The 124,130-nt window shown below is 45.2% G+C and overlaps 1 protein-coding gene across 2 annotated transcripts; it reads left to right on the top strand.

Moving 5' to 3' along the window:
• The first annotated feature begins 5,330 nt into the window (after positions 1–5,330).
• LOC142485397 (uncharacterized) lies at positions 5,331–113,871 on the top strand. Of its 2 annotated transcripts, XM_075584415.1 has the most exons (5): positions 5,331–5,466; positions 98,658–98,846; positions 105,561–105,631; positions 109,919–110,013; positions 110,818–113,871. In XM_075584415.1, the coding sequence occupies exons 4-5, from the start codon at positions 109,980–109,982 to the stop codon at positions 112,089–112,091; spliced, it is 1,308 nt and encodes a 435-aa protein (XP_075440530.1). In that variant the 5' UTR covers positions 5,331–5,466; positions 98,658–98,846; positions 105,561–105,631; positions 109,919–109,979; the 3' UTR covers positions 112,092–113,871. The 2 variants fall into 2 exon arrangements, with proteins under 2 accessions (XP_075440530.1, XP_075440528.1); XM_075584413.1 differs by lacking the exon at positions 105,561–105,631.
• Positions 113,872–124,130: the final 10,259 nt, after the last annotated feature.

The raw sequence follows: 124,130 nt of genomic DNA, 5'->3' as shown, positions 1-124,130 counted from the left end.
TCTCCCCCCCTCTCTCCTCTCCCCCCTCTCTCCCCCCTCTCTCCCCCCTCTCTCCCCCCTCTCTCCCCCTCTCTCCTCTCTCTCCCCCTCTCCTCTCTCCCCCCTCTCTCTCCCCCCCTCTCTCCTCCTCTCTCTCCTCTCTCCCCACTTTCTCTCCTCTCTCCCCCTCTCTCTCCACTCCCCCCCCTCTCCCCCCCTCTCCCCCCCTCTCCCCCCCCTCTCCCCCCCTCTCCCCCCCCTCTCCCCCCCTCTCCCCCCCCTCTCCCCCCCTCTCCCCCCCCTCTCCCCCTCTCTCCCCCCTCTCTCTCCCCCCTCTCTCTCCCCCTCTCTCTCCCCCTGTCTCCCCCCTCTCTCCCCCCTCTCCCCCCTCTCTCTCCCCCTCTCTCCCCTCTCTCCCCCTCTCTCTCCCCCTCTCTCTCCCCCTCTCTCTCCCCCTCTCTCTCCCCTCTCTCTCCCCCCTCTCTCCCCCCTCTCTCCCCCCTCTCTCCCCCTCTCTCTCCCCCTCTCTCCCCTCTCTCCCCCTCTCTCTCCCCTCTCTCTCCCCCTCTCTCTCCCCCCTCTCTCCCCCCTCTCTCCCCCCTCTCTCCCCCTCTCTCCCCTCTCTTCCCCCTCTCTCCCCCCTCTCTCTCTTATCTCCCCCCTCTCTCTCTTCTCTCCCGCCTCTCTCTCTTCTCTCCCCCTCTCTCTCTTCTCTCCCCCCTCTCTCCCTCCTCTCCCCCCTCTCTGCCCCCCCTCTCTGCCCCCTCTCTCTGCCCCCTCTCTCTGCCCCCTCTCTCTCCCCCCTCTCTCTGTTCCCTCTCTCTCCCCCTCTCTCTCTCCCCCCCTATCTCTCCCCCCTTATCTCTCCCCCCTCTCCCCCCTCTCTCTCCCCCCTCTCTCTCCCCCTCTTTCTCCCCCCTCTCTCTCCCCCCTCTCTCTCTTCTCTCCCCCTCTCTCCCCTCTCTGCCCCCTCTCTCTGCCCCCTCTCTCTCCCCCCTCTCTCCCCCCTCTCTCCCCCCTCTCTACCCCTCTCTCCCCCTCTCTCCCCCCTCTCTCCCCCCTCTCTCCCCCCTCTCTCCCCCCTCTCTCCCCCTCTCTCCCCCCTCTCTCCCCCCTCTCTCCCCCCTCTCTCCCCCCTCTCTCTCCTCCTCTCTCTCCTCCCTCTCTCCTCCTCTCTCTCCCCCCTCTCTCTCCCCCCTCTCTCTCCCTCCTCTCTCTCCCTCTCTCCCCCTCTCTCTCCCCTCTCTCTCCCCTCTCTCTCTCCCCCCTCTCTCCCCCCTCTCTCCCCCCTCTCTCCCCCCTCTCTCCCCCCTCTCTCGCCCCCTCTCTCTCGCCCCCTCTCTCTCGCCCCCTCTCTCTCTCTCCCCCCCTCTCTCCCCCCCCTCTCCCTTTCTCTCCTCCTCTCTCCCCCCTCTCTCCCCCTCTCTCCCCCCTCTCCCTCTCTCTGCCCCCTCTCTCTCCCCCCTCTCTCTGCCCCCTCTACCCCCCCTCTCTACCCCCCCCTCTCTCTCCTCCTCTCTCTCCCCCCTCTCTCCCTCCTCTCCCCCTCTCTCTCACCCCCCTCTCTCTCCTCCTCTCTCTCCCCTTTCTCTCCTCTCTCCCCCCTCTCTCCTCTCTCCCCCCTCTCTCCTCTCTCCCCCCTCTCTCTCCCCTTTCTCTCCTCTCCCCCCCTCTCTCCCCCCTCTCTCCCCCTCTCTCCTCTCTCTCCCCCTCCTCTCTCTCCTCTCTCCCCCTCTCCTCTCTCCCCCCCTCTCCCCCCTCTCTCTCCCCCCCCTCTCCCCCCTCTCTCTCCCCCCTCTCTCCCCCCTCTCTCTCCTCCTCTCTCTCCTCTCCCCCCCCATTTCTCTCCTCTCTCCCCCCTCTCCCCCCATTTCTCTCCTCTCTCCCCCCTCTCTCTCCCCTCTCTCTCCTCTCCCCCCTCTCTCCCCCCTCTCTCTCCTCCCCCCCTCTCTCTCCCCCCCCTCCCTCCCCCCTCTCTCTCCCCCCCTCTCTCCCCCCTCTCTCCCCCCTCTCTCCCCCCTCTCTCTCCCCTCTCTCTCTCCCCTCTCTCTCCCCTCTCTCTCCCCCCTCTCTCTCTCTCTCTCTCCCCTCTCTCCTCCTCTCTCCTCTCCCCCCTTTTCTCTCCTCTCTCCCCCTTCTCTCTCTCCTCTCCCCCCTCTGTCCCTCCTCTCTCCTCTCCCCCCTCTGTCCCCCCTCTCTCTCCCCCCTCTCTCTCCCCCCTCTCTCTCCCCTCTCTCTCTCCCCTCTCTCTCCCCCCTCTCTCCCCCCCTCTCCCCCCTCTCTCCCCCCTCTCTCCCCCCTCTCTCCCCCCTCTCTCCCCCCTCTCTCCCCCCTCTCTCCCTCCTCTCTCTCCCTCCTCTCTCCCCCCTCTCTCTCCACCCCCTCTCAATCCCCCCCTCTCTTCCCCCCTCTCTCTCCTCTCTCCCCCCTCTCTCTCTTCTCTCTCCCCACTCCCCCCCTCTCTCCCTCTCTCCCTCTCTCCCCCTCTCTCTCCTCTCTCCCCCCTTTCTCTCCTCCTCTCTCCCCCCTTTCTCTCCTCTCCCCCCTCTCTCTCTTCTCTCCCCTCTCTCCCCCCTCTCACCCCCTCTCCCCCCTCTTTCTCCCCCCTCTCTCTCCTCTCTCTCCTCTCTCCCCCCTTTCTCTCCTCTCTCTCTCTCTCTATCCCCACTCTCTCTCCCCCCCTCTCCCCCCTCTCTCCCCTCTCTCCCCCTCTCCCCCCTCTCTCTCCCCCCTCTCTCTCTCCCCCCTCTCTCTCCCCCCTCTCTCTCCCCCCTCTCTCTCCCCCCTCTCTCTCCTCCTTTCTCTCCTCTCTCCCCCCTCTCTCCTCTCTCCCCCCTCTCTCCCCTTTCTCTCCTCTCTCCCCCCTCTCTCCTCTCCCCCTCTCTCCCCCCTCTCTCCCCCTCTCTCCTCTCTCTCCCCCTCTCCTCTCTCCCCCCTCTCTCTCCCCCCCTCTCTCCTCCTCTCTCTCCTCTCTCCCCACTTTCTCTCCTCTCTCCCCCTCTCTCTCCACTCCCCCCCTCTCCCCCCCTCTCCCCCCCCCCTCTCCCCCCTCTCCCCCCCCCCTCTCCCCCCCCTCTCCCCCCTCTCTCCCCCCTCTCTCTCCCCCCTCTCTCTCCCCCTCTCTCTCCCCCTCTCTCCCCCCTCTCTCCCCCCTCTCTCCCCCCTCTCTCCCCCTCTCTTCCCCCTCTCTCCCCCTCTCTCCCCCCTCTCTCTCTTATCTCCCGCCTCTCTCTCTTCTCTCCCGCCTCTCTCTCTTCTCTCCCCCTCTCTCTCTTCTCTCCCCCCTCTCTCCCTCCTCGCCCCCTCTCTCTGCCCCCTCTCTCTGCCCCCTCTCTCTCCCCCCTCTCTCTGTTCCCTCTCTCTCCCCCTCTCTCTCTCCCCCCTATCTCTCCCCCCTTATCTCTCCCCCCTCTCCCCCCTCTCTCTCCCCCCTCTTTCTCCCCCCTCTCTCTCCCCCCTCTCTCTCTTCTCTCCCCCTCTCTCCCCTCTCTGCCCCCTCTCTCTGCCCCCTCTCTCTCCCCCCTCTCTCCCCCCTCTCTACCCCTCTCTCCCCCCTCTCTCCCCCCTCTCTCCCCCCTCTCTCCCCCCTCTCTCCCCCCTCTCTCTCCCCCCTCTCTCTCCCTCCTCTCTCTCCCTCTCTCCCCCTCTCTCTCCCCTCTCTCTCCTCTCTCCCCTCTCTCTCTCCCCCCTCTCTCCCCCCTCTCTCCCCCCTCTCTCGCCCCCTCTCTCTCTCCCCCTCTCTCTCTCTCCCCCTCTCTCTCTCTCCCCCTCTCTCTCTCTCCCCTTCTCTCTCTCCCCCCCTCTCTCCCCCCCTCTCTCCCTTTCTCTCCTCCTCTCTCCCCCCTCTCTCCCCCCTCTCCCTCTCTCTGCCCCCTCTCTCTCCCCCCTCTCTCTGCCCCCTCTACCCCCCCTCTCTACCCCCCCCTCTCTCTACCCCCCTCTCTCTACCCCCCTCTCTCTCCCCTCTCTCTCTCCCCTTTCTCTCCCCCCTCTCCCTGCAGCCTCTCTCCCTGCAGTCTCTCTCCCCCCCTCTCTCCCTGCAGCCTCTCTCCCGCCCCTCTCTCCCTGCAGCCTCTCTCCCCCCCCTCTCTCCCTGCAGCCTCTCTCCCTGTAGCCTCTCCCCCTGTAGCCTCTCCCCCCCTCCTCTCTCCCTGCAGCCTCTCCCCCCCTCCTCTCCCCCTGCAGCCTCTCCCCGCTCTCTCCCCCTGCAGCCTCTCCCCCCCTCTTTCCCTCTCTCCCCCTGCAGCCTCTCCCCCCCTCTCTCCCCCTGCAGCCTCTCCCCCCCTCTCTCCCTCTCTCCCCCTGCTGCCTCACCCCCCCCTCCCCCTTCACATGTGGTGAAGGTGGGGAGGATCGCCAGAGCCAGTCCCCCCTCTAGTGTGTGTGTGTGTGTGTATTGTATTAGTGTGTGTGTGTATTGTATTAGTGTGTGTGTGTGTGTGTGTGTGTGTATTAGTGTGTGTGTGTGTGTGTATTGTATTAGTGTGTGTGTGTATTGTATTAGTGTGTGTGTGTATTGTATTAGTGTGTGCGTGTGTGTGTGTATTAGTATGTGTGTGTGTATTGTATTAGTGTGTGTGTGTGTGTATTGTATTAGTGTGTGTATTGTATTAGTGTGTGTATTGTATTGTATTGTATTAGTGTGTGTGTATTGTATTGTATTAGTGTGTGTGTATTGTATTGTATTAGTGTGTGTATTGTATTAGTGTGTGTGTATTGTATTGTATTGTATTAGTGTGTGTGTGTGTGTATTGTATTAGTGTGTGTGTGTGTGTGTGTGTGTGTATTGTATTAGTGTGTGTGTGTGTATTGTATTAGTGTGTGTGTGTATTGTATTGTATTAGTGTGTGTGTGTATTGTATTAGTGTGTGTGTATATTGTATTAGTGTGTGTGTGTATTGTATTAGTGTGTGTGTGTGTGTGTATTGTATTAGTGTGTGTGTGTGTATTGTATTAGTGTGTGTGTGTGTATTGTATGTGTGTGTGTGTATTGTATTGTGTTAGTGTGTGTGTGTATTGTATTAGTGTGTGTGTGTGTATTAGTGTGTGTGTGTGTGTATTGCATTAGTGTGTGTGTGTGTGTGTGTGTGTATTGTATTAGTGTGTGTGTGTGTGTGTATTGTGTGTGTGTGTGTGTGTGTATTGTATTGTATTAGTGTGTGTGTATTGTATTAGTGTGTGTGTGTGTGTGTATTGTGTGTGTGTGTGTGTGTGTGTGTGTGTGTGTGTGTGTTGTATTAGTGTGTGTGTGTGTGTGTGTGTGTGTGTGTGTGTGTGTGTGTGTGTGTGTGTGTGTGTGTGTGTGTGTGTGTATTGTATTAGTATGTGTATTGTATGGTAATCATATAAATAACAAATAATATAAATAACAGGTCATGGGAATATGGTTGTGTCACATCTGAAGTGTCTACAAGAGTTAATTTTGGAGTTGAATTTGGAGGTGAAGATTGGAGGAAGATCTGGACTCTGCATTACAACGTTGCCACTGTGAGATATTAACTTTTAATATCTGTGATTATTTGTTCATTTTTATCCTCCAGTACCTGGCCTGTCTCTCCTCCTGCATCTCACTATGCCCTCCCTACTGCTTTTTCTGTTTACTGTTTCCTCACTCCTTTGTGAATGTCTCTGTTCTCTCCAACTTTTCCACTCCCCACTGCACCATTATTTATACACCTCTCTCCCAACAACATCTATATCCCTCAATAAAAAACACCCACACAAATCATCTATTCACACCCTCTATCTGCTCATTCCTGCTGCTGGGGATCTCCCCATAGCCTGAAGTTAGACATACACACCTGATCTCACCCACGCCTCCCTGCCACCTCTTCTGTAAATGGTGTTAAATGAAAAGGTTAACACTGACCAGCCTTAAATCTCCCCCCACAAATCAAGTATCCCAATAGCCTGCACTCATGGCTATTGTCCCACTCAGTCACCCCTACCAGCCATTGTGACCAAGCACTGCCATCTACAGCACTTATTCCCTCCCCTACTGTCTCTGTAAGTTTCCCATTTTATATAAATATATAACAGAAAAAAAGAAGAAAAAGCGCCCGATCTCCGTGTATTAACGTAAATAAAATTTAATAAAATATGGACATCACGATTCAAAACTCACAAGATTCCAAATATAAAAAGCATTGTATGAGTAATACTCATTCTCCGACCCGTCGTGTGTTACCGCCACGGCAGCTCTGCTCCACTGGGGGCGCTCCCGACTGACGCCACGGCAGCTCTGCTCCACTGGGGGCGCTCCGGACTGACGTCACGGCAGCTCTGCTCCACTGGGGGTGCTCCTGACTGACGTCACGCCTCTCTAGATGGTGTTACACCTTGGAGGTTCCTCCGGCAACTCCCGTCTCTTGGATGTAAGTTCCCTTTGTGGTATAGAGTCCCAATACACAGGAACAGGGTCTGGCTTCACTCTCACAACTGGCACTAATTCTGAGCACTTATAAAATGACAGTAGTAACACGTCCCTACGCGTTTCTTCAGACTAAGCTGATTTCTTCAGGGGATAAAGGTTGGTAGGATCAGGGTGGTTTAAATATATCGATAGACAAGGTAAGAAAAACTTGCACCAGGATATAGGACAAAAAAAGGTTAAACAGAGTGCGTACCCATAATATATGACAATTTATTGAATCCGAGTAAAAACAGCTACATCACAGGGTACGAAAGACCCCACCAACGCGTTTCAACCGTTAGGTCTTTGAAAAATAAGAAAAATATACCTACCAAACGTGAGTCTTATTACTCTTGTTGTACACACCTATTTACTTCCACGTCGATCTCTATTTGTCTGGACACTAGGATGTGTGGATTCTTACCGCAGTGAATGTGGAATCTTACCAGGTAGTCGACATATTGTGGAAATTTGTTTATGTTCAACAGTAAAGGTGTTGGTATACATTATTATATATACAGGTATTTCCACCATAGAGGAACTTCTATCAAGCTGTGCTTATATAAGCTGCAAGCCTGGAGTTTAGAGCACCCCACAATTTTCTCTATCTATTGGTTTAAATATATCCACTGACGAATCCATGAAGACATTCATATTGTCATGGTTAAACCTGATAATGAATTGAGTTAGTTAATTAAATTAATTGATCTACAACCACACTGCTCTCGTTCATTCTATGATGTAACCATACCCCTCCCTTGAATCGATTCAATATGTATGTATTTTTTGTATGCCATCCTCAAACAGTTCATTTAATAGCCTTAAAATGAATTAGTTTAACAACCATCCAAAACTGTATGTGCAGAAATAATTGTATTAAGTTATTATATTACATTATACATATGTATGTACATAGATTTAGCATCAATATGTGCTAGAAATATATTAATTGATAGTTTTGCACAATTCAATTGATTATCATGTGTATAAAATTAATCAATTATAAGAAGTCTTCATGGATTGGTCAGGGATATATTTAACCCAGGAATAAAAAACAGAAATAGACTGCCCGGCGCTTCCTTGGTACAGTACCCACAGCACCAACCAGTGGTGAATAAAATAATCAAGCAAATGCAAAAAAAGGAAAATAAGCAATACAAAATAAAAGTAACGACAAATAAAATATAAAGTCAAAGGACCACTCAACCTCATAAGGGGGAAGCCACAATCCTCTAGAGAACCAAAAACGCAAAGGATGAGGGAGTGTGTCCTAGACTGACCAATGGTGTTCGGCTTCAAGTGGTGAACTGCCTGGTAGCCAAGCTAGGGATGGTGGGGAAGAAAACGGGAAGGGGGGGGGGGGGGGGAAGGAGACAAAGAAGGGGCTGATGGTGTAGTAGTACAAAACACCTTTTAATAAACAAACGTATAAAAACACCCCTGAGGGCGTACTCACACTGTACTGCCACTCAGGGCACATAAAAGTATCTTTGCCTCCTCCTCTTCCACTCAACGTGTTTCGCAAGATAGGGTTAACTTGCTTTGCCAGGAGTGTTGACGAAGCAAGTTAACCCTATCTTGCGAAACGCGTTGAGTGGAAGAGGAGGAGGAGGCAATCCGTTCCCGGTTGATCGTGACGTCAGACGCCGACTCCAGTCAAGCTGTACGAGGACCCCAGCGGCCGCTTCTGGGGATCGCCAGAGACTGTCAAAGACGGAGGAAACGCACACCGGACAGCATTGGCTGCAAAGATACTTTTATGTGCCCTGAGTGGCAGTACAGAGTGTGAGTACGCCCTCAGGGGGGCTTTTTATGTGTTTGTTTATTAAAAGGTTTTTTGTACTACTACACCATCAGCCCCTTCTTCGTCTCCTTCCCCCCCCTTCCCGTTTTTCCCGTTTTCTTCCCCACCATCTCTAGCTTGGTTACCAGGCAGTTTATTACTTGAAGCTACTGCCGAACACCATTGGTCAGTCTAGGACACACTCCGTCATCCTTTGCGTTTTTGATATATTTAAACCACCCTGATCCTATTAACCTTTATCCCCTGAAGAAATCAGCTTAGTCTGAAGAAACTGAATATACTGTAGTTTGAATGAGTTAAACACAGTAAGAGTCTAGATGGGTGTTAACCCCTCTATCATCCACTGTGTCCACCAGCGCTCTTACTAACAAAATTGATATATATATATATATATATATACATACATGTATCGCATAAAATGGATGGGATTTACACAATAAAATAAACAATTACTACAAAAAGGAAAAATTAATACTTAAAGTTTGAAGAATTTCAAAAATCGGGTTCCCACATATAGAGTCCAGTCACGAAAATTATGGGTATGCAGCTTCTTTGCATCTGGAACCAACCTCGGAACCAGAAGAAATTAGAGACAGGGGAAAGAAAAAAGCGCAAGGCCCATAGAGTAGTATGATTCTGTTTATAAGCAATTTAAAACGGTTATAAACACTTACAACAATGTAGTTGGTACAGGCACTTCGGTACTGAGATTAGACCGCAGGAACAGAGGCACGTTGCTCGTCTGTTTGTCAGGGTTTGTATGAGTCCTTGCCCTCCTTCTCCTCTCGATCGGCGAACTCCTTCACTTCTGCGTCAGGTGACTCGTGACGTCGGCGTGTGTCATCGATCGGGGGTTGAGCTATGTTTGGAGAGGGAGCAACGTGCCTCTGTTCCTGCGGTCTAATCTCAGTACCGAAGTGCCTGTACCAACTACATTGTTGTAAGTGTTTATAACCGTTTTAAATTGCTTATAAACAGAATCATACTACTCTATGGGCCTTGCGCTTTTTTCTTTTTTGTTTCCCCTAGTCTGAAGAAACGCGTAGGGACGTGTTACTATTGTCATTTTATAAGTGCTCAGAATTAGTGCCAGTTGTGAGAGTGAAGCCAGACCCTGTTCCTGTGTATTGGGACTCTATACCACAAAGGGAACTTACATCCAAGAGACGGATGTTGCCGGAGGAACCTCCAAGGTGTAACACCATCTAGAGAGGCGTGACATCAGTCGGGAGCGCCCCCAGTGGAGCAGAGCTGCCGTGGCGTCAGTCCGGAGCGCCCCCAGTGGAGCAGAGGTGCCGTGGCGTTAACACACGACGGGTCGGAGAATGAGTATTACTCATACAATGCTTTTTATATTTGGAATCTTGTGAGTTTTGAATCGTGATGTCCATATTTTATTAAATTTTATTTACGTTAATACACGGAGATCGGGCGCTTTTTCATCTTTTGTTTCTGTTAGGTCTGTCAAGGGAGGTTGTTGTGCCCAAGAAGAAGGCTGCCAGTATCTTGACAAATCATTGTCAGACTTTTCCAGATCACATCATTGGTTTGGTATCTGATTGTTTCATATGGACATTTTTTCAATCACTTGATTTTTAACCATTTATTGTGTTTTTTATATTATTTTTATTCCTCCATTCTTTATTTTGGTATATGCATTGTAATACATTACAGTATATATTGATCTAGTGCACTTTAGACTTGTCAGTATTTAACATCATATTGTAGTAACTCTTTAACACACTAGAGGTGTTTCATATATAATCAACATCCAATTATACACCATAAAATAAAATAAATAAATTAAAAATAGTGCTGTGGATGCCTATTTAACCACAAAAATGTATTAAATACTAATAAAAAATATATGAACAAAAAAATGACAATACTTAAAACATAATATCCTTATGTGTCCAAAAAATGAAGTCCAATACAGCAAATCAAAAACACTGACACAGGAAACAGGCAGCCTTCTGATAGGGCCCAACGACCTCCCCACTCAACCTGTAGAGAAAAAGAAAAAAAGCGCCCAATCCTAGTGCATTACCGTATAAAAAATGGATTTAATGTTCCAAAAAACTCAATGGTTAAACTCACAAACAATGAAGATAAAAAAGCATGTATGAGATCAATACTCATGCTCCGATTTGTCAGCAAGAAGCTTCTCCTCTGCTCAGCTGCTCCACAGACCAGTGTGGTCCACGTGAGTCTCCATCCAGCAGGAACTCTCGGCACCAGTGGTTTCTCAAATTCTTCCCCCGGGGAACACAAACCAGATGTCCCTGGTTCCAAGCAAGGAGGAAGGAAGGAGGCGGAAGTAACAGGACCACAGATGGTACCTGTCTTTGAGTGAGGTGGCAGCCACTTGCTCAACAAACGCTAGGTCATCCACAGCACATTAACCCTACGCATTTCCTCATACTTGCTGATTTCATCGGGATGGACTGAGACATATCAACCGGATATATATACCCAGAGTCCTAATTGGTTGTATTAAATTGGATAAATGGAGGCTCCTGTGTGTAATTGGGTATACCACTATACATACATCAAAATAATAATGTTTAAAGGTCCTAAAAGGTGTTTATACAGATTATACAAATCTTAAAACATATAAATAAATCTCTATTAGCACAGTTTTCAATGATATATATAAACAAAAACTATGATATAAACATACATTGTATAGTCCAATAAATTATCCAAAATTGAACACAGACAGATATTTCAAACATAAATTTCTAACATTTAACTATCTGAAAACAAATGCTTTAACAGTGAAAACATATACTAAACTAAATAAGTTGGCTTTGATTAAAATTAAATTATAAATACATGCTTATAGAGAGGAGGACATAATGATTTATTAATTAAATAATTTGTTGGCTAGATATTTGATAGTATAGGTAAAACTATATAGATTGTCATATAATACCAGTAATGTAACAAACCAATTAAAAAATCAAAAATAAAATATGAATGAAAAGAACAAACTAGTTTTCTCTAGTTTGTTCTTTTCATTCATATGTTATTTTTCATTTTTTAATTGGTTTGTTACATTACTGGTATTATATGATCTATATAGTTTTACCTATACTATCAAATATCTAGCCAACAAATTATTTAATGAATTAATAAATCATTATATCCTCCTCTCTGTAAGCTTGTATTTATAATTTAATTTTAATCAAAGCCAACTTATTTAGTTTAGTATATGTTTCCACTGTTAAAGCATTTGTTTTCAGATAGTTAAATGTTAGAAATTTATGTTTGAAATATCTGTCTGTGTTCAATTTTGGATAATTTATTGGACTATACAATGTATGTTTATATCATAGTGTATATATATATATATATATATATATATATATATATATATATTTATATATTTATATATTTATATATATAAACAATCATTTATATCATATATTTTTTTTACATTTTTTTTTAAAGATTTGTATAAACACCTTTTAGGACCTTTAAACATTATTATTTTGATGTATGTATAGTGGTATACCCAATTACACACAGGAGCCTCCATTTAACCAATTTAATACAACCAATTAGGACTCTGGGTATATATATCCGGTTGATATGTCTCAGTCCATCCCCTGATGAAATCAGCAAGTATGAGGAAACGCGTAGGGTTAATGTGCTGTGGATGACCTAGCGTTTGTTGAGCAAGTGGCTGCCACCTCACTCAAAGACAGGTACCATCTGTGGTCCTGTTACTTCCGCCTCCTTCCTTCCTCCTTGCTTGGAACCAGGGACATCTGGTTTGTGTTCCCCGGGGGAAGAATTTGAGAAACCACTGGTGCCGAGAGTTCCTGCTGGACGAAGACTCACGAGGACCACACTGGTCTGTGGAGCAGCTGAGCAGAGGAGAAGCTTCTTGCTGACAAATCGGAGCATGAGTATTGATCTCATACATGCTTTTTTATCTTCATTGTTTGTGAGTTTAACCATTGAGTTTTTTGGAACATTAAATCCATTTTTTATAAAGTAATGCACTAGGATTGGGCGCTTTTTTCTTTTTCTTTTTTTTTTCTTTTCTATACACACACACACACACACACACACACACACACACACACACACACACACACACACACACACACACACACACACACACACACACACACACACACACACACACACACACACACACACACACACACACACACACACATCTCAGAAATGAATAGACGATACAGTTCTGTGGCTAACAAAATGCTTTTATTCTTGCGAGCTTTCGAGATACACTAATCTCTTCTTCTGGCGGTGTTACAATGAATGAAGCCAAAAAAGGGGTTTAAACTTAAAAACAGTACATACTGGAATGTGATCTGTGATGGAAGACAATCACTCCCCCGTGCAGTTTTATGGCTAGAGGTGATAATGTGTGCGTATGTGTATATAAATCGGTAAAGAGCCCACAGTGTACACAGTGCTTTACAAAATGTGTGTTTGGAGTGGGGATGTATATCAATGTTGTTGGTGTTTGTGTAAGTGTAAGAGGCTGTGGCAAAACTACAATACTGTGTGGAAACTATGTGGTCCCTATGTGTATGTATATATATATATATATATATATATATATATATTTATTTCTTTATTTATTGCAGTATGTACGGACATGGCCTTAGCCCTCATGGGAAGAGAGTTCTCTCATGTCAGTAATGACTCATGAAATTTCGGTCTCGAGTTCAGTCATCGCTAAGGGTCCCGAACAGTTGCTTAAATCTGTATTCATGCAGCCATCTCTCTTTCGGTGTTCTGAGATTACCTTTGCATATATTCATCTTGTAGTCAGTCAGAGAAATGTTCGCCGACAGGACTATTTCTGGTTCCGCTTGTGATGCTGTGGCGATGCAGATCCATTCTTTTGTTTAGCCCCTGTCCCGTTTCACCTATGTAGTAGCAGCCCCCTGGGCATTTCATGTACATGATGAGGTACACAACATTGGTAGTGGAACAGGTGAACCTTCCTCTGATTTTGTACTCCAGATTCCTGTGTGGTATTTGCATTGTGCCCGCTGTGTGGAGCATTGCGCAGGTTTTGCATTTTGCGTCCTGGCAGTCTTGTCCCGCATTCAGTTGTACTGTTGAATACTTTACTCCTCACCATCATTTCCTTGAGATTAGTGGGTTGTCTGTATGATAATAAGAGTGTTTCAGGGAAGACATGTTGCAGTCTTGTATCTTCCTGGAGAATGGGTTGTAGTTCCCTGGCGATCTTGCGTAGGGCTTCTAGGTGTGGGTTATATGTGACCACCAAAGGTACCCTGTCTCATATCTGTTTCTGTTGTATTCAAGGAGATCACTTCTTGGTATTCTGGTGGCTTTGTGAATTTTCTGGTCTACAATTCTGTGGTTATAGCTGTGGTTTATGAAATCAGATCTCAAGACTGTAATCCGCTGGTCTCTGTCTGTTGTGTCGGAGCATATCCGGTTATATCGTATGGCTTGACTGTAGATTGTTGCATGCTTAGTGTGTGTCGGGTGGAAGCTATTGTCCCTCAAATAGCTGGGTCTGTCTGTAGGTTTGCGGTATACAGAAGTCTGTAGTTGGTTGTTCTTTATGGTAATGGTGTCTAGGAAGTAAACTTCGTTTGGGGAATGGGTGAGTTTGAGGTTGATGTTCGGGTGGAACGTATTGAAGTTCTCATGGAACTGTAGGAGGTCCTGTTCACCAGAGGTCCAAATCAGGAGGATGTCATCGATGTAGCGGAGGTATGTAAGGGGTTTCAAGTGACAGGTGGAAAGAAAAGTAACTTTCCAGTTTTGCGCAGAACAGGTTGGCATACTGTGGCGCGATCCGAGTGCCCATAGCGGTCCCGGTTGTCTGGAGGTATGTGTCATTTCCAAATGTGAAGTAGTTATGGGTCAGAATAAATTCGATGCACTTAGTCACTGTCGCTGTGAGTGGCTCCTGCGGTCCCAGAAATGGACTCCTTACACCTTGACAAAGCGCCGGGCAGGTGTGAAACGTTCGTTGGTTTTACTGACGTCATCTTATGATGTCATCAGGGAGCGCTGCAGTGGAGGTCTGAGAGGAAACATGCCAGCAGATACTGCACCGACACACTTTATTCGAGCAAATACCCGGTATGTACCTGGCAGATACCTGGAATGCGCCGCTCCTCACCTCTGACAAGCCCCGTTGCGTTTGCCTTCCCAGCCTGGGTTCATGCCTGGCTGATGGGCGGCTGCTCTGTTAAATGATAATCATTAGGATTTAATAGGCTGCAATGCTTCGCGTGTCTACCATATGGCATAAATTCATGAATTGTAATGCAGTATATATATATATACTGTGCAGTATTGCAGCCAGCAGAAATAAAATGCTTCAATCCCTGCCTGGAAAATACCTCAATGCACTCGGGCAGAAAACAGTCACAAACCTCAATACACCCGGATATACCCGAATTCGTGGGACTAGCCGAGCTCGAATAAAGTGTGTCGCCAGTGTACAACCATACAATGACTGGTCAGGTCGTATGAACCACCAGTTTAAGTTCTTTCAAATCTAAGGCTGTCTCACATTTTAATCTGGTCTGTAACTATTTCATACGCCCATAATATATATTTTCTTTAACTGTGCACGCAATGTCTTGTATATAATGTATATAATGTATACCCTGCTCATTTATGTAACTGTACTTGTAACCATGTATTATTTGTTTTACTCTGTGCCCAGGACATACTTGAAAATGTGAGGTAACTCTCAATGTATTACTTCCTGGTAAAATATTTTTATAAATAAAAAGAAATAAATAAGTAAATATGCTGGATAAGGCACTATCATTACACGTTTGCAGGACTGTTTGATACACTCCAACTTATACACTTGTGTTTGCATACACCACTTGGGTTATATCTGGTCATTTGCCACATTACAGAGTTTAATATAGAGATATTCCAGGCTGTTACCCCATTCACCTATACATCAGTGAGTGTGATAAGATGTTTAGCCACGCTCTGCAAACCATGGGAGAGTGAGTTCTCTGCAAACATTTGAACTATCATATACGTCTGTATGAAACAAGTTGGTTACACCTGCAATGAGTGTATCCGTAATGATAGCAGTGGTATGATATATAGATAGTACTACAGGTCTTACACACACCAAGACTAAGTGCCTCTTTACATCAGACTTCTAATACAGCACCAATACAAGTTTAGAGTCCTAGCAGTCATTTTGGGTGTGTTTTTTTCTAGTGACTAATATAGCCACTGTGAATAGATCATACCTCCAAGGTACATGTACCTATGTAAATGGTAGCTTCCTCCCTTTACAGCTCACCACAGAGGACATAGACTAGCTCACAGACAAAAGTTGATACTACAGTACAGTATATCCTCCACTGTAGTAATTTGTCCCTGTTTATTTTAATGGAGTAATTGTTGTCCATTGTATACATGTTTAATAAAGCAAGTTTTTAACACATCAGTGAGAGGCTATTTAGTGGTCACCCTAGGATTGAATATTTACCAGCCCTCAATTGGTCATAGAGAGTGCACATAGGAATCTTGGTTAATCTATTAACCCCTTCATTCCTTCCACTATCTCCTTCTCATATGCACCTGATTGACATATACAATCCATTCATATAGTAGGAGAGCGGCAGTATCTCTAATTTCTACGAACCATTTAATTTCCCTGATATATGCAGTAATTTTCTGCTCAAGACAGGATCTTTGAAACCTCTTTCAGCTCTTATGAACTCTCAAAGTCTAAATTGCAGCCTATGGGTTTTTTTCTTCTTCAATTTTTCATACCTTTGTTCCACCCTAAAGTTGTCTCAGCCGTTCACTTCAACCAGGATATACTGTAATTATCCCTTCATTTTGTGCAAGGCCTTTGCTTAATTTTTTAAGCTAAGACATTTTTGACATTATTGAAATCCCTGCTCTATGATTGGTCAATATTCCAGGCATTATTCAATGAGTAATTGGCTTGAATTGTTGGCACCTTGCCAAGTTTTAATTTCCAGCCAATCAGCTTTCACTTGTCAGACCAGCTCTCAGACAGTTGAGGAGATTGGACAGGAGGCAGCAGCTAGACAGTGACTCCTCCCACTCCCTTCCTGCAGAGAGCTCCACGCAGGACACAGTGAGGAGGGAGAGTTTGTGTGTCTGTCTGCAGAGTTTGTATGTGTAGGCTCACTAGAAATCCCAGTTTAGCCGGGACAGTCCTGGTCTTTTGGACTTTGTCGACCGGTCACCCTATGTATGTGGGCAGCTGCAGATTGTGTGTAGCTGCAGAGTTTGTGTGTGCTTTAGTATATTTACAATTTTGCTTGAATAAAAAAATTAGACCGTATAACTATACAGAAGTGTCGTATTTATGAAAAAGCTTTCTATTGTGTTTCTATATAGAGGGGGACTGCAGTGTGTATGTGTGTATAGATGGGGATGCAGTGTGTGTGTGTGTATATATCTCTCTCTATCTTTCTCTATCTCTCTCTTTCTCTATCTCTCTCTATTTCTCTATCTCTCTTTCTCTACCTCTATCTCTATCTATCTTTCTCTGTATATATCTCTATCTATCTATATCTATCTATATCTTTCTCTATCTTTCTCTATCTCTGTCTCTCTCTATCTCTATCTCTCAAATCAAAATCAAATCAAATTAGCTATATTGGCATGATGAAAGAACATTTCAGTATTGCCAAAGCGTGAATAATAGGGGGTGGGGGACAAAAATTACACTAATACTAGGGGGTAGGGTATAATGATTGCCGGTATATGGGTAACCATTACACACAGGGATGTGGGGGTTAGTGGACGTCTCTCAGCTTGTGGCAGGTGCTGATATAGTGTGCAGCCAGTACTGCTGTGGTTTCATCTTCTCCCAGGAGGATCGCTATTTTTTGGTTCTCTATATTATTAAAGTTCTGGATAACAGCAGTTAGTTTCTCTAGGTGGGCACTCCTCACTTCAGAGTATTGTGTGTAACGCAACAGGAAGTGTGTTTCATCTTCTACCTCTCCCAGCTCACATCTTTGGCACAGTCTCATCTCCCGGGGCTTCCAGTTCTGTCTGTGTTTGCCTGTTTCTATTTCTAGGCTGTGGGCACTTATTCTGTACTGGCTCAGGGTCTGTCTCTGTTTTGGGTCTTTTACCTTCAGTAGGTAGGGTGCCAGAGTGTATTCTCTCTGTAGGCCGTGGTAGGTCTCCTGCTTCTTTGAGTGCTGGATATCATTTTCCCACATAGTCACATACTGCTTCTTCATTTCGTTGGCGATTGAGTTGATTTGTTTTTTCGGCAGGTTGTTGATCTGTGTGGGGTTTTGTCCTTGGAGTGAGAGGACAAGTTGTTTGATGACACGGGGTTTAGTGAGGAGGTCCTGGCTTTGCATTGCTCTGTAGCAGTAAGACTGTGGGTGACTGTTGTTTAGGTGGGCCCAGAATGTCAGTGCTCTCTTCTGTACAGTGAGCAGTAGAGGAAAGAGGCCCAGCTCAGCCTGACATGCATTGTTTGATGTACTCCTTGTGACGGGATCTTTGAGACAGGCTATTAATAATACAACACCAAAGATATAACTGGGTTGAACTGGACGAGACTTAGATATGATAAAATATAATTTATTCCTTGATAAAGGTGAACACACGAGGTATACAAATAACAGGCAAAATATGGACACTTACTTAAAGGTTAGGACAAGAAAGCCATCAGGATACAGGATGGGCCATTTCTTCCATAATTCAGTTGACATCACAGCAATACATGCAGATCATGAAGACTATTGAGTAAGGGGTGACTCTGGCTTATATACCATTTTAACCCTTCTCTTACACTCAAGGCGCCGAGCTGTCTAGCAAAAATCCCTTTGAAGCTCTATGAAGCAGATTTTTGACTTCCATTGTTAGTGTGAAGTATCACACTTAAAAACCACTCAGTTCCTTGGTTCCTGGGCCCAGCATAAACAATTAGGCAATTAGCCTTTGATCACCGGGCTATGTTAATTCTTTGCAGGATGTTCTTCCTGCCTATTAACATAACAAATGGAGTCTGCAGTTTTCAGAGCAAACCCAAAACCCCATATACATTTTAATACCTACACATATTAAAATACCCAGTTCTGGTAGGTCCAGCGGGTCCAAACTTTCCAGACCTTAATGCCGGAAGTGGTACACTATAGGGTCCAATTTTCAGCCCGCTATGACCTATGGAACCGGAGTTATACAAATATCACATAAACCGTTTCATATTTTATTATAAAAATCTCCGCTAAAAAGAAAGCTCAGCGTTTCACTAAATCCCCATTAAAAACAACGGGCTCTGCCGCCGTGGGTTTCAATGGAGCAACTCCGCCGTTGTAGTTAATGGAGTTTCCCGCCATAGACTTTCAATGGGGAACCGCCGCCATTGAAGTCTATGAGAAAATCCACAAATCTTTACCTTCGTCCATACTCCGTCTGGTTGGTCTGAGAGGGCTGGGAATGGGCATGCATTAAAGCCGGAACCTTGGCTATATGCCACCCAAATCCCATCCCTCTGGTCATTCCAGAACCGGAGATATGGACTTACACATTTGAACATTTCACACTTTGTCGTTTTTTCGCCATGCGGCTTTTCCCCATTGGAATCAATGGCCGGCGCCGCCATTGACAATGCATGGTGCCCGCCGCCATTAGATTCAATGGTGCGACCCTCCTTCTCCGCTCGACCCCTTACGGGGGTCCCTCATTCCTGGACCCGGTGTGGATCGTGTGTGGGGGTTCCTAGGGGGTAGGGACAAAAATAACTTTATTCCCAGGGGCCCTAGAACCCAAGATTTCCACGCCAATTGTCGTTGAACTTGACCAAAGTGATTAAACTCTTTTAAAAGACATTGTATCCGCTTTTGCGGTCTGCGGTTTGGATGGCTGCCAACCTGTTCCTCGAGGCCGGCGCTGAGGAATCTCCATTGAAGTCAATGAGCCCATTGACTTACAATGGGAAACCGCCGCTCTCCTCTCGGACGCCACCTGCTGGTCGTCGCTGGAAAACAGGTCCAAAACCGCTACTTCTGCCATTAGAAAGCATGGAGGCTCAATGGCGACCTATGGACGGCTGCAAAATGGAGCCTGAAAAGGCGGGAAAATTACACAAAGGGCTATAATCACTATTTTAACATTAACCCCTTCCCTCCCGCATCAACCCTAGTGTATGTGTGGGTGCAAACACCAGGATAACACAATACATTTACACAGGGGAATAAACATTTGAATATTGAAGCAAGGCAAAACACATTACTGGACCTCAGTCCACTTAACCCCTAGCTTCCCAGGTGAGAGTAGAGGGTGGCCAAATGGGGTGTAACCCCTTTAATCCCGGGCCAAATCCTCTCTCTCGTCACACCTCCCCTGCTCAATGGGTGCCTGGTGCACCAGCTGTCTTCCCTGGCACTGGGACACCACTGGCGCCCTTGAAGCACTCAATAAGTCCTGAGGGATTGGCCTGGCAAGATTGTCCTCCGGCATTGTCCAGTACATTGTCCTGACCACAGTGGATAGTGAAGTCCAGATCCTGCTGAGCAGGGCTCCACTGTGGCCGCCGAACATTCTCCTTTGCCTCCCTCTGCCCCCCACCCAGTGCCTGGTGAACCAAGTCCATGGTGAAGGGGCCCCTTTGCAGACCAGGCTGCACACTGCCCAGAGACTGGCATGTCTCTGCACCAGCAAGAGACAAGCTATCAAGCACAGACCGTCGCTTTCCTGTCAACCAAGTCTGGGAAAGAGCTATGTCACTATCCTGTAGGGACCCTACCTGCCCTGGCCCTGTGCCCACCGGTAGCTGCTCTGCTATACCCTTGACTCTCCTCCCTGGCTGCCTATCTACCCACAGCCCCTCCTCTGGGAACCCTAGGGAATCTGTCAGGGGGGTCACTCCTGGCCAGTCAGAACAAGGGATCTCCTGCCTACCTAGCCCATCCCTAGCTTCTGCCAGCTGCCTGACACCCCACTGACCTCCTATCTTCCCCTGCTCCCCAGTGTCTCCCTGCCTAGCCTCCCCTAGGCCCAGTACCTCAGCCCCTGCTGATGACTCCTGCTGCTTACCTCCCTGCAGCCCACCTGCACTCCTCTCTCCCCTGGGCAATCCTAACCCAGACCCTGGGACTACCCGAGTGCACCTACCTCCCTGACCTTGTCTCCCCCTTACCAGGGATGAGCCCAGGGGCACCTCCAGATGCAACCGCCTTAGCTCTTGGCTGGCAGGTATCCCTGGGGTGGCACAAGCTGGCCACTGCCCATGATACCCCCAGCCTATAGCTGGGCTGCAACAGGGGGTTGCTGATCTGAGACACCCCCTGAGGCTCCACCAGGGTAATGGGGAACTCTAGCTGCCATACCTGCTGCTTTCCCTCCCTGGCTACCACTAGCCCTTCTCTCACTGAGACCTGATGCTGGCTACCTACCTGCAGCCTCCCCTCACTCCGCTTCTCCCTAGCTAATCCTAACCTGGATCCTAGGGACAGCTGAGTGAGGCCATCTCCCTGACACTGCCTCCCCATTACCTGGGATGAGCTCAGGGTTGGTGGTTAAGATGCACCCATCTTTGCTCCTGGCTGGCAGGTAATCTGGGGGTGGTCTAACTTTGCCACAACCCCTGATACCTCCAGCCCATAGCAAGGCTGCAGCAGTGGGGCTCTTAACTGAGAGTCCCCTTGCTCCTCCGCCAGGGTAATGGGGAAGCTTGGCTGCCCTACAAGCTACCCTTCCTTCCCCTCCCCTGGTATCCCTATCTCCTGCCACCCCCCGGTCACTTCTATAGTGAAACAGCGTGGTGCAGTCATAGGGAAAAATAAGTCAGGGTCAGTCTGCGACTTGGTCTGGCTTACCTCGCTGGTCCCCGCAGAGACCGCCGCCTTCGTTGGTCCCAATTGCAGGGGGACTGGAGTGGTCGCCGCCGGCACCATCTGGGCCGTGCAGCAACGGGCCGCAACAGCACCCGGGTTGGGTACAGGTACAACGGTGCAGGACAAGGGTCCCAGGTCTTTGTGGAGGAACACAGCTCCCGCCAAACCAGGTAAAATAACCCCCTCCCGCAAACCCTGTCCCTCCCCCCACTCAGAAAGGGTTCCGGCACTTTGCCGGAATCGCGGCTCTTCCACCGCCGTCGCCGCCATGGGCGAGCCCCGGTTAACTGCTGCAGCAGTACCCGGCTTTGATGCAGGGTCGCCGGCGTGGATTGTGGGGCTCCGGTCATCGCTGGGAATCGCCGACTCCGCCAAACAATGTGAAACACCCACCTCCCGCACACCCCAACCCTCCCCCAAATAAAATTGTCACCGGCAGGATGCCGGAGTGGCGGCTTCTCCGCCACCGCCGCCGGTTCTCCGCCGGGATCAGGTGGATGGCCGCTGCTCTCCACCGCTGTTGCCAATGCAGCCCGTCCAGGTTCTCCAGGAGACATCCCGAGGAGGGTTGTCGCCCCGGCTGGGCGGGAGCCATCAGAGGATGCCGCTAACTGGGTCATCTTTTCCGCAGCTCGTGAGCGCTGGCCCTGAGGGGCTTCTTCGCCCGACCGCGCACGGCCCGGGCACCGGGCATTATTGTGGCCCGTTTGTTGGCAGGGCCGCAGCGCCTGCCGGAGCTTCTCCATCACCGGTGGACTAACCCCAACAAGGGGCAACGGAGTCCAGAGCGGAGTTGCTTGAGCGCCGGGCTCTGGGAGGAGGTAAGTGGGTCGGGACAACGCCAGCCTCAGGAACTCGTTCCGCTCCGCCTGGGACCACATCCCTCCCCACGCAGACAACAGTGAAAGCTCTTCCAGGGAAAATGGGCTGGCCGTCGCAGCGGCCGTTACCTCTCCGGCTGTAAACTTTCGGGGTCTCCGCGATCGCCCGCTCCCTCCACAAGTCTCTGCCGTCCCGGAGCTGGGTCCCTTCCCTGCTCTCTGGGCGGTTTGGTGGTTACAGCGGCTGCAGCTGTGGATCTTTGCTCAGCCTGCCGGGTTTCATGCTCACCGATCGCTGCCTCTCTCTCAGCCTTGCTGGCTGCTGGTCCCCGCGCCGACTTGATGCACTCCTCCGGTCTCGGTGCCCGGCTCCAGTCAGACGGATGGCCGGCACTTTGGTTCTGGAGACAATGCTTTTCACAAGTAGGGGAACAGTGAAGAGGTGCCATATCTTGTGTTATATGTTGTACACTGTATGTTCAATATCTTTAGTCCCAGGAACTCGCAATTACCATCGAGTTCCCACTATATTACAGTATCCCGCAGTACACTGTAATACAGGTCCAGTTCAATACCGCCGCTGCCACCAGTTTTATTAATAAGCCTGTGACGGGAGCTTTGAGACAGGCTATTAATAATACAACACCAAAGATATAACTGGGTTGAACTGGACGAGACTTAGATATGATAAAATATAATTTATTCCTTGATAAAGGTGAACACACGAGGTATACAAATAACAGGCAAAATATGGACACTTACTTAAAGGTTAGGACAAGAAAGCCATCAGGATACAGGATGGGCCATTTCTTCCATAATTCAGTTGACATCACAGCAATACATGCAGATCATGAAGACTATTGAGTAAGGGGTGACTCTGGCTTATATACCATTTTAACCCTTCTCTTACACTCAAGGCGCCGAGCTGTCTAGCAAAAATCCCTTTGAAGCTCTATGAAGCAGATTTTTGACTTCCATTGTTAGTGTGAAGTATCACACTTAAAAACCACTCAGTTCCTTGGTTCCTGGGCCCAGCATAAACAATTAGGCAATTAGCCTTTGATCACCGGGCTATGTTAATTCTTTGCAGGATGTTCTTCCTGCCTATTAACATAACAGATGGAGTCTGCAGTTTTCAGAGCAAACCCAAAACCCCATATACATTTTAATACCTACACATATTAAAATACCCAGTTCTGGTAGGTCCAGCGGGTCCAAACTTTCCAGACCTTAATGCCGGAAGTGGTACACTATAGGGTCCAATTTTCAGCCCGCTATGACCTATGGAACCGGAGTTATACAAATATCACATAAACCGTTTCATATTTTATTATAAAAATCTCCGCTAAAAAGAAATCTCAGCGTTTCACTAAATCCCCATTGAAAACAACGGGCTCTGCCACCGTGGGTTTCAATGGAGCAACTCCGCCGTTGTAGTCAATGGAGTTTCCCGCCATAGACTTTCAATGGAGGAACCGCCGCCATTGAAGTCTATTAGAAAATCCACAAATCTTTACCTTCGTCCATACTCCATTTGGTTGGTCTGAGAGAGCTGGGAATGGGCATGCATTAAAGCCGGAACCTTGGCTATATGCCACCCAAATCCCATCCCTCTGGTCATTCCAGAACCGGAGATATGGACTTACACATTTGAACATTTCACACTTTGTCGTTTTTTCGCCATGCGGCTTTTCCCCATTGGAATCAATGGCCGGCGCCGCCATTGACAATGCATGGCGCCCGCCGCCATTAGATTCAATGGTGCGACCCTCCTTCTCCGCTCGACCCCTTACGGGGGTCCCTCATTCCTGGACCCGGTGTGGATCGTGTGTGGGAGTTCCTAGGGGGTAGGGACAAAAAGAACTTTATTCCCAGGGGCCCTAGAACCCAAGATTTCCACGCCAATTGTCGTTGAACTTGACCAAAGTGATTAAACTCTTTTAAAAGACATTGTATCCGCTTTTGCGGTCTGCGGTTTGGATGGCTGCCAACCTGTTCCTCGAGGCCGGCGTTGAGGAATCTCCATTGAAGTCAATGAGCCCATTGACTTACAATGGGAAACCGCCGCTCTCCTCTCAGACGCCACCTGCTGGTCATCGCTGGAAAACAGGTCCAAAACCGCTACTTCTGCCATTAGAAAGCATGGAGGCTCAATGGCGACCTATGGACGGCTGCAAAATGGAGCCTGAAAAGGCGGGAAAATTACACAAAGGGCTATAATCACTATTTTAACATTAACCCCTTCCCTCCCGCATCAACCCTAGTGTATGTGTGGGTGCAAACACCAGGATAACACAATACATTTACACAGGGGAATAAACATTTGAATATTAAAGCAAGGCAAAACACATTACTGGACCTCAGTCCACTTAACCCCTAGCTTCCCAGGTGAGAGTAGAGGGTGGCCAAATGGGGTGTAACCCCTTTAATCCCGGGCCAAATCCTCTCTCTCGTCACACCTCCCCTGCTCAATGGGTGCCTGGTGCCCCAGCTGCCTCCCCTGGCACTGGGACACCACTGGCGCCCTTGAAGCACTCAATAAATCCTGAGGGATTGGCCTGGCAAGATTGTCCTCCGGCATTGTCCAGTACATTGTCCTGACCACAGTGGATAGTGAAGTCCAGATCCTGCTGAGCAGGGCTCCACCGTGGCCGCCGGGCATTCTCCTTTGCCTCCCTCTGCCCCCCACCCAGTGCCTGGTGAACCAAGTCCATGGTGAAGGGGCCCCTTTGCAGACCAGGCTGCACACTGCCCAGAGACTGGCATGTCTCTGCACCAGCAAGAGGCCAGCTGCTGCAGCAGTACCCGGCTTTGATGCAGGGTCGCCGGCGTGGATTGTGGGGCTCCGGTTATCGCTGGGAATCGCCGACTCCGCCAAACAATGTGAAACACCCACCTCCCGCACACCCCAACCCTCCCCCAAATAAAATTGTCACCGGCAGGATGCCGGAGTGGCGGCTTCTCCGCCACCGCCGCCGGTTCTCCGCCGGGATCAGGTGGATGGCCGCTGCTCTCCACCGCTGTTGCCAATGCAGCCCGTCCAGGTTCTCCAGGAGACATCCCGAGGAGGGTTGTCGCCCCGGCTGGGCGGGAGCCATCAGAGGATGCCGCTAGCTGGGTCATCTTTTCCGCAGCTCGTGAGCGCTGGCACTGAGGGGCTTCTTCGCCCGACCGCGCACGGCCCGGGCACCGGGCATTATTGTGGCCCGTTTGTTGGCAGGGCCGCAGCGCCTGCCGGAGCTTCTCCATCACCGGTGGACTAACCCCAACAAGGGGCAACGGAGTCCAGAGCGGAGTTGCTTGAGCGCCGGGCTCTGGGAGGAGGTAAGTGGGTCGGGACAACGCCAGCCTCAGGAACTCGTTCCGCTCCGCCTGGGACCACATCCGTCCCCACGCAGACAACAGTGAAAGCTCTTCCAGGGAAAATGGGCTGGCCGTCGCAGCGGCCGTTACCTCTCCGGCTGTAAAACTTTCGGGGTCTCCGCGATCGCCCGCTCCCTCCACAAGTCTCTGCCGTCCCGGAGCTGGGTCCCTTCCCTGCTCTCTGGGCGGTTTGGTGGTTACAGCGGCTGCAGCTGTGGATCTTTGCTCAGCCTGCCGGGTTTCATGCTCACCGATCGCTGCCTCTCTCTCAGCCTTGCTGGCTGCTGGTCCCCGCGCCGACTTGATGCACTCCTCCGGTCTCGGTGCCCGGCTCCAGTCAGACGGATGGCCGGCACTTTGGTTCTGGAGACAATGCTTCTCACAAGTAGGGGAACAGTGAAGAGGTGCCATATCTTGTGTTATATGTTGTACACTGTATGTTCAATATCTTTAGTCCCAGGAACTCGCAATTACCATCGAGTTCCCACTATATTACAGTATCCCGCAGTACACTGTAATACAGGTCCAGTTCAATACCGCCGCTGCCACCAGTTTTATTAATAAGCCTGTGACGGGAGCTTTGAGACAGGCTATTAATAATACAACACCAAAGATATAACTGGGTTGAACTGGACGAGACTTAGATATGATAAAATATAATTTATTCCTTGATAAAGGTGAACACACGAGGTATACAAATAACAGGCAAAATATGGACACTTACTTAAAGGTTAGGACAAGAAAGCCATCAGGATACAGGATGGGCCATTTCTTCCATAATTCAGTTGACATCACAGCAATACATGCAGATCATGAAGACTACTGAGTAAGGGGTGACTCTGGCTTATATACCATTTTAACCCTTCTCTTACACTCAAGGCGCCGAGCTGTCTAGCAAAAATACCTTTGAAGCTCTATGAAGCAGATTTTTGACTTCCATTGTTAGTGTGAAGTATCACACTTAAAAACCACTCAGTTCCTTGGTTCCTGGGCCCAGCATAAACAATTAGGCAATTAGCCTTTGATCACCGGGCTATGTTAATTCTTTGCAGGATGTTCTTCCTGCCTATTAACATAACAGATGGAGTCTGCAGTTTTCAGAGCAAACCCAAAACCCCATATACATTTTAATACCTACACATATTAAAATACCCAGTTCTGGTAGGTCCAGCGGGTCCAAACTTTCCAGACCTTAATGCCGGAAGTGGTACACTATAGGGTCCAATTTTCAGCCCGCTATGACCTATGGAACCGGAGTTATACAAATATCACATAAACCGTTTCATATTTTATTATAAAAATCTCCGCTAAAAAGAAATCTCAGCGTTTCACTAAATCCCCATTGAAAACAACGGGCTCTGCCACCGTGGGTTTCAATGGAGCAACTCCGCCGTTGTAGTCAATGGAGTTTCCCGCCATAGACTTTCAATGGAGGAACCGCCGCCATTGAAGTCTATTAGAAAATCCACAAATCTTTACCTTCGTCCATACTCCATTTGGTTGGTCTGAGAGAGCTGGGAATGGGCATGCATTAAAGCCGGAACCTTGGCTATATGCCACCCAAATCCCATCCCTCTGGTCATTCCAGAACCGGAGATATGGACTTACACATTTGAACATTTCACACTTTGTCGTTTTTTCGCCATGCGGCTTTTCCCCATTGGAATCAATGGCCGGCGCCGCCATTGACAATGCATGGCACCCGCCGCCATTAGATTCAATGGTGCGACCCTCCTTCTCCGCTCGACCCCTTACGGGGGTCCCTCATTCCTGGACCCGGTGTGGATCGTGTGTGGGGGTTCCTAGGGGGTAGGGACAAAAATAACTTTATTCCCAGGGGCCCTAGAACCCAAGATTTCCACGCCAATTGTCGTTGAACTTGACCAAAGTGATTAAACTCTTTTAAAAGACATTGTATCCGCTTTTGCGGTCTGCGGTTTGGATGGCTGCCAACCTGTTCCTCGAGGCCGGCGTTGAGGAATCTCCATTGAAGTCAATGAGCCCATTGACTTACAATGGGAAACCGCCGCTCTCCTCTCAGACGCCACCTGCTGGTCATCGCTGGAAAACAGGTCCAAAACCGCTACTTCTGCCATTAGAAAGCATGGAGGCTCAATGGCGACCTATGGACGGCTGCAAAATGGAGCCTGAAAAGGCGGGAAAATTACACAAAGGGCTATAATCACTATTTTAACATTAACCCCTTCCCTCCCGCATCAACCCTAGTGTATGTGTGGGTGCAAACACCAGGATAACACAATACATTTACACGGGAATAAACATTTGAATATTAAAGCAAGGCAAAACACATTACTGGACCTCAGTCCACTTAACCCCTAGCTTCCCAGGTGAGAGTAGAGGGTGGCCAAATGGGGTGTAACCCCTTTAATCCCGGGCCAAATCCTCTCTCTCGTCACACCTCCCCTGCTCAATGGGTGCCTGGTGCCCCAGCTGCCTCCCCTGGCACTGGGACACCACTGGCGCCCTTGAAGCACTCAATAAATCCTGAGGGATTGGCCTGGCAAGATTGTCCTCCGGCATTGTCCAGTACATTGTCCTGACCACAGTGGATAGTGAAGTCCAGATCCTGCTGAGCAGGGCTCCACCGTGGCCGCCGGGCATTCTCCTTTGCCTCCCTCTGCCCCCCACCCAGTGCCTGGTGAACCAAGTCCATGGGGAAGGGGCCCCTTTGCAGACCAGGCTGCACACTGCCCAGAGACTGGCATGTCTCTGCACCAGCAAGAGGCCAGCTGCTGCAGCAGTACCCGGCTTTGATGCAGGGTCGCCGGCGTGGATTGTGGGGCTCCGGTTATCGCTGGGAATCGCCGACTCCGCCAAACAATGTGAAACACCCACCTCCCGCACACCCCAACCCTCCCCCAAATAAAATTGTCACCGGCAGGATGCCGGAGTGGCGGCTTCTCCGCCACCGCCGCCGGTTCTCCGCCGGGATCAGGTGGATGGCCGCTGCTCTCCACCGCTGTTGCCAATGCAGCCCGTCCAGGTTCTCCAGGAGACATCCCGAGGAGGGTTGTCGCCCCGGCTGGGCGGGAGCCATCAGAGGATGCCGCTAGCTGGGTCATCTTTTCCGCAGCTCGTGAGCGCTGGCACTGAGGGGCTTCTTCGCCCGACCGCGCACGGCCCGGGCACCGGGCATTATTGTGGCCCGTTTGTTGGCAGGGCCGCAGCGCCTGCCGGAGCTTCTCCATCACCGGTGGACTAACCCCAACAAGGGGCAACGGAGTCCAGAGCGGAGTTGCTTGAGCGCCGGGCTCTGGGAGGAGGTAAGTGGGTCGGGACAACGCCAGCCTCAGGAACTCGTTCCGCTCCGCCTGGGACCACATCCCTCCCCACGCAGACAACAGTGAAAGCTCTTCCAGGGAAAATGGGCTGGCCGTCGCAGCGGCCGTTACCTCTCCGGCTGTAAAACTTTCGGGGTCTCCGCGATCGCCTGCTCCCTCCACAAGTCTCTGCCGTCCCGGAGCTGGGTCCCTTCCCTGCTCTCTGGGCGGTTTGGTGGTTACAGCGGCTGCAGCTGTGGATCTTTGCTCAGCCTGCCGGGTTTCATGCTCACCGATCGCTGCCTCTCTCTCAGCCTTGCTGGCTGCTGGTCCCTGCGCCGACTTGATGCACTCCTCCGGTCTCGGTGCCCGGCTCCAGTCAGACGGATGGCCGGCACTTTGGTTCTGGAGACAATGCTTCTCACAAGTAGGGGAACAGTGAAGAGGTGCCATATCTTGTGTTATATGTTGTACACTGTATGTTCAATATCTTTAGTCCCAGGAACTCGCAATTACCATCGAGTTCCCACTATATTACAGTATCCCGCAGTACACTGTAATACAGGTCCAGTTCAATACCGCCGCTGCCACCAGTTTTATTAATAAGCCTGTGACGGGAGCTTTGAGACAGGCTATTAATAATACAACACCAAAGATATAACTGGGTTGAACTGGACGAGACTTAGATATGATAAAATATAATTTATTCCTTGATAAAGGTGAACACACGAGGTATACAAATAACAGGCAAAATATGGACACTTACTTAAAGGTTAGGACAAGAAAGCCATCAGGATACAGGATGGGCCATTTCTTCCATAATTCAGTTGACATCACAGCAATACATGCAGATCATGAAGACTATTGAGTAAGGGGTGACTCTGGCTTATATACCATTTTAACCCTTCTCTTACACTCAAGGCGCCGAGCTGTCTAGCAAAAATACCTTTGAAGCTCTATGAAGCAGATTTTTGACTTCCATTGTTAGTGTGAAGTATCACACTTAAAAACCACTCAGTTCCTTGGTTCCTGGGCCCAGCATAAACAATTAGGCAATTAGCCTTTGATCACCGGGCTATGTTAATTCTTTGCAGGATGTTCTTCCTGCCTATTAACATAACAGATGGAGTCTGCAGTTTTCAGAGCAAACCCAAAACCCCATATACATTTTAATACCAACACATATTAAAATACCCAGTTCTGGTAGGTCCAGCGGGTCCAAACTTTCCAGACCTTAATGCCGGAAGTGGTACACTATAGGGTCCAATTTTCAGCCCGCTATGACCTATGGAACCGGAGTTATACAAATATCACATAAACCGTTTCATATTTTATTATAAAAATCTCCGCTAAAAAGAAATCTCAGCGTTTCACTAAATCCCCATTGAAAACAACGGGCTCTGCCACTGTGGGTTTCAATGGAGCAACTCCGCCGTTGTAGTCAATGGAGTTTCCCGCCATAGACTTTCAATGGAGGAACCGCCGCCATTGAAGTCTATTAGAAAATCCACAAATCTTTACCTTCGTCCATACTCCATTTGGTTGGTCTGAGAGAGCTGGGAATGGGCATGCATTAAAGCCGGAACCTTGGCTATATGCCACCCAAATCCCATCCCTCTGGTCATTCCAGAACCGGAGATATGGACTTACACATTTGAACATTTCACACTTTGTCGTTTTTTCGCCATGCGGCTTTTCCCCATTGGAATCAATGGCCGGCGCCGCCATTGACAATGCATGGCGCCCGCCGCCATTAGATTCAATGGTGCGACCCTCCTTCTCCGCTCGACCCCTTACGGGGGTCCCTCATTCCTGGACCCGGTGTGGATCGTGTGTGGGAGTTCCTAGGGGGTAGGGACAAAAAGAACTTTATTCCCAGGGGCCCTAGAACCCAAGATTTCCACGCCAATTGTCGTTGAACTTGACCAAAGTGATTAAACTCTTTTAAAAGACATTGTATCCGCTTTTGCGGTCTGCGGTTTGGATGGCTGCCAACCTGTTCCTCGAGGCCGGCGTTGAGGAATCTCCATTGAAGTCAATGAGCCCATTGACTTACAATGGGAAACCGCCGCTCTCCTCTCAGACGCCACCTGCTGGTCATCGCTGGAAAACAGGTCCAAAACCGCTACTTCTGCCATTAGAAAGCATGGAGGCTCAATGGCGACCTATGGACGGCTGCAAAATGGAGCCTGAAAAGGCGGGAAAATTACACAAAGGGCTATAATCACTATTTTAACATTAACCCCTTCCCTCCCGCATCAACCCTAGTGTATGTGTGGGTGCAAACACCAGGATAACACAATACATTTACACAGGGGAATAAACATTTGAATATTAAAGCAAGGCAAAACACATTACTGGACCTCAGTCCACTTAACCCCTAGCTTCCCAGGTGAGAGTAGAGGGTGGCCAAATGGGGTGTAACCCCTTTAATCCCGGGCCAAATCCTCTCTCTCGTCACACCTCCCCTGCTCAATGGGTGCCTGGTGCCCCAGCTGCCTCCCCTGGCACTGGGACACCACTGGCGCCCTTGAAGCACTCAATAAATCCTGAGGGATTGGCCTGGCAAGATTGTCCTCCGGCATTGTCCAGTACATTGTCCTGACCACAGTGGATAGTGAAGTCCAGATCCTGCTGAGCAGGGCTCCACCGTGGCCGCCGGGCATTCTCCTTTGCCTCCCTCTGCCCCCCACCCAGTGCCTGGTGAACCAAGTCCATGGTGAAGGGGCCCCTTTGCAGACCAGGCTGCACACTGCCCAGAGACTGGCATGTCTCTGCACCAGCAAGAGGCCAGCTGCTGCAGCAGTAGCCGGCTTTGATGCAGGGTCGCCGGCGTGGATTGTGGGGCTCCGGTTATCGCTGGGAATCGCCGACTCCGCCAAACAATATGAAACACCCACCTCCCGCACACCCCAACCCTCCCCCAAATAAAATTGTCACCGGCAGGATGCCGGAGTGGCGGCTTCTCCGCCACTGCCGCCGGTTCTCCGCCGGGATCAGGTGGATGGCCGCTGCTCTCCACCGCTGTTGCCAATGCAGCCCGTCCAGGTTCTCCAGGAGACATCCCGAGGAGGGTTGTCGCCCCGGCTGGGCGGGAGCCATCAGAGGATGCCGCTAGCTGGGTCATCTTTTCCGCAGCTCGTGAGCGCTGGCACTGAGGGGCTTCTTCGCCCGACCGCGCACGGCCCGGGCACCGGGCATTATTGTGGCCCGTTTGTTGGCAGGGCCGCAGCGCCTGCCGGAGCTTCTCCATCACCGGTGGACTAACCCCAACAAGGGGCAACGGAGTCCAGAGCGGAGTTGCTTGAGCGCCGGGCTCTGGGAGGAGGTAAGTGGGTCGGGACAACGCCAGCCTCAGGAACTCGTTCCGCTCCGCCTGGGACCACATCCCTCCCCACGCAGACAACAGTGAAAGCTCTTCCAGGGAAAATGGGCTGGCCGTCGCAGCGGCCGTTACCTCTCCGGCTGTAAAACTTTCGGGGTCTCTGCGATCGCCCGCTCCCTCCACAAGTCTCTGCCGTCCCGGAGCTGGGTCCCTTCCCTGCTCTCTGGGCGGTTTGGTGGTTACAGCGGCTGCAGCTGTGGATCTTTGCTCAGCCTGCCGGGTTTCATGCTCACCGATCGCTGCCTCTCTCTCAGCCTTGCTGGCTGCTGGTCCCCGCGCCGACTTGATGCACTCCTCCGGTCTCGGTGCCCGGCTCCAGTCAGACGGATGGCCGGCACTTTGGTTCTGGAGACAATGCTTCTCACAAGTAGGGGAACAGTGAAGAGGTGCCATATCTTGTGTTATATGTTGTACACTGTATGTTCAATATCTTTAGTCCCAGGAACTCTCAATTACCATCGAGTTCCCACTATATTACAGTATCCCGCAGTACACTGTAATACAGGTCCAGTTCAATACCGCCGCTGCCACCAGTTTTATTAATAAGCCTGTGACGGGAGCTTTGAGACAGGCTATTAATAATACAACACCAAAGATATAACTGGGTTGAACTGGACGAGACTTAGATATGATAAAATATAATTTATTCCTTGATAAAGGTGAACACACGAGGTATACAAATAACAGGCAAAATATGGACACTTACTTAAAGGTTAGGACAAGAAAGCCATCAGGATACAGGATGGGCCATTTCTTCCATAATTCAGTTGACATCACAGCAATACATGCAGATCATGAAGACTATTGAGTAAGGGGTGACTCTGGCTTATATACCATTTTAACCCTTTTCTTACACTCAAGGCGCCGAGCTGTCTAGCAAAAATCCCTTTGAAGCTCTATGAAGCAGATTTTTTGACTTCCATTGTTAGTGTGAAGTATCACACTTAAAAACCACTCAGTTCCTTGGTTCCTGGGCCCAGCATAAACAATTAGGCAATTAGCCTTTGATCACCGGGCTATGTTAATTCTTTGCAGGATGTTCTTCCTGCCTATTAACATAACAGATGGAGTCTGCAGTTTTCAGAGCAAACCCAAAACCCCATATACATTTTAATACCTACACATATTAAAATACCCAGTTCTGCGGCGCATGCGCGATGGCAGTGAGTATGGATGCATGATTCCAGTGCTCCATGCCCCGCTCATAATATAAAGAATTAAAATACCTTCACTCTATACTGAACTGCTAGAATTTAACTACCATAACTCTACTAAACTACCAGGATGTCAAAACGGGCAACAAAAACGCCGAAATCAAAGGGGCTCCCGCTATATTTTAACAGCGCAAGGAGCAGCGCGGCGGAGGCCATAATGGCGCCGAATTCAAATCAGGGCTCTGATTCGGAACGGGAGGGAGAGAAGGAGGACGGCGAGAACGCTGAAGACAGGCCAGTTAGGCTTGGCGATTTCAATCGTTTATATACCGACCTAAAAACCCTCTTGCAAGCAGAAATTAAAGAGCAGGGGAGGGAAATCTGTAGCTTGGGAGAGCGCACAGGTCGAGTTGAGACCCAACTTGACATCGTTACCACTGCAACCAAAAGCAATGCAAAAAAAACATCAGAGATGCAGATCCAAATTAATGACCTGAAAGAAAAACAGGAAGACGCAGAAAATCGGGAGCGTCGCAATAATATAAGGATACGGGGGGTCCCTGAAGAAGTGGGGGATTGCGAGGAATTTGTCCTGAGATGGATGGGGGAATTGCTGCCGGATACCCCCAGGGAAAGACTGGAGATGGATCGCTGCCATAGAGCCCTGAGAACGAGGCCGACGCAGTCAGATCAACCGCGGGATATCATAGCGCGGCTGCACTTCTACAAGACCAGGGAGGCCATCCTCCAAAAGTCCCGCGCCACCCCTACAATTGAATTTGAAGGAGCAAAATTGCTCATCTTCCAGGACTTATCCCCCCTAACCTTGCTGCGACGCAGGGCCCTGCTCCCAATCACAAAAGTGCTGAGGGACAACAACGTCCGATACCGCTGGACTTTCCCTTTTGGTTTGTCTACCAGCAAAAATGGACGGGCCCTTCACATGAAGGAGATTGGGGAGGGAGTGGTGTTCCTCCAGAAATTAGGCCTCAAGGGGACCCCGCCAGTGCCGGTGGAAGAAGAAGAGGAGATCCCGGGCCCCAGCTGGGCAACAGCGGGACAAGCGCCCCGGTCTCCACGGAATAAAAGATGAGTTGCAACAAGGCAAAGTCTCTCTAAATAATCCTCAGTGTTGGGGTATTAAGTTTCCCAGTTATCAGTTTTAAGTTCCCTGTTATATCGCTACGGACTTAAGCCCGCTTACATTACAGCAAGATCGAGCTTGATTTAAGGTTCCAGCTGGAGGGGCAAAAATCCTCGTTTTCCCACCTGTAAAAGACGCTGTACTCACCTGGACGAGAGAAACAGGAGGCCCAAAGATGGAGGCACCCACGAGGTGAGAGAAAAACCCAGCTTGGAACGCAGGAGCAGGAAACCACCATCAACCTGGAGGAGAGCGCGAACACAGCCGTTCTGGACGAAAGACGCTCCCAAAATGGCGGCGGCCGGATGTCCGGGCGCCAGTAGAGGAAGTGCGCGGGCGGCCATCTTGGAGGAGGCAGAAAGATCCTAAGGACGTCAGGAGGCGGCGACGAGCGTCACGCGGGCGACCCGGCCTGGCGGGATTTTCAATTTTCGCCGGTCCCAAGCGCCGCAACTGCAGGGGCAGCAGCAGCTGCAAGCGACACATCGCCGGAACGAAGAAGGCCCAGCGGACACACCCCGGGAGGGTACCCAAGGGTGGAGGGCCTAAGAGGGGGGGGGAAAGGAGTCCCACACAGGGCTATAAGGGAGGGAAGTTAAGATCAGCGGCGGAAGGCAGGATAGAATAAGGGTAAAGTAGGTGGAGCATATAAGAAGGCAGATATAGCCGGGGGGAGGCAGAGAGGGTGGAAGAGGTAAGGGAGTAAGCGGGGTGGGGCAAGAGGAAGGCATAAGGGAAGTGATGGAAACAGGAAGGAGACAGATGGAAGAAGCAAGTGGAGTAGCAGTAGAGAAGAGGGACGGGAGGGAGGAGGGTAAGGACAAGTGGTTATACCAGAGGGAAGAAGGGAGAGGAAGTATTGAGAGGGCAATCGCAAGTAAATGAGATACAGGGAAATGGAAAAGGTTAGGAAAGAGTTCGTCAGGGAAGGGAGTCCGAAGAGAAGATAGAAGGGAGAGATAGTACACCAAAGAACGTTCTCTAAGAGAGGTGGAAGATAAAGAGGCCACCCGTCCAGTTAGGGAAATAAAGGGCAAGGACGCAAGAGGTAGCACTTAATACTGTGGTTAGCGATAAACCCAGGAGTTATAAGTTATAAGTTATATAGGTATTGTGCAAGTTTTTGGTTTAGGAGCGGGGCGGGAGCTGAGGGATCTCTGCCTGCTCTGCGGTCCGCATGGGCCAGGGGCTGGGAAGGGGTTATCCCAGCGAAGTCCTTTGGGAGGGAGGGGGTTCACGAAGTGAGATAACATCGGAGAGGGCCCAGTGGCAGGTGCCCAGCCCCCAAAGGCAATGGAATCTGAGCCAAGGTGGCGGGGCCACAGCTCGGAGGACACTAATTGTTTTTTGTTCTATGTGTGTCTTTCCCCATGTTTCCCTATTGTTTCCCCCCAACCCACAGGACCCACCATCCAAAGATCAGCGTGAGTGCTACAGGTCGGAGACGGCTCTTCCTCAGTCTCAGTTCCTGGCGAAACATACGCCTCCACCGCCCCCCTGCTGCAGGTTCAGTCCAAGTCAAGGATGAGTAACGATTTGATCTTTATTTCCCATAATGTCAAGGGATTCAACAACCCAATAAAGCGCAGAATTGCCTTCAGGGACTATGTTCGCAAAAAAGCGGATATAGTATTCGTTCAGGAGACACACTTCTCCAAGTCGAATCACCCCAACTACCTGGACAGGCACTATAGGACAATGTTCATGTCCTCTGCGAAAGTTAAGAAAAGAGGAGTGGCAATACTAATCCACCGCAGAGTGCCCTTCCAGGTAGTTAAAACATATAAAGATGTGGATGGACGCTATGTTATCGTCACGGGCACAATTAACAACCAAGAGGTCACTTTGAGCTCAATCTATGCCCCCTGCGAACAGACACCGCAATTCTTCACATCATTTTTTGATAAACTACACAAGGTGGCAATAGGTTGTATATTCCTGGCAGGAGACATGAACCGCACCCTAGACCCAGACTTGGACAGATGCACGGGGACTAACTTACCACAGAAACAAGACGTACTAACTATACATCAAGGGCTCCGTGATTGCCAGTTAATTGACATTTGGAGGGAACATCACCCCTCGGAAAGAGCATACACTTTCTACTCACACCCCCATAACAGATACAGTAGGATAGATTACTTCCTGGTCTCTAACAAAGCGGTCTCCATGGTCTCCCATTCTGGGATCCATGATATTTCATGGTCAGACCACGCACCAATTGAGCTGCGATGTGCTTTGCGGCTGCTGGACAGACCGGGGGCGAACTGGAAATTAAACGAGCTGCTGTTAAAAAATCCAACATCGGAGCGGGCGATAGGAGATAAAATTAAGGAATATTTCGAAATCAATACAGGAAGCGTATCTTCCCACTCTACTCTTTGGGAGGCCCATAAGGCGACCATGAGGGGACTCCTAATGAATTTAGCAGCACAAACCAAAAGAGCTAAGGAGTCCCAGATAAAAGATTTGCGAGAGAGACTAGCACACCTCTCCGCACTTCATAGTCTCAATAAACAGGGCGCTACCCTAAAGGAACTCTCTGACACTAAAACTAGACTCAATTTGTTGCTAAACTCCAGAGCCGAGAGGGAGTTGGCGTGGTCCAAGCGTAAGTTTTACGACAAAGCCAACAAGCCAGATACCTTACTTGCCAATAAATTACGTAACAAACTCCCTAATTATAGTATCTCCTCCATCCGCACCAAGGGAGGGGACCTTACCTCCGACCCTAGAAGAATTGTCGCGGAATTTAAAAATTTCTATGAAGTTCTCTATGATGGAGATAAGGTCAGCCACACACAGAAAATAGGAGAAAAAACCCAGAAGTTCCTAAAAGAGGCACGCCTTCCCAAATTGGGCAGGGCAGAAAGGGAGGCACTACAGAGTGACTTTACATTTGAAGAATTGTCAGAGGTTATAAAGGCCCTTAAACCAGCCAAAGCTCCGGGACCAGATGGTTTTTCAAATTTATATTACAAAAAATTCCTTAAAATACTAGCGCCACAGCTTCTAAAATTATTTAACGAAATTCTAGCGGGGGGCTCCTTTCCATCCCAGATGCTCCAGGCCTCAATCTCCCTGATCCACAAGCCAGGTAAGGACCCGGTAGACTGTAAGAGCTATCGGCCCATATCCCTGATTAATTCCGATGTGAAAATATTCTCTAAACTATTAGCTAACAGGGTGGGCATTGTCCTACCAGGGCTAATCCACCCGGATCAGGTGGGATTTATTGGAGGAAGGCAGGCGGCAGACAACACAAGACGGATCATAGATTTGATCGATCTGGCCAATAAAAAGAATATCCCGTCTATGCTGTTGAGTCTGGATGCTGAGAAGGCCTTCGATAGGATCGATTGGTCCTATCTGAGGGCAGTACTAGGAGCATTCGGTTTCGAGGGACGCCTCCTAGAAGCCATCTTGGCCCTGTATAAAGGCCCCACAGCTAGGGTGCGCCACCAGGGCTTCCCATCGGAGCAATTTAACATCTGTAGCGGGACGCGACAGGGGTGCCCCCTGTCCCCTCTGCTGTTTGCATTATGTATAGAACCCCTGGCGGCTCATATTCGCCTAAGCCCAGATATATCAGGGATAGACGTAGGGGACCAATCCCATAAAGTGGCATTATACGCTGATGACGTGATACTGACCCTGTCGAAGCCGCTCACTTCCCTGCCCAATGTCTTTGAGATTCTGGGAGCGTTCAGCCTCATTTCCGGGTTCAAAATTAACCAGACGAAGTCTGAAGCCCTAAATATTAGTCTCCCGCGCCCAATGGAGAAATTACTTGAACTAAATTTTAATTTTAAATGGCAAGCCTCCTCTATCAAATACTTAGGTATCCAAATTACCAAGACATATGACTCATTATACAAAGCAAATTATCCCAAATTATTCCAAGCTTTAAGAGAGGACCTGAGGGTGTGGGCGGGGTTTGGAATTTCCTGGTTTGGACGAATTCATAGCATTAAGATGAATCTCCTGCCAAGGGTGCTTTACCTGTTCCAGGCCCTGCCAATACCATTGGTGCGGGCAGATATCCTCGCCTTACAGTCAAAGATCATGAAATTCATTTGGCACAAGAAGAGTCCACGAATTGCTAAGAGTATACTAACCAGGCCCACGATTAGAGGGGGACTAGCGGTACCTTGCTTGATGGCATATTACAAAGCAGCAAGATTAGGTCAGATTGTCCAGTGGCACCTTGACCCGTCCCTGCGGAGATGGGTGGCACTGGAGAAAACCTGCTGTGCTCCAATAGAGTTGAATAATTTAATTTGGCTGCCAAAACGCTGCGACAACACAGTGGGAGTGCTGCTACGGACCATGGTGAACTCTCTGGCGGTGTGGAGGAGTTCCAAACTTAAACATAAACTAACGACAAAACACTCCTTGATGACCCCGCTATTCGATAACCCAGATTTCGCCCCGGGGATGGCCGGAGGGCGGCACTTTAAAATTTGGATACAGTCGGGATATAAGCGACTAATGAATCTGAAGGGGCCTCAGGATATTAAAACATTCGAACACGTCAAATCAGAAAAAGGCCTTCCAAACACTGAATTATTCCGCTACCTTCAGATAAGAGCATTCTATAACAAATTTCCAATTAGACCAGCTAGGACCAATTTTGAGCAGCTGTGTTCCAGAGCAACGGACACACGGGGACTTACCTCTAGATTATACCGGGAAGTGATCTGTCCAAGTGGACCTGACGTCGACAAACTGAACTACATGACTAAATGGGAGACAGACCTAGGGGAGACTTTAGAGGACAAAGACTGGGAGTGGATCTTGCAGGCGGCGGCCAAAAGCTCCATCTGCTCAACGTTAAAAGAGAACGCATATAAAGTCATGATGCGCTGGTATCACACCCCATTACGTCTGTCTAAATTCGTCAGCGGGTATTCCCCGCTCTGCCCAAAACAGTGCGGGGAATCAGCAGACCTAGTCCACATGCTGTGGTCCTGCCCGAAGGTACTCCCGATTTGGGAGAGCATTAGAGCTTGGGCACAAGGTATCCTCGATTTAGAGGTTCCCCTGGACCCGTGGCTGTTCTTACTGGGCAGACGGGCCCGGGGGCTGCCAAAATCGGCACACAAATTGGTGGCACATATGGCCACAGCCACTAGGTGCGAGATCGCAGCAGTGTGGATACAGCAAGATCCACCAGTCTTCCCCAAAATTCGAAACAGATTATGGCAAGTTTGCCAGATGGAACAGTTGACTAGCTGGGTCAACGACTCTGGCCGAAATTTCTTAAAAGTGTGGGAGCCATGGCTCACCCAATCCGACATCCCCGGGGTAGATGCCAGCACAATTTTGCAATAATAAGTACAAGTGCGTTCTCTGGTGACGGAGCGGAACATACTATAACATAGGCACGTAACAGGTAGGATCCCCTCGACTATTAAATCCAGAACCAAGAGGAGGAGTCGTCAGGTGTCTCAAAGAAGGGCGCAGCACGGACCAAAAGCAGACCTTCCACTACCGAAGAACACGGTGGCAGTCCATTCCCCCCCCCCTACCCCCCCTCCTCCTCCCTCCTTGTTGTTTTTTTCCTCTGTTGTCTAGTCTTTGGTCAGGTGAGTCAGGTTTGTCTAGTCTTGTGAGTGCATGTTGTAAGTCCCTTACTGCTTTTGAGTGATTTTACCCTTGATTGTGAGAGCGAAAAGGGTAAACCTCGGGGGGTTTCAAATTGTTTTATTATGGGATGTGGCATAACGTACCTGTTGTGAAACCCAATAAAAATTTTGAAGTTGAAAAAAAAAAAAAAATACCCAGTTCTGGTAGGTCCAGCGGGTCCAAACTTTCCAGACCTTAATGCCGGAAGTGGTACACTATAGGGTCCAATTTTCAGCCCGCTATGACCTATGGAACCGGAGTTATACAAATATCACATAAACCGTTTCATATTTTATTATAAAAATCTCCGCTAAAAAGAAATCTCAGCGTTTCACTAAATCCCCATTGAAAACAACGGGCTCTGCCACCGTGGGTTTCAATGGAGCAACTCCGCCGTTGTAGTCAATGGAGTTTCCCGCCATAGACTTTCAATGGAGGAACCGCCGCCATTGAAGTCTATTAGAAAATCCACAAATCTTTACCTTCGTCCATACTCCATTTGGTTGGTCTGAGAGAGCTGGGAATGGGCATGCATTAAAGCCGGAACCTTGGCTATATGCCACCCAAATCCCATCCCTCTGGTCATTCCAGAACCGGAGATATGGACTTACACATTTCAACTTTTTACACTTAGTCGTTTTTTCGCCATGCGGCTTTTCCCCATTGGAATCAATGGCCGGCGCCTGTGACGATAGCCTGCCACAGGTATTAAAGGTTACACAAATCACTGGGTTGAACTGAACAAGTCTTAGATATAATAAAGTATATTTATTCCTTTGGATAGGTGAACACACGAATAATACATTGACGAACAAGAAGTACACTTACTTTGGGGTTGGGGAATGAGAAGTATGAAGCATAGCAATTCTCTCGCAATCAGGTAGCATTCAGATGATATTTTGAAGACCAAGGATACAGGGTGGACATCAGTTTATAAACCTTTTGTGCCCTATCCTTAACATTGAGTACAGTGGATTGGTTTTCAATTACCTCTATCCACTCATTAACGTGGGAACACTTTTTGACCCATGCCCCCTGCTAGTTGGTACATGCGCAGTAGAGCACTGGGGTCTCATTTCTATAACCCCTCTTCTACATCAGGAATGCCAGCTAGTCTACCAGTTTGGGATCCTGGCAGGATATTCTTTGTTTGTGAGGTGTGAAATGGAACACTTGAAGACTGCTCTGGTTTGAGTAATCTCCGCCCTCATGCAAACAGTGGAGGTGACAAAATCCTTTGAAACATACCCAAGTCCTAGACATTGGGTCGCCTTTCTGGCCATATGCTACCCTGGTATGCAAAGGAATTTCCTCTGGGTTTCACCCATACCTTGAAATACAGTATGTTGGATAAAACATGAACATATTAAAATATCCGGTTCCTTTGGGTCCAGCAGGTCCAAACCCCCCAGTTCTCAATGCCGGAACTGGGACACCCTATGGTCCAATTTGCGACTTGCTACGACCTTAGGAACCGGAGATACACAAATACACTTAAAACCGTTTCACATTTTAATACACAAATCTCCGCTGTAAATTAAATCACGGTTTTTCACTAAATCCCCATTGAAAACAACGGGCTTCGCCGCCATTAGACTTTCAATGGCAAACCGCCGCCGTTGGCGGCTATGGGAATCCCCGCCATAGACTTTCAACGGGGCGACGCCAAAATGGTGCGACCCTCCTCCGCTCGACCCCTTACGGGGGTGCCTCATTCCCGGACCCGGTGTGGATCGTGTGTGGGGGTTCCTAGGGGGTAGGGACAAAAGAACTTTATTCCCAGGGGCCCTAGAACCCAAGATTCCCACGCCAATTGTCGTTGAACTTGACCAAAAGTGATTAAACTCTTTTAAAAGACATTGTATCCGCTTTTGCGGTCTGCGGTTTGGATGGCTGCCAACCTGTTCCTCGAGGCCGGCGCTGAGGAATCTCCATTGAAGTCAATGAGCCCATTGACTTACAATGGGAAACCGCCGCTCCTCCTCTCGGACGCCACCTGCTGGTCGTCGCTGGAATATGGGTCCAAAACCGCTACTTCTGCCATTAGAAAGCATGGAGGCTCAATGGCGACCTATGGACGGCTGCAAAATGGAGCCTGAAAAGGCGGGAAAATTACACAAAGGGCTATAATCACTATTTTAACATTAACCCCTTCCCTCCCGCATCAACCCTAGTGTATGTGTGGGTGCAAACACCAGGATAACACAATACATTTACACAGGGGAATAAACATTTGAATATTGAAGCAAGGCAAAACACATTACTGGACCTCAGTCCAGTTAACCCCTTGCTTCCCAGGTGAGAGTAGAGGGTGGCCAAATGGGGTGTAACCCCTTTAATCCCGGGCCAATCCTCTCTCTCGTCACACTCCTGTGTACTTGGAGAAGGTGTTTGCAGAATTCCAGATGCAGTTTTTCTGTTGGGCTGGTATCCCATTTTGTGGAGTCTGGGTATGTTACAGGGCCCCACACCTCGCTGCCATACAGAAGTATGGGTGTGATGATGCTGTTGAATATTTTCATCCAGATTGTTATTGGTGGCTTGAGGTGGTACATCTGTTTCCTTTTTGCATAGAATGCAGAAAAGTCACTCCGCGCTGATGCTGTCTGTAATTAAGGTCCCCCTTGCTGCCGTCTGACTGAGGGACTCCACACACCCCCTTCAAACGTGAGCTCCTGGAAGGGAGCTCACAGACAGAAAAAAGAATAGGCAGACAGGCGCACTAAGGGACAATAGCTCATTTATTTAAATTCTAAAACATATATAGAGGTGACACAGTGATATCAGTGACACACTGATATCATAAGACACACCAATAAGGATTAAAAACAATGTGAAGGTAGAGAGGGGAACAGGACACTATCGCATCTGCACTGCGCATTCAAACAGAAAGGGTCCGGACTCAATCAGTAGACATACCAGATAGCAAGGAGACACGAAGGGTCCTGCACAGCCTCCGCCTGTAAAACTCCACGGGAACAGTCTCACGTGACCTCTACACGTTTCGCACGTAGTGCTTCGTCAGGAGGTCACGTGATGACGCTGTCCCAGGAGTTATGTAGCATACCGCAGCCAATGAATGCCCGAGTGAATGGCAATTGAAAACACCAGGCTGCAGTGATTCATTCTAATCTCACGGCTGCCAGTGGCAAGCCCAAACCTCAGAATCAGTAAAAGGTTTAACCCTGTCAGGGTACACTGTCCTATATACTGGATTAATACAATTTTATCCAAAAACACAACTTATTTACAACATATTTAAAACATCCTTATTAATTGGTTATTAATGAGTTTTAAAACCCGCACATAAGGGGGGAGCCATTTATTTATTTTATTTATTTATTTATAAAATATTTTACCAGGAAGTAATACATTGAGAGTTACCTCTCGTTTTCAAGTATGTCCTGGGCACAGAGTAAAACAAAATAATACATGGTTACAAATACAGTTACATAAATGAACAAGGTATACATTATATACAAGACATTGCATGCACAGTTAAAGAAAATATATATTATGAGCGTATGAAACAGTTACAGACCAGATTAAAGTGTGAGACAGCCTTAGATTTGAAAGAACTTAAGCTGGTGGTGGATATGAGAGTCTCTGGTAGGTTGTTCCAGTTTTGGGGTGCACGGAAGGAGAAGGAGGAACGTCCGGATACTTTGTTGAGTCGTTGGACCATGAATAGTCTTTTGGAGTCTGATCTCAGGTGATAGGTACTGCATGTGGTAGGGGTAAGGAGCTTGTTCAGGTAGCTGGGTAGCTTGCCCAGAAAGTATTTGAGGGTGAGACAGGAAAGGTGAACTTTGCGCCTAGACTCTAGTGATGACCAATCTAGTTCTTTGAGCATTTCGCAGTGATGTGTGTTGTAGTTGCATTGGAGAACAAAACGACAAATTGAATTGTAGAGGGTGTCAAGTTTGCTAAGGTGGGTTTGAGGAGCCGAGCCATATACTATGTCTCCATAGTCAATAATTGGCATTAGCATCTGCTGTGCAATACGCTTTCTGACCAGGAGACTTAGGGAGGATTTGTTCCTGTAAAGTACCCCTAGTTTGGCATAGGTCTTGGTTGTCAGGGTATCAATGTGCATCCCGAATGTTAAGTGGGAGTCAAACCATAAGCCCAGGTATTTAAAACTAGTGACAGGTGTTAGGGTGGTGGTAGCATTGGTTCTAATCAGGAGCTCAGTCACTGGAAGCTTTACAAATTTAGTCTTGGTCCCAAATACCATTGTTACAGTCTTGTCAGTGTTTAAAAACAGTTTGTTTTGGGAAATCCAGTTTTCGAGTCTCAAAAAGTCAGACTGAAGTATGTGTTGAAGGTCAGAGAGGCTATGGCTGTGTGCATACAGGATTGTGTCATCTGCATACATGTGTATTGAGGCTTCCTTACAAGCTGTGGGAAGATCATTAATGAACACTGAGAAGAGTAGGGGCCCCAGAACAGAGCCTTGCGGTACACCACAGGGGATATCCAGGGGGTTGGAGTTAGAGCCTGAGATGGACACATGTTGGGATCTTCCTGATAGGTAGGACTGAAACCAGTTTAAAGCATGTTTCCCTATTCCAGAGCTCTGGAGTTTGTTATGCAGGATAACATGATCAACTGTGTCAAAAGCCTTTGCAAAATCTAGGAATACTGCACCAGTGAGTTGTCCCCGTTCCATTCCACACTGGATTTCATTGCAAACTTTTAGCAGGGTAGTTACGGTGGAGTGTTTGGCATACAAGAAAACACTTTATATATTAAAAATGCATTCTAAAATAATAGAACACATTAATGTTATAAACCATGATGCATTGTGTTATAAATCAATAAAGAGATTAAAAAAGTAAAAAAAAAAGACTAAAAAAGGGTAAAAAAGACAATAGTGTGAAGTCTTATAGACAAAAGAAAGATGGATCACCATTGAGTATAATAAACAGCCAATAAATTGTTCTATACTTTAAGGAAGGGAACCACTTCTATATAATCATTCAGTCCCTGAGGGTGTCTGGATTGCATAGTGTATATCCAGTATTGTTCCCTTCTACTTAAACGAAGATCTATTGCCCAATCTTGTATCTACAGTAATGACTTCAATGCCCATAAAAGATATACCACTGGGATCACACTGGTGAATATCTTTACAATGTTTTAAAAGGGGGGTTAAAGCTGCAGTTCAGTCGCCCGTTTTTTTTTTAATTTATTTTTTTAGCTTCAATAGTTTCATGTGGGCAATCTCTACTTACCTAAAAAACTGCATAGCTGCCGGTTAATTCGTTCTCCGTTTATTGATCGTCAAAGTTTGGCGACATCTTTATATATGGGGAATGTAAATCGTTGCTATAGGAACAAGGTTGCTTGTTAAAATAGAATACAAGAAAATTGGTCTTTCAAAGTTGTTTTTTTTAAACAGAAAACGCTAAAAGTATTTTTTCTTACTACAGAACTGATTTATTAAAAAAACACACATGCAGGATATTGCCTGAACTGCAGCTTTAAGGGCATGTTTTTTATCAATTAATTTCTGGACATTTTTGATATTTCTCATATGTTCCATAACTCGAATTGTTAGATAATACTAATAGTTTTGCCAATGTATTGAAACCCACATTTAGATTGTAGCAAATAGACCACATGGGGAGTGGAACAATTGATGAATTTTGAAACTCTGTTTAGTGGCAAAAGAAACTACCTCTCTCTTATTTAACATGTTGGAACACACTTTGCATTTACCACACTTATAATTGCCCTTTAGTCCCAAATGTGATCTCATGGTACCATCATTACTAGGGTCAGAACGCAATTGACTAGGAGCTATTAATCTCTTTAAATTGTGCGCTTTTTTATAAACAATTTTTGGTTTAGAATGGATAAGTGAACCCAACACTGGATCCAAAGAAAGAACCTTCCAGTGTTTATGAATTGCCCGCTGTATAGCCTTATGTTGATCGTTAAATTGGGTGATAAACACTGGAAAATTCCCACTCTTTGTTTGGCTGACACGTAGAGCCTCATCTGATATAGATGTAGTTTCCGCCACAACAGGTGTTGTCAAGTTAACTACACCCTTTTTAAAGTCGGGTTTCTTAAACTTTTTATTTTTACATTTTCACAAATTCTTTCTTTTGGCAAGATTGACTTTGTCCATGGCACAGTCTAAACGATTTTTGTCGTACTCTTTCTGCAAAAATCTTTCTTTAAAGATTAATGCTTGAGTTTGAAATTGCCCCTCATGAGTACAATTTCTTTTCAACCGTGCAAATTGGTTGAAAGGTATATTTTCAATCCAGGGTTTGAAATGGCAATTGGAGGGATGAATATATGAATTCACATTAGTTTCCTTGAAATAGGTCTTAGTACAAATTGGATCAGGTTCAATAAAAATTTCAAGGTCAAGGTAATGTACTAGTGAATCACTATTTTCTCCACTGAATTGTAAGTTAAATGTATTAACATTCAATTGGGCAATATAATCGAGAAGAGAAATCTCATCACCATCCCAGAAGATGATGATATCATCTATGTACCTCCTCCACATTATTAACTGTGGAGGAGGTGCCTCAGCCACAGTGAGTTTCTCCCACCACCCCATATACAAATTTGCAAACGACGGGGCAAACTTGGTACCCATAGCGGTACCAAGTATTTGCAAATAATATTCAGATTCAAAAAGGAACTAGTTATGAGTTAATATGAACTCTATTGATCGTAATAAGAACTCAATCTGTGTTGGTTCTGTCAAATGCTCTGCGGGCCTTCTCCTTTAGTGTATTTATGGCCAGGTTGAATTTCCCTGATGAGCTGATTGTTAGACCAAAGTATGTGTAGCTCGCTGTCTGTTCCAGTGCATTGTCGTCCAGTGTGAATTGCGATATAGTTGGATGTTTTTTAGATTTTTTCTGGAATACCATTACTCTGTTTTTTTCTAGGTTCTCAGAGAGTGCCCAGGTCTGGCTGAATTTTTCTAGTATTGCCAGTTTCTGTTGGAGGCCTTGTTCTGTTGGAGACAGCAGGAGCATGTCGTCTGCGTATAGTAGAGACTTAATCTCAGTTCCAGCCAAGTTGAGCCCAGGTGCTGAGGAGGATTCTAGGGCTGCTGCGAGCTCATTGATGTAGATGTTAAAAAGTGTGGGACTCAGGCTGCAGCCCTGTCTAACTCCACGGCCTTGATGGAAGAAGTCTGTCCTTTTGTTATTAACTTTCACGCAGCATTTGTTTTCAGAGTACATACTTTTGATCGTGTCGTATGTTCTCCCCCCTATTCCGCTCTCTAGTATTTTCAGCAATAGGCCTGGATGCCAGATGGAGTCGAAGGCTTTTTTGAAGTCCACAAAGCAAGCAAAGATGTTGCCCTTGTTGGTGTTGTGGACGTGCTTATTAATCAGGCTGTGTAAGGTATAGATGTGATCCGTGGTGCGGTGGTTTGGCAGGAAGCCTGTCTGGCTCTTACTCAGTACACGATGCTCTGTCAGGAAGGTGAGGATTCTGCTGTTCAAGATGCTGTTGAAGAGTTTCCCCAGGGTGCTGCTGACACAGATTCCTCTGTAATTGGATGGGTCCAGCCTGTCTCCTTTCTTGTGGATAGGGGTTATCAGTCCTTCGTTCCATAGTTCAGGGAAGTAGCCAGTAGTGAGGACCAGGTTGAACAATTTCAGGATTGCTTTTTGTATAGATGGATTGCTATACTTCAGCATCTCTTGTAGAATGCCATCTGGTCCACTGGCTTTCTTGGTTTTTATTAGTTTTATTTTTTCTTTTATTTCCTGGATTGTGATTGGTATGTCCAGGGGTTTTTGGTTATCTTTTATAGTGTTCTCCAGTGATGTTTGTTTGGTGAGGATTTGTTTTTGTTCTTGCGTCAGGTTTTTTTCTGGGATTTCTTGATAAAGGACCTCAAAGTAGTTTTTCCAGATATTACCATTCTGAATGGCCAGGTGTCTGTTATTCTGCTTTGTATCCAGATGTTTCCAGGTTTGCCAGAAAGTATTTTCATCTAATGCTTCTTCAATTCGTTCTAATTTTTTGGCAATGTGGTTTTGTTTTTTCTTCCTTAGGGTGTGCCTGTAGTGCTTCAGGTGTTGGTGGTACCTTATTCATAGTTCTGTATTGTTTGGGTCTCTGTGTTTTTGGTTTGATATTGTTCGCAGGCTTTTTCTAAGGGTGTTGCATTCCTTATCAAACCATTTTTCTTTGATTTTGTCATTTGTTGTTGGTCTGTTAGGGCTAGTTTTTTTTCAGGTTTGATTTCTTTGCTATTAGATAGAATATTTTGCTGAGATTTCTTACTGCCAGGTTTACACCGTGTTTGTTCTGCTCGTAGTTTGTGTCCTGGAAGCTTTGGAGTAGGTTTCCAGCTTCTAAGCTGTTGATTGTTTCTGTGTATGTCGCGAGGCTCTGTTTTGTCCATTTGTAGGTGGCTTTCAGGCTATGAAGGTTGGAGAGGGTTTTTTGTGTTGTGCTTGGTTGGTCTGGTCTCTTAATAAAGAGCTGGGTTTGATTGTGGTCTGATAGGGGTGATGCTGGTGTAACTATGAAAGCACTGATTACTTGTGGGTCTATATTGGTTATTGCGTAATCCACTACGCTGCTGCCCAGCACAGAGCTATATGTGTATCTACCCAAAGAGTCACCTCTTGTCCGTCCATTGATAATGTACAGTCCCAGACCACGACACAGGTTTTGGAGCTATTCTTGTTTGTTGCGCTGTCGTAGCTGGTTCTTTGGCGTGTCACAGAGCTATGACAGCACGTGTCATTTCCAAAGCTGTAGTTATTTCCATCTGAAGATATGTAGTCCTGTTCTCTGCCTGTTCTGGCGTTCAGGTCTCCACATATCAGCACTTTACCCAGGGTCTGAAAATGGGTTGCCTCTGTCTGCAGGATCTCGAAGATGTCTGGATTGTAGTATGGGGAGTCGGAGGGGGGGATGTATGCTGCACATAGGTATGTGTCCTTGAACCAGCAGCACCGGTAAACTGTATGTATTTATTATATTGTGGTGTGCAGCTTTAAACCCCTTTTACAATTGGCACATAGGTATGTGTCATATTGATGGGTGAACATTTGTAGCCACATGTGGGTATCTCCTCTCTACATTGGGTTTATTTGGCTGTCAAGCTCCTCTTTGTACCATATTATGATTCTTCCTGATTGGCGGCCTCGTTTTACACCTTTGTGTTTTTGGGCTGGGACTAGGAGCTGCCTATAACCCATAGGTATGGGAGACATCTCCTCCGATTGGATCCATGTTTCGTGGAGGATAAAAATGTCTACGTTCGTCAAATTGTTTATGAAGTCTGGATCTTGTGGTTTAGAACCAAATGCTGACACATTCAGGCCCTGAATGTTCCAGCTGCTAATTTTAAAAGATCCCATGTTGGATATTGTATAAGTTATATTTCTTATCTTATGCCTTCCAGTGAGTTAATTTGCAAGTGTATTATTTTTTTTTATACTAGTCTTTGTTGATACAATAAATGTAGGTACATTCATTCTTAGCATTTCTGTACTTCTCTTTCTCTGCATGTAGTGGCGAATGCTTGTTTGTGGTAATGGTGTTGGTAGGATTATGCATATTTACATCAGTCTGGTGCAGATGGTAGTGAGCAGTTCCCGGATTATCTTTAGTTCATTGCTAGCCGTTAGTCTGGAGGTTGTAGTTTTGATGCTTTTCTGTGATGCTGGGTGGTTGTCCCAATGCTGCTGTCTATGTGGGTATCTCTGTGTCTCGTGAGATCTGTGTAGTCTAGGTCCATGATGAAGTGTCCTGTCCTGCAGGAGGTATTTGGCTGTTCTCTCCAAGGTGACATCTTTCAGGGTCTTTGCAAAGTAGCGCATCCCTTGGTGGTTAAGGTGCACGTGGTCATACAGGTGTTGGGGTATGATGGAGTCATGCTGAGCCAGGTATACATGGGGGAGAGATGTGCATGTTTTGCCAATTCTGTGTTGATGTTCTGGATGGTAACAGTTGGGATATCTCTTCTTGGTAGTAGGGTAGACATAATTATCTTTGTGGTGGGGAATTTTTGTGTGTTGCTCTATGTGCTACTCGTGTCAGATTCTCAGCAAGAAGCCTCTGATGGGATGGGAGGTCATTAGTACCAGTGTGGATGATGATGTATCCAGGGTTTCTGAAGTCTGGTTTGTTTAGAATATCCAGGACTCTCTGTGTTGTGGGGCAGTGAATCATGGTTACGTGTTTGCCTGGGAATAGTCGCTCACTGTTCAGGTATCTTCCATTTGAGTCAATGAGTATTATTATGTCAGTGTTGTTTACCCTGGTGTCTAGTTGTTGTGCTGTACTCCTGTTGCGTTCCAGGTGTGCATTGTTGTGGGTTGTTTTGGGGAAAGTAGCTTTTATTGTTGAGCCAGTGGTTGGCGTTGAGTCTGTCTTTGTTCTTGCTGTTTCTATGTCTGAGCTGGGGGTTTGCTCTGTGCTGTGCGTTACTGACTCCTGTCTTTGTTCTTGCTGTTTCTGTCTGAGCTGGGGGTTTACTCTGTGCTGTGTGTTACTGATTCCTGTCTTTGTTCTTGCTGTTTCTATGTCTGAGCTGGGGGTTTGCTCTGTGCTGTGCGTTACTGACTCCTGTCTTTGTTCTTGCTGTGTCTGTCTGAGCAGGGGGTTTGCTCTGTGCTGTGTGTTACTGACTCCAGTCTTTGTTCTTGCTGTTTCTATGTCTGAGCTGGGGGTTTGCTCTGTGCTGTGTGTTACTGACTCCAGTCTTTGTTCTTGCTGTTTCTATGTCTGAGCTGGGGGTTTGCTCTGTGCTGTGTGTTACTGATTCCTGTCTTTGCTGGTTTTCAGTGATTGTGGGCTGGTTGTCACTATCTTGGGGAGCTTTTGTTAAAGAGGTTTTTTGTTGCGTTGGTGTTACAATGCGAGTCTCTGGGTTTTCTTTCTTATTGGTTGATACTATCGTTTTATGTTTTTCTTCGAGTTTCCTCAGTTTGTCTCTGATCTGCTTATTGTCTTGTTGCAGGGTTATAATAGTAGTTTTTTCTTCTTGCATAATTGCCATGGCTTCATTTTTTATTTGACTAATTTCTTAGTTGGTCTTGCATCTTTGCCATGTATTAATTTTTTATTTTATTAATTTCTTCCCTTAGCTGATCTTGTATATTAACCATGTATTCGTTTTTTATTTTAATTTCTTCTTTTAGTTGGTCAGTACTCATCTCTTGAGATTGTTTACTTAACATGTCTTCTTTGAATAGTGCGAAATCCCTCTCTAGCTGGGATAGGCTGTCTGTAATCGTGCTGGGCGGTGGATATGCTGTGCTGGGGCTTGGTGTGATATCTTTGCTGGTTGTGTTTCTGATTCGATTTCTTATGTGTGTTTCTTTGCTCTCTGTCTCACAGTTTTCTTTATTTGAGGGAAGATCTTTTTCTTCAATTATTGCCTGGGCTTTAAGTACATGGAAAATACTCTCAAATTCAAACAGACTGCTTTCGCTGCCTTGGATCATGATGGTGCCATTGTGATACACATTTACAGTTAATATAGTGCTCTGTTTTTATTTGTCTTCCACGACCAACTCCTCCCTTTTTGATGTGTGTGTAGTGTTTGCATATTGTAATGTGCAGGCTGCAGGGGATTCAGCAAAGAAAAGTAAGTTTGTTTTTATTTTTTTCCTCCTCTGTGTATGCAAAATCAGCAAACAGGGTTTGTGGCTGTTCTCTTAGCATCTTGTGTTTGAAGTCTTTCTGGGCTGTTTGGCTCCAACATTCCTCAGGACTCTGATTTCAGAGGTGTTAACCCCCATCCCTTGGGACTTTATTAGAAGTGTCTGTTCACTTACAGCTTTGTTGCCTGTTTGATCTTTTAAAGATACATATTCCATTTCTGTTCTTTTGGTGCAAAATCTCTATTTGTGTCTGTAATTTCTATATCAATCTGTTTTTCCTGTGTTGGTGATATGGTATGTGCAGTACTATAGATAGATAGATAGATAGATAGATAGATAGATAGATAGATTCTTACCGTTGGCTCTTTTCTTTAGGTTTCTCTTGGTGTATCAGGGACTGTTTTGATTTCCTTGTTGTTTCCTGCTATTTCTTCTTTATCTTTGTTTCTTGTAGATTTCTTGCTTGCTTGTTTTTATTGTTCAGTTTTTATCGAAAGACTGTTTTTTTGTTGTTGTTTTTTTGTGTGCAAATTTGCTCTCTATCTCTCTCTCTATCTCTCTCTGTCTCTATCTCTATCTCTATCTCATCTTCTGTGTGTATAGAGGTGGCTTTTGCTTATTTACATTTTTATTTTAATAAACAAGTACAATACAAGCACAAAAGAAAATGTTGAATATGTTTATAAAAATCAATATAACTAAACAAGTGTCTATATTACTTATGAAAGAAAGCAAACATTTAGCCTATAATCGTAATAACCCAGAAGAACAGGGCATTACTGGCCAACACGGCCCTGTTCTTCGGAGATGATGACTTAATTATAAGTTAAAGGTGCGCCGACGAGTATTCTAAAACTTGCCTTTAACTTGCCTTGGAAAATCTGGGGCTATCTCCAACAATACCCCAGTAATGCTGCAACATTTCAGTGACATTTCTGCAGAGACTAATGGCCCATCTGATTAACACAGCAGGTGTCCCTGGCAGTCCCATTCAGTTTGAATGAGACTGCCAGGGACCCCCGCTGTTAATCCGATGGGCCATCAGTCTGTCTGCAGAAATCTCACTGAAATGTTGCAGCATGTACCCAGCATGTACCTGGGTCTTGTTGGTGATTGCCCCAGATTTGTTTTGGAATACTCGTACAGTAGATGTATCATCATTCCAAACTCTTCAAACCCTTAAATGGCTATTGCTTTTGTATATCCCCATCGTAGGTACAAAAGAGAGAGTTATACATTGACCTTTTTTTTTTTTTTCCATGAAGATACAGTTGTTTCCTGTCGAGTTATGTTATTTTTTTTTCAAATTTTTTATTAGGCATTTGTACATTATATAATTATACAGACATATCTTAGCCTAATACAGGGTTTTTTGTTTTTTACATTGAAAGCCTCGGCATGCCTCTGATCCCTTTTATTGGATCAAAAAAGGCAGGAGAGAGAGAAAGAAAAAGAGGGGGGCGGGTAGTTCTCGACCTCCTCATCTGTCCGTCGGAGACCCGACCCGCATCCTTTCTATCTAGTATCTGGGTCTGCCCCTTTTTATATATGGGGGTTTCTATTCTGTTGGTTGAGTCAGCCATGGTTCCCAAACTTTATAAAAGGACGTTGTTGTTCTTTTCAGGAAGGCTGAAAGTTTTTCCTCTAGCATTACCTCGTGGATTCTTTTCTTTACTGTTTGCTTGGGGGGTGATACCTTCTTCCATGATGCGGCCACCGCACATCTTGCCGCTGTAAGAATGAAGGAGATTAATTTTCTTATTGGGCGGTCAATGTTCTCTATTTGCCTGGCCAATAAGTAGGTCAGCGGATCAATGGGTATTGTGAGGTCTGTGACCTCTTTTATTATAGATTGTATGGTTAACCAATATTTCTGTATTTCTGGGCATGACCACCAGATGTGGGCCATGTCTCCCTTTTGTCCGCAGCCTCTCCAGCATAGATGTTTCCCCCCAACCCACAGGACCCACCATCCAAAGATCAGCGTGAGTGCTACAGGTCGGAGACGGCTCTTCCTCAGTCTCAGTTCCTGGCGAAACATACGCCTCCACCGCCCCCCTGCTGCAGGTTCAGTCCAAGTCAAGGATGAGTAACGATTTGATCTTTATTTCCCATAATGTCAAGGGATTCAACAACCCAATAAAGCGCAGAATTGCCTTCAGGGACTATGTTCGCAAAAAAGCGGATATAGTATTCGTTCAGGAGACACACTTCTCCAAGTCGAATCACCCCAACTACCTGGACAGGCACTATAGGACAATGTTCATGTCCTCTGCGAAAGTTAAGAAAAGAGGAGTGGCAATACTAATCCACCGCAGAGTGCCCTTCCAGGTAGTTAAAACATATAAAGATGTGGATGGACGCTATGTTATCGTCACGGGCACAATTAACAACCAAGAGGTCACTTTGAGCTCAATCTATGCCCCCTGCGAACAGACACCGCAATTCTTCACATCATTTTTTGATAAACTACACAAGGTGGCAATAGGTTGTATATTCCTGGCAGGAGACATGAACCGCACCCTAGACCCAGACTTGGACAGATGCACGGGGACTAACTTACCACAGAAACAAGACGTACTAACTATACATCAAGGGCTCCGTGATTGCCAGTTAATTGACATTTGGAGGGAACATCACCCCTCGGAAAGAGCATACACTTTCTACTCACACCCCCATAACAGATACAGTAGGATAGATTACTTCCTGGTCTCTAACAAAGCGGTCTCCATGGTCTCCCATTCTGGGATCCATGATATTTCATGGTCAGACCACGCACCAATTGAGCTGCGATGTGCTTTGCGGCTGCTGGACAGACCGGGGGCGAACTGGAAATTAAACGAGCTGCTGTTAAAAAATCCAACATCGGAGCGGGCGATAGGAGATAAAATTAAGGAATATTTCGAAATCAATACAGGAAGCGTATCTTCCCACTCTACTCTTTGGGAGGCCCATAAGGCGACCATGAGGGGACTCCTAATGAATTTAGCAGCACAAACCAAAAGAGCTAAGGAGTCCCAGATAAAAGATTTGCGAGAGAGACTAGCACACCTCTCCGCACTTCATAGTCTCAATAAACAGGGCGCTACCCTAAAGGAACTCTCTGACACTAAAACTAGACTCAATTTGTTGCTAAACTCCAGAGCCGAGAGGGAGTTGGCGTGGTCCAAGCGTAAGTTTTACGACAAAGCCAACAAGCCAGATACCTTACTTGCCAATAAATTACGTAACAAACTCCCTAATTATAGTATCTCCTCCATCCGCACCAAGGGAGGGGACCTTACCTCCGACCCTAGAAGAATTGTCGCGGAATTTAAAAATTTCTATGAAGTTCTCTATGATGGAGATAAGGTCAGCCACACACAGAAAATAGGAGAAAAAACCCAGAAGTTCCTAAAAGAGGCACGCCTTCCCAAATTGGGCAGGGCAGAAAGGGAGGCACTACAGAGTGACTTTACATTTGAAGAATTGTCAGAGGTTATAAAGGCCCTTAAACCAGCCAAAGCTCCGGGACCAGATGGTTTTTCAAATTTATATTACAAAAAATTCCTTAAAATACTAGCGCCACAGCTTCTAAAATTATTTAACGAAATTCTAGCGGGGGGCTCCTTTCCATCCCAGATGCTCCAGGCCTCAATCTCCCTGATCCACAAGCCAGGTAAGGACCCGGTAGACTGTAAGAGCTATCGGCCCATATCCCTGATTAATTCCGATGTGAAAATATTCTCTAAACTATTAGCTAACAGGGTGGGCATTGTCCTACCAGGGCTAATCCACCCGGATCAGGTGGGATTTATTGGAGGAAGGCAGGCGGCAGACAACACAAGACGGATCATAGATTTGATCGATCTGGCCAATAAAAAGAATATCCCGTCTATGCTGTTGAGTCTGGATGCTGAGAAGGCCTTCGATAGGATCGATTGGTCCTATCTGAGGGCAGTACTAGGAGCATTCGGTTTCGAGGGACGCCTCCTAGAAGCCATCTTGGCCCTGTATAAAGGCCCCACAGCTAGGGTGCGCCACCAGGGCTTCCCATCGGAGCAATTTAACATCTGTAGCGGGACGCGACAGGGGTGCCCCCTGTCCCCTCTGCTGTTTGCATTATGTATAGAACCCCTGGCGGCTCATATTCGCCTAAGCCCAGATATATCAGGGATAGACGTAGGGGACCAATCCCATAAAGTGGCATTATACGCTGATGACGTGATACTGACCCTGTCGAAGCCGCTCACTTCCCTGCCCAATGTCTTTGAGATTCTGGGAGCGTTCAGCCTCATTTCCGGGTTCAAAATTAACCAGACGAAGTCTGAAGCCCTAAATATTAGTCTCCCGCGCCCAATGGAGAAATTACTTGAACTAAATTTTAATTTTAAATGGCAAGCCTCCTCTATCAAATACTTAGGTATCCAAATTACCAAGACATATGACTCATTATACAAAGCAAATTATCCCAAATTATTCCAAGCTTTAAGAGAGGACCTGAGGGTGTGGGCGGGGTTTGGAATTTCCTGGTTTGGACGAATTCATAGCATTAAGATGAATCTCCTGCCAAGGGTGCTTTACCTGTTCCAGGCCCTGCCAATACCATTGGTGCGGGCAGATATCCTCGCCTTACAGTCAAAGATCATGAAATTCATTTGGCACAAGAAGAGTCCACGAATTGCTAAGAGTATACTAACCAGGCCCACGATTAGAGGGGGACTAGCGGTACCTTGCTTGATGGCATATTACAAAGCAGCAAGATTAGGTCAGATTGTCCAGTGGCACCTTGACCCGTCCCTGCGGAGATGGGTGGCACTGGAGAAAACCTGCTGTGCTCCAATAGAGTTGAATAATTTAATTTGGCTGCCAAAACGCTGCGACAACACAGTGGGAGTGCTGCTACGGACCATGGTGAACTCTCTGGCGGTGTGGAGGAGTTCCAAACTTAAACATAAACTAACGACAAAACACTCCTTGATGACCCCGCTATTCGATAACCCAGATTTCGCCCCGGGGATGGCCGGAGGGCGGCACTTTAAAATTTGGATACAGTCGGGATATAAGCGACTAATGAATCTGAAGGGGCCTCAGGATATTAAAACATTCGAACACGTCAAATCAGAAAAAGGCCTTCCAAACACTGAATTATTCCGCTACCTTCAGATAAGAGCATTCTATAACAAATTTCCAATTAGACCAGCTAGGACCAATTTTGAGCAGCTGTGTTCCAGAGCAACGGACACACGGGGACTTACCTCTAGATTATACCGGGAAGTGATCTGTCCAAGTGGACCTGACGTCGACAAACTGAACTACATGACTAAATGGGAGACAGACCTAGGGGAGACTTTAGAGGACAAAGACTGGGAGTGGATCTTGCAGGCGGCGGCCAAAAGCTCCATCTGCTCAACGTTAAAAGAGAACGCATATAAAGTCATGATGCGCTGGTATCACACCCCATTACGTCTGTCTAAATTCGTCAGCGGGTATTCCCCGCTCTGCCCAAAACAGTGCGGGGAATCAGCAGACCTAGTCCACATGCTGTGGTCCTGCCCGAAGGTACTCCCGATTTGGGAGAGCATTAGAGCTTGGGCACAAGGTATCCTCGATTTAGAGGTTCCCCTGGACCCGTGGCTGTTCTTACTGGGCAGACGGGCCCGGGGGCTGCCAAAATCGGCACACAAATTGGTGGCACATATGGCCACAGCCACTAGGTGCGAGATCGCAGCAGTGTGGATACAGCAAGATCCACCAGTCTTCCCCAAAATTCGAAACAGATTATGGCAAGTTTGCCAGATGGAACAGTTGACTAGCTGGGTCAACGACTCTGGCCGAAATTTCTTAAAAGTGTGGGAGCCATGGCTCACCCAATCCGACATCCCCGGGGTAGATGCCAGCACAATTTTGCAATAATAAGTACAAGTGCGTTCTCTGGTGACGGAGCGGAACATACTATAACATAGGCACGTAACAGGTAGGATCCCCTCGACTATTAAATCCAGAACCAAGAGGAGGAGTCGTCAGGTGTCTCAAAGAAGGGCGCAGCACGGACCAAAAGCAGACCTTCCACTACCGAAGAACACGGTGGCAGTCCATTCCCCCCCCCCTACCCCCCCTCCTCCTCCCTCCTTGTTGTTTTTTTCCTCTGTTGTCTAGTCTTTGGTCAGGTGAGTCAGGTTTGTCTAGTCTTGTGAGTGCATGTTGTAAGTCCCTTACTGCTTTTGAGTGATTTTACCCTTGATTGTGAGAGCGAAAAGGGTAAACCTCGGGGGGTTTCAAATTGTTTTATTATGGGATGTGGCATAACGTACCTGTTGTGAAACCCAATAAAAATTTTGAAGTTGAAAAAAAAAAAAAAATACCCAGTTCTGGTAGGTCCAGCGGGTCCAAACTTTCCAGACCTTAATGCCGGAAGTGGTACACTATAGGGTCCAATTTTCAGCCCGCTATGACCTATGGAACCGGAGTTATACAAATATCACATAAACCGTTTCATATTTTATTATAAAAATCTCCGCTAAAAAGAAATCTCAGCGTTTCACTAAATCCCCATTGAAAACAACGGGCTCTGCCACCGTGGGTTTCAATGGAGCAACTCCGCCGTTGTAGTCAATGGAGTTTCCCGCCATAGACTTTCAATGGAGGAACCGCCGCCATTGAAGTCTATTAGAAAATCCACAAATCTTTACCTTCGTCCATACTCCATTTGGTTGGTCTGAGAGAGCTGGGAATGGGCATGCATTAAAGCCGGAACCTTGGCTATATGCCACCCAAATCCCATCCCTCTGGTCATTCCAGAACCGGAGATATGGACTTACACATTTCAACTTTTTACACTTAGTCGTTTTTTCGCCATGCGGCTTTTCCCCATTGGAATCAATGGCCGGCGCCTGTGACGATAGCCTGCCACAGGTATTAAAGGTTACACAAATCACTGGGTTGAACTGAACAAGTCTTAGATATAATAAAGTATATTTATTCCTTTGGATAGGTGAACACACGAATAATACATTGACGAACAAGAAGTACACTTACTTTGGGGTTGGGGAATGAGAAGTATGAAGCATAGCAATTCTCTCGCAATCAGGTAGCATTCAGATGATATTTTGAAGACCAAGGATACAGGGTGGACATCAGTTTATAAACCTTTTGTGCCCTATCCTTAACATTGAGTACAGTGGATTGGTTTTCAATTACCTCTATCCACTCATTAACGTGGGAACACTTTTTGACCCATGCCCCCTGCTAGTTGGTACATGCGCAGTAGAGCACTGGGGTCTCATTTCTATAACCCCTCTTCTACATCAGGAATGCCAGCTAGTCTACCAGTTTGGGATCCTGGCAGGATATTCTTTGTTTGTGAGGTGTGAAATGGAACACTTGAAGACTGCTCTGGTTTGAGTAATCTCCGCCCTCATGCAAACAGTGGAGGTGACAAAATCCTTTGAAACATACCCAAGTCCTAGACATTGGGTCGCCTTTCTGGCCATATGCTACCCTGGTATGCAAAGGAATTTCCTCTGGGTTTCACCCATACCTTGAAATACAGTATGTTGGATAAAACATGAACATATTAAAATATCCGGTTCCTTTGGGTCCAGCAGGTCCAAACCCCCCAGTTCTCAATGCCGGAACTGGGACACCCTATGGTCCAATTTGCGACTTGCTACGACCTTAGGAACCGGAGATACACAAATACACTTAAAACCGTTTCACATTTTAATACACAAATCTCCGCTGTAAATTAAATCACGGTTTTTCACTAAATCCCCATTGAAAACAACGGGCTTCGCCGCCATAGACTTTCAATGGCAAACCGCCGCCGTTGGCGGCTATGGGAATCCCCGCCATAGACTTTCAACGGGGCGACGCCAAAATGGTGCGACCCTCCTCCGCTCGACCCCTTACGGGGGTGCCTCATTCCCGGACCCGGTGTGGATCGTGTGTGGGGGTTCCTAGGGGGTAGGGACAAAAGAACTTTATTCCCAGGGGCCCTAGAACCCAAGATTCCCACGCCAATTGTCGTTGAACTTGACCAAAGTGATTAAACTCTTTTAAAAGACATTGTATCCGCTTTTGCGGTCTGCGGTTTGGATGGCTGCCAACCTGTTCCTCGAGGCCGGCGCTGAGGAATCTCCATTGAAGTCAATGAGCCCATTGACTTACAATGGGAAACCGCCGCTCCTCCTCTCGGACGCCACCTGCTGGTCGTCGCTGGAATATGGGTCCAAAACCGCTACTTCTGCCATTAGAAAGCATGGAGGCTCAATGGCGACCTATGGACGGCTGCAAAATGGAGCCTGAAAAGGCGGGAAAATTACACAAAGGGCTATAATCACTATTTTAACATTAACCCCTTCCCTCCCGCATCAACCCTAGTGTATGTGTGGGTGCAAACACCAGGATAACACAATACATTTACACAGGGGAATAAACATTTGAATATTGAAGCAAGGCAAAACACATTACTGGACCTCAGTCCAGTTAACCCCTTGCTTCCCAGGTGAGAGTAGAGGGTGGCCAAATGGGGTGTAACCCCTTTAATCCCGGGCCAAATCCTCTCTCTCGTCACACTCCTGTGTACTTGGAGAAGGTGTTTGCAGAATTCCAGATGCAGTTTTTCTGTTGGGCTGGTATCCCATTTTGTGGAGTCTGGGTATGTTACAGGGCCCCACACCTCGCTGCCATACAGAAGTATGGGTGTGATGATGCTGTTGAATATTTTCATCCAGATTGTTATTGGTGGCTTGAGGTGGTACATCTGTTTCCTTTTTGCATAGAATGCAGAAAAGTCACTCCGCGCTGATGCTGTCTGTAATTAAGGTCCCCCTTGCTGCCGTCTGACTGAGGGACTCCACACACCCCCTTCAAACGTGAGCTCCTGGAAGGGAGCTCACAGACAGAAAAAAGAATAGGCAGACAGGCGCACTAAGGGACAATAGCTCATTTATTTAAATTCTAAAACATATATAGAGGTGACACAGTGATATCAGTGACACACTGATATCATAAGACACACCAATAAGGATTAAAAACAATGTGAAGGTAGAGAGGGGAACAGGACACTATCGCATCTGCACTGCGCATTCAAACAGAAAGGGTCCGGACTCAATCAGTAGACATACCAGATAGCAAGGAGACACGAAGGGTCCTGCACAGCCTCCGCCTGTAAAACTCCACGGGAACAGTCTCACGTGACCTCTACACGTTTCGCACGTAGTGCTTCGTCAGGAGGTCACGTGATGACGCTGTCCCAGGAGTTATGTAGCATACCGCAGCCAATGAATGCCCGAGTGAATGGCAATTGAAAACACCAGGCTGCAGTGATTCATTCTAATCTCACGGCTGCCAGTGGCAAGCCCAAACCTCAGAATCAGTAAAAGGTTTAACCCTGTCAGGGTACACTGTCCTATATACTGGATTAATACAATTTTATCCAAAAACACAACTTATTTACAACATATTTAAAACATCCTTATTAATTGGTTATTAATGAGTTTTAAAACCCGCACATAAGGGGGGAGCCATTTATTTATTTTATTTATTTATTTATAAAATATTTTACCAGGAAGTAATACATTGAGAGTTACCTCTCGTTTTCAAGTATGTCCTGGGCACAGAGTAAAACAAAATAATACATGGTTACAAATACAGTTACATAAATGAACAAGGTATACATTATATACAAGACATTGCATGCACAGTTAAAGAAAATATATATTATGAGCGTATGAAACAGTTACAGACCAGATTAAAGTGTGAGACAGCCTTAGATTTGAAAGAACTTAAGCTGGTGGTGGATATGAGAGTCTCTGGTAGGTTGTTCCAGTTTTGGGGTGCACGGAAGGAGAAGGAGGAACGTCCGGATACTTTGTTGAGTCGTTGGACCATGAATAGTCTTTTGGAGTCTGATCTCAGGTGATAGGTACTGCATGTGGTAGGGGTAAGGAGCTTGTTCAGGTAGCTGGGTAGCTTGCCCAGAAAGTATTTGAGGGTGAGACAGGAAAGGTGAACTTTGCGCCTAGACTCTAGTGATGACCAATCTAGTTCTTTGAGCATTTCGCAGTGATGTGTGTTGTAGTTGCATTGGAGAACAAAACGACAAATTGAATTGTAGAGGGTGTCAAGTTTGCTAAGGTGGGTTTGAGGAGCCGAGCCATATACTATGTCTCCATAGTCAATAATTGGCATTAGCATCTGCTGTGCAATACGCTTTCTGACCAGGAGACTTAGGGAGGATTTGTTCCTGTAAAGTACCCCTAGTTTGGCATAGGTCTTGGTTGTCAGGGTATCAATGTGCATCCCGAATGTTAAGTGGGAGTCAAACCATAAGCCCAGGTATTTAAAACTAGTGACAGGTGTTAGGGTGGTGGTAGCATTGGTTCTAATCAGGAGCTCAGTCACTGGAAGCTTTACAAATTTAGTCTTGGTCCCAAATACCATTGTTACAGTCTTGTCAGTGTTTAAAAACAGTTTGTTTTGGGAAATCCAGTTTTCGAGTCTCAAAAAGTCAGACTGAAGTATGTGTTGAAGGTCAGAGAGGCTATGGCTGTGTGCATACAGGATTGTGTCATCTGCATACATGTGTATTGAGGCTTCCTTACAAGCTGTGGGAAGATCATTAATGAACACTGAGAAGAGTAGGGGCCCCAGAACAGAGCCTTGCGGTACACCACAGGGGATATCCAGGGGGTTGGAGTTAGAGCCTGAGATGGACACATGTTGGGATCTTCCTGATAGGTAGGACTGAAACCAGTTTAAAGCATGTTTCCCTATTCCAGAGCTCTGGAGTTTGTTATGCAGGATAACATGATCAACTGTGTCAAAAGCCTTTGCAAAATCTAGGAATACTGCACCAGTGAGTTGTCCCCGTTCCATTCCACACTGGATTTCATTGCAAACTTTTAGCAGGGTAGTTACGGTGGAGTGTTTGGCATACAAGAAAACACTTTATATATTAAAAATGCATTCTAAAATAATAGAACACATTAATGTTATAAACCATGATGCATTGTGTTATAAATCAATAAAGAGATTAAAAAAGTAAAAAAAAAAGACTAAAAAAGGGTAAAAAAGACAATAGTGTGAAGTCTTATAGACAAAAGAAAGATGGATCACCATTGAGTATAATAAACAGCCAATAAATTGTTCTATACTTTAAGGAAGGGAACCACTTCTATATAATCATTCAGTCCCTGAGGGTGTCTGGATTGCATAGTGTATATCCAGTATTGTTCCCTTCTACTTAAACGAAGATCTATTGCCCAATCTTGTATCTACAGTAATGACTTCAATGCCCATAAAAGATATACCACTGGGATCACACTGGTGAATATCTTTACAATGTTTTAAAAGGGGGGTTAAAGCTGCAGTTCAGTCGCCCGTTTTTTTTTTAATTTATTTTTTTAGCTTCAATAGTTTCATGTGGGCAATCTCTACTTACCTAAAAAACTGCATAGCTGCCGGTTAATTCGTTCTCCGTTTATTGATCGTCAAAGTTTGGCGACATCTTTATATATGGGGAATGTAAATCGTTGCTATAGGAACAAGGTTGCTTGTTAAAATAGAATACAAGAAAATTGGTCTTTCAAAGTTGTTTTTTTTAAACAGAAAACGCTAAAAGTATTTTTTCTTACTACAGAACTGATTTATTAAAAAAACACACATGCAGGATATTGCCTGAACTGCAGCTTTAAGGGCATGTTTTTTATCAATTAATTTCTGGACATTTTTGATATTTCTCATATGTTCCATAACTCGAATTGTTAGATAATACTAATAGTTTTGCCAATGTATTGAAACCCACATTTAGATTGTAGCAAATAGACCACATGGGGAGTGGAACAATTGATGAATTTTGAAACTCTGTTTAGTGGCAAAAGAAACTACCTCTCTCTTATTTAACATGTTGGAACACACTTTGCATTTACCACACTTATAATTGCCCTTTAGTCCCAAATGTGATCTCATGGTACCATCATTACTAGGGTCAGAACGCAATTGACTAGGAGCTATTAATCTCTTTAAATTGTGCGCTTTTTTATAAACAATTTTTGGTTTAGAATGGATAAGTGAACCCAACACTGGATCCAAAGAAAGAACCTTCCAGTGTTTATGAATTGCCCGCTGTATAGCCTTATGTTGATCGTTAAATTGGGTGATAAACACTGGAAAATTCCCACTCTTTGTTTGGCTGACACGTAGAGCCTCATCTGATATAGATGTAGTTTCCGCCACAACAGGTGTTGTCAAGTTAACTACACCCTTTTTAAAGTCGGGTTTCTTAAACTTTTTATTTTTACATTTTCACAAATTCTTTCTTTTGGCAAGATTGACTTTGTCCATGGCACAGTCTAAACGATTTTTGTCGTACTCTTTCTGCAAAAATCTTTCTTTAAAGATTAATGCTTGAGTTTGAAATTGCCCCTCATGAGTACAATTTCTTTTCAACCGTGCAAATTGGTTGAAAGGTATATTTTCAATCCAGGGTTTGAAATGGCAATTGGAGGGATGAATATATGAATTCACATTAGTTTCCTTGAAATAGGTCTTAGTACAAATTGGATCAGGTTCAATAAAAATTTCAAGGTCAAGGTAATGTACTAGTGAATCACTATTTTCTCCACTGAATTGTAAGTTAAATGTATTAACATTCAATTGGGCAATATAATCGAGAAGAGAAATCTCATCACCATCCCAGAAGATGATGATATCATCTATGTACCTCCTCCACATTATTAACTGTGGAGGAGGTGCCTCAGCCACAGTGAGTTTCTCCCACCACCCCATATACAAATTTGCAAACGACGGGGCAAACTTGGTACCCATAGCGGTACCAAGTATTTGCAAATAATATTCAGATTCAAAAAGGAACTAGTTATGAGTTAATATGAACTCTATTGATCGTAATAAGAACTCAATCTGTGTTGGTTCTGTCAAATGCTCTGCGGGCCTTCTCCTTTAGTGTATTTATGGCCAGGTTGAATTTCCCTGATGAGCTGATTGTTAGACCAAAGTATGTGTAGCTCGCTGTCTGTTCCAGTGCATTGTCGTCCAGTGTGAATTGCGATATAGTTGGATGTTTTTTAGATTTTTTCTGGAATACCATTACTCTGTTTTTTTCTAGGTTCTCAGAGAGTGCCCAGGTCTGGCTGAATTTTTCTAGTATTGCCAGTTTCTGTTGGAGGCCTTGTTCTGTTGGAGACAGCAGGAGCATGTCGTCTGCGTATAGTAGAGACTTAATCTCAGTTCCAGCCAAGTTGAGCCCAGGTGCTGAGGAGGATTCTAGGGCTGCTGCGAGCTCATTGATGTAGATGTTAAAAAGTGTGGGACTCAGGCTGCAGCCCTGTCTAACTCCACGGCCTTGATGGAAGAAGTCTGTCCTTTTGTTATTAACTTTCACGCAGCATTTGTTTTCAGAGTACATACTTTTGATCGTGTCGTATGTTCTCCCCCCTATTCCGCTCTCTAGTATTTTCAGCAATAGGCCTGGATGCCAGATGGAGTCGAAGGCTTTTTTGAAGTCCACAAAGCAAGCAAAGATGTTGCCCTTGTTGGTGTTGTGGACGTGCTTATTAATCAGGCTGTGTAAGGTATAGATGTGATCCGTGGTGCGGTGGTTTGGCAGGAAGCCTGTCTGGCTCTTACTCAGTACACGATGCTCTGTCAGGAAGGTGAGGATTCTGCTGTTCAAGATGCTGTTGAAGAGTTTCCCCAGGGTGCTGCTGACACAGATTCCTCTGTAATTGGATGGGTCCAGCCTGTCTCCTTTCTTGTGGATAGGGGTTATCAGTCCTTCGTTCCATAGTTCAGGGAAGTAGCCAGTAGTGAGGACCAGGTTGAACAATTTCAGGATTGCTTTTTGTATAGATGGATTGCTATACTTCAGCATCTCTTGTAGAATGCCATCTGGTCCACTGGCTTTCTTGGTTTTTATTAGTTTTATTTTTTCTTTTATTTCCTGGATTGTGATTGGTATGTCCAGGGGTTTTTGGTTATCTTTTATAGTGTTCTCCAGTGATGTTTGTTTGGTGAGGATTTGTTTTTGTTCTTGCGTCAGGTTTTTTTCTGGGATTTCTTGATAAAGGACCTCAAAGTAGTTTTTCCAGATATTACCATTCTGAATGGCCAGGTGTCTGTTATTCTGCTTTGTATCCAGATGTTTCCAGGTTTGCCAGAAAGTATTTTCATCTAATGCTTCTTCAATTCGTTCTAATTTTTTGGCAATGTGGTTTTGTTTTTTCTTCCTTAGGGTGTGCCTGTAGTGCTTCAGGTGTTGGTGGTACCTTATTCATAGTTCTGTATTGTTTGGGTCTCTGTGTTTTTGGTTTGATATTGTTCGCAGGCTTTTTCTAAGGGTGTTGCATTCCTTATCAAACCATTTTTCTTTGATTTTGTCATTTGTTGTTGGTCTGTTAGGGCTAGTTTTTTTTCAGGTTTGATTTCTTTGCTATTAGATAGAATATTTTGCTGAGATTTCTTACTGCCAGGTTTACACCGTGTTTGTTCTGCTCGTAGTTTGTGTCCTGGAAGCTTTGGAGTAGGTTTCCAGCTTCTAAGCTGTTGATTGTTTCTGTGTATGTCGCGAGGCTCTGTTTTGTCCATTTGTAGGTGGCTTTCAGGCTATGAAGGTTGGAGAGGGTTTTTTGTGTTGTGCTTGGTTGGTCTGGTCTCTTAATAAAGAGCTGGGTTTGATTGTGGTCTGATAGGGGTGATGCTGGTGTAACTATGAAAGCACTGATTACTTGTGGGTCTATATTGGTTATTGCGTAATCCACTACGCTGCTGCCCAGCACAGAGCTATATGTGTATCTACCCAAAGAGTCACCTCTTGTCCGTCCATTGATAATGTACAGTCCCAGACCACGACACAGGTTTTGGAGCTATTCTTGTTTGTTGCGCTGTCGTAGCTGGTTCTTTGGCGTGTCACAGAGCTATGACAGCACGTGTCATTTCCAAAGCTGTAGTTATTTCCATCTGAAGATATGTAGTCCTGTTCTCTGCCTGTTCTGGCGTTCAGGTCTCCACATATCAGCACTTTACCCAGGGTCTGAAAATGGGTTGCCTCTGTCTGCAGGATCTCGAAGATGTCTGGATTGTAGTATGGGGAGTCGGAGGGGGGGATGTATGCTGCACATAGGTATGTGTCCTTGAACCAGCAGCACCGGTAAACTGTATGTATTTATTATATTGTGGTGTGCAGCTTTAAACCCCTTTTACAATTGGCACATAGGTATGTGTCATATTGATGGGTGAACATTTGTAGCCACATGTGGGTATCTCCTCTCTACATTGGGTTTATTTGGCTGTCAAGCTCCTCTTTGTACCATATTATGATTCTTCCTGATTGGCGGCCTCGTTTTACACCTTTGTGTTTTTGGGCTGGGACTAGGAGCTGCCTATAACCCATAGGTATGGGAGACATCTCCTCCGATTGGATCCATGTTTCGTGGAGGATAAAAATGTCTACGTTCGTCAAATTGTTTATGAAGTCTGGATCTTGTGGTTTAGAACCAAATGCTGACACATTCAGGCCCTGAATGTTCCAGCTGCTAATTTTAAAAGATCCCATGTTGGATATTGTATAAGTTATATTTCTTATCTTATGCCTTCCAGTGAGTTAATTTGCAAGTGTATTATTTTTTTTTATACTAGTCTTTGTTGATACAATAAATGTAGGTACATTCATTCTTAGCATTTCTGTACTTCTCTTTCTCTGCATGTAGTGGCGAATGCTTGTTTGTGGTAATGGTGTTGGTAGGATTATGCATATTTACATCAGTCTGGTGCAGATGGTAGTGAGCAGTTCCCGGATTATCTTTAGTTCATTGCTAGCCGTTAGTCTGGAGGTTGTAGTTTTGATGCTTTTCTGTGATGCTGGGTGGTTGTCCCAATGCTGCTGTCTATGTGGGTATCTCTGTGTCTCGTGAGATCTGTGTAGTCTAGGTCCATGATGAAGTGTCCTGTCCTGCAGGAGGTATTTGGCTGTTCTCTCCAAGGTGACATCTTTCAGGGTCTTTGCAAAGTAGCGCATCCCTTGGTGGTTAAGGTGCACGTGGTCATACAGGTGTTGGGGTATGATGGAGTCATGCTGAGCCAGGTATACATGGGGGAGAGATGTGCATGTTTTGCCAATTCTGTGTTGATGTTCTGGATGGTAACAGTTGGGATATCTCTTCTTGGTAGTAGGGTAGACATAATTATCTTTGTGGTGGGGAATTTTTGTGTGTTGCTCTATGTGCTACTCGTGTCAGATTCTCAGCAAGAAGCCTCTGATGGGATGGGAGGTCATTAGTACCAGTGTGGATGATGATGTATCCAGGGTTTCTGAAGTCTGGTTTGTTTAGAATATCCAGGACTCTCTGTGTTGTGGGGCAGTGAATCATGGTTACGTGTTTGCCTGGGAATAGTCGCTCACTGTTCAGGTATCTTCCATTTGAGTCAATGAGTATTATTATGTCAGTGTTGTTTACCCTGGTGTCTAGTTGTTGTGCTGTACTCCTGTTGCGTTCCAGGTGTGCATTGTTGTGGGTTGTTTTGGGGAAAGTAGCTTTTATTGTTGAGCCAGTGGTTGGCGTTGAGTCTGTCTTTGTTCTTGCTGTTTCTATGTCTGAGCTGGGGGTTTGCTCTGTGCTGTGCGTTACTGACTCCTGTCTTTGTTCTTGCTGTTTCTGTCTGAGCTGGGGGTTTACTCTGTGCTGTGTGTTACTGATTCCTGTCTTTGTTCTTGCTGTTTCTATGTCTGAGCTGGGGGTTTGCTCTGTGCTGTGCGTTACTGACTCCTGTCTTTGTTCTTGCTGTGTCTGTCTGAGCAGGGGGTTTGCTCTGTGCTGTGTGTTACTGACTCCAGTCTTTGTTCTTGCTGTTTCTATGTCTGAGCTGGGGGTTTGCTCTGTGCTGTGTGTTACTGACTCCAGTCTTTGTTCTTGCTGTTTCTATGTCTGAGCTGGGGGTTTGCTCTGTGCTGTGTGTTACTGATTCCTGTCTTTGCTGGTTTTCAGTGATTGTGGGCTGGTTGTCACTATCTTGGGGAGCTTTTGTTAAAGAGGTTTTTTGTTGCGTTGGTGTTACAATGCGAGTCTCTGGGTTTTCTTTCTTATTGGTTGATACTATCGTTTTATGTTTTTCTTCGAGTTTCCTCAGTTTGTCTCTGATCTGCTTATTGTCTTGTTGCAGGGTTATAATAGTAGTTTTTTCTTCTTGCATAATTGCCATGGCTTCATTTTTTATTTGACTAATTTCTTAGTTGGTCTTGCATCTTTGCCATGTATTAATTTTTTATTTTATTAATTTCTTCCCTTAGCTGATCTTGTATATTAACCATGTATTCGTTTTTTATTTTAATTTCTTCTTTTAGTTGGTCAGTACTCATCTCTTGAGATTGTTTACTTAACATGTCTTCTTTGAATAGTGCGAAATCCCTCTCTAGCTGGGATAGGCTGTCTGTAATCGTGCTGGGCGGTGGATATGCTGTGCTGGGGCTTGGTGTGATATCTTTGCTGGTTGTGTTTCTGATTCGATTTCTTATGTGTGTTTCTTTGCTCTCTGTCTCACAGTTTTCTTTATTTGAGGGAAGATCTTTTTCTTCAATTATTGCCTGGGCTTTAAGTACATGGAAAATACTCTCAAATTCAAACAGACTGCTTTCGCTGCCTTGGATCATGATGGTGCCATTGTGATACACATTTACAGTTAATATAGTGCTCTGTTTTTATTTGTCTTCCACGACCAACTCCTCCCTTTTTGATGTGTGTGTAGTGTTTGCATATTGTAATGTGCAGGCTGCAGGGGATTCAGCAAAGAAAAGTAAGTTTGTTTTTATTTTTTTCCTCCTCTGTGTATGCAAAATCAGCAAACAGGGTTTGTGGCTGTTCTCTTAGCATCTTGTGTTTGAAGTCTTTCTGGGCTGTTTGGCTCCAACATTCCTCAGGACTCTGATTTCAGAGGTGTTAACCCCCATCCCTTGGGACTTTATTAGAAGTGTCTGTTCACTTACAGCTTTGTTGCCTGTTTGATCTTTTAAAGATACATATTCCATTTCTGTTCTTTTGGTGCAAAATCTCTATTTGTGTCTGTAATTTCTATATCAATCTGTTTTTCCTGTGTTGGTGATATGGTATGTGCAGTACTATAGATAGATAGATAGATAGATAGATAGATAGATAGATAGATTCTTACCGTTGGCTCTTTTCTTTAGGTTTCTCTTGGTGTATCAGGGACTGTTTTGATTTCCTTGTTGTTTCCTGCTATTTCTTCTTTATCTTTGTTTCTTGTAGATTTCTTGCTTGCTTGTTTTTATTGTTCAGTTTTTATCGAAAGACTGTTTTTTTGTTGTTGTTTTTTTGTGTGCAAATTTGCTCTCTATCTCTCTCTCTATCTCTCTCTGTCTCTATCTCTATCTCTATCTCATCTTCTGTGTGTATAGAGGTGGCTTTTGCTTATTTACATTTTTATTTTAATAAACAAGTACAATACAAGCACAAAAGAAAATGTTGAATATGTTTATAAAAATCAATATAACTAAACAAGTGTCTATATTACTTATGAAAGAAAGCAAACATTTAGCCTATAATCGTAATAACCCAGAAGAACAGGGCATTACTGGCCAACACGGCCCTGTTCTTCGGAGATGATGACTTAATTATAAGTTAAAGGTGCGCCGACGAGTATTCTAAAACTTGCCTTTAACTTGCCTTGGAAAATCTGGGGCTATCTCCAACAATACCCCAGTAATGCTGCAACATTTCAGTGACATTTCTGCAGAGACTAATGGCCCATCTGATTAACACAGCAGGTGTCCCTGGCAGTCCCATTCAGTTTGAATGAGACTGCCAGGGACCCCCGCTGTTAATCCGATGGGCCATCAGTCTGTCTGCAGAAATCTCACTGAAATGTTGCAGCATGTACCCAGCATGTACCTGGGTCTTGTTGGTGATTGCCCCAGATTTGTTTTGGAATACTCGTACAGTAGATGTATCATCATTCCAAACTCTTCAAACCCTTAAATGGCTATTGCTTTTGTATATCCCCATCGTAGGTACAAAAGAGAGAGTTATACATTGACCTTTTTTTTTTTTTTCCATGAAGATACAGTTGTTTCCTGTCGAGTTATGTTATTTTTTTTTCAAATTTTTTATTAGGCATTTGTACATTATATAATTATACAGACATATCTTAGCCTAATACAGGGTTTTTTGTTTTTTACATTGAAAGCCTCGGCATGCCTCTGATCCCTTTTATTGGATCAAAAAAGGCAGGAGAGAGAGAAAGAAAAAGAGGGGGGCGGGTAGTTCTCGACCTCCTCATCTGTCCGTCGGAGACCCGACCCGCATCCTTTCTATCTAGTATCTGGGTCTGCCCCTTTTTATATATGGGGGTTTCTATTCTGTTGGTTGAGTCAGCCATGGTTCCCAAACTTTATAAAAGGACGTTGTTGTTCTTTTCAGGAAGGCTGAAAGTTTTTCCTCTAGCATTACCTCGTGGATTCTTTTCTTTACTGTTTGCTTGGGGGGTGATACCTTCTTCCATGATGCGGCCACCGCACATCTTGCCGCTGTAAGAATGAAGGAGATTAATTTTCTTATTGGGCGGTCAATGTTCTCTATTTGCCTGGCCAATAAGTAGGTCAGCGGATCAATGGGTATTGTGAGGTCTGTGACCTCTTTTATTATAGATTGTATGGTTAACCAATATTTCTGTATTTCTGGGCATGACCACCAGATGTGGGCCATGTCTCCCTTTTGTCCGCAGCCTCTCCAGCATAGATCGGAGGCCAGATGGTAGATTTGTCTTATTCTGACTGGGGTAAGATACCAGTGAAACAGTATTTTATAGATGGTTTCCTTAATTGTGGTACATATGGAAGTTCCTGAGGCAGATTCCCATATACTTTCCCAGTCCTCTCTGTCTATAACTATATTCAATTCAGCTGCCCATTTGAGCATGTAGTCATGGGTGGGGGCATCTGCCGCCTTCTCCATTTCTGCGTATATTTGCGTTATGAGACCTTTTTGATGAGCTGTGTTCCTACACAGCCTTTCAAAACTAGTGAGAGGGGGAAATTCCAATGTTGGGGATAGATTTTGGATAAAGTGTTGAATCTGGAGATATTTGAACACATTTAGTTCTGTCATTTCATATTTGCTTTTTAATCTTTGGTAGCTCAGGAACTGCCCTAAACTCAGCAGGTCTGCGATTACTCTTGAAGGAAAACCTTTTTCCTTGCCTAGGCTTCAGAACTGAGAGGAACCTTTCCTCGGCCAAGAAAGCTTAAGGCCTTGTGACTGGATTTACACACATCTGCACCGTTTGCAGCAGACTCCCCCGGGAAGCTTTCACGCACTGCCACTTGTTATCTCCGATTTTTGATGAACTTACAGGCCCGGGAATACAAAAGAAATTAAATGTAACGCAAGCCAGGTTTTAAATCCTTTGTCTCAATTTATTATTCATAGGATAATGACTTTTATACCAGAAAAAGAAGATACTGATTAGAGGCGTAACATAAGCGTAACATAGGCGTAACATAGGCATAACATAGGCGTAACCTGAGTGTGTCTTGGGCGTAGCTTTGATTAGAGGCGTGATTTAGGGGCAGGATATATTAGTGGCATGATTTTGGGACGTGTTTCTCCCAATACAAGCAATGTCTGAATACATAGCTTATTCATTGTCTGTTATCAAAAGAGACCTTGAATCTCTAGCAACTAAGTTATACGATTTTGCCTCTTTCATAGAACCAGTCTATTATATTCTAACTAAAAGAGCAGGAAACTGACAATACAAAAAGTATCTTAGCAATATCCTGAGCAGGAAGAAAGGAAATGTAATTTGGCAGAAACTGAGTGCATTAGGAATTATATTTCAGCAAAAGGCTGACCACAGAATCTTAACTGGTTATGAACAGACAACATGGATGCTTAACACAAGTGCAGATTCTGGCCTGACCTACTGGTCCTAACAGCTCTGAAATTTTTTTTCTGTGAATTGGTCAAATTGTCTGGGTTCACAACCAGGAGGAAATTTAGGATTTTTGAAAATTGGAATGAGTTGGGAGTTAGTGGTTGTGAGCTTATGTTTAAATTTGCTAGTTTGCATATCTCCCCTGTTCAGTGACCAAAGGCATGCTGGCAGAGAAGGCGTGCCGGCGTATTGTGATTCTATATCTAACCAACAATATTTGTCTGGATCGGCATTCCATACTACTGCCTGTCGTAGCTGGGTGGCTTGATAATATCTTATGATGTGTGGGACTCCAAGGCCTCCTCTCCCCTTTGATGAGAGTAAAACTGACCTGGCGGTCCTGGGTTTTTTACCCTGCCAGATAAAATGAAATATTTGTTTCTGGATATTTTTCAATTCTGAGCCAGGGATGTGGACCGGGAGGGTCTGGAAATAGTATAACAATCTGGGGAGTATGTTCATTTTGATCGAGATCATTCTCCCGATCCATGATATTTGGTAGCCTTCCCATTTGTCTAGGTCATGTTTGATTTTTCGAAATAGGGCCGGGTTGTTGTGTTGGTCTAGACTCAGACTGGTAGTTCCTCGATACATTTACTCCCAAGTATTTGATATATGAGGAGCTCCATCGATAATTAAAATTTAGCTTAAATAGTTTCACCTCTGACAGGTTTAAGTTTAATGCTTCGGATTTATCACTATTGATTTTGTATCCTGATATTTTACCGAAGTCCATAAGTTCTTTTTGGAGGTTAATTAGGGAAATTTGGGATTGGGAGAGTGTTAGGATTATACAGTGGCGGCCGCCCTGAGTCTAAATCGGCTAGATCCGCGAGTCTCTGATAATCCCGGTCAGATGCGTTTTTTTTTTGCTCCGGAGTGAATTGAGTTATTTTAGCGCTCGTGATATTAGCATTTTATTCTCGCTGTCTGCAATACTGCAATGCTGTGTAAAAACTCAGGGGGTGTTTGCGAGCTGTTGTCTTGGAAGTCTAATACCTTCGCGGTTCAACCTACGTCAGTACACAGTCTGTGTGTGCGCGCGCTGTAATTGTAAATTTGCATATTTACATTATACATGCATTTGCAGTGCTGTACTGTACAGTATGTCTCATTTGAAAATTGTTGAAACGCATAGGCGTGTACAGTACTGTAACAGTGTCACATTTCGGCATTTACAGCGCTCTCCCCTCGCTCAGGATAATTAACTGCACTGTAGGGTATTTCAACTTCTTATCTTCTCTACAATGCAGTACATCTCTCCCACACCATTCCTTTGAACGTGTGTCTTTCTGGTTTCAATGACATTCCTGCTTGACAGCAGGTGATTACTGTGCATACGCCTGTAACTTCGCCCACCACTGCTTGCTTGAGTGAGTGACCAAAAAAAAAAAAAATTATTCTAATTTTTTAATTGTTATTTTCTCCACAAGCCTGCAAAAACCATCTTGATATTACGATATTCAATCTGTGCTGTAGCTTTTGACTGTGACCCTGTGCGTTTGACTGTACATGGTTGATTTGTGTGCTTTTTAAGTACTGTATTTGGGGGTGTAGGGATCAAATTATGATGAACTGCCTCTTGAAATTAAAGTATGTCATTATCTTTGAACTTCATGCAGCTGTTCCCTGTAGCCCCCTCCCCCACGCACACACACAATGCTCGCTCAAGATTTTGAAACTCTTATCGACAGACACCTCCACAGTCATTAATTTTCTGAAGATTGCCATTGTGTTTTTAATCCGTCCCTAGCCGAGCGTCAGTCATCTCACTGCGCCTGCGTGTAATCCTCTTTGAGATGAGAGCTAGCTGATTACTGCGCATGACTCACCCAACCCCCCCCCCTCCAACCCTTTGAGGCTTTGTTTGCGGTAACGCTTTGAAAAAATCCCTTCTCGAATTTGATATGTAAATCTAATTTGCACAGCATTGTGAGAAATGAGAGTTAAAAAAACCATTAACTGATTCATTTATTTATTTATTTATTTATAAAATATTTTACCAAAAAGTAATACATTGAGAGTTACCTCTCGTTTTCATGTATGTCCTGGGCACAAACAAAACAAATAATACATGGTTACAAGTACAGTTACATAAATGAACAGGGTATACATTATATACAAGACATTGCGTGCATAGTTAAAGAAAATATATATTATGAGCGTATGAAACAGTTACAGACCAGGTTAAAATGTGAGACAGCCTTAGATTTGAAAGAACTTAAATTGGTGGTGGATGTGAGAGTCTCTGGTAGGTTGTTCCAGTTTTGGGGTGCACGGAAGGAGAAGGAGGAACGTCCGGATACTTTGTTGAGCCTTGGGAATAGCCATGAATAGTCTTTTGGAGTCTGATCTCAGGTGATAAGTGCTGCAAGTGGTAGGGGTGAGGAGCTTGTTCAGGTAGCTGGGTAGCTTGCCCATGAAGAATTTAAAGGCAAGACAGGAAAGGCAGATTGAAATTGAGGGCCGGTGGATAAACATGAATAATGCACGTTGATAATAATATCATTTAATAATATATCATTTATAATATATAAATAGCAATATAATTTCTTCCGTCTTTATCTTCTTCCTCATTCTGTGTACAGTACAGTAGTTCATTGAGAGAGGAGCGGTTTTGTGTACATCATTACTGCTGTTTATATACTGTACACTTGACTGTACAAACAGTTCAGACTGTACACACCACCCCCCTCTCCCCCAGTCCATCCTTTTTTCCTGAAAAGACAAGAAAATAAAAAATTTGTGCAGTTATGTGCGTACTGTATTATGGCATTGTGTGATGTGTAGTACTGTTAAACTTGTCTATACTGGAACTACTGTATACTGTGACTACTGTTAAATACTTTGCAACCAGCTGGCTGGTGCTGCTCTCTCTGGAAAGAAAAATATTGAGCAGTTAGGTGCATACTGTATTATGGCATTGTGTACTGTATAGCTACTCCACATTGGACTACAGTAGGCAGTTAGTAGTGTCAAACTAGTCTATACTGGAACTACTGTATACTCTGACTACTAGGAAAGAAAAAATCTGTGCCATACTTACCTGTATCATACTGTACTTACAATACTACAGTACAGTACTACTGTATACCATTCTACCTTCCTGATGCTTGCCCATTACGCGCGATCACAATGGGCAACACAGTCGCAATATGGTCAATATATTTATTGCAGCGTTCCACGGTGAGTACATCGTTCCAAAAACTCAGTATGCCTTTCGCCAACTCATCCTTTTTTGAAGGTTTCACCACTTTCCGGATATGGTCCTTCAGCTGATGCCAGACCATTTCGATCGGATTGAAGTCTGGCGTTCTGTCATTGGAAAAAAGGACAATTAGTTTAAGAGATACAGTACACAGTAAAAACAGTGGGGGAAAAATGAGACACGGTTACCGCACTTACTCCGCTGGCGTCTTCTCCCAGTTGATACCGCGCTCAAGGATATGCGCTGTTGACGTGGTGTGCTTCGGTTCCGTCTTCTCCACTACTCGTCCTCGACGCTGCCGCCGCCCTCCCGGAAACCCACAGGCCATCTTCGCCAGTGCTCTTCGACGGGTCACTTTCACCTTTGCGCTTAGACGACTCTGCCGCTTCTCGCCCGGAAATCCAGAGATCACTTTCTCCATCCCTCTTCGACGACGCTGCCGCTTCTCCTCTCCCGGAAATCCACAGGTCACCTCCTCCATCCTTCTTCGACGACGCTGCCGCTTCTCTCCATGGAACCCCTATCTCATCCTCCGTAGCACCCATCCACCCAGATGTCCACAGAACGCCATGCAAAAGAAGCAGCTCGTTAGACCGGATGCTGAATGTGATAAGTGTGGATATCCCCGGGAACTCTATTGTGATGGCAAAGATAGATCTGCTTCTGGAGACCATGCTAAATATGGACCAACGGATGCTAAATATGGGTCAACGGATGGATCGACGGATGGAGAAGATAGAGGCTGACATAGCGGGGATACATAATTTGCTCAGTGTTCATGCCCCTGTATCACCGACGCCGGAGCAGGAGGGTGGCATGGATGTGATGGATGGGACCATCGACCACCTTCCATCACCAAGCACACCCCGTCCACCAGAAGATTTTGTGTACATGTATGCCGTTGAGGAGGAGGATAACATGACAACCCCGTCAAGACCACGCCAGAAGACAACACGGCGACCAAGACAGGGGGAAAGCTTCCTCCCAGACAACCTACCCTCACCCGCCGCCACAAGCACACCCGCTCACAGAAGAACACCCGCTTCTAGAACCCAACCTATATTCGCTTGCATCGATACGGTGCCCGACATCATCCTCCGCGATCTGCCATCGGCACTCAGGGAGAAGTATAGGGTGATGAGTGCTGGGGTACCCCACAAGTATGCCTTGTTCATTTTTAAGCACCACGTATCCTACTCAAAGTACTGCGAGTGGGCCTTCAAAGTGAACTACGAAGGAAATCGTGAAAAAAAGGCGCTTCCTGACAATTTAAGAAAGACCATTCTGGATGAATTGCGGCGCTTTTTTGCAATTACAGATCCTGTAATGAAAGGCGTTCGAGACTGCATCAATGGCATTTTGCGCCATGCAAGGCATCGACCATGGAAGGACAATCTGGTGGGGTACGCATTTGCGTGAGTGTGCAACTGTTGTAAATATTTGGTTAATGTTTTATTCCAGTCCCCGAGGGCCGCAAACAGGCCCGGTTTTCAAGGTTGTCCTGAAAACCGGGCCTGTTTGCGGCCCTCGAGGACTGTAGTTGTGCAGGCCCGACTGACCTGCACATCATCCCAATGTAAATGTTTTGACCCGTTGTACTTAAATAAAGGAGATGTTTTGTTTTGTATATTTTTTGAATAAAGGTTTTTTATTTTAATAACAGGTAAGACCATACTGTTGTGCTGTACTGTACATGTTTTGACCTGCTGTACTTAAATAAAGGAGATGTTGTGTGTTTTTACTTGTATTAATAAATAAATGTTTTTATACAATGTACACAAGACCTGCACAATTCCAGTCCCCAAGGGCAACAAACAGGCCCGGTTTTCAAAGGTTGTCCTGAAAACCGGGCCTGTTTGCGGCCCTCGAGGACTGGAGTTGTGCAGGCCTGACTGACTGCTGTAAATGTTTGACCCGCTGTACTTAAATAAAGGAGATGTTGCGTTTTGTATATTTTATGAATAAAGAGTTTTTTTTAATAACAGGTGCTGTAAATGTTTTTACTTTCTGTACATAAATGTTTTCACTAGCAGTAAACCATACACCTGTTGATGTTTTGAATTGCTGTGCACTTTAAATGTTTTTACATTGTACATAAATGTATTTATGTATGTACATTGTAAATAAATGTTTTCGTACTTACTCCGCCAATAAAAGAACATGTTGATGGAGGCGCATGCGCGATGGTGAGGTGGTTGGATGTGTAGGCACTGAGCTCCGTCCCCCATCTCGAATAAAACCCTGATTTAACCACTCAAAAACAGCCTAATAACCCCAAATTGGCCCTATCCACGGAATAGACACACTAAGGATGGCTCCGCAGAGCGCAAAGAAGAACAACGGCGATCTGAGAAATGACATGAACCGCCCGAGCACCCGGGCAGCGGGGGCAGAAATGGCGCCGCTTTCAAATGCCGGCTCAGAGTCAGGGAGAGAGGAGGACACAGCGGAGGGCCCGGAACAACGGCCGGTCCGCATAGGCGACTTTGATTGGCTTTACAGAGATTTAAAAACCCTCCTGCAAGCGGAGATCCAGGAGCTCCGCAAAGATGTTCAAACGATTGGTGAAAGAACCGGAGCCCTGGAGGTAAAGATGGCGGCCACAACGAAATCAATTAAGAAGTCTGAGAAGAAATCCGCCTATCTTCAGACCCAAATTACAGACCTGGCTGACCGGCAAGAAGATGCCGAAACAGGGATCGCCGCAATAATATAAGGGTCCGCGGCATCCCTGAAGTAGTGACAGATGTGGAAGGATTTGTTTCACGTTGGCTTGCTTCGCTCCTACCTGAGCTTCCAGAAGGGGAGCTCCTGATGGACCGTTGCCACCGGGCCCTCCGGAGTAGGCCGGTGGCAACAGAGCAACCCCGTGATGTTATAGCCAAGCTCCACTAAAGCAGAAGGGGCCTTCCGATTCAAAGAGGCCTCCCTTCAGATATTCCAAGACCTCTCCCCAGTAACCCTCAACAGAAGAAGAAGGTTGCAGCCCATAAGCAAAAAAAGACGGTGTGAAACAGCGCTAAAAAACAATAAAAAGTATACTTAGTAGAATAAAAAGTGCAAAAATAAACAACTGGCAGCCTGGTGAAAACTGACCGTACAGTCAGTCAAAGAACATGGAAAAAAAGGATTACCGGCGCCAAAAAATAATGAATAAATGTCAGTATGCCAAATGCTGTTGACATAAAAACAGGGCAAGCTAACAACACATAACAGACAAGACAGACAAACACAACCACACTAGCAAAGCTAAAAATTAATACAAAGCTATTTATTAACACAACTAATGCTGGGTTCCGGAGGATGACTCAGACACCAAAATCCAGAGGGGTAAAAATGAAACCCTACTCACAAGACCCTGGATGGGCAAAAGCAGTACGCGAACCAGATATAAGCTCTAAAACATAAGAAAACGGGAAGTTTTCGTATGTTTCAGAGCTTATATCTGGTTCGCGGAGGACACTGCGTAGCAGCTGGTGAAGCCGTGGGGGAAGAGGAGTGAGAGAGGAACACTTGCATTGGGAGCATTGCATCGCATCGCATTGGGAGCATCGCGGGGCGTGACGTCATATCCGCCCGGAAGTCCCGCAGTTCGTGTGACTCACCTTCCACCCCTATCACGTGGGGACGCCTGTGAGAGAGCTCCGGTCGCCATCTTTGGAGAGCATCAGTGCGATTTCAGTCTAAACTGATTTTGCCCATCCAGGGTCTTGTGAGTAGGGTTTCATTTTTACCCCTCTGGATTTTGGTGTCTGAGTCATCCTCCGGAACCCAGCATTAGTTGTGTTAATAAATAGCTTTGTATTAATTTTTAGCCTTGCTAGTGTGGTTGTGTTTGTCTGTCTTGTCTGTATGTGTTGTTAGCTTGCCCTGTTTTTATGTCAACAGCATTTGGCATACTGCACCATAATTTGTTTCTTTTTCTCTCTCTTTTACATATTGCACGGTCTATGATGAGAGTCGTCAGTATATTTTTTCATCATCTGTTCATCTAAGGACTTTAATTGGACTCCACACTGTATGGTTTGGATTTGATTGACATTTATTCATTATTTTTTGGCGCCGGTAATCCTTTTTTTCCAGGTTGCAGCCCATCACAAGAATCCTTAGAGAAAGGGCGATCAGATATAGATGGACCTTCCCATTTGGCTTGCTGGTGCTGAAGGGAGGGAAGACCATCACCATGAAGGAGCCCGAGGAAGGGGAGGACTTCTTAAACAAACTGTGTGTGTGTGTGAGAGAGGGACCACCAATGAGCCCACGGAGCACACAAGCACCGGAGGAAGGATGGCAGAAGGCGGGGAAATCAAGGAAGAACCGAGAGGCAGAAGAAAGTGATGAGGACTAAGGGGAGGGAAAAGGACATGGCCGGCTGTTGTTTTAAAGAGTTCTAAAAGTTTTAAAGGTTTCAGTTAATACAGCTTGCCCTGAGCACCTGAGTACTTGAACCCCATGCACGGTTTTGCCCCACGGCAGCAGGAGGAGGCTTGAGCAGATACAGAGACTGCCTAGCCCCCGGCCACCCCTTTACAACAAAGACTAAGGCCAAAATAAAACTTTGTATAATCCGTACCTGATGTTGAATCAGGGGAAAAGATGGACGCTGTCAGTGGAACGCAGAAGGGCAAGATGGCGGTCTCGGATGGCAAGGGTGACATGCTTGATGCAGACGGATGGAGAAGAGTGGATGGCGGGAAGATCGGGCTGTCTTTGCGGGCTTCTTACAGGAAAATGGCGGCGTCCGGATGTGCGTCACAGGAAGTGACCAGGCAGCCATCTTGGAGGATGCAGGGGCGGCCCGATAGCTGACGTCTGCATGCGGCGACGGGATCCCTCGGCTCTCGCAAGATTAGGTCAGGGACAACGGAAGAACACGGACATAATCACGGCCTGGGACAGAAGGCTGCGTGTCGGCTCTGGGGGATAGAGCGGGGACGCAGGGGGCCCGGAAGCCCATAGCAGCGGGCACGTTTGCAGATGCCGGGGGATGTGTCTTCCACGGGCGCGCCAGCAGGATAAGTGGGACAGAAGGAGAGGGGGGACGTAGAATATAGTCATGGGAAGGCATAGGCTCCCTAGAAGGGGAATGGAGGACGAAGAGGCGAGAGGGGGCTGGATGAGGCAGTGAACAAAGAGCTAGGCTGTCAGGGAGGGGAGGGTTTTTGGGTAAATACGAAGGAGGGAGCAAAGGATAGGAGAGGAAGCTATATGAGAGTCTTAAAGCCGCTAGGAGAGAGTCCCTCCCGAGGGGAGTCAGAGGGGGGGGGTCAAATGGGGATGTCAGAGGCAAGCGAGACAGTTATTAGGGGTTAGAGGGCTGCTAGGTCGGTCAATTGTTTAGAGGGTTAGTTGTGGCTCGGCTGCGGGTTGGGGGCAGAGGGGGTACGCATTATTCCGAGTGGTTATTTCTAGGTTAAGGTTAGTTTCTGTAGAGGGGGGGAGGGAGGATTGGGGTCCTTGCCCACCGTTGTCATGGGTCTCCACCCGAGCACTGGGGCGCCTATACCCAGGCGGCTCAGGAAAGTCCTCACTGGGCCAGCGGACATGGGAGCTAGCGGCGGGAAGAAGATCATCCGGAGCTGTTCCCAGGCTGGACTCCCAGGAGGGGCAGATTTGGCGACAGGAGGGGTTCGACCCCAGACAGTCGTCGATTGTTCTTTTACTGTATTTTTATGTTGTTGCGTCTGTGTCTCAATGTTTCCCTTGTGTGCATTCCTATGTGTTCCCCCCTTGCAGTCAGTAAGCACGGCGCGGCAGTGGACCAGCCAACAGGAGACAACCTCGCTCAAGATACCTATTCATGACGTGTTAGTCAGTGATCAAGCTCAGCTCAGGGCTCATCTACATGGGTAAGGATATTGTAATTTTATCACATAACGTGAAGGGTTTCAATAGTCCGCATAAGCGAAGAGTGGCCATGACCAATTATAAAAGATATGACCCAGACATTATACTGTTACAGGAGACTAATTTTTCCAAATCCAGCTCCCCGAAGTTCATCGATAGGAGGTACACGCAGTGGTTTGCGGCTTCGGCCAATAAAAAACAGAGAGGTGTGGCAATTCTGTTGCACAACCGCTTGCCACTAAAGGTTAACCTTGTAAAAAAAGATAAGAACGGCAGGTTTATAATTATAGTGGGGGAATTACAGGGCCAAACCATCACAGTGGCAAATGTATATGCCCCTAGCGATCCGGCGGAACCCTTCTTAGATAAATTCTTCTCCTTGCTTAGAACCTTGGCCCGGGGCTGCGTAGTGGCGGGTGGGGATTTTAATCAAACCCTGGACCCGGTCTTGGACAGATGCACTCCGGGAGGTGGTAAGTAACGAACGGTCCGGGCAGCTTGGGCTAGATGGCTTAAGGCCAGCAGCCTCATAGATATCTGGAGGGAACAATATCAAGGGGAGAAGGGTTTCACCTTTTACTCGCACCCACACGACAGATACAGCAAGATAGACTACCTCTTTGTGTCGAACAGAATGGTCTCTCAGATCTCCCACATGGGTATCCATGATATTTCATGGTCAGATCACGCACCAATTGAGCTGCGGTGCACAGATTTTAGGCTAGACAGGCCAGGAGCGAACTGGAAACTTAACAAGTTACTGTTAAAAATCCCCGAGTTTGAGCTGAAGGTGGGGGACAAAATCAGGGACTATTTCCAAGAGAACGTCGGCAGTGTGGACTCACACTCCATCCTCTGGGAGGCCCATAAGGCCAATCTCCGCGGAGAACACATTGGATTGGCGAGCAGACGAAAAAGGGAGAAGGACGCTAAAATTAAACAATTACAGTCGGAATTGGCCGTCCTATCTGCCTGACATAAAGAAAACAAACAAGCTTCAACTCTACAGAGGCTGCTTGATACCAAAACAAAACTAAATTTACTGCTGACCTCCCGCACTGAAAAGGAGATATCCTGGTCCAAGCGGAAATTCTTTGAGAAAGCGAACAAGTCAGATACTCTGCTTGCCAATAAACTTAAAGAGAGAGATCAAAACTTCCGTATCCAGGCAATTCGGACAAAGAACAGTGACCTTACTTCTGACCCCAAAAAAATAGTGGAGGAATTCAAAGAATACTATGCGACCCTCTATGATGGGACGAAGGTCTCCCATGGAGAGGCCACTCACAGGCGATTGAGGACATTTCTGGAGGGGGCAAAACTACCCAGGTTACGCAGAGAGGAAAGGAAGATTTCACAATGGAGGAGCTTTTAGAGGTTATGAAGACACTGAAGCCATCCAAGGCCCCAGGCCCTGATGGTTTTTCCAATCTATATTACAAAAAATTCCGTAAAATTTTAGCTCCTCACCTCTTGCGGCTTTTTAATTCATTTCTGGAGGGTGCCCCTATCCCGGGTCAGATGCTCCAGGCGTCCATCTCAGTGATGCACAAACAAGGGAAGGACCCAGCCGATTGTAAAAGCTATAGGCCCATATCTCTGATTAATTCGGATATCAATTTTTTTTCCAAATTACTGGCGAACCGGCTTAATTGGGTTTTGCCAAAACTGGTCCATCCTGATCAAATAGGGTTTATATGCGGCAGACAGGCGGCAGACAACACCAGGCGGATTATTGATTTGATAGATCTGGCAAAAAAGAATAATATCCCATCCTTGGTGGTTAGTTTGGACGCCGAGAAAGCTTTTGATAGAATAGATTGGCCCTATCTGAGAGAGACGCTTGGGGAGTATGGCCTGGGGGGGAGAATGATAGACGCCATTTTGGCTCTGTATGTGGAACCGACGGCGAAGGTCAGACACCAGGGCTTCCCGTCGGAAGAATTCCCGATTAAAAAGTGGCACCAGGCAGGGCTGCCCCCTGTCCCCCCTCCATTTTGCACTATGCATTGAACCCTTGGCAGCACATCTGCGCTTCAGCCCCGATATAGCAGGGATTCAAATTGGGGAGGAGTCACATAAAGTGGCCCTGTACGCCGATGATGTTATCTTAACATTATCACGGCCCCTTACCTCTCTGCCAAATGTCTTCAGTATGCTGGGGGAATTTAATAAGATATCCGGCTTTAAGGTCAATCAGTCAAAAACAGAAGTTCTGAATATTAACCTCCCAAGGGCACAGTAAAATTAATCGCAATAAATTTCAACTTCAGATGGCAAGCCTCCCACATTAAATACCTAGGGATTAACATCACGAAAGATTATAGCGCCCTTTATAAACCAAATTACCCCAGACTGATCAGGACTCTGAAGGAGGACCTCAGGAGATGGTCGAGATATGGAATATCATGGATTGGTAGAATCCAGTGCTTAAAAATGAATCTGCTCCCCAGAATTCTGTACTTGTTCCAAACTCTCCCTGTACAAGTGGCCAGGGATGAGATCCTCCGTCTGCAGGCCTCTATGGTGAGATTTGTCTGGGGTAATAAGAAGCCACAGATTAAAAGTAGTATTCTAATTCGGCCTACGATCAGAGGGGGTCTCGCGGTACCTGACTTGTTGTCGTATTTCAAAGAGGCTCAATTAGCTCAAATTACACAGTGGCACACACACCCAAGCATCCGCAGGTGGGTGGCGCTGGAAAAAGAGTATTGTTCCCCAGTGGAGCTACAGGATTTAATCTGGCTACCAAAAAAGGTGTACAGGACCTTCAGTTTCCCGCTATCCGCAGTGGGCAGCTCGTTGGCGGTGTGGAAGGGCAGCAGATTTACGGGTGCGCTTACCAAGCGACACTCATTAATGACCCCATTTGTGGGTAACCCTGATTTCGCTCCGGGTCTGCAGAGCAAAGATTTTTAAATTTGGAAGAAGAAGGGCCTCACGAGGCTCTTACATCTGGAGGGTAGTTTGTCCATCAAAACCTTTGAGCACATTAAAACAGAAAAAGAGTTGCCAAACTCGGAATTCTTTAGATACCTCCAGATTAGAGCGTTCTACACTAAAATACCAAAACGCCCCAAGCGCACAAATTTTGAGCAGCTCTGTTCAAGAGGAACAGACACCTCGGGACTAATTTCTAGCATATGTAGAGAGGTGGTCTGTCCTGCGAAGGATGAGGACTTCAAACTGAGTTATCAGACTAGGTGGTAGGAGGACTTAGGGGAGACCTTAGAGGACGAGGACTGGGACACTATTGTACTGGCGGCGGCAAAAAGTTCTATATGCACCACATTAAAGGAGAACGCGTATAAGGTCCTAATGAGGTGGTACCTCACCCCGCCGAGATTGGCTAAGTTTGTCAGAGACTACCCCCCATTGTGCCCGAAACAATGCAGGGAACAGGCTGACCTGTTGCACATGCTGTGGAGTTGCGCAAAGGTGGCCCCAATTTGGGAGGACATCACAAATTGGCTACAGAGAATTCTCGGACACACTGTCCCTTTGGATCCCTGGTTGTTTCTGTTGGGCAGGCGCACCCGGGGTCTAAACAGATCGGAGCACAAATTAATTGCACATTTTGCGACAGCTCTAAGATGCGAACTCGCAGCTTTGTGGAAGCAACCCGATTTACCCAGTATCCCAAAGATTCGGAACAGAATATGGTACGTTTGCCGGATGGAGCAGTTGACGAGTTTAGTTAATGACACCGACACAAATTTTCTAAAAACTTGGGCTCCTTGGCTGGCCCAAACGGATATCCATGGGGTAGATACCTCCAACATATTGCTGTGATAGTCAAACACGCGTTCTCCTTGGATGTGCGGGCTCCGTCGTTTGACATCCTAGAGACAGGCAGGGCGGACGGAGGGGCTCTCAGGGATCAGCGAGAGAGCCATGAGCCACGGAAGGAGGTCTCTTCGTAGTTGACAAGGTCCACACAGCACAGCAAGGAGGTGGCAGCTCCTCCGATGGCAAATCACCCCCCCCTTTTTCTTTCCCCTCACCCCATCCCCCCCTGTTGTCTTAGCGTATTGTCTCGTACGTCAGTCAGTCTCCCCGGTAAGTCTGGTTTTGTATGTATAGGAAAAAAGTGGCGCTTTGGTTACAGAAATATAAGACAGTGTATTGTTAGAGAATTGTTTGCCTGTACCATGCGTTCAATACAAATCTTTGGTTGAAAAAAAAAAAAAAACATGTTGATTTGTTTTAAATTGTTCCATTGGCTCCTTTGATACTGTAACAAAATACGGTGTTTCTAGAATGTACACTACTGTCCAGGCATACTGTACTGTATACTGTAGGCATGCTCAGTACTGCACATCACAAGAGTATTAAAAAATATAGAAGACACATACTGTACTGTACAGTATGTACTGGTACTGTATAGAAGACACATACTGTATGTACTGTAATACAGCACACAGATGTTGGGGGTACTGTAGAATAAATGCATACTTTTTATTTTTTTTCGGGTTTATTACACAGTATATATAAACAAGTATTGTATTGTATACTGTACGATCGGAAAACATCAGCATACTGTTTCAGGTATTCTATCCTAATCAATAAGAACGGCCACTAAACTCTAGACTCCGGTACGTGGTTTTTAAAATCCGATTCAGCAATGTGCAGGCATTGTTACACAAAGCGATATTATCCATCGAAATCCCTCCATTTGCCGTTCGTTTTCTTTTCTGAGGAAAAACAAAAAAAAAAGTTTTACTGTAATGGTCAGTCCCCTAAAGAAGTTCCCAGTCAGTCCCACCAATAATTTTCTCGGGGGGCGTCTCCTGTTCACATGCGCATGCGCCTACCCTCGATGTGATGACACGCATATGCGTTTCAAGAAGGTTCCAATGCGCATGCACCTAGCTTTTCACCAATTGTGCAGTATCTACTGTAGAAGCCGCTCAGCCAATGATACTGCTGCGGCCAAGTTTATTCGAGCATTTGCCCGTTCTTGGCCGCAGCAGTAGCCTGGCGCGCGCCGGAGGGTGACGGAAGAGCGCCCTCCAATCGGGGCGCTCTCCCTACCGCTGCCGGGTCCGCCGGGTCCCCCGGAACCCCCTGCCGCCGTCCCCCACATCGCGGGACACCAGGGCTCCCTCGGGGAGCCCTGGACGCGCGTGCAGGGGGCGCAGGCTCCCGAAGACGCGTGACCGCGCGTCGGTGACGCGCGGCACGCCGAGGGGCGGCCACTAGCAAGCCGGGAAATCTCCCGGCTTGCGGATCTGGCCGCACTGCGATTAAGTGTGTCGCCAGTGTATTGCTTACAGGAGAATCGCTTGACTTTTGAATCGCACCGATATTGATATTTTCAAAATAAAAAAATACGGCAACATTACTCACCATAGAATTTCCCAATCAGCTGGCGCCGGCGCCGGGCCACTGCCAGTCCAGTATTCTTGATCAGACACGTTGACAGTTGACAGCGGGACTACTACACCTGTTGTCAGCTGATGAGGCTGGAAATCGCTTAGGTACATGCAAGCTTGATCGAAACTGCACGTGAAATCTGGCTCAGCCGGCAGGTATCCGTGCGTGGACAGACAGCAAGGGTTGTCACTGACGGTGGGACCATTATTGGAAGCCGGTGCTGGTGCTGGTGCATTGCTTTGCAGCGACTGTCGTTTCTTAGTTGGTTTTAACACGACCTTTCGCCTTTTGCCGTCTGCATGATCATAGATACAGGAAAAAGCCGGTGATACACACCAATACCCTCCAATAAATTCATAATCAATACGATAAAAACATGGATCGCTACATAACCTTTTCCTTATTGCACTCTTCCACACATGAGGAGCTGGCGAAAATTTGTAAAAGTCATAGTTTTCGATTAAAATACTGATAAATTTGAACAACTGTTGCCATCTTATCATCTGTTGCATTAATCATCTGTTGCATAAATACGCATACGTTCTGTCGGGTGTGGAGAATAACAGAAACTGGTCTTTGTCTTTCTTTAATATGGAAAGCCTAAATTGATACATTTTTGCAACCTCTTCCTTCAGTCCAAAGGCCAAGTTACAATAGCACACTGTGGTATCTTTTTTAAACTAAACACCTGCAAGTCGACACATTACTGAAGCACATGTGCATTACAATTCATGAATATCTGCCATCTGGCGGACACGCGAAGAATTGCAACCTATTAAATCCGAACCATTCTCAATAAACGCATGAACCGCGCATCAACCGCGCATGACCCGCGGCTGAGAACGCAACATGAATGCGGCATGCACCCGGTGAAGTGCGTCGCATTCGGGAAAAACCCCAGGAAAAATGCGGTGATGTTTTAGAATAAAAGGGGTTGCAGCAGTATCATCTGCGAATAGAGATATCTTGTATTGTTTATATCCAATTTCTATTCCTTGGATGTCCACATTATCTCAAATTTTGGACGCCAGGGGTTCTATGGTCAGTGCAAAGAGGAGATGGGATAGGGGGCATCCTTGTCTTGTGCCATTTTTAATATTGAATCTCTGCAGGCTACCCCCTGGGAGTTTCACCATTGCTGATGGGTCTTGATAAGAGTTATGTTTGTTTGTTTTTTTGAGGACAATATTAGTGCTCTAATATAATAGGCGTTTGAGGAAAGTCTCTGCAGCTTCACTACATTTATGACTTGGAATCTCTGGTAGGAGGAGCCTTTTAAAACTCTTTAACAAAGGTGGTCCTATAACACAGGAAGGAGTGTCACAGACCCCATTGGAAGGCCTCCGAGAAAGATAAATAATGGTAAGAAATGTATACTTGTATATTACACACTGTAACACTGACACACAGCAGATACTGATACTGTGTGATGTATATTATTAAAAACAGGACAGGTGCTCCAAAATCCAAAGGTGAAATTTAGATTTTAGAGTGCCTGTCCTGTTTTCTATATCAGATGTATGGCATTGCTGACACGTGGACGGCCAGCACCCTGCTTCCGAACTTTAACTTGTGAGTGCCTTGTCCTGATCTGCTATACTGATTGGAGCATAGATCAACATTTCGGTCTCTTTTTCAAGATATGCAATGCGACCGAAATGTTGATCTATGGAATAAAAATCATATTTCATTATTAACAGTTCATGAGTGACTGCTTTTCCTATAATATATTTACAGTACACTCATGCAAGATTGCCAGTTTTACGTAAGTGCCATCCTTTTTGTTTGAGATCTCTCTATATCCATCTATCTATATCAGTGGTTTTCAACATTTTTTTGCTTAAGGAAGCCTAAGTGAAATTCGGAGGAACCCCCAACCATCTCTAATAGTAACTCTGTGATCAGATGCATTGCAAATTCTTCTGTATTTGGTACCATTTTCAAAATGACCAGAAAATTACAGGAAACCTTTACGGATGCCCGGGGAACCCAAGGTTTCCTAGGAACCCTTGTTGAAAAACACTGATCTATATAAAAACTATTGCAGGGCACTCGCAACTTCAGCATTGTTGTCATATTTAGAGAATGGGTGCAGAATGTCAGAATACTGTGCTTATTATTTATAGGTTACATAACACAGGCACTCAACAGATCTTGCAGAATTTATTCAATGTTTTGGCTCCTGATCAAGCCTTCATCAAGGGGCACCAAACAAATGACAGTGACCCCTTTATATCCACATACACCTTAGTGAATCAACCCAAAAGTACCGTAGTGTTGAAAATTATTGTGATGTCATAGATATGACCTACACTATTACCTACTTTAGAAAGAACCAGAAATAAAATTAAAAACTAAATCTGTACATTTTATCATATATGGAAGAAATGTACTTCGATTGTAACTAACAGACAGGCAGATGATGCATTTAGTAACATGAAAGTTGTTTTATAACCCACCTAGCCTGTAGATGTTAGAAATAAGCATAAATACAATGTTCATAGTAAACCAACATATTGCAGAAAAATATCGGTAAAAACAGATATTTCAGACAAATTGGCATTATCTGTAGAATTTTCAAACACGGATGTTAAAAATATGGCCGACTCGAGTGTCATTGATGAACATCAACACTTTAATGGGGACTACAGATGCAGCGGACATAATATTAGCAAATCACGCGGTTTATACCTCGGAATACCGATGTGATGGTGCGCGATTTCTTCCATCGGTACCGCCTTAAAACGCGTGTTTATATCGGGTGCAGAAAATTGCGAAAGTGGGCGATCGCGAGTTGTTGTCTTAAAAATGTAATACCCTGTAGCAATTCAACCTGTCTTTTATTGCCGTACAGTTATGCAAGTGTGTAATTGTAATTTGGGTTAGGGTTATTCTATACGGTATGTATTATTTATTATTCAATACTTTCAACTTGCTACTGTAGGCTTGCTCTTCTTTTCATACTGTTTTATTTAATGCGCATGCGTCTCATTGGAACTTTGTTGAAACGCATAAGCGTTTCATCACATTTAGGCGCATGCATGTATGTCTCATTGGAACCTTGTTGAAACGCATATGCGTATCATCACATTTAGGTGCATGCATCTTGTTGGAACCTTCTTGAAACACATACAGCATGGGGCTTTGGTGAGAATTGCTTCTCATTCAAGGCGAATTTCAAGTCTGATAAAAAAAATAGACCCTTTTTTTGTTTTGTTTCTCGACATGGGCTTGCATAACAATTTTTTCTATTCTTAGAATTAATCACTAGCTTTTTAATTCTACACTACAGTCATGTATACTGTGCTTTATGATGTGGGTGGCATAGTGTACTTTTTATTTTGGGGTGTGGGGTTCAAAACATTCTGATGACCTGTTCAAAATATTTCTTTGAACTAATAATCCTGCATACACCTCTTCCCCCCCTCTCTCCCCTCCCCCCCCCCCCCCCACACACAAAGGCTAAAGTATTTCTACTGCTTATCGACACCTCCCCCAAAGCCATTCATTTGTAATTGGAGGCTTTTGTGTAATCTTCTTGCGGCCGGGTTCACACACGCATGCGAACGTGTGAAAAGTCCTTCTTGGGGCTTTGGCAAGAATGACTTCGCATTCAATGTGAATTTCAAAAGTGTGGGGGGGAAGGGGAAAAAACCTTTAAAAAAAAAAAATCTTGACATGGGCTTAACAATTTTGTAATGTATACTGTGCTTTATGAGGTGGGTGGCATAGTGCACTTTTTATATGGGGGTGTGGAGTTCAAAACATTCTGATGACCTGTTCAAAAGAGGGTTAGGGTTACCCTAACCCTAACCCTAACCCTAACCCTGTTCAAAAGATTTATTTGAACTAATAATAAATTAGCTTTATTTATATTTATTTTGACCGTGGTGGTTCAGAATTTGCGTCAACAAATGCAGGACAAGTTTAGCTTACTCGCCTCTCTCCCCCACACACACACAAAGTTCAAATGATTCTCATAAAATTAAAGAAGGAACAATTTTATTTGTGCAGGATAATCATTGAAAAATGAATAATACAAAAATAGATCCCCCTGGATCCGTGGCTGTTCCTAGTGGGCAGGCGGATACAGGGCGTGTCTAATGCGACACACAAATTGGTCGCACATTTTGCAACCGCGAGAAGGTGCGAGATTGCAGCAGTGTGGCAACAACCGGAATTGCCAGCTATACCCAAAATCAGGAACAGAATTTGGCATGTTTGCCAGATGGAACAGTTGACTAGTTGGGTCAACGACTCTGGCTCAAAATTTCTAAAAGTATGGGCCCCATGGTTAGCCCAAACAGACATCCCGGGGATAGACGCCGACACAATTTTGCATGAATAGAGTCAGATGCGTTCTCCTTTGACGAAGCAGGCCAGACAATGACATACTGTTGCGGCTAAGCTTAATCTAAAGCTTAATCGCAATTTTCCCTGCCTTTTTAATTTTCGCGCCAAAATTGGCCGCGCGCCAGCCGCATCTTGCGACCGCGCGGCCATTTCTCCCGATCAGCGCTAATGGCGCTGAACAAAGGAAGCGCCTGCAGCGCTGGAAAGAAAGGGAAAAAAAGCCCGCGACTGAACGCATTTTAAAAATAACCGTGGAGGCGGCCGCTGTAGACTGAAGGCGGCCACCACTGTAGAAACAGGTAGAGCAGGTCAAACCATTCGGCCGAGCAGAATAGGTTGGTTAGTCAAGAATTTTTAAATTGATAAAATATTATACATGCATGCAAAATGTTATTAGAGTAATAGGACACATTTTTTTCTCTAAAATAATTGCTAGGAAAAAAGTTCTGTAAAACACACTAATGCATTTTACCAGTAATAGTGTAATTACAGTACATACTGTACAGTAAAGAAAACAAAAATAGTTTGTTGTGACTGTGGGACTCCGCTTTACACTTTTTGCCTTACCATGGGCATGATAACATACTGCGCTTGTTGTTAAATCGAGGCCCGAAGTAACTAACCAGCGTTGTATCTGAAAAATGCCGTGTCCATTCTTGTACATATGCTGTATTCTCATACTGAGATCCTTTGAAATCTTTTTCCTCTGTGCTTGATTTTTTTTCTAAAAGCACCGATGCAGAGGAATGTGTATTTGATGTGTATTCGATGTATCTTCAATGTGCATTGAATCAACAAAATGGATGGTGTATTTATACTTTAATTTAATGGGCCTCAGCCTTGCTCGACAGGTTTAATACACAGTACGCCCACTTTTAACACATGCAGCTCGTGTCCATGCCCGTGAAAATATTCAAATACCTGTAGGGAGACAGTGTATAAAAGGTGACACAAATTGCATAGCCTCCCACTGATCTCTATCTGAACTTGCTCTTGTCCAGATACTGCATTGTGCATTCTTCCATCTGCATCCATGGATCAACCCTCATTCTACGGATGCAGGAACTTGCTTGCTTCTGCCGTGCCGACCACGAGAAAGCAAAAGGCGTAAACTGTTTCTAAGCCAAATCAAAAGCGACAGGAGAATAAAGAAAACGTTCTGAAGACTCCAAAGGCTAAGAAGCCTGGGCCTTATTATGTGAAGAAGAAAATGGCTGGCATATACTTAAAGTAAAGGCTTTGGTCACCTCCAGCATCCACCTCCAACGCTGCTCTGCTGGGAACCCCCAGCTCACCTGCTCCAGCACCCACCCCCGATGCTGCTCTGTTGGGAAACCCCAGCTCACCTGCTCCAGCACCCACCCCCGATGCTGCTCTGCTGGGAAACCCCAGCTCACCTGCTCCAGCACCCACCTCCAACACTGCTCTGCTGGGAACCCCCAGCTCACCTGCTCCAGCACCCACCCCCGATGCTGCTCTGCTGGGAACCCCCAGCTCATCTGCTCCAGCACCCATTAACAGCACTCCTCGCACCAGATCCAGCTTGTTCGCCCGCATGCTGAATGGTTTAAGTTGTGTCGAAATCCCTGACAACTCATCGGTGCAAAAGATTGATCTTCTTTTGGAGACCATGTTGAATATGGATAGGCGTATTGATAAGATGGAGAGGAACATCACAGGGATCTATTCTTTGCTTGGAGTCCCTTCCCCTGTATGTCCGACACAGGAGCAGGAGGGTGGCCTGGGGGCGCCTTATTCTACCTTCACGGTTCCAACACCAAGCACACAACGGGACCCTCCACGCTCATCCCCTCTGCCTGCAGAATACATGCATGCCCTTCTGGTGGAGGAGATGACAATCCCGGTAAGGCCACAACAAGAAATTACAACCCCGGTAAGCCCACAACAGGAGGAAAGCATCCTCCCAGACCACCTACCCTCGCCTGCTGTCAGAAGCACACCCGCTCCAGCACCCAGGATTGTTCCGCTCCCTGACATCATCTTGAGAGAACTGCCCCAGCGCATCCGGGAGAAATACAAGATCGAAAGTGTAGGTCTAGCCCAGAAATATGCCCTGTTCATCTTTAAACACCCCATCAGTTTTGAGATGTACAGCGAGTGGACCCACAATGTAAATTATGAAGGGAATAAAACCAAGAATGCTCTGCCGGCAAATTTAAGGAACACAATTTTGGAAGAAGTGCAGCGTTATTTTAATGTTAACACTCATGTTGTGAGAGATACCATCAATGGCCTTTTGAGGCATACAAGGGCTGTTCCCTGGAAGGCCAGCCAATTTCCGAATTACTTTTCTGTTTGATTGAAGTGTACTGTACTGTACTGTATTTGAAAATGTATTGAAAATTGTTTAACAAAAAAAACCTGTTTGTTTTAAATTGTTTAATGTTTTTAATGCTTGGTACTGTATAATCATTTATTTCTATTTCTGTTTTGCATGTGCATGTCTGGAGCTGGGTGAAGATAAAGTGCTGGAAATCCCCCCCCTTCCCTCCCCCCAATACTGGCAGGTAAGACACAGTGCTCCAATCCATAACTTGTTATAGTTATACTGTATATAGTTTGACAGTAGTAATTGTCCAATATTGTGAAATACTCAATGCCTTTAATGCACTATTTGTTTCTTTTCAGAGCTGCAGCACTACAGGAAGGGGCGGGGAGACAAGTGCAATAGTATTGTACTGTGTGTATACTGTAGCAACAGTCAGTAAATTACACTAATCCCCCCCTCTCTCAATGACAAAAGAACTACAGCCTGCAATGCAGCCATTACGAAGAAGATAAAGACAAGATTGTAAATTTGGAAGAAGAGGCGACCTACTGTATTTTTGTATTATTCATTTTTCCATGATTTTCCTGCACAAATAAAATTGTTCCTTCTTTAAATTCATGAGAATCATTTGAACTTTGTGGGTGGGTGGGGGGGGGGGAAGAGGTGTGTATGCAGGATTATTTGTTCAAAGAAATCTTTTGAACAGGTCATTAGAATGTTTTGAACCCCACACCCCAAATAAAAAGTACACTATGCCACCCACCTCATAAAGCACAGTATACATTACAAAATTGTTAAGCCCATGTAGAGAAAAAAATAAATTCCCCAGACTTTTGAAATTCACATTGAATGTGAAGTAATTCTCGCCAAAGCCCCAAGAAGGGCTTTTCACACGTGCGCATGCGTGTGTAAACCCGGCCGCAAGAAGATTACACAAAGCCACAAAGCCTCCAATTACAAATGAATGGCTTTGGGGGAGGTGTCTATAAGCAGTAGAGAAACTTTAGCCTTTGTGTGTGTGGGGGGGGGAAGGGGTGTGTATGAAGGATTATTAGTTCAAAGAAATCATTTGAACAGGTCATCAGAATGTTTTGAACTCCACACCCCCTAATAAAATGTACACTATGCCACTCACCTCATAAAGTACAGTATACATGACTAGTGTAGAATTAAAAAGCTAGTGATTTGATTCTAAGAATAGCAAAAATTGTTATGCAAGCCCATGTCGAGAAACAAAACAAAAAAAGTGTCTATTTTTTTTATCAGACTTGAAATTCGCATTGAATGAGAAGTTATTCTCGCCAAAGCCCCCATGCTGTATGCGTTTCAACAAGGTTCCAACGAGACACACATGCGCCTAAATGTGATGACACACATATGCGTTTCAACAAGGTTCCAACGAAACACACACACGCATGCACCTAAATGGGATGACACGCATATGCGTTTTGAAAGTATTGAATAATAAATACATACAGGTGCGACCACGAGTATTCTAAAACTTGCCTTGGAAATTCTGGGGCAGTATCCAGGTAATGCTGCCAACATTTCAGTGAAATTTCTGAAGACAGACTAATAGCCCATCGGATTAACACAGCAGGGGTCCCTGGCAGTCCCATTCAAACTGAAATGTCACAGAAAATGCAGAAAATGTCACAGACAATGTTGCAGCATTACTGGGGTATTGTTGGTGATTGCCCCAGAGTTTCCACGGCAAGTTTTAGAATACTCGTGGTCGCACCTTTACAGTATAGAATAAAAGATATACACTTGTATTTTTGGCATTTCTTAGCACAGTTAATTACACATGCAAGCATACTGTATAAGGTTTTCTATAAAGCTCACAATTATTCTTTCCTAATCAATAAAAATTGCACTGTCACTCTAAATGTTTAGCCTAATTGGATTTTTAAATCAGATTAACAATGCGCAAGCAACGTTTTAAAAAAGCGATATTAGAGGTCCATCGAAATCCCTCCTTCTGCCTTTTTCAGCTTGATGTCAAAGTTTCTTTTCTGGGGAAAAAAAAGTTGCTATTTCCAGTGTTGCGCATGCATCAAGTCGGGAATTAAAGCAGCAGTTCAAGCAATATCCTACAGTACATGTGTGTCTGTACGATGAGAACAAACTTCTGATAGACTCTGGCTCTTGAGCCCCACACTCTCTCTAGTTGTCCAACAACTGTATCTATTGTAGTAACTGCTCAGTCAATCATATTGCAGGACTACATTTTCAATAATTGTGCAAGAATTTAATTCAATTAAATAACCCTGAGCAAAGCGATTGATTACAGGAAAACGGACCGATCTGCAGCTTACTGTAGCTAATCACTTGTCTGTGTGCATATTGTACTGATGCACATAATGTAATGTAAAAGAATATATATTTTTAAACGGCAGCTTGAACTGCAGCTTTAAACTTAATACTGTACTGTACATTGTATTTACCTTCATTATAAACTTTGCCAAACGGGTGGAGATGAGCCACTGGCACTCCCATAGTCTGCATTATAGCTGACAGGTGATAGGTGGCCTGCTACACCTGAAGTTGACAGCTGATGAAGCTGGAAATCTTTTTGGTACATTCAAGCTTGCTGGTACCTGTATGTGAAATCAGGCTCAGGCTGTCAATTTTGCAGGTATTCCGGCAGGGACAGGTAGCAAGGATTGCCGTTCACCAGGTTTTCACTGACGGTTGGAACTTTATTGTAAGCTGGTGCTTGTGTCGGCGCTGTTACGTTGCTGGATTGGGATTGACGAATTTTATATGGATTAAACCCGACCTTTCTCCTTTTAAAGTTGCAATGATCAAACATACTGTAAAAATCAGGGACCACACCCCAATACCCTCTTGTATCTCTGGCAGGAGGGGCAATCCAAAAAAAAAGAACTGATCGCTAAATAAGGTTTTTCTTATCGAACGCTTCCAACCATGAACGTCAGGTGAAAATTTGTAAAAATCGTAGTTTGAAATGAAATATTCATATATTTCTGCTACAGTCGCCATGTTATCTGCTGTAGCATTAATTGGAGAAAATATTAAAAATGAATAACTACAGTCAGGTTGTACACATGGTAAAAGAAACAACGATTGCAACGGCGCTAACTTGTGACAATGTCCTAAAATATGTGAACTATATAAAACAATATGTTTAAGGCAAATTACAGAAAAAATATCTCAGAAAAAAGTGGTTAACGTGAACTGTGATCTATTAGTGAATGAAGTGAAAAATCCACCACAGAGTGTAAAGGTGCTAATAGAAAAGCTACTCAAAACCCTTGTATAGACTGTTCTCTTAGTCTGTTTGATTGCAGAATTCCTCAAAGATTCATAGTGAACACTGTACACATGGTACCCAGTTCAGTCAGCAATTGTGCAAGGATAGTGTAGGAATGTAGAAAAAAGCACACAGCTTTGAGTTTTATAAGTTTTTATTATGAAGCACCTACATTTGATAACGTCTTCAAGGACCAAGGTCGAATCACAATGGACCACTGTGGTAGACTTGTTTTTTACCTGGGTTTTTTTAAAAACACCTGCAAATGGACACAGTTACACAGACAGAACTGTGTACATTACAATTCATTCATTTCTGCCACCTGTCGGACACGCGAAGAATTGCACGCAAAGAAATTCGAAATCATTCAATTAAAACAAATCAACAGCTGTAAAACGCGGGTAAACCTGGCGGTGTGAGGGCAACGTGAACACGGGAATGCGGTGTGAATACCGCATGGAGTACAGCAGCGCACACGAAAACGGCGCCGTAATGCCTTAAAATAATGGCTGCTGCATCTAGGTATATAATAAAAAATAAAAAGGTAGATCTGAAATCTGGATACTAAAAAAGATGGCGACGCGTATCACAGAAGGACTAAGCCAAGTGTATACCCATCTACAGTGTTGGGATGCTAGGTATCCAATAACCATTGCTAAAGTACATACAGTAGGTCATGGTACATCAAATATTCCAACAAAGAGTGCACAGTGAGTTATTACTATCTATTAGACCTAACCCATTTTGGGCTCCACCAAAGTTAGGCTATTACAGGAACAGTAATCATTGTAACAGTAAGCATTTGCTAAGAAACAAAAGTTAACTCCTTACATGCCTAGACCATCAGAGAAAAGACAAACTCCATTCTCCCTACAGGTAGAGTCACATATAAGAACATCTGCACAGTGAATTAGCCACAGTGGAAAACTGTAATAACTGACTACATCTGTATACACATATGGTGCAAGGGATACTAGTGCATTACTACACTGGCGACACACTTTATTCGAGCTTGGCTAGTCCCACGAATTCGGGTATACCCGGGTGTATTGAGGTTTGTGACTGTTTTCTGCCCGAGTGCATTGAGTTATTTTCCAAGCAGGGATTGAAGCATTTTATTCCCGCTGGCTGCAATACTGCACAGTATATATATATATACTGCATTACAATTCATGAATTTATGCCATCTGGTAGACACGCGAAGCATTGCAGCCTATTAAATCCTAATCATTATCATTTAACAGATCAGCCGCCCATCAGCCAGGCATGAACCCAGGCTGGGAAGGCAAATGCAACGGGGCTTGTTAGAGGTGAGGAGTGGCGCATTCCAGGTATCTGCCAGGTACATACCGGGTATTTGCTCGAATAAAGTGTGTCGGTGCAGTACTTCTTCATTAAGAAGTCCACAGTACTGCAAGCTCACTTGAACATTCCTGTTAGAGAAAAAAGGGTTTGTTAAATATCATCAAGTTCAATAATTTTATGTTTTAAAGCACATATGTTTTATAGATGCTTCAAAACTATATCTAGAACTTTCTCTCTATGTTTAAGATGTTTAGAAACGTTAGGGTGACTCATATGTTACTGTCACTATAGGGTGACAGATAGAAAAAACACAGTCCCTCACATCTGTCCCTCCCACTGCAGGGTGACAGAAAGGACACAGTCCCTCACATCTGCTCCTCTCTCCCACTGTAGGGGGACACAGACAGGACCCACAGTCCCTCACATCTGTCCCTCCCAGTGTGATACAGACAGGACACTCATTCCTTTGCATCTGCCCCTCCCAGTGTGATGCAGACAGGACACTCGGTCCATTGCATCTGTCCCTCCCAGGGTGACACAGAAAGATGATGTGCTTATTCCTTGTTATGCTTTTATTTCACTGCATGGTGTCATTTACATCTCCCTTTATCTCCCCATTTGTAGGATATTGTTGCTGTGAAGGATAAGTACAATATATGTCACTAACTGCAGTAGTCACCACATGGTTAAACAGTTCCACAAGGACCAGAGCCCATTGTGGGAGAATCTGAGTAACTCACTGATGACATAAAGCAGATGACTAAGAAGAACTTGAATCACACTCTGGAAATTATCTACTTGCTGACTGGAGAGGTGAGGGCTGCTGGGCAATGTTATAACACCACTCTTATCTGTTTCACTGCAATAGGGACCTTCCGATCATTAATATAGGAGATACTTGAGAAGCAGTGTCCAGGGGCCGATGTACAGTGTCACGGTAATGGTAGCCAGCCTGATATAATATAGTTGAAGCCTGGCTGGCTACCCCAATACCGTGTGTAATTCCTTTCAGAAAAGAGCTAATCACTGATGTACCCATACAACAGGCCGGCGGGTGTCCCCGGCTCACCAAGCGGGGGTCCCCGAGGGAGTGCGGGGGTCCCAAGCGGGAGTCCCGGGGTACCCGCGGGCCTGCGGTAACAGTGTTGCGCCTCCAAAAATAATAAACAATATTAATAACTAAATACACCCCCCTTACACATACTATACAGTAATGGGCAAAATGACTATTATCCACATATGGATAATAATGCATTTGCCCATTGTAAATACATATAACTTTCAATAAAAACAGTAAAAACATATTACACTTACCTTTTACAGGCACCCACGATGAACGCCGTCTTCATCCTCATCTTCATCCTGCCCATGCCCCCTCCGATGCTGCAAAACATACACAAGAATAAAAACATCCAATGTAATGTCCCCTAACCCCTTAATCACCATCGCGGTTATTAACCGCTACAGTCATTAAGGGGTTAACCCACCCTCACCCACCACTCGGGAGGCCTACATACCCTCCCCCACTAACCCCCCACCCTGTGAGGCCCAACCACCCTCACCCACTACCCACAAGGGAGGCCTACCCACATACCCTTGGGGCCAACACCCCCTCCCCCCACCCCCAGTACCCACAATAAAAACAACACACAGCCCCACAATAGACATCATTCTATTAATTAAATACATAACCCACCCCCTGTGCCCCCCCATAAATACATTATTTATCATTTTACATACAGGGTTCATACCCCATGCCCACGTGAGTCCCCGGTGGGCCTGACGGGTCACCTCACAGACCTACAGGTTACCAGCAACTTGTTTCATACAGGTTCTGGAGGCCTGTTGGTGGGTCCCGCCAAGCGCCATGGCCCACCAGGTGGTCTCCGCGGGTAACCATGGGCCACAATTGGGTCCCCACGGTAGGCCCGCGGATGTCTGGGGGCCCCGGGTCAGACCCATAGGTGTCTGAGGGGACTCGGGTGGTTCTCATCGTGGGTGCATGTGAAAGGTAAGTGTAATATATATTGACTAGTTATCGTAATTTATATGTATTTAAAATGGGCAAATGCATTATTATCCATATGTGGATAACAGTAATTTTGCCCATTACTCTACTGTATGTGTTAGGGGGCGGGGGGATGTGTGTTGTATATTGCTATGTTTATTGGGGGCAATTAGCCCCAATAAACATGTTTTTGTGCCTTAACCCCTTCATTGCCTTAGCGGTTAGCCGCTAAGGTAATGAAGCTGCTTTAATGTATTTTTATTAATAGTGTGCGGGAGCAGGGGGTCCCCTGAGCTGAACCGCATTGATTTCTGCCTCAGAGACCCCCTGCTTCCCGAGTTACAGGACCCGGTTTCGGGCATCGGAGGCCAGTGTTGCCACCATCTTTATAGAGCCCACGTCGCGTCTTGGACGCTATAAAGATGGCGGCGACACTGGCCTCCGATGCCCCATACTGGGGCCTGTAACTTGGGAAGCAGGGGGTCTCTGAGGCAGAAATCAATGCGGTTCAGCTCAGGGGACCCCCTGCTCCCGCACACTATTATTAAAATTTACATTAAACCAGCTTCATTACCATAGCAGATAGCCGCTAAGGTAAGAAATTATTGTTTATTGTTATGTGTGTTTTGACAGTAGTGTAGATGTGTAGGGGGTCTCCTGAGCTGAACCGCATTGGTTTCAGGTCCGAGGACCCCTACTTCAGGAGATACAGGCCCCTTTATGGGGTGCCGGTATCCCCTGCAGAATTTAAATGTCCCGGTCACGTGACGCGGAAGCTTGAAAGTGCCTGTATCTCCTGAAGTAGGGGGCCCTCTGACCTGAAACCAATGCGGCTCAGCTGCGGAGACCCCCTGCTCATGTACTGCTGCGGCCGAGTTTATTTGAGCATTTGCCCGGTCTCGGCCGCAGCAGTAACCAGGCGCGCGCCGGGATGTGCCTGGCGCGCGCCGAAGCCGCGGAGGAGCGCCCTCCGATTGGGGCTTTCTCCCTCAGCTCGCCGGGTCCGCCGGGTCCTCCGGAACCCCCTGCCGCCGTCCCCCACATCGCGGGACACCAGGGCTCCCTCGGGGAGCCCTGGACGCGTGTGCAGGGGGCGCAGGCACCCGATGACGCGTGACCGCGCGTCGATGATGCGCGGCATGCGTCGATGACGCGCGGCACGCCGAGGGAGTGCGGCTAGCATGCCGGGGCATCCCCCGGCTTGCGGAGCTAGCCGCACTCAAATAAAATGTGCCGCCTCTGTACACTATAATTAAAATGTATTTATTTAGTGTACGATCGCCTGTAACAGCCTTGCATGGAGATAGCAAATCTCCATGCAAATGTTACATGCAGCGTACGGGAACTTTAAGTGCGATAGCAGAGGGAAAAAAGCTTGCACGCACGATAAGCCAGTTTTGGCTTTAGTCAGGGCCTTAGTGAATCGCGCCGCCGGCTTCATTTTTTATCGGACGTGCTAATTTTTTTCAGGCTAGCGCGAAAGCTCGGAGTTTAGTGCATAGTACCCTAAGTCTTTAGTTGACCGGGACTTTGCCGAAATGTCCTGGAACTCAAATCGGTATGTGTTCCTGATGCCACCGCTCTGTTTCCTCCAGAGGACTTGCAATCTCTTCACCGGGAGTTAGCTCCAAACGTCCTTGAACTAAATTGGGCTTCCAATCCCAGCCGCGACCGGTACGTTCCTTTTTGAGAACTTGGTCCCAAAAAGTTGGACTTAGAAAATATCCTGCCTTAAAATTTCTGAAGCTGGCTCACTGCTATTTCTTCAAGAGCATCTTTTGGTTGATTCTGTAACGCTTGTGCTCACCACGACAAGGCGGGACCCCAGTACAGAGGTGGGAAAGTATGAAACTGCGCACTCACAGCAGCGGGGGCACACCTGGAAAGTGGGTTGTCAGCGTAGCTGGGTCTGTATTGGAGAGATCGGGTTCGTTCAGATAATTGCCGGAGTCTGTGGGCGGAGCCAGTGGGATTGTCGGAGTCCGTTGTACCGCGGTCGGGGGTTTTAGCCAGGAGATTGGTAGAGTGTCCGTAAGCCATGATCAGGGATGGAGAGGTGCGGGTAGTCAGAGGCAAGCCAGGGGCGTTATCCAGAGCGGGTCCAATAGTCAAGCCGGGGTCTTCATCCAGAGGGGGTCCTATAATCAAGCCGGGTTGGTACACAAGAAGCAACAGAGAGACAGCAACAAGGCACAAGGCAAGGCACAGCAAACGCAGGAACACAAGGCTACACAGGTTTATGCTCAGCAAGGTGAAAGTGAAAGTCTTTTATGTAAACAGGAACCAATGAGGCTGTGGGCTGAGTGGAGATGCGGCCTCTGTGGAGACGGACAGGCTGCAGGAGACAAGTCGGCATTTAGGAACTGGCCAAGCAGCTGGGAGCAGTGCATGATGTCACGTGTGTGCGCCGCACGTGACAGATGCGTGACATGACTGGGGGGCGGAGCCAAGCTCCTTGGCATAGAGTGAAGAGCTGTGGGTGCGCGCGCTTTGTAAACAGAGCAGGGGAGCACACTGCAGCAGGTAAGGCGGGAACACGCGGCAGAGGACGTGTTCCCCGATTCCTAACAGTACCCCCTCCCCTTGAGGAGCAGCCTCAGGACGACTACCAAATGGCTTCTGCGAAAACCTGGCGTGGAACCGTCTTAAGAGAGTGGGAGCGTGAACCTGGTGATGGGGTATCCAGTACCTTTCCTCTGGTCCAAACCCTCTCCAATGTAACAGGTACTGGACCGATCCTCTGGACCTTGGTGAGTCTATTATAGATTGGATTTCGAATTCTTCTCGGCCTTGTACCATCACCGGTGGTGGTTTTGCAGAGACATTGGGGAATCTGGGACTTTGGAAGACCGGTTTAAGAAGGGAGCTGTGGAAGACCGCCGGAATCCTCATGGATTGAGGAAGTTGTAGCCGATAGGCCACCGGGTTAACCTGTTCCAGCACCGTATAGGTGCCTAGGAACCTTTTAGCCAGCTTCAACATAGGGGTCTTCAACCTAATATTCCTCAATGAAAGCCACACCTTGTCTCTTGGCCGAAACGTGGGTGCCTCACGGCGATGGCAATCCGCCTGTGATTTCTTTCTCAGTACGGCCTCATGTAGTGTTCTCTGATTTCTCCTCCAGGAGTCCTGTAGAGTATTTACTCTGGAGTCTGCTGCAGGGACCCCGGATGGAGTAGAATAGACGGGAAGGAGTGAGGGGTGGAACCCATAATTTATAAAGAACGGCGACTCTTGGGTGGATTCGTTTCTGAGGGAGTTATGGGCGAACTCGGCCCATGGCAGGAGGTCCACCCAGTTGTCTTGTGCGTCGGATATGAAACACCTGAGATATTGCTCTAGTGACTGGTTTGTTCTCTCAATCTGTCCGTTGGTCTGCGGGTGGTAACCTGACGAGAAATTATGTGCAATATCCAACCTCTGAGCGAAGGCCCGCCAGAACTTGGAAATATATTGGGATACGCTATCGGACACTATGGAAAGTGGGACTCCATGGATGCGAAAAATCTCTTTAATAAAGATGTCTGCCAGAGTGGCAGAATTGGGAAGGCCCTTGAGGGGAATAAAATGCGCCTGTTTAGAAAACCGGTCAACGATTACGAGTATGGTGTTCATCCCACTAGAGACGTGGATCAGACAAAAACATCTGCAGAGTATCTGTCCCCCTCCAGATTGGTTTCCTACGTAGGTAGTGCGTGCACTGAGAAAAATCACACTGACACAAAGTTCAGAATGATAATGCTTCTCTTTATTGCTACAGCCCGCATTTTTTATATAGGGGCTAAGGGGAAAGATTGTATGCAAAAGGAGCTGTCTGAGGTCTAAAGGTTGTTTGCCAATGCACAGGTCAGTGTCTCATTGGTTCTTGTTAGGTCATTTCCTTGTATGGTCTTGTTATTGTAGTTTTTTGGACACATCAGCATTTGGGTGGAATTCCTGGGGTGCCATCTTGATTTCATAGTTGATGGGAGGGGGAGCTGTGGTAGCCATTTTGAGTAAGGAACATAGCAAGGTATTACAGATGAAGAAATAGGCATTTTATCCAATCCATCACAGACGTCCCAGCAAATTCACCCCAAGGTCAGACCGTGCAATGCTCAGAGAAATTACAAAAAAAACAAGAGTTACATCTCAGACTCTACAGGCCTCAGTAAGCATGTTAAATGTTAAAGTTCATGACAGTACAATTAGAAAAATACTGAACACGTATACTGGCGACACACTTTATTCGAGCTCGGCTAGTCCCACGAATTCGGGTATACCCGGGTGTATTGAGGTTTGTGACTGTTTTCTGCCCGAGTGCATTGAGGTATTTTCCAAGCAGGGATTGAAGCATTTTATTCCCCCTGGCTGCAATACTGCACAGTATATATATATATATACTGCATTACAATTCATGAATTTATGCCATCTGGTAGACACGCGAAGCATTGCAGCCTATTAAATCCTAATCATTATCATTTAACAGATCAGCCGCCCATCAGCCAGGCATGAACCCAGGCTGGGAAGGCAAACGCAACGGGGCTTGTCAGAGGTGAGGAGCGGCGCATTCCAGGTATCTGCCAGGTACATACTGGGTATTTGCTCGAATAAAGTGTGTCGGTGCAGTATGGTTTGTTTGGAAGGGTTGCCAGGAGAAAGGCTCTTCTCTCTAAAAAGAACATGGCAGCATGGTTTATGTTTGTAAAGTTGCATCTGAACAAACCACAAGACTTCTGGAACAATGTCCTTTAGACAGACGAGACCAAAGTGGAGATGTTTGGCCATAATACACAGTGCCATGTTTGGCAAAAACCAAACACAGCATATCAGCACAAACACTTCATACCAACTGTCAAGCACAGTGGTGGAGGGGTGATAATTTAGGCTTATTTTGCTGCCACAGGACTGGGAACCTTGCAGTCATTGAGTCGACCATAAACTCTTCTGTATACTAAAGTATTCTAGAGTCAAATGTGAGGCCATCTGTCCGACAGCTAAAGCTTGGCCGAAATTGGGTCATGCAATAGGACAATGATTCCAAGCACACCAGCAAATCTACAACAGAATGGCTGAAAAAGAAAAGAATCAAGGTGTTGCAATAGCCCAGTCAAAGTCCAGACCTCTACCTGATTGAAATGCTGTGGCGGAAGATTAAGATAGCTGTGCATAAACAAATGCCCGCAAACCACAATGAACTGAAGCAACGTTGTAAAGAAGAGTGGGCCAAAATTCCTCCACAACGATGTGAGAGACTGATAAATTCATACAGAAAACGATTACTTCAAGTTATTGCTGCTAAAGGTGGTTCTACAAGCTATTGAATCATAAGGTGTACTTAGTTTTTCACACATGGCTTCTCCATTTTGGCTTTATTTTTGTTAAATAAATCATGTGTAATATGTCATGTGTTGTTGTTCATCTGAGGTTGTATTTATCTAATTTTAGACCTGCTAAGGAACAGCTGATTGTTATTATGTCCTGATATGTAAAACCGTAGAATTCAAAGAGGGTGTACTTTCTTTTTTACACAACTGTAGGTTAGAGACCCCGGCAGAAGCACCACCCTAGTGTCCCTCCAGGTGAACTAACTGCCGACATCAACCACAAGGTATCATTGGCCAGACCACATGAAAGGAGGCCGCCCCCTGCCAGAGCTCCTCAACCACACAAAATATAACATAAGACATCCTAAATGAACCATGAAACAAATCTACCAATTTAAAAACAAAAATAGAGAATGTTACTGCTTGAAAACAAAACAACTGAAGCCTCAAAGGAATATAGAAAATTAATAAAGAAATCGGAGGAGATTGCAGACTGGTTGAAACATAGCAAATATATCCATAGTTACATAGTAGATGAGGTTGAAAAAAGACATAGGTCCATCAAGTTCAACCTATGCTAAATTTAGACAACAGATACTTTATCCTATATCTATACCTACTTATTGATCCAGAGGAAGGAAAACAAAAAACCCCATTAAGGGGAAAAATTAATTCCTTCCCGACTCCAAGAATTGGCCATCTTATTTAGTTTAGTATATGTTTCCACTGTTAAAGCATTTGTTTTCAGATAGTTAAATGTTAGAAATTTATGTTTGAAATATCTGTCTGTGTTCAATTTTGGATAATTTATTGGACTATACAATGTATGTTTATATCATAGTGTTTGTTTATATATCATTTAAAATTGTGCTAATAGAGATTTATGTATATGTTTTAAGATTTGTATAATCTGTATAAACACCTTTTAGGACCTTTAAACATTATTATTTTTATATATGTATAGTGGTATACCCAATTACACACAGGAGCCTCCATTTAACCAATTTAACACAACCAATTAGGACTCTGGGTATATATATCCGGTTGATATGTCTCAGTCCATCCCCTGATGAAATCAGCAAGTCTGAGGAAACATGTAGGGTTACATAGTTACATAGTTACATAGTTACATAGTAGATGAGGTTGAAAAAAGACGTAGGTCCATCAAGTTCAACCTATGCTAAATTTAGACAACAGATACTTTATCCTATATCTATACTTATTGATCCAGAGGAAAACAAACAAAAAAAACCATTGAGGGGAAAAATTAATTCCTTCCTGGCTCCAAGAATTGGCAATCGGATTAATCCCTGGATCAACATCCTTCCCATGTATACTTATTTGGTATATCCCTGTATACCTTTCCCATTTAAAAAGATGTACAACCTTTTTTTGAACAAATCTATTGTATCTGCCATCACAGTCTCCATGGGTAATGAATTCCACATTTTAACTGCCCTTACTGTAAAGAACCCCTTCCTTTGTTGCTGGTGAAATTTCCTTTCCTCCAACCTTAAGGGATGGCCCCGAGTCCTTAATACTGCCCGTGGGATGAATAGTTCTTTTGAAAGCTCCTTGTATTGTCCCCGAATATATTTGTATATAGTTATCATATCCCCTCTTAGACGCCTCTTTTCTAATGTAAATAAATCTAATTTAGCTAGCCTCTCCTCATAAGTTAGATTGTCCATCCCCTTTATTAATTTTGTGGCTCTTCTCTGCACTCTCTCTAGTTCCATAATGTCTTTTCTTAGGATTGGTGCCCAAAATTGTACTCCATATTCAAGGTGTGGTCTTACTAGTGCTTTGTAAAGGGGCATAATTATGTTTACTTCCCTTCCATCCATTGCCCGTTTGATGCAAGATAAGATCTTGTTTGCCTTTGCAGCTACTGCATGACATTGGGCACTATTGCTAAGCCTGCTGTCTACAAGCACTCCTAAATCCTTCTCCATCAAGGATTCCCCCAATATATCTCCATTTAATTTGTAAGTCGCCTTTTTATTCTTGCATCCCAAATGCATAACCTTACATTTATCTGTATTAAACCTCATTTGCCATTTACCTGCCCACGTTTCCAGTCTCTCCAAGTCCTTCTGAAGAGAAATTACATTCTGCTCTGATTCTATTACCTTACAAAATTTAGTATCATCAGCAAAGATGGAGACTTTGCTCTCGATCCCAACCTCAAGGTCATTAATAAACAAGTTAAAAAGCAGGGGTCCCAGTACCGATCCCTGAGGTACTCCACTCACGACTTTAGCCCAACCTGAAAAAGTTCCATTTATGACAACCCTCTGTTGTCTGTCCTTTAACCAGTTTTCAATCCAGGTGCATATATTATTACTGAGTCCAATTTTCTTTATTTTGTGCACCAACCTCTTGTGTGAAACCGTATCAAAAGCCTTTGCAAAATCTAAGTAGACCACATCAACTGCATTACCCTGGTCTAAATTCCTACTTACCTCCCCAAAGAAACAAATAAGGTTAGTTTGGCAAGATCTATCCTTCATAATTCCATGCTGACTTTTACTAATAATTTTATTTTCCATTAGGTATTCCTGAATATTATCCCGTATTAAACCTTCAAGTAGTTTCCCTTCTATTGAAGTCAGGCTTACAGGTCTGTAATTTCCCAGTTGTGATCTATCTCCCTTTTTAAATATTGGCACCACATCTGCTTTACGCCAATCTTGTGGTACTGAGCCTGTGGAAATGGAATCCTTGAATATTAAATTTAATGGTTTGGCTATTACTGAGCTTAACTTCTTGAGAACTCTTGGATGTATGCCATCGGGGCCAGGTGCCTTATTTACTTTAATTTTTTCAAGTCGCTTATGAACTTCTTCCTCAGTTAACCAATTGTTCATTAATATGGAGGTTGTGGCTTCCTCCTGCGGCACTACTATTGAACTTGATTCTTCCCTGGTAAACACAGAGGCAAAGAATTTGTTTAATACCTCAACTTTTTCCTTATCTCCAATAATAATCTGCCTGCTCATCTCACACTGAAAGGGTCCTATATTTTCTTTTCTCATTTTTTTGTTATTAAGGTACTTAAAGAACTTTTTAGGGTTGACCTTATTTTCTATTGCAATCCTTTTTTCATTATCCATTTTTGCTAATTTGATTGTCCTTTTGAAAATTTTGTTACATTCCTTATAATTCTGATACGATGTCTCCGTCCCTTCTGACTTAAAGAATCTAAACGCCTTCCTCTTCTTGTCCATTTCCTCCCCTACCTGTTTATTTATCCGCTGTTCTTAACTGGTTAGAATAGTAACTTTTCATTTAAACATTCATTTGATATTCTACATAACTAGCAATATAGTGTTACATCAAAACAATAACCCGAATATTCAGCCGAAAGGGTTAGAATAATTGCTTTTCATTTAAACATTTAATTGATATTCTACATAACTAGTAATTTAGTCCTACATAAGAACAATAGCCCGAGTGTTCAGCCAGTCCATATTCTGGTAATGTGTCACAAATCATGTTTTGATATAGATAATTGTAACCATGTAGAGGTAACCTCCAGATAGTAATATAATTGTAAGAATTGAATATATTAATACAATGTTCAAATTAGAATCCCGATACAGATATGACTGAAATCTCAATAAGGTAGTGATTAAATAAATGACAAATCCAAAGTGGTTAGTACATGAACAAAATTGTTGGTCCAACATTATTGATTTGTAAAAAACATCATTTATATCGTTGGACACATCCATAAACATTTCATTTGCACACCAATGTTGTACGCTGGATTGACTATTTATTTTAATGAACCCTGCACAGAGATAACCACTTAAAAGGCCCCAAAAATATGCTAAACCACTATTAAAAAACGTATCCAGAATTGCACTAAATTATATAGCATCACTCGGAAGATATATAATAGGTAAAGACCATCAGACCCCAGATAAGAAACATGTGAAACAGTTCACAGGAAATGTTTGATGCCCCATTCAGTATTAATCCCCATAGGAGATAATGTGTTAAGAACATGTAGCCAATACTTCTCCCGTCGATTGAGGAGGTTGAGCTTATCTCCTCACCTAATTGGGGTTGGTATATGCTCAATGCCTACAAATTTAAATTGTGAAATATCACCTGAATGACAATTGGTGAAATGTTTGGATACTGGTAAAATAATATTCTTATTTTTAATTGATCTCACATGTTCCATTATACTATGTTTTAGGGGCCTGATGGTCCTTCCCACATAACCCTTTCCACAACCACATGTGAGATAATAAACAACATGGGTTGTATTGCAGTTGCTAAATGTTTTAATCATACCATAATAATTATCATTTTTGAAGTACACTTTTTTTTGTAGGTACCCCAAATTTGCCCATAATGCAATTACCACATCGAAAGAACCCAGATGGCTTCTCACATCTCTGTGCCTTATTTGATTCTGGACCCACTAGATATATTATAACATGGATGTATTGTGCCTGTGCTACATTATTCTGTAATATCCACAGAATGTCACAAGTAATTATTGCATATTTCTAGATGTGATATTTCTACAATCCATGTTATTTGTGCTCATGTAGGCACAGTGGTGTCAGTGACGTTGGTGCAATCAAGTCAGTGATACACTACACAGAATTGGACATGATGGAGAATCACCAGAACCTCAACTCACTGGGTAAGATGATGTTTTCTTTCTTCTATTGGAGATGTTAGTCTTATGGGGATCCAGTAAACAGAACCATTTTCTTTGTTATTAGCAATCAACCAAAAATAGTTCATTTTAGGTCTGTATAAGGAACATAAAAGAAGTTACAGAGCAGAACAAGTAGAGGTTAATCTCTGTCACTAGTTGGTAAGTTTACAGCTTGGACCTCCACACTGGATATTTGTACAATCCCACAAACTCTTTCTGCATTTCTCTAATTTTTCTCTCAATGTCACCATAGTTCTCCCGAGTTTATTCCACATGCCAGACGTGGGCATCTTTTACCACTTTGTCACATGTAAGGGAATAGGATAAAAAGGATTGATACACAAACTCTTAATTACCCATTTCTAGCAAGATACAAACATACAAATCAATGTAAATAGTACATTTACAAACACAAAAATGCATTGCTAGGGTTTCTCTGGCAGTAAATATTATTTTCTGATTCCTACCACAAGGAGTCAGTACCATTTGTATGGTTCAGACATACATCTGTGGCATATGTTTGCAGCTCAGTTAACTTGTGTCTGTGTTCCAGGATTGAGTAGATAAAAACATAAGTAACCAGGACTTTTTAAAATATCTTTGCAGAAAATAACTATATAAAAAGGTAATTTAACCACTGAGGTGCCTTCAGAAATCCTTTAACTTGCATACCAATTGCAATTATGGACATGTATTTTGTACTAATTAAAATGTTTAACAAGAAATGTAAAATTATTTTATGCTATTAATTCACTTATTTACTCACAGTTCATTTCTTTTCAACAGATGGATCCATGAGCAGAAATATAGCTGCAGGATGTCACACTCCTCTTTGCACACCAGATAGTGTAAATGAAGATAACAGTGTTATTAAAAGTGGTTACGGAGCAAATCGCTTGAAGCAAAATAAGCCAAACAATAGACAGAGAAAATCTGTGAGAATAATGGCTAAAGAATCAAGCTCACATGAAAAAGGAAATCTCACAGCCTCCCACATTAATACTCTCAGAGAACATACAGGGATAGAATATGCATCTACTCATATTCAGGAGTGTGGCAAAAAAAACACTAATACACAGAAAAGTCACTTGAAGGTGTCAGTAATTAAATATAAGTGCAGTGAATGTGGTAAAATCTTTCATAATAACAAAGCTTTTACAATTCACCAAAGAACACACACCAAAGAGAGGCCATATAACTGCTCTGAATGTCAGAAATGCTTTACTAGTAACTCAGATCTTCTTAAACATCACATAATTCACAAAGGAGATAAGTCGTTTACTTGCTCTGAATGTGGGAAACATTTCTCTTGTAAATCACTTCTTGCTACACATCAGAGAATTCATACCGGTGAGAAACCATTTATTTGCCCTGAATGTGGAAAATGTTTTATCAGTACTTCAGATCTTGTTAGACATCAGAGAATTCACACTGGGGAGAGACCGTTTGTTTGCTCTGAATGTGGGAAATGTTTTGCCAATAAATCAGATCTTGTTAGACATCAGAGAATTCACACAGGAGAAAAGCCATTTGTTTGCTATGAATGTGGAAAATGTTTTTCCCAGAACTCCCATCTTGTTAAGCATCAGAAAATTAACATGGGGGAGAAACCATTTGTTTGCTCTGGATGTGGGAAACGTTTTTCCCAGAATGCACATCTTGTGAAACATCAGAGAATTCACACAGGAGAGAAACCATTTGCTTGCGTTCAATGTGGGAAATGTTTTACTGATAGCTCAACTCTTGTTATACATCAGAGAATTCACACAGGAGAAAAACCATTTGTGTGTTCTGAATGTGGGAAATCCTTTAGTACTAAGAGCGATCTTATTAGGCATTGGAGAATTCACACAGGAGAGAGACCATTTGTTTGCTCTGAATGTGGGAAATGTTTTAACAGGAACGCACATCTGGTTGCACACCAGAAACTTCATGCAGAAGAGAAAGCATTTGTTTGCTCTGAATGTGATAAATGCTTTATTCAACGTTCAGACCTTGTTAAACATCAGAAACACCACACAGAAAAACATATACCAATAAAAATGCCACTGGGAGAATAAAGGATTTTGCTCTCAGAAAATCCAAGACATTAAGGTCCATATTTACTAAGGTTTGCTATTCCATTACTGCAATGGTTGTAAATGTTTTACATCACTGGAAGGGGATTTATGGAATAGTACAACCTAGTAAATATGAGTTTAAACATTTGGACAACATACTCCATTTTCATTTTAATTATCTGAACTATTGTGTTTTTTTACCTTAATAAAAAGTCAAACTAAATTAGAATTTGTCAAAATGTATTCTGTTTTGACAGCCCCCCAAAAATTATAAAACATTTGACAGCAGATAAGAATAATTTGGTCCATCTAGTCTGCCCATTTTCCTCTGTGGTATAACCGAAGACCCTATTTGATCGTTTCTTTGATATTTGTGATAGATGCATGTCTATTGTTTTTCTGTATAAACCTCTACCACCTCTGTTTAGAAGCTTTTCCACTAATCCACCACCCTTTCTGTGAAATGGTAAGTAACAAATAAAAATTAATCTTAGAACATGAGTTACAACGTCTTTTGATCATGCATCATCTAAATTTAGTATAGGTTTAACTTGATGGACGTATGTCTTTTTTTTAACCTCATCTACTATGTAACTATGTAACTATCTCTCCAAACATAATAACATAATGATATATATATACATATATATATATATCTCATCTATATATATATATATAACAACTGTAAATATTACTGTATGTTCATTTGCATGTCTTAGACAGGTCTGCAACCCTGTCTTTCACCATTATCGCCCAGCACACAGCACTTCCACTGCAGCAAGGGATTCTGGGAAATGACATGCAAATGAGCACACAGTGCCAACTTTTATCTCAAGCTCATATTACACGAGCAACCCTTAAGCCAATGCATGCTGCTTTAAACACAGCTTTAAAACAAAGGCTGGGGTGAGATGCAAAGCCAGTAAACCCACTCACAGACATATTTCAACCTTGATGAGTATCATCAGTGTGAGGTCGGTTGCTGGCTCTGCTGGTTTGAGATTAAGAGTAGATATTCACCACACTAATTTACCCACCATAACCTTAATAAATGTGATATATATATATATATATATATATATATATATATATATATATATATATATAGCCTTTGTTTAAAAGCTGTGTTAAAGCAGCATGCTTTATATATATATCATATCTAGGCAATTAGTGGGTCATTAACAGAAGAAAAAGGTTTGCCCCAGAACAGATTATGTAACACTTCAATGCTAGTATTTTTTATATAATGTAGATTCTCATTAACATATCCACCATGCAAATGATGTTATATATGAGCAGGAGGATGTTTAACATTGGATTTGTCAATACATTTTTGCAAGAAATCCCCAGTGTGGATTGTTATATTCACTACTAGGAATATATCTCCATACAGATTTCCTTATGTAAAAGTTGTAGATCAACATATAATAAGACCTACTGTACATATGAATAGCAGGCAGAAGAGGATACCTAAATCACACTCTGTCACACCCTAACAAATACGCTACAAATAATTTAAGAGTCTCACATGCAAACCAACATTATAAAGAACTGTGGCTGATCTGGAATTGTTAGGTTTTCCCCTAGTATAATATATGGTGATTTAATAGACGGTCAGGATTTGTATGTGTTTAGTAGTCATGCTTTTTTCCTTCATTAGAGATGAAAAAATTAGTGCTGCATATATTGGATATCTATGTATCTACAGAGCTCTAGGGTATTAAGATGCCTTGTTTTTATATGTGTCTGACTGTATGCTAATAAAATATGTTTGATTTTATCAGCACTTTTTCCAATTAATTATTTTGTGGTTAAAATTTTTGTCTGTATTGTGAATGTTATGAATAATTAATAGAGAATGGGGTGTGGTCCCCAGCACTCCAAAGTCAAAATATAACACACATGTTGGTTTTTAAATGCAAATCTTAAGTTATTTTTACATATTGTATTGTATGTATTGTATGTCTTTATTTATATAGCGCCATTAATGTACATAGCACTTCACAGTAGTAATACACGTGACAATCATATAAATAATAAATAAAGGGTCATGGGATAAGTGCTTCAGACATAAACGTAACATTTAGGAAGAGGAGGCCCTGCTCCGAGGAGCTTACAATCTAATTGGTATGTAGGAGGAACGTACAGAGATAGTATGAGGGCATATTGGTAAGTGGTTCTGCAGGGGGCCAAGCTTTATGTATCGTGTCTAGAAGTATGTACGGTGCTATTCATATGCTTCTTTAAACAAGTGTGTCTTAAGGTTCGTCTTAAAGGTGGATAGAGAGGGTGCTAGTCGGGTGTTGAGGGGTAGGGCATTACAGATGTGTGGGGCTGTCACGGTAGCTAGTGATAGGTTATAATATACACCAAATATCTGGGTTGAATTGAACACGACTTAGATATAATAAAGATAGTATATTCCTTAAATAGGTGAACACACAAGATAATACAAATAACAGTCAAAATATAGCACTTACTTCGGAGGGTTGGGTAATGAAGCAATCAGATACAGGATTGGCAATTCATTCAGCAATACAGGTTCAAATAAAGACATCACAAAAGACACTGGGTATAGGGCTTACACTCGTTTATATGGAGTTTCAGCCCCATACCCTAACATTGGGCGCCTAAAAGTCTACCAGACCTGTTTCTGGTAATGAAACCCTTTTTGTCTGTAAGTGTGAATTATGGCACTTACAGACCACTCAGGCTCTGCGTTTCTCCGCCCTATTGTACACAATCAGAGTGGTGAAGTCTTTGATCAGGGGGACTGTTGTAGACAAAGGGTCACCCTCCTGAACATTAACATAAAGCAGAGCCAGTAACTTTCCCGTGCTTTTATACCAGCCTTGCAAAACAGTATATTCTTTAATATCTACACATATTAAAATAATCCATTCTATGGGTCTGAGCAGGCTGAAATTTGCCAGGTCCTTTGCCATAGTGGCCAAATATCAGCCTTCCATGACTCCCAGAACCGGAGATACAAAAAACAAGTTAAAATCCCCTATTAACTTTAATGCAGGATTCTCCGCTATAAGCTAAAAGAAATCACTGCATTTCACTCTTCCATTGAAATCATTGGGCTCCGCCGCTATAGGCTTTCAATGGAGCAACTCCGTCATTGAAGTCAATGGGAAAACCTTATTTTTCACATTTACCCATACTCCGGCTGGCTGATCGGAGAGGGCTGGAAATTGCCATGCAGTCATGCCGGAGCAGTGACTACATGCTACCAAAGTCCCAGCCCTCTGTGTCACGGTAGCTTGTGACAGGGTATAATATACACCAAAATATCTGGGTTGAATTAAACACAACTTAGATGTAATAAATATAGTTTATTCCTTAAAGAAGGAGAACACACAAGATGATACAAATAACAGACAAGAAATGGACACTTACTTAAGGGTTGGACAATGAAGCAATCAGGTACAGGATTGGCAATTCATTCAGCAATACAGGTTCGAATGAAGACATCCCGAAAAGACACTGGGCATAGAGCTTACACTTGTTTATATGGAGTTTCACTCCTATACCCTGGCATTGGGTGCAAGTCATTGGAGGACAATTATCTGCACCCAATCCCTCTTTGCCACCTCACTTGAGAGGCAACGTAATATCTGCCCACTGGGTGGATATTATTCTAATCCGGGGCTTATTTCCCTAGCCCCCCTCCCACAAGACTGGCATCTGAAAGTCTGCTTGGGACAGGAAAACCTTTGTCCCAAGGTGTGAAACACAACACTTATCATAAAGTACCCACGTCCTGCTTTCCTTTGTGCTAGCATACACAAGCAGGGTGGGGGAGCCTTTGATCAGGGGGTTTATTATAGACCACTTGTCTCCCCCCTGAGCGCTACAGTCATTAAGGGGTTAACCCACCCTCACCCACCACTTGGGATGCCTACATACCCTCCCACACTAACACCCCACCCACGTGAGGCCTAACCACCCTCACCCAGTACCCACAAGGGAGGCCTACCCACATACCATTGGGGAAGCACCCCCCCCCTCACCCCCATTACCCACAATAAAAACAACACAGTGACCCACAATAAACATCATTCTATTTATTAAATACATTACCCACCCCCTGTGCCCCCCCATAAATACAAGATTTATCCTTTTACAAACAGGGTTCATAACGCAGCCCCACGTGAGTCCCCGGTGGCTGGCGGGGCACCTGGACAGACCTACAGGGAACCAGCAGCCCTTTTTAAACAGGTTCTGGAGGCCTGCTGGTGGGTCCTGCCAGCCCCATGGCCCCCAGGTGGTCTCCTTGGGTCATCGTGGGCCACAATTGGGTCCCCACGGTAGGCCCAAGGATGTATGGGAGCCCCGGGTCAGATCCACAGGTGTCTGTGGGGCCTCGGGTGGTTCCCAAGGGGATCTGGGGAACTCACAGGTGCTCACTACGGGTCCACGGTGCCCCCACAGAAGTGGGACCACACATCATCATCCCCGCACCTACGGGTTGGCGGTGCCCCCACAGAAGTGGGACCACACAGCTTCATCCCCGCAGACTACGGGTCGGCGGTGCCCCCACAGAAGTGGGACCACACAGCTTCATCCCCGCATGTGTCACCCGTGGACCACCAGCCTGGTACCCGTGAGATACCCGAGGACACCACAGGTGGTCTCCAGAGGTCTCACGCAGAACCACGGAACAAACCCTGAATGTAAAAAAAATAAACCTGGCCTATACATTCAATACATACACCCCCCCCCCAACACCTACAGTACAATAATGTACAAAATAACTATTATCCAGATATGGATAATAGATTAATTGCCCATTATTAAAAACATTAACTAGCATATTCAAATAAATAAAGTACTACTGACCACATCAATACAAAGTGTCCGTCGCCAGCAACATCCTTGTCTTGTCCACAAAATACATTGCCAAAACAAAGCCAATACATTGCAATTACATTCAGATATCAATTAACCCCTTAAACACCTTATCGGATAATAACCGCAAAGGTAATTAAGGGGTTAAGCCACACTGGCCCGATACCCACCCTTCACCCATGAATTTGTACAGTGGCTTCATCATGCAACTATATATACAGATATATATATATATGTAAGTGAAAAGAGAAAAAAGTAACCCGTATGGGAGCACTCAGGTATGCAATTGATATATTTGTTTATTTATTTGACACAGTGCAAAAAGGGATGAATAAACAGTACATGATTAAAAACACTTAAAAAAGAGGCATGGACCCCTGTCACGGGTGCTACCCTTAAACACAAGTGAACAGCACTAGGGAACGACACAAGTTGTCAACCCTAAACATGAAAAGGATAGTGACTCAAAAAATACTAGGGTAAATCAAAGTGAATCACAACAGGTTAATGGGTTCAAAGGCACCTATACAAGGCTAAGAATAGTACACACTACACACCAAAAAGTAGACTGGTCAAAATATAAATGACAGTATCAAAGCATCACACATCTGCATAAGCATACAGTAATATAACCAATACCAACAGCGCAAATAAATCATTTGTAGGTAAGATGGTAAGTTGGAATGAAATCCCTAGATGTGTAGAACAATAAAGTTTGTGAATAGCATGTATAGGAAAATGCCTAATGAACGCCTATTAAATAACCTTGTATTAGGGTTGAAAGTGAGGGTTGGGTTAGGGTTAGGGTTGAAAGTGAGGCTTGAAAGTTGGTGGGGTTTAAAAGGGTAGGGGCCTAACAGAAAAGTGGGAGGGGCTTAATAGTAAAGTGGGAGTGGCATAAAAATGGGTGTGGCTTAATAGAAAAGTGGGAGGGGCTTGATAGAAAAGTGGGAGGGGCTTGATAGAAAAGCGGGAGTGGCTTAAAAACGGTGGGAGTGGCGTAAAAACGGTGGGAGGGGCTTAAAAATGGGTGTGGCTTAATAGAAAAGTGGGAGGGGCTTAATAGAAAAGTGGGAGTGGCTTAAAAACGGTGAGAGGGGCTTAAAAACGGTGGGAGGGGCTTAAAAATGGGTGTGGCTTAATAGAAAAGTGGGAGGGCTTAATAGAAAAGTGGGAGTGGCTTTAAAACGGTGGGAGGGGCTTAAAACGGTGGGAGGGGGCTAAAAATGGGTGTGGCTTAATATAAAAGTGGGAGGGGCTTAATAGAAAAGTGGGAGTGGCTTAAAAACGGTGGGAGGGGCTTAAAAACGGTGGGAGGGGCTTAAAAACGGGTGTGGCTTAATAGAAAAGTGGGTGTGGCTTAATAGAAAAGTGGGAGGGGCTTAACAGTGGGTGGAGTTAGGGTTAGGGTTAAAAGTGAGGGTTGGATTAGGGTTAGGGTTAGGGTTGAAAGTGAGGGTTGGGTTAGGGTTAGGGTTGAAAGTGAGGGTTGAAAGTGGGTGGGGTTTAAAAGGGGAGGGGCTTAAAAACGGTGGGAGGGGCTTAAAAACGGGTGTGGCTTAATAGAAAAGTGGGAGGGGCTTAATAGAAAAGTGGGAGTGGCTTTTAAACGGTGGGAGGGTCTTAAAAATGGGAGTGGCTTAATAGAAAAGTGGGAGGGGCTTGATAGAAAAATGGTAGTGGCTTTAAAACGGTGGGAGGGTCTTAAAAATGGGAGTGACTTAATAGAAAAGTGGGTGGGGCTCAATAGAAAAGTGGGAGGGGCTTTAAAACGGTGGGAGGGTCTTAAAAATGGGAGTGACTTAATAGAAAAGTGGGAGGGGCTTAATAGAAAAGTGGGAGGGGCTTAACAGTGGGTGGAGTTAGGGTTAGGGTTAGGGTTAGGGTTAGGGTTAGGGTTGAAAGTGAGGGTTGGGTTAGGGTTAGGGTTGAAAGTGAGTGTTGAAAGTGGGTGGGGTTTAAAAGGGGAGGGGCTTAAAAACGGTGGGAGGGGCTTAAAAACGGGTGTGGCTTAATAGAAAAGTGGGAGGGGCTTAATAGAAAAGTGGGAGTGGCTTTAAAACGGTGGGAGGGTCTTAAAAATGGGAGTGACTTAATAGAAAAGTGGGAGGGGCTTAATAGAAAAGTGGGAGGGGCTTTAAAACGGCGGGAGGGGCTTAAAAATGGGAGTGACTTAATAGAAAAGTGGGAGGGGCTTAATAGAAAAGTGGGAGGGGCTTTAAAACGGTGGGAGGGGCTTAAAAATGGGAGTGGCTTAATAGAAAAGTGGGAGGGGCTTAACAGTGGGTGGAGTTAGGGTTAGGGTTAAAAGTGAGGGTTGGATTAGGGTTAGGGTTAGGGTTGAAAGTGAGGGTTGGGTTAGGGTTAGGGTTGAAAGTGAGGGTTGAAAGTGGGTGGGGTTTAAAAGGGGAGGGGCTTAAAAACGGTGGGAGGGGCTTAAAAACGGGTGTGGCTTAATAGAAAAGTGGGAGGGGCTTAATAGAAAAGTGGGAGTGGCTTTTAAACGGTGGGAGGGTCTTAAAAATGGGAGTGGCTTAATAGAAAAGTGGGAGGGGCTTGATAGAAAAGTGGGAGTGGCTTTAAAACGGTGGGAGGGTCTTAAAAATGGGAGTGACTTAATAGAAAAGTGGGAGGGGCTTAATAGAAAAGTGGGAGGGGCTTTAAAACGGCGGGAGGGGCTTAAAAATGGGAGTGACTTAATAGAAAAGTGGGAGGGGCTTAATAGAAAAGTGGGAGGGGCTTTAAAACGGTGGGAGGGGCTTAAAACCGGTGGGAGGGGCTTAAAAACGGGTGTGGCTTAATAGAAAAGTGAGAGGGGCTTAATAGAAAAGTGGGAGGGGCTTAACAGTGGGTGGAGTTAGGGTTAGGGTTAGGGTTAGGGTTAGGGTTGAAAGTGAGGGTTGGGTTAGGGTTAGGGTTGAAAGTGAGGGTTGAAAGTGGGTGGGGTTTAAAAGGGGAGGGGCTTAAAAACGGTGGGAGGGGCTTAAAAACGGGTGTGGCTTAATAGAAAAGTGGGAGGGGCTTAATAGAACAGTGGGAGTGGCTTAAAAACGGTGGGAGGGGCTTAAAAATGGGAGGGGCTTAATAGAAAAGTGGGAGGGGCTTAATAGAAAAGTGGGAGGGGCTTAAAAACGGTGAGAGGGGCTTAAAAACGGGTGTGGCTTAATAGAAAAGTGGGTGGGGCTTAATAGAAAAGTGGGAGGGGCTTTAAAACGGTGGGAGGGTCTTAAAAATGGGAGTGACTTAATAGAAAAGTGGGAGGGGCTTGATAGAAAAGTGGGAGGGGCTTAACAGTGGGTGGAGTTAGGGTTAGGGTTAGGGTTAGGGTTAGGGATGAAAGTAAGGGTTGGGTTAGGGTTAGGGTTGAAAGTGAGGGTTGAAAGTGGGTGGGGTTTAAAAGGGGAGGGGCTTAAAAACGGTGGGAGGGGCTTAAAAACGGGTGTGGCTTAATAGAAAAGTGGGAGGGGCTTAATAGAAAAGTGAGAGTGGCTTTAAAACGGTGGGAGGGTCTTAAAAATGGGAGTGACTTAATAGAAAAGTGGGAGGGGCTTAATAGAAAAGTGGGAGTGGCTTTAAAACGGTGGGAGGGGCTTAAAACGGTGGGAGGGGGCTAAAAATGGGTGTGGCTTAATAGAAAAGTGGGAGGGGCTTAATAGAAAAGTGGGAGTGGCTTAAAAACGGTGGGAGGGTCTTAAAAATGGGAGTGACTTAATAGAAAAGTGGGAGGGGCTTAATAGAAAAGTGGGAGGGGCTTAATAGAAAAGTGGGAGGGGCTTTAAAACGGTGGGAGGGGCTTAAAAATGGGAGTGACTTAATAGAAAAGTGGGAGGGGCTTAATAGAAAAATGGGAGGGGCTTTAAAACGGTGGGAGGGGCTTAAAAATGGGAGTGGCTTAATAGAAAAGTGGGAGGGGCTTAATAGAACAGTGGGAGTGGCTTAAAAACGGTGGGAGGAGCTTAAAAACGGTGGGAGGGGCTTAAAAATGGGAGGGGCTTAATAGAAAAGTGGGAGGGGCTTAACAGTGGGTGGAGTTAGGGTTAGGGTTAAAAGTGAGGGTTGGATTAGGGTTAGGGTTAGGGTTGAAAGTGAGGGTTGGGTTAGGGTTAGGGTTGAAAGTGAGGGTTGAAAGTGGGTGGGGTTTAAAAGGGGAGGGGCTTAAAAACGGTGGGAGGGGCTTAAAAACGGGTGTGGCTTAATAGAAAAGTGGGAGGGGCTTAATAGAAAAGTGGGAGTGGCTTTTAAACGGTGGGAGGGTCTTAAAAATGGGAGTGGCTTAATAGAAAAGTGGGAGGGGCTTGATAGAAAAGTGGGAGTGGCTTTAAAACGGTGGGAGGGTCTTAAAAATGGGAGTGACTTAATAGAAAAGTGGGAGGGGCTTAATAGAAAAGTGGGAGGGGCTTTAAAACGGCGGGAGGGGCTTAAAAATGGGAGTGACTTAATAGAAAAGTGGGAGGGGCTTAATAGAAAAGTGGGAGGGGCTTTAAAACGGTGGGAGGGGCTTAAAACCGGTGGGAGGGGCTTAAAAACGGGTGTGGCTTAATAGAAAAGTGAGAGGGGCTTAATAGAAAAGTGGGAGGGGCTTAACAGTGGGTGGAGTTAGGGTTAGGGTTAGGGTTAGGGTTAGGGTTGAAAGTGAGGGTTGGGTTAGGGTTAGGGTTGAAAGTGAGGGTTGAAAGTGGGTGGGGTTTAAAAGGGGAGGGGCTTAAAAACGGTGGGAGGGGCTTAAAAACGGGTGTGGCTTAATAGAAAAGTGGGAGGGGCTTAATAGAACAGTGGGAGTGGCTTAAAAACGGTGGGAGGGGCTTAAAAATGGGAGGGGCTTAATAGAAAAGTGGGAGGGGCTTAATAGAAAAGTGGGAGGGGCTTAAAAACGGTGAGAGGGGCTTAAAAACGGGTGTGGCTTAATAGAAAAGTGGGTGGGGCTTAATAGAAAAGTGGGAGGGGCTTTAAAACGGTGGGAGGGTCTTAAAAATGGGAGTGACTTAATAGAAAAGTGGGAGGGGCTTGATAGAAAAGTGGGAGGGGCTTAACAGTGGGTGGAGTTAGGGTTAGGGTTAGGGTTAGGGTTAGGGATGAAAGTAAGGGTTGGGTTAGGGTTAGGGTTGAAAGTGAGGGTTGAAAGTGGGTGGGGTTTAAAAGGGGAGGGGCTTAAAAACGGTGGGAGGGGCTTAAAAACGGGTGTGGCTTAATAGAAAAGTGGGAGGGGCTTAATAGAAAAGTGAGAGTGGCTTTAAAACGGTGGGAGGGTCTTAAAAATGGGAGTGACTTAATAGAAAAGTGGGAGGGGCTTAATAGAAAAGTGGGAGTGGCTTTAAAACGGTGGGAGGGGCTTAAAACGGTGGGAGGGGGCTAAAAATGGGTGTGGCTTAATAGAAAAGTGGGAGGGGCTTAATAGAAAAGTGGGAGTGGCTTAAAAACGGTGGGAGGGTCTTAAAAATGGGAGTGACTTAATAGAAAAGTGGGAGGGGCTTAATAGAAAAGTGGGAGGGGCTTAATAGAAAAGTGGGAGGGGCTTTAAAACGGTGGGAGGGGCTTAAAAATGGGAGTGACTTAATAGAAAAGTGGGAGGGGCTTAATAGAAAAATGGGAGGGGCTTTAAAACGGTGGGAGGGGCTTAAAAATGGGAGTGGCTTAATAGAAAAGTGGGAGGGGCTTAATAGAACAGTGGGAGTGGCTTAAAAACGGTGGGAGGAGCTTAAAAACGGTGGGAGGGGCTTAAAAATGGGAGGGGCTTAATAGAAAAGTGGGAGGGGCTTAATAGAAAAGTGGGAGGGGCTTAAAAACGGTGAGAGGGGCTTAAAAACGGGTGTGGCTTAATAGAAAAGTGGGTGGGGCTTAATAGAAAAGTGGGAGGGGCTTTAAAACGGTGGGAGGGTCTTAAAAATGGGAGTGACTTAATAGAAAAGTGGGAGGGGCTTAACAGTGGGTGGAGTTAGGGTTAGGGTTAAAAGTGAGGGTTGGATTAGGGTTAGGGTTAGGGTTGAAAGTGAGGGTTGGGTTAGGGTTAGGGTTGAAAGTGAGGGTTGAAAGTGGGTGGGGTTTAAAAGGGGAGGGGCTTAAAAACGGTGGGAGGGGCTTAAAACGGTGGGGGGGCTAAAAATGGGTGTGGCTTAATAGAAAAGTGGGAGGGGCTTAATAGAAAAGTGGGAGTGGCTTAAAAACGGTGGGAGGGGCTTAAAACCGGTGGGAGGGGCTTAAAAACGGGTGTGGCTTAATAGAAAAGTGAGAGGGGCTTAATAGAAAAGTGGGAGGGGCTTAACAGTGGGTGGAGTTAGGGTTAGGGTTAAAAGTGAGGGTTGGATTAGGGTTAGGGTTAGGGTTGAAAGTGAGGGTTGGGTTAGGGTTAGGGTTGAAAGTGAGGGTTGAAAGTGGGTGGGGTTTAAAAGGGGAGGGGCTTAAAAACGGTGGGAGGGGCTTAAAAACGGGTGTGGCTTAATAGAAAAGTGGGAGGGGCTTAATAGAAAAGTGAGAGTGGCTTTAAAACGGTGGGAGGGTCTTAAAAATGGGAGTGACTTAATAGAAAAGTGGGAGGGGCTTAATAGAAAAGTGGGAGTGGCTTTAAAACGGTGGGAGGGGCTTAAAACGGTGGGAGGGGGCTAAAAATGGGTGTGGCTTAATAGAAAAGTGGGAGGGGCTTAATAGAAAAGTGGGAGTGTCTTAAAAACGGTGGGAGGGGCTTAAAAACGGTGGGAGGGGCTTAAAAACGGGTGTGGCTTAATAGAAAAGTGAGAGGGGCTTAATAGAAAAGTGGGAGGGGCTTAACAGTGGGTGGAGTTAGGGTTAGGGTTAAAAGTGAGGGTTGGATTAGGGTTAGGGTTAGGGTTGAAAGTGAGGGTTGGGTTAGGGTTAGGGTTGAAAGTGAGGGTTGAAAGTGGGTGGGGTTTAAAAGGGGAGGGGCTTAAAAATGGGTGTGGCTTAATAGAAAAGTGGGAGGGCTTAATAGAAAAGTGGGAGTGGCTTTAAAACGGTGGGAGGGGCTTAAAACGGTGGGAGGGGGCTAAAAATGGGTGTGGCTTAATATAAAAGTGGGAGGGGCTTAATAGAAAAGTGGGAGTGGCTTAAAAACGGTGGGAGGGGCTTAAAAACGGTGGGAGGGGCTTAAAAACGGGTGTGGCTTAATAGAAAAGTGGGTGTGGCTTAATAGAAAAGTGGGAGGGGCTTAACAGTGGGTGGAGTTAGGGT

This window comes from Ascaphus truei, unplaced genomic scaffold (assembly GCF_040206685.1).
Source record: "Ascaphus truei isolate aAscTru1 unplaced genomic scaffold, aAscTru1.hap1 HAP1_SCAFFOLD_584, whole genome shotgun sequence".
Lineage (NCBI taxonomy): Eukaryota > Metazoa > Chordata > Amphibia > Anura > Ascaphidae > Ascaphus > Ascaphus truei.
This window is presented reverse-complemented; position numbering and strand designations above follow the sequence as displayed.

Bases quoted from the DNA above. Each gene is read 5' to 3' on its own strand.
- LOC142485397 (XM_075584413.1), top strand. From the start codon at position 109,980: ATGATGGAGAATCACCAGAACCTCAACTCACTGG. The intron at 110,014-110,817 runs GTAAGATGATGT...TCTTTTCAACAG, and splicing joins CCAGAACCTCAACTCACTGG to ATGGATCCATGAGCAGAAAT.